This window comes from Ricinus communis, chromosome 1 (genome assembly GCF_019578655.1).
Source record: "Ricinus communis isolate WT05 ecotype wild-type chromosome 1, ASM1957865v1, whole genome shotgun sequence".
Classification (NCBI taxonomy): Eukaryota; Viridiplantae; Streptophyta; class Magnoliopsida; order Malpighiales; family Euphorbiaceae; genus Ricinus; species Ricinus communis.
In genome coordinates this window covers 10,851,270-10,983,829 of record NC_063256.1, presented here as the reverse complement: position 1 = coordinate 10,983,829, position 132,560 = coordinate 10,851,270, and the positions used below count along the sequence as shown (strand labels likewise).

The 132,560-nt window shown below is 31.2% G+C and overlaps 15 protein-coding genes and 1 long non-coding RNA gene across 35 annotated transcripts; 9 read left to right on the top strand and 7 right to left on the bottom strand.

The window, feature by feature from the left end:
- The first annotated feature begins 2,977 nt into the window (after window positions 1–2,977).
- Window positions 2,978–4,355, top strand: LOC8268641. The gene is made up of 2 exons (XM_002532609.4): window positions 2,978–3,454; window positions 3,822–4,355. The coding sequence occupies exons 1-2, from the start codon at window positions 3,233–3,235 to the stop codon at window positions 4,263–4,265; spliced, it is 666 nt and encodes a 221-aa protein (XP_002532655.1). The 5' UTR covers window positions 2,978–3,232; the 3' UTR covers window positions 4,266–4,355.
- Window positions 4,356–11,469: 7,114 nt separating this feature from the next.
- LOC8268642 (mitochondrial carrier protein MTM1) lies at window positions 11,470–16,161 on the top strand. 5 transcript variants are annotated; one of them, XM_015727531.3, is made up of 10 exons: window positions 11,470–11,989; window positions 12,140–12,214; window positions 12,339–12,446; window positions 12,757–12,816; window positions 12,965–13,135; window positions 13,695–13,794; window positions 13,912–14,003; window positions 14,113–14,262; window positions 14,646–14,701; window positions 14,869–15,098. In XM_015727531.3, exons 1-10 carry the CDS (start codon window positions 11,744–11,746, stop codon window positions 14,891–14,893), a joined length of 1,083 nt encoding a protein of 360 aa, XP_015583017.2. In that variant the 5' UTR covers window positions 11,470–11,743; the 3' UTR covers window positions 14,894–15,098. The 5 variants fall into 5 exon arrangements, with proteins under 5 accessions (XP_015583017.2, XP_015583015.2, XP_015583016.2 ...); XM_015727529.3 differs by lacking the exon at window positions 14,869–15,098 and adding an exon at window positions 15,703–16,161 and having other exon boundaries at window positions 11,473–11,989; XM_015727530.3 differs by having other exon boundaries at window positions 11,473–11,989; window positions 14,643–14,701.
- A 488-nt stretch (window positions 16,162–16,649) lies between these two features.
- Window positions 16,650–17,475, bottom strand: LOC8268643 (arabinogalactan protein 16). The gene is made up of 2 exons (XM_002532611.4): window positions 17,159–17,475; window positions 16,650–16,970 (listed from the first exon to the last, which is right to left on the bottom strand). Exons 1-2 carry the CDS (start codon window positions 17,277–17,279, stop codon window positions 16,864–16,866), a joined length of 228 nt encoding a protein of 75 aa, XP_002532657.1. The 5' UTR covers window positions 17,280–17,475; the 3' UTR covers window positions 16,650–16,863.
- Window positions 17,476–18,978: 1,503 nt separating this feature from the next.
- LOC8268644 (tubulin gamma-1 chain) lies at window positions 18,979–23,420 on the bottom strand. 2 transcript variants are annotated; one of them, XM_048379455.1, is made up of 12 exons: window positions 23,112–23,420; window positions 22,603–22,803; window positions 22,396–22,507; window positions 21,841–22,241; window positions 21,500–21,553; window positions 21,317–21,421; window positions 20,496–20,570; window positions 20,334–20,378; window positions 20,024–20,152; window positions 19,612–19,716; window positions 19,452–19,535; window positions 18,979–19,282 (listed from the first exon to the last, which is right to left on the bottom strand). In XM_048379455.1, the coding sequence occupies exons 1-11, from the start codon at window positions 23,238–23,240 to the stop codon at window positions 19,467–19,469; spliced, it is 1,425 nt and encodes a 474-aa protein (XP_048235412.1). In that variant the 5' UTR covers window positions 23,241–23,420; the 3' UTR covers window positions 18,979–19,282; window positions 19,452–19,466. The 2 variants fall into 2 exon arrangements, with proteins under 2 accessions (XP_048235412.1, XP_048235409.1); XM_048379452.1 differs by having other exon boundaries at window positions 19,437–19,535; window positions 23,112–23,418.
- A 1,002-nt stretch (window positions 23,421–24,422) lies between these two features.
- Window positions 24,423–30,648, bottom strand: LOC8268646 (CMP-sialic acid transporter 1). Of its 3 annotated transcripts, none has more exons than XM_048379475.1 (9): window positions 30,344–30,648; window positions 30,145–30,228; window positions 29,830–30,044; window positions 29,654–29,732; window positions 28,926–29,095; window positions 27,835–28,021; window positions 27,570–27,647; window positions 26,559–26,735; window positions 24,423–26,478 (listed from the first exon to the last, which is right to left on the bottom strand). In XM_048379475.1, exons 1-8 carry the CDS (start codon window positions 30,392–30,394, stop codon window positions 26,592–26,594), a joined length of 1,008 nt encoding a protein of 335 aa, XP_048235432.1. In that variant the 5' UTR covers window positions 30,395–30,648; the 3' UTR covers window positions 24,423–26,478; window positions 26,559–26,591. The 3 variants fall into 3 exon arrangements, with proteins under 3 accessions (XP_048235432.1, XP_015583005.1, XP_002532660.1); XM_015727519.3 differs by having other exon boundaries at window positions 24,423–26,452; XM_002532614.4 differs by having other exon boundaries at window positions 24,423–26,470; window positions 30,344–30,647.
- A 905-nt stretch (window positions 30,649–31,553) lies between these two features.
- LOC8268647 (mitogen-activated protein kinase kinase kinase 10) lies at window positions 31,554–34,720 on the top strand. 2 transcript variants are annotated; one of them, XM_002532615.4, is made up of 3 exons: window positions 31,554–32,057; window positions 32,213–34,154; window positions 34,413–34,720. In XM_002532615.4, exons 2-3 carry the CDS (start codon window positions 32,246–32,248, stop codon window positions 34,559–34,561), a joined length of 2,058 nt encoding a protein of 685 aa, XP_002532661.1. In that variant the 5' UTR covers window positions 31,554–32,057; window positions 32,213–32,245; the 3' UTR covers window positions 34,562–34,720. The 2 variants fall into 2 exon arrangements, with proteins under 2 accessions (XP_002532661.1, XP_048236211.1); XM_048380254.1 differs by having other exon boundaries at window positions 31,554–34,154.
- A 376-nt stretch (window positions 34,721–35,096) lies between these two features.
- On the bottom strand, window positions 35,097–41,543 carry LOC8268648 (protein SUPPRESSOR OF PHYA-105 1). 4 transcript variants are annotated; one of them, XM_048380243.1, is made up of 8 exons: window positions 41,414–41,543; window positions 39,038–40,358; window positions 38,486–38,643; window positions 37,547–38,387; window positions 36,939–37,085; window positions 36,358–36,675; window positions 36,212–36,271; window positions 35,097–35,954 (listed from the first exon to the last, which is right to left on the bottom strand). In XM_048380243.1, the coding sequence occupies exons 2-8, from the start codon at window positions 40,355–40,357 to the stop codon at window positions 35,763–35,765; spliced, it is 3,036 nt and encodes a 1,011-aa protein (XP_048236200.1). In that variant the 5' UTR covers window position 40,358; window positions 41,414–41,543; the 3' UTR covers window positions 35,097–35,762. The 4 variants fall into 4 exon arrangements, with proteins under 4 accessions (XP_048236200.1, XP_048236190.1, XP_015583012.1 ...); XM_048380233.1 differs by lacking the exon at window positions 41,414–41,543 and adding an exon at window positions 41,305–41,390; XM_015727526.3 differs by lacking the exon at window positions 41,414–41,543 and adding an exon at window positions 40,928–41,309.
- LOC107262320 lies at window positions 41,504–43,815 on the top strand. 3 transcript variants are annotated; one of them, XM_048380268.1, is made up of 3 exons: window positions 41,504–41,621; window positions 43,301–43,641; window positions 43,725–43,815. In XM_048380268.1, exons 1-3 carry the CDS (start codon window positions 41,562–41,564, stop codon window positions 43,741–43,743), a joined length of 420 nt encoding a protein of 139 aa, XP_048236225.1. In that variant the 5' UTR covers window positions 41,504–41,561; the 3' UTR covers window positions 43,744–43,815. The 3 variants fall into 3 exon arrangements, with proteins under 3 accessions (XP_048236225.1, XP_025015491.1, XP_015583009.1); XM_025159723.2 differs by lacking the exon at window positions 41,504–41,621 and adding an exon at window positions 41,760–43,080; XM_015727523.3 differs by lacking the exon at window positions 41,504–41,621 and adding an exon at window positions 41,760–43,083.
- A 766-nt stretch (window positions 43,816–44,581) lies between these two features.
- LOC8268649 (mitochondrial adenine nucleotide transporter ADNT1) lies at window positions 44,582–49,344 on the bottom strand. Its single transcript, XM_002532617.4, has 8 exons — window positions 48,847–49,344; window positions 47,983–48,031; window positions 47,700–47,863; window positions 47,238–47,275; window positions 46,948–47,060; window positions 46,094–46,207; window positions 45,532–45,876; window positions 44,582–44,978 (listed from the first exon to the last, which is right to left on the bottom strand). The coding sequence occupies exons 1-8, from the start codon at window positions 49,002–49,004 to the stop codon at window positions 44,895–44,897; spliced, it is 1,065 nt and encodes a 354-aa protein (XP_002532663.1). The 5' UTR covers window positions 49,005–49,344; the 3' UTR covers window positions 44,582–44,894.
- Window positions 49,345–69,544: 20,200 nt separating this feature from the next.
- On the top strand, window positions 69,545–74,661 carry LOC8263567 (jasmonoyl--L-amino acid synthetase JAR6). Of its 6 annotated transcripts, none has more exons than XM_048374382.1 (5): window positions 69,545–69,742; window positions 70,819–71,120; window positions 71,198–71,299; window positions 71,471–72,264; window positions 73,883–74,661. In XM_048374382.1, the coding sequence occupies exons 2-5, from the start codon at window positions 70,825–70,827 to the stop codon at window positions 74,419–74,421; spliced, it is 1,731 nt and encodes a 576-aa protein (XP_048230339.1). In that variant the 5' UTR covers window positions 69,545–69,742; window positions 70,819–70,824; the 3' UTR covers window positions 74,422–74,661. The 6 variants fall into 6 exon arrangements, with proteins under 6 accessions (XP_048230339.1, XP_048230338.1, XP_002533907.3 ...); XM_048374381.1 differs by having other exon boundaries at window positions 70,811–71,120; XM_002533861.3 differs by having other exon boundaries at window positions 69,545–69,848.
- An 8,123-nt stretch (window positions 74,662–82,784) lies between these two features.
- Window positions 82,785–83,569, top strand: LOC112536958. Its single transcript, XM_025159905.2, has one exon. It carries the CDS (start codon window positions 82,928–82,930, stop codon window positions 83,336–83,338), a length of 411 nt encoding a protein of 136 aa, XP_025015673.2. The 5' UTR covers window positions 82,785–82,927; the 3' UTR covers window positions 83,339–83,569.
- Window positions 83,570–89,431: 5,862 nt separating this feature from the next.
- On the top strand, window positions 89,432–94,859 carry LOC8263563 (protein ENHANCED DISEASE RESISTANCE 4). 2 transcript variants are annotated; one of them, XM_002533863.4, is made up of 5 exons: window positions 89,460–90,279; window positions 90,706–93,001; window positions 93,309–93,369; window positions 93,464–93,687; window positions 94,510–94,859. In XM_002533863.4, the coding sequence occupies exons 1-5, from the start codon at window positions 90,165–90,167 to the stop codon at window positions 94,562–94,564; spliced, it is 2,751 nt and encodes a 916-aa protein (XP_002533909.2). In that variant the 5' UTR covers window positions 89,460–90,164; the 3' UTR covers window positions 94,565–94,859. The 2 variants fall into 2 exon arrangements, with proteins under 2 accessions (XP_048232107.1, XP_002533909.2); XM_048376150.1 differs by lacking the exon at window positions 94,510–94,859 and having other exon boundaries at window positions 89,432–90,279; window positions 93,445–93,549.
- A 3,698-nt stretch (window positions 94,860–98,557) lies between these two features.
- LOC8263565 (protein trichome birefringence-like 25) lies at window positions 98,558–101,727 on the top strand. The gene is made up of 3 exons (XM_002533864.4): window positions 98,558–99,061; window positions 99,406–99,692; window positions 100,741–101,727. Exons 1-3 carry the CDS (start codon window positions 98,752–98,754, stop codon window positions 101,515–101,517), a joined length of 1,374 nt encoding a protein of 457 aa, XP_002533910.2. The 5' UTR covers window positions 98,558–98,751; the 3' UTR covers window positions 101,518–101,727.
- A 794-nt stretch (window positions 101,728–102,521) lies between these two features.
- On the bottom strand, window positions 102,522–104,456 carry LOC107262428. Its single transcript, XR_001536300.3, has 2 exons — window positions 103,475–104,456; window positions 102,522–102,733 (listed from the first exon to the last, which is right to left on the bottom strand). It is a non-coding gene; the product is annotated as an uncharacterized LOC107262428 (long non-coding RNA).
- A 3,485-nt stretch (window positions 104,457–107,941) lies between these two features.
- On the top strand, window positions 107,942–109,657 carry LOC8263564 (hydroquinone glucosyltransferase). Its single transcript, XM_025159904.2, has one exon. The coding sequence runs from the start codon at window positions 108,081–108,083 to the stop codon at window positions 109,494–109,496; it is 1,416 nt and encodes a 471-aa protein (XP_025015672.2). The 5' UTR covers window positions 107,942–108,080; the 3' UTR covers window positions 109,497–109,657.
- A 20,015-nt stretch (window positions 109,658–129,672) lies between these two features.
- On the bottom strand, window positions 129,673–132,010 carry LOC8259376 (probable WRKY transcription factor 46). Its single transcript, XM_048380153.1, has 3 exons — window positions 131,192–132,010; window positions 130,957–131,085; window positions 129,673–130,532 (listed from the first exon to the last, which is right to left on the bottom strand). Exons 1-3 carry the CDS (start codon window positions 131,488–131,490, stop codon window positions 129,926–129,928), a joined length of 1,035 nt encoding a protein of 344 aa, XP_048236110.1. The 5' UTR covers window positions 131,491–132,010; the 3' UTR covers window positions 129,673–129,925.
- Between the last annotated feature and the right edge of the window lie 550 nt (window positions 132,011–132,560).

The window sequence follows — 132,560 nt, the reverse complement described above, 5'->3', positions numbered from 1 at the left end:
TTTTGGGCATAAAGTATTCAAATATTTAGACAAAAGGGCACAATTGCCACAAAAACTGAAAGAAAAAGAAGGAAGTAAATAACATAAAAGGGTAAGTAGGAAAAACAAATATGAGTAGTAAATAATCAATTCAATTCAAAATTATCTTCAAGCATTAGTATCTTTTTTTTTAAGGGATCATATGAATAACATGTGCTAACTTCCGCCTTGATGCCAAATAAAAAGCACTGGAATTTCTAGATTTATTTTATTTAGCGGTAAACACTTTAGAATGGTGTATTTAATTAAGGTTTTTATACACTTTTTTAAATGAATTATTTTTAGAGAGTTTTTGAATTTTTAAAGACTTTTACAGAGTTTATAATTAAATGATTAACTTTAACAGACTTTACTTCAAAATACTTTTATTGATTTTCACATACTATTATTTAAAGATTATTTAATTATTTAAAATTAAATTTAATCATTTTACTTTTATTATTTTCTTGATTTTTTTCCGTTTACTTTAAACATTATTCCATGTAATGTTATATGCAAAATAACAAACTTCATTTTATTGTTGTATTATATTCATACCGGTTTGAAATTTTTTATCTCACAATATAAATACTATTTTTTATTAAGAAAATAATTTTTTTAATGTAATTATCATATATTACAATTTGTCTCCAATTAAACCATCAAATTCATGTTATACTCGTTATATCTTGTTTATTATTTATTTAATAAATACTTAAACCAATAATAATCACGTTTATTAAATTATTTGATAAACACTTAAATCGACAATTATACTTACCAACATAAAAAATTATCCAAATAATTTTTCTAATAAAATCTAAAAGTCTATATATGGTGGGGTTGTTTCCTCAAAACAATTCATTCAATGTTTCATTTTAAATTCATATTTTTATGAGGTCTTTTAAAATTAAATTAAAAATTTTTAATTAATTTTTTGTATGTTTGAGTATAATAGTAAATAATATTTAACTTCTAAAGTTTCATTATTTCTTATATATTTTAAGATGGAGAATATAGTAAACAAATTGAGCGTTTTTATTTCTCTTTAGATTTATTAAAAGAGAATTCAAGCCAGGAAACTGATCCATCTCCTATTCTAATTAAATTGTGTTTAATTCATTTGTATAGTAAAGAGAAATGAAAACGATAATGCAGAAAAAATTGAAAAGAAAATGATGAGTTTTCCAATAAAAAAAAAAGTCTATTGAAATTTTGATGAAAAGTAAAAGAGAAATCTTGAAATTTTTTATCTATAACAATGCATAAAAAGTATATGAATTTGTCTATAAAAATCAATAACTTTTTAAATATTAGCTTATTTTTAAAGATTTTTATAGACAAATACTCAATGACTTATATAAAAATTTTTAAAATTATTATTGAATATATTCTGATTTTTAAACTTCATCAAAGTCTTTAAAGGTCTTAATTGAATTACCTAACAAATATTGTTAAAATTGATAATACTTTAATTAGTAATGGTTTTAAATATAATTAAAATCCGAGACCTTTTTTGAGAACAATCTTAAGTTGTCAGTCCTAAAGATGATAGATATGGTTAAAATTCTGATAAACAAGAAAAATCCAAGTTGCAGAAAAAGAAAAGGGTTAGAAATCATGAGCAAATCCAAGGTGAGCAAATCCAATGATTTATCATAAAAGTGGCAGGTCATATGGAATATTTTATTCCATTTTAAAGTAAAATAATAATAAATAAATAAATAAAAGTTTGCTAACACAGAACAAGGAAGACCCCAAAAAGAAGCTCCTTTTTCACCAACCGAAGGCATGAATAGGTGAGGGAAAATCTGATAAGATGGTGCGGCGATCAGTCAAGCAGTGGGGGCCAAATTCATATGCCGCTTTCGGAATTGTCTTTTGCTGCTGCTGCAGAGATGATCTTTGCGAACCAGATGCCAACCTGTATTTTGCTTTTCCAAATTTACGACCACCGAAGGTTGTGATTTTGTGGGGGAGGTGATAGGGAGCCCAATTCAATTATGGTTGTGTTTGATTAGTATTGGCGTCCATTCCATCACTTGTTACTTCAATCAAACACCTAACCAATTGGGCTCATAATGGACTGCCTTCTCTCTTCTCAACATGGGATTCTTTCTTTCTATCTAGTGTTTCATATACTCTACTTGGTTTATCATGTCACATAATTATAGATTATGGTATGTGCCATAATTTTTAGTTTATTGTGTTTCCATCATCATCATCATCCCACATGCACTACTAATTCTCTATATATTTTATTAAAATTTTGAGACGAAATGTATAATTATGTTCATGAATGTTAATCATTCAATCAATTTAACACTCTAATTTTTTATATAACTTAACAAACACTTGAATTTATTCTTTCCTTTTGTGGTATTTTAATATTTTTTGACATGTATTGCATGAAAGTGTTTAATACATCTACATGAATTGCATGAAAATATATTATTATTATCAGAAAATAAAGTTCAAGTGTATGTTATGTTAAATTAAAATTAAAAGTGTTTAGATGTTTAAAAACATTTCGATATTTATTAAACTGAGTAATTGATACAAATTCAGAAATATAAACATATACTTAGCTAAATTTTTGACAATTCAAAAAAATTATCAAAGAAATTAAATTTATATCGTTTACATTATGGAAAACACTCACTAATTATATTGAATTTAATCACTCAACATGATTTTATAGATCCTTTCATTCTATCAAATCTAGATCCCCAATTAGATCTTCTTGAAAGAAATCTCAAGTAACAAGTAATAATTAGTTAGTGTATATGCATTAGGCTTGCAAATTAGGAAACCATGTTATGAATTATGATGGAGACATGAGTAACATGTACGAGTACACGTGAACATGTGTTGGAAGGAAGTGTGTGGGGCATAAAGTTGCACAAAACAGCCAAGCCCTTCTCATTTTACAAGCAGAACTTCGCATTAAAGCAAACCCACAAATAAAAAGGAAAGGAAAAGAAGGACGCTATGATCTATTCTGTTTTGATGAACTACCAAATGCAAACCATAAAATAAAAGAAGACGCCCATCCACACATCAACTTGATCTCAAGCTTTCCACAGCCAAGAATGTAGGAAGATAGCTGACAAATTCTGAAAAGGTGCTACTGCTACTGCTGTACATCCAATATACACATACGCAAAACTCAATTGCTAGCCAGTTTTTGATTGGTGGGCTGTCTTCTATTTTGATGGAGTTGAAGGGGGACCTTCAGGTTTTCATTGAGAGAGCATGGGCTTTGCATGATGGGCTTAATGATGACATCAGAAACAGTAACAGCTCCTTCTGCACTTTCTGTTCTGAAAATGGTCGTTTCTCTAATATTTCACAGACATCATTTCAAGAAAAGCAGAGACTGATTGCCATTAGAGATTCATTAAAGGATGTTGGGGACGTGCTCATGCTCTTACAGGTACTTCATTCGTTTCCTCTTTCCTTTTTCTTATCTTTTCTGACATGCAGAGGTTGATTTTCAAGAAGTCACGGCTTACTTTATTAGCTTGCATTTGCTCGCTGCATTAGTTTGTTGATAATTTCTGGAATCTGAAATCTCAATGTTTTTGGTTTTCTTTATTGATAATTAAATTATACATGTTGTGCAAGCTAATTGCAGTTGTAATATGAGTAATTTATGGCTGCCAGCGCATTCCCATTACAATAATTTTGATAAAAGAATACCTCTAGTTTCAAAATCCTTGAAAAAGACAATCTATTGACAGCTACTTTCCTCTGCACAGTTGATCAAATTCATTTGCTTTGTTTTTTTAATCTTTATGCAGAAATTACAATCTTGGCAACTAATAGACAGGCATGCAGCACTCACTCGCTTAGAAGAAAGCAGAGTGATTCTAATAGAAAGAGTGAAAGAATATACAGGAAGACCTGTTGACGTTGTAAGAGAGCTGAATTCTTGTTTTAACAATGGAAACACTGCATTTGACTGGAGTGTGAATGGCACAACCAAGAAAAGAGTTGCAGATTCCAATAAGGAAAAGAAGAGGAGAAGTGGGTTTATGATTTGTGGCATTAGAATGTTAGTTGATCCACGGAAATGGCAAAAGGCATTTGTTGTGGCGGCCAAATTGGCAGTGGTTTCAGTAAGCATTTCATCTACAGTTATGCTTCGTCATGCCAACAGACAACAAAATTGCAGTCCAAGAGTTGAACCAAGGAAAGATACCATCTCTAGTAGCTCTTTGGATGTATTTCAAGGAAGAGGATGATTCTTAGTTACAAGCTTACATTTTCTTTATAATATTTTTAACATTGAGTAATCGTTCTTCAATCCATTCTCATTCTCATTTTCTGATTTAGACTGTCAATCGCTGCCAATCTAAGTGAATTATGCTTTTGCTTAAATTCATGAACAGCCATTCAAGATTTTGTTAAGTAATAAGAAGATTTTAATGGTTATATCTTAATTATGCACCCACTTGAAATATATAATTTAAGAGGAGAGAATTTCGATCCCAAACCTGTTACAAAATTACTTGTTCGTCCTACAAAATGGGATACAAAATGGGAAAACGAATACCATTGCCATACTCATTAAAGAAGCTCCAATATCCATATAATTTAGCACATTATTCATAATCAGTAATAGATACTGTTGAGGATACTATTGTGCATACATCAGAACCAAAGCAAGTTAGCAATATTTAACAGTCAAAGACTGTTAGTAAGGACCAACAGTCTTTGACTGTTAGACAAGGCCTCAGCCACTCTAATCATCATAGGCCAGAAATGAGAGAAAATGAGCAACCCTCCTCCCCTAGGGAAGAAGGGTCACTTCTACCTTCCCCTAGCTAAAATAGAACGTTGTAATAGCAATAGGACCGTTACAAGCTCAACATGTATATAACAAGACTCCTAATCTTCATGTAATCTTAGAATACTTATGTATAGCATCACAGATCAATAAATCCAACAACTTACAAACTTTCACATGGTATCAGAGCATGTTTAATCCTGTCTTCTCTTACTAAAAATCAAACCAACATAGAAACAATTTCTTCTGCCATGTCTCACACAGATATCACAAAACTGACCAATATTGTGTTAAAAGGCAACCAAAATTACTTTGAATGGTCGAGATCAGTCTACATTAGCCTCAGTGGCAGAAAAAAATTGGGGTTCATCACAGGGACTCGTAGCAGACCTCAACCAACCAATCCAAGACAACCATCAAAGGAAGAATTGGAGGCAATTGAGGAGTGGCAGACGACAGACCATTTGGTCATGTCGTTGCTCACTAACACAATGGAGCCTCAGATAGCACGTCTGTGTATGCTATTAGAATCCTCACAGGCAATATGGAGCAAAGTCAAAAGCCTCTACGACCATGAGCAAAACTACGCTCACATTTTCAATCTAAAATAGGAATTAGCCAAAATAAAGCAAGGAACACAGTCAAGCATAAGCTACGCAACAAAAATCCTTACCAAATGGGAGGAATTGCAAAGCTACCTTCCACCGACGACTGATCCAGAAGAACTAAGGAAAAGAGCTCAACAAGACCTTGTTTACACATACCTTGGCGGGTTGGACACAAGTTATGAAGCCATTCGTTCACAAATCCTTCTGTCAAGCCAACTCTCTCCAATAGATGTTGTCATAGCCACCATCCAGCAGGAGGAGACCAGACGAGCAACCATGGCTGGATCGAGTGGCGTTGACAGCTCGGAAAACAGAGCTTACCTCGCCAATCCTTCACAGCTTCGAGAGACCAGTCGAGCGAGAGGAGCACCCGCAAGCATCGAGAGGTGCGACCACTGCGAAAGGCAGGGGCACGCTCAAGACCGTTGCTGGCACCTCCATCCCAGTCTTCGGCCAAGTCTCGGCAGAAGTGAGAAAGGAAGGAACGGGAGAAGAGAAGAGAAGAAGAGGTTCGGAGGCCTTGGGGTCATGAACCCTAGAAATAATGAAATAAGGGAGTCGGGTTGTGAGAGTAACGGGTTGGTGTCTTTTAACCTACATCGACCCGACTTGACCGACCCGAACCGACCCGGAAACAGTGAACCGACCCGATCCGGATCCTTTGAACCGACCCGAACCGGCTATTACCCGACCCGACCCGAAAATAATGACCCTAATCAGGCTCATTCCGCTCAACATACTCGGTCCGAATCCGACCTTCGCTCGAGTACTATTGAACAATCTCAACTTAGAGACCTAATTGATCAACTTTAGTAGATTGTTCAGCTTCAGCAAACCTGTGGGTTAGGATCGCACTACAGGGAAGATGATTGCACTCTCCACGATACTGTGTCTTATCGTGAGCCCATCTACGAGGATACCACCGGGGCATCTCCTTCCGGGGGAGACTCTACACCCCAAGCAGATCTCACTGCTGAGGAAACTCCTTCAGGGGGAGAGAATGTGCCACAAGGAGAAGCAATTGCCTTACGACAATCCTCTCGGTTAATTAGACCTCCTACCAGGTTAAGGGACTATGTGTCCCATAAGGTGTCGTATCCAATCCAACACTTCATTAATTATACTTCTGTATCAAATCAGTATAAGGCCTTCCTAGCAAATCTCACCACACACACTGAGCCCTCTTCCTTCTACGAAGCTAACATTAATCCCAATTGGTGTAAAGCCATGAAGGAAGAGCTACAGGCATTAGAAAAAAATGACACCTGGAACATTATCACCTTGCCTCAAAATAAGAAACCTGTAGGGTGTAAATGGGTGTATAAGATTAAGTATAAATGCGATGGCACCATCGAAAGATATAAGGCCAGGTTAGTTGCCAAGGGATTTACTCAGACCTATGGCGTAGACTACTAAGAAACCTTTGCTCCTGTAGCAAAAATGAGTATGGTTCGCATATTATTATCTGTTGCTATTAATTCAGGTTGGCACTTGTTCCAAATGGACGTAAAGAACGCCTTTCTCCAAGGGTCTTTGGATGAAGAAGTCTACATGACTCTTCCTTCAGGACACAAGGATTCCTCAAACCATTCTCTGTATGTAAGCTAAAAAAGGCTATTTATGGATTAAAGCAATCCCCAAGAGCATGGTATGCCAAGCTAAGTCATTTTTTGTTAAAAATTAATTTTCATAAATGTGCTTCAGATTCGTCTATGTTTGCCAAACACACATATACACATCCACCATTATTATTCTTGTGTATGTTGACGACGTAATCATAACTGGTAATAATAATAAAGAAATTGAAGAAGTAAAGCTAAAACTTAAAAGAGAATTTGATATCAAAGATCTAGGACAATTATCATACTTTCTAGGGATAGAAATTGCAAAATCTCATAAAGGCTTATTTCTGTCCCAAAGGAAATATACTCTTGACCTATTAAAAGAAATAGGAAAATTAGGAGTAAAACCAGCAAATACTCCAATGGAGACTAAAACCAAACTAAATTTGGAAGATGGGGAACCTATAGATAACATAGGAAGCTATCAGCATCTAGTAGGAAAACTGATATATTTAACCGTCACTAGACCTGATATCTCCTATGCTGTAAGTATGGTGAGCCAGTTTATGCATGCCCCTCGCTCCTGTCACCTGGACGCCATCGATAGAATCCTCAGATATCTTAAGGGTTCTCCAGGTCAAGGTATTTGGATGAAAAATAATAATGCTAACACTATTACAGGTTTCTCTGATGCAGATCAAGTGAAGTTGTGATAGAAAGTCAACTTCGTGGATACCGTACATCTGTAGGGAAACCTAAGTGACTTGGAAGAGCAAAAGCAATCAGAATCGCGAAGGTCCAAAGGTCAAGCCGAGTATCGTGCCATGGCATCGACAGCTAGTGAGCTTATTTGGATTAAGCAAGTACTGTTTGACATGGAGATTAAAGGCAAAGGTCCGATGGAAATGTACTGTGATAACCAGGCAGCCAGACACATCGCATTGAACCCTGTCTTTCACGAAAGGACCAAACATATTAAAGTTGACTGTCACTTCATAAGGGAGAAAGTCCAAACAGGAGAAATTGCAACTCCATTCGTCAGAAGCCATGAACAGCTGGCAGATATCTTCACAAAGGCTCTAGACAAAGCAAGTCACCAAAGGCTCATCAGCAAGATGGGTTATATCAACTTATTTGAACCCACCCTGAGGGGGAGTGTTGAGGATACTGCTGTGCATACATCAGAACCAAAGCAAGTTAGCAATATTCAACAGTCAAAGACTGTTAGTAAGGACCAACAGTCTTTGACTGTTAGACAAGGCTTCAGCCACTCTAATCATCATAGGCCAGAAATGAGGGAAAATGAGCAACCCTCCTCCCCTAGGGAAGAAGGGTCACTTCTACCTTCCCCTAGCTAAAACAGAACGTTGTAATAGCAATAGGACCGTTGCAAACTCAACATGTATATAACAGGACTCCTAATCTTCATGTAATCTCAGAATACTTATGTATGGCATCACAGATCAATAAATTCAACAACTTACAAACTTTCACAGATACTAATACTATTGAGGAAAAGACAGCGGAATATTATAATGCGTGATTTTAGTTTGTTCTAAGAAGCAAAATCTTTGGAATGTTTCTTGTAGTCAAAAAAATTTCTTGGAATCTTTCAATGACATTTCTTTCTGGTTTGGTTTTGTATTTTGATTTGAAGAGACCAATTTTCATGGATCACGTTTTGTATTTGCTTTTATTTTTTATTTTTAAATAAAAAATCAAAAATAATTCGAAAACAACAATAAAACCACTGAAAAATAATTAAAGACAATCTTACCGTAAATTTCAGAAAAAATATAAAAATAATAATTCTATTTTTTATTAATTTAAAATATTTTTAAAAAGTTTCCTTTTTATTTTAGATCCACTCGAGCTCGAGCTCGAATATGAACAATCCGATCTTTTTTACCAATTTGGAACTGTTTTTTCTTTTAGGCCTCACTGCTCTGCACAAATTTATAGATCAAACTTATATGTTTTTTTTTACATATATAATGTTTGCTTTTATACCACACTTTTCTGAAAGTTTTCTTTTTTGCTAATTCTTCTTTTTTTTTTTTTTACGCTATCTGAACCTTTATTTTTCATTTCTACTCTTAAACGTGATTTTGGGCTTTGTGCTTAATTTTAAACTTTTCATCACATTTTTTTACTGTTTGTTTTCTTTTTTTGATTTATTTTCGTAACGAATCTTAACTATCATTTTCTCTCTCTTGTTTGCAATATTAGTTGCAAATATGATCATTCAACCTACTTTAGTTGATTGTTAACAATGAAAAACCATAGATTTCAATTCAAGACAAATCCTTATCCAAACTCTAAAAGGATTGCAACAAATTTAACAACTTTCTCATTAACAATTCACATTATCAAATAGAAAAATTAAAAATCAAGAATTTTTTAAAAATAAATTCATTAGTTTTTTAATTTTATAAGAATTAAATCCAATTTCAGAATTTTATTTGGTTAAATTTGTGTTACTTTAAATTTTAATATATTAAAATGCTTTAAAAAAACCATATTATGTGATTTTTTAAATACCTAAAAATTATAGAAGATAAATATTGAATTTCAAAACTCAATTCTACAAAATACTAAATACTTATATCTATTTTGTAAAAAATCTAAAAAATAGTATATATCAAATATATAGATATATTATAAGTATATATTTTAAGATTTAGAAATTTTTTTATTTATATTGTATGCTTGATATATAACTTGTAAATTTATATATATATATATTATGGATAAAACATATTTTATAAGAAAATATAAAATAATTTTTAAAGTATACATTAAGTATATAATATATTTATTTTAGGTATATGATAATATTATTGTTATTGAGATGCATAAACTTTGATGCAAAGCTTTATATACTCAATAGCTTTTATATTCAATAGCATGACTTAGTTTTATAAATTAAAACTTATGTAGCTAAATAGTTTTTATAACTATTTATGAGCGATTAGAATTATTTATTAAAACCTATAATACTCTACAACAAATATATAAATTTAATGAATTTAGAAATGATAGTAGATACTTATTATATACTGTTAAATTTATAAATTTATTTGAATTTAAGTTAAATATACTCATAATATATTTCGATGATGATTTTTGTATATTTGAAATAAATGTGATATCAAATCTCTATTCTTGTTCATTCCATTTTAATTTTGATTTGACATTATTTTCATAAAGTTTGAAAAGTTGTTGTCTTTCAATATGAGAGTCCTTATTACATTAAAATTTACATACCTTATTATTTTTTCCAATAAAAATAATAAGTATCGTGTCCATATCGATATATAAAATAATGTAAAAATGATTTTAAAATCCGAACAGAAAAAATTTAGTAAGCACCAAAGTATCATATATATATATATACTGTCTACTATTTACCTTAAAAACTGTTTATACTTTTATTCATTTTAGAAAATAATTTTTTTTATATAATATGTAATTGAGAAATAATTTTTATACAATTATATTCATATAATAATCAATATACAAATTTTACAAGATATATATCAAACAAAGACAATATAAATATAATTTTACTAAATTAAGAAAATATATACTTATGATATACTTATATATACCCGATATATATTTAGTATATATTTTTACCTGTATACTTTTAAAATTATTTTATATTTTTTATATATAATATATAATTAATATATTTCTTTTATATATCTATATTCATATAATAGTCAACATATAAAAAATTTATACGATATATATCAAACACACACAATATAAAAATAAGTTTACTAAATTTTAAAATTATATACCTATAGATACTTGATATATACTATTTCCTAAATTTTAGGCAAAATAGATCTAATTAATTAGTCTTTTGAAGATCCCAGTTTTTAAATCCGTTATTCATCTTTTGTAACTTTAAAAATCATATAATATAGTCGTTTTTTTAAATATGTTAATATAATAAAATTTAAAGTAACACAAACCAAATACATAGATGTTTAAAATTGGATTATCTCTTATAAACTTTAAAAACTGATGAATGTATCTTAAAAAAATTTCTCAACATTCATTTTTTATTTGTTGTTATGTATTTCTAATTATTGATAAAATTACTACTTGATTTTTTATAATTTTTTTTATTTAGTGCTGTGATTTTTTTACTTTTAATTTGAATATTTTTGAGGTAAAACAAGTGTGTGCTCGCTTTGTATAAAAGTAAATATGTTACACATGGAGCGTTCTTTTTTAAGTCTTTGAAGCTTAAGGTATAAATATTAATTAGGTTAATATTTTAGACATTTGTATAAATATTTCAAAATTTTAAGCATGAGAGAAGTATATTGGGCTGGGCTAAGGCCTAGAATGATATGGCCCTACCCAATCAAAAACAGAGGCCCATTACATGCCACCTCAAAGTGAGACCGCCTCTAATCGTTTGGCGCCCTCATTTCCACGCCAGGAATCATTTTCCACCTTTCTGTTTAATATTTTCCCATGCAAATTGGAAAGCTCTAGAAGTTAGAAAGACATCAAAACTTTTCTTTCTTTTCTTTTTTTTAATAAAAGAAAAACACTAACCGAATAGCCAATTCAATTCAGACTGAAACAAACACGCAATTCCTGTCTCCCCAACTTAAATTGGATTTCATTTCCATAATTCACAACGGCAGAGCAGTGTCAAACTTGTTCTCTTTCTTCGCTATTAAAAATCTTGGAAAAACAAATGGGTCAGAATTTTAACATGAAGAGAGGGAATTGAAAGAATGGTGGGAGGGCTAAAACAGAGCCTGCCTACAAGGATAAGCGCAGCGGCTGCTGCTTCAAGAGTGGATATTGATGGAAACGTTTCTTCTGTTTCAGAAACGATGTTTGTTTCTAATAAAGATGGGGATGATCCTCCTAAAACGCTGTCGTCAGATGTCAATATAGGTCTGGGTGAGAGAGCCCTTTCTGCTGCTGGTGCCGCTGTTGTCTCGGCCATCATTGTTAATCCTCTAGATGTCGCTAAGGTCTTCTACTCTTTTTCTCTTTTCTTTTTTTTTTTTTCTTTTTTTTTCAAAAAAGAAAAATAAGTGTAAATTCTTAATTCTTTTTAAAATTATATTTTATAGAATTCTGTCTATTCTTATTGTTGACATATTTGCATTTATCTCTAATAGACAAGATTGCAAGCACAGGCAGCTGGATTTCCTAATCAAGGATTATGTGGAACAGCATGTTTGGGAACAGATATGGTATTCTTACTAGTACTAGTCCTCTCTACAGTTTGATTCAATTATTTTTTTGCACAATGTAATAATTTCCGTTGTCGACTTTTGAGTGCTGTTGTTTATTTCTTCATATAAAAATGGTGAACAGATTCTTTCGGATTTGAAACATGGAGTCCGTGGTTCGGAACCATTATGTGCTTCGGGATGTACTAAGTACAAGGGAACCATGGATGTCTTTTATAAAGTTACTCGCCAGGTTGGTTCTTTTGCTCTACTACTTTTATGTACTAATATACTGCTAATGTTTCTAATTGATGAGCAAAATCATTTATAATGTTTGGAATATTCTATTGTTATTTCATCACTTTAACATTTTCAATGATGCAATATCTACTGTTTCTATACCTATGAGCAACCTTACATTAGCTTGAAATTGAATATTTTAATGGAATATCCTTTTGGCAGTTAACTACACATCCGTACTACTATAACATTTGTTGTTGTTTCTGTTGATTATTGGTGAACAAATACTTATTCAAAAGTTTCACAGTGGTGAAATTGTGCAGGAAGGATTTGGCAGACTGTGGAGGGGTACAAATGCAAGCTTAGCTTTGGCAGTGCCAACTGTAAGTCTATTAAATTTAAAGAGGATTTTCTCCATCATCATTATAAATTATTGAGTGATGAAGCTGATGCTTTATAGTATCAGGTACTTGTTGACCTCTTCACTAGATTGTTTTTGCTGATTCTCATTGGATCCTTATTGTCAATCAGGTGGGCATCTACCTTCCTTGTTATGACATTTTCAGGAATTTAATGGAAGATTTAACTACTCATCATGCTCCAGGCTTGACGCCATATGTACCATTAGTTGCAGGGTCACTATCACGTTCACTAGCCTGTGTTACTTGTTATCCTGTGGAGTTGGCAAGAACCCGCATGCAGGTTCATCCCATGTCTCTCCACCTTGGTCTGCTTGAATTTCCTTGGCTGTCCACTTATATTGAATATTACTCATGTAGTAACTTTCTCCTATATAGAGATCATCTAATTATTTATCAAGATCTTTTGCTTGCTTATTTTGTTACAGTAAGAATTACAGTAATCAGAGTCTGATTCCTGTTTTACCTTTTCTAATCTCACTTTTTGTATTGTAAATCTTCTCTTCTTTACCATTATCCCCGTCGATATGATCAATCTAAATGGAAGAATTCATTCTGCCTAAAATGGTATTTATGTTTTCAACTAAATTGGAAATGGTGCTTTCAAAAATAATAAAAAAAATTAATAATATCAAAGTATATTATCTCCTGCGAGAGTTAGCAGTATTCTATGAGATTTAAACTGTCCATCCTTAGAAGTTATGCACCATATTTAATTTTCAGTCTGTTGAAACTGCAGTATATTTTGTTTTATACTTCATGCAGTGAGGGAACCCTATGTTTTGGAGAGTCAGTTTCTTATGGAATGTCCTTTCATTATGTTCTCCTCTTTATGATGTTAGGCATTTAAAGAAACCCAAAATGGTGCAAAGCCTGCAGGGGTTTGGAAAACATTAGTTGAGATGACCAACCTAGTCAGGGGCACAAACAATCTTCAGAAGTGTAAGGAATCCTGATTGGATTGATCTTTCCATTGAGTATTGGTTACTGTTGCAACTGATAGAGTATATTACCTTCTCACCCATGCATGAATTGGTTCTGACACATTATCAACAACAGTGCAAAGTTATCGCGTCTTATGGACTGGCCTTGGTGCACAACTGGCTCGAGATGTTCCTTTTTCTGCAATCTGTTGGTCAACCCTTGAGTTTGTGAGTATACATTCACTTAAAATTTAGATGGTGATTTCAATTGTTTTTCTTTTAATCTAATTTTCATATTGAACTGAGTGCTTTGCTTTCTTTTTATACATGTCTTCAGATCAGAAGAAGAATTCTTACTCTTGTAGATGATGAGGCCCGTGCAACCAGTGTCCTTGGAGCAAATTTCTCTGCTGGTTTTGTTGCAGGGAGTCTAGCAGCTGCTCTAACATGTCCATTAGATGTAGCAAGGACTAGAAGGCAGATAGAGGTAATACTCCAAAACTGGCCTTTGTTATTTGACTCTTTTGAAGGTACATAAAGAATTGAAATGTTCTTTTAAAAGACTTGCATATAATGGAATTGCATCAGATATTTGATTAGGGGGGGAGCAGGGGCAGGGGCAGGGGTGGGCGCAGGAGTGGAAATGTAAAGGTTGGAGATAACAATTATCATTTGGTGTCACAGCTATTATTGTATTGTGACATAAAACCTTGGAAGAAATTATAAAGGTTTTAGTTGAACTGGAAAGTAACTATATTTAGTTGGTTATGGCATGGAACAAATGGATGGACTTCCAAATGATGTTTACTGACTTTGACATGAAATTTAGGTTTGTTACTGATGTGTTCTGTTGTTTGCAATTGATAGAAGGATCCAACAAGGGCGTTAACTATGACGGCAATAAAGACATTGCAGGAAGTCTGGAGGTATATTACTCTCTGCTGTGTAATCTTTGTTCCACGAAACGTATAATCTTGTTGAAATAATATACTTTCAGATTTCTTTATTGACGATGTAAGGATGCCTGTTTACACCATTAAATTATTTCCAGAACCACTCATATATTAACACCTGGTCTAATTACTGTTATTAGGGGCATTTCTACTTGGGAGGGTTAACTATATAGGGCAGCACTTAATAAGGGATCATGTAGCATTTGGTAGGTGATTCTGTTATATGAAGTTGAAAGGGCCAATATTTAGGTAAGAAAGCCCATCACCATTTTTATAGGAACCCTGATTGCTTAAGCTGCCAAGTATTGGTCATTGATTCATGGATTGTGGATTACAACTTCTTAATACAACAAATGTTCATTTTGTTTTAGCTCTCTTAGGAAGCAGACGAGTTTTCTCATTCTCTAGGTCCGGAGGCTAACATTATCTGCTTTTCCCATTCCATGTTGATGTTCATATCTTTAGTGAAGCTGTTGATGCTTCAAAGCATATTTCTTGCCATGCTGTTCTACTATTTTCTAGGGTTCAAACAATCAGGTGTGATTGGCACCCCATGCTCTTAAGCTAAGAACATAAATTGGTAGTCCTTAATGTTCTATTTTTCTACTTAACTCGTCTATCTCCTGCTAACTGAACTGCCACCATCCATGATTGCTTCTTTTGGATAAGCTATTTTCTTATGTATTTGTATTAGCCAGTGTTTGTATTTCTTTGCCAATTATCTTTTCTTTTTGTGTGTTTCATTTGCAAGAATAGATTGCAGATGGCATATTTGTATATACTTTTTGGTGATTGGAGGAAAATAATGTTTATGATATTGGTAATTATCAACATTTCTATGTAAAACTCATAGTTGACTTGTCATATGTTGTGTTTGCATGTACTTCGAACTTCTATAGTCAAAATCTATTAATAAAGCTCTTGGACAATTTTTCTGTGCGCCAAATGTTAGTCCTAATTTTGATGTGGAACAGGGATGGAGGGTTTAGAGGACTATTCACAGGAATTGGTCCCCGTGTTGCTCGTGCTGGCCCTTCTGTGGGAATAGTCGTTTCCTTTTATGAAGTCGTCAAGTATACACTAAATCAATAGACACCATGTTACTTACTGAAAGAGCTGCAACTTTTATGGAACATAAAAGATTCGGTTCAGGGTTCTCTTGAAAGAATCATGTTCCTGTCGTTGGTATTGAAGAAGTTGGGCAAGCATTTCCGCATTGGCACGGACATGATTTGGTTCAGAAGCAGATCACAGTATATGTTTGAACAATAACAGATCCCCTTCTCGAGGCCTGGGAGCCCATGGTAGACTCTTTACACGTTTCCAGCAATGGCTTCATTGTTTTTTTTTTTTTTTTTTTTATACTTTTCCATTAATAATTGATATAATATCCTCTTTTTCTGTTCCCGTTTATGCCAAGATTTATTTATTTATTTTTTTTCTGTGAAGCCTGAAGTTGTGACTTCAGAGTGTTGGGGAATTTTCTTGTTTCCCAAATCATGAGGAAAAAGTAAATTACTAAAGAAGACCGCGGACTGCAATTTTGGTGTAATTTGAAAATTAATTAAAATATTCGTTTGGCAGCATGACTGCTGCTGCATACAGGAAAAACAAGTACATTATACGTTTAAGCTATAGAAAGGTCACATTCCAAGTGAAAATGACGTCGAATCCAAAGATAACACCAAAATCTAAATACAACTGGCCATATTCACTCGAAGATGTGCCTTGATTAAATTACTGGATTCTTTTCCCCCCTCTTTAGTTTAACAGATAGCAAATTCCTGTTCACAACAAGCTGGCACATGGCAATCCTTAATTTATGCATTATTGCCAGCGGAACTCAATAGTTGAGCAATTTTCCTAGGGCCATTATAATTTGAATTTGCAGAAAAGGAAGAAGTTGAGCTTTGTAGCGAAATGCAGAGGCAATCAATGACACAAATATTCAAATCAAATCGTTGAGAACACATATGGCACTATTATCCAATCACCACCTACCTTTCAATTTATCAACATAAGGTAATAAATCTCCTCCTGAACCCCGATTATACAATAATAATGCCAGTAAAAAAAATAAAAGATAAGAGAAAAGAATACTTGGAATGTTTCTAGAAGTCCTAAAAAGAAACAAATCAAAAGAAGCTGTAAGAGGAGGAAGCATCCAGCGGGTGGATAAGGTATGTGAGCACTAAGGCCACCACCATCAACATGTATGCAATTCCTTGATCAATTGCAGTACCTGTAATGTAACAATAAACCCATTTTTTTTTAATCACTAAATGCTTCAAGAAAAGATTATTTCAGATCTTAAACATAAATCAGCAACAACAGAAAAAGAAATAATAAAGAATACAAACAGATCTGAAAAGCAAAATAATTCTTCGTTTTTTTTTTTAAGAAAAAAAAAAGGAAAAAAGGAGGGCATACCATCGCTAGTAGGAGCAGGGGCAGGAGCCTGGGCTCGGACGGAGGGAGAGAAAATGACGAAAAGAAGAGTGAAGATAGTCGCAAATCCAAACAAAGTCCTGGATGATGATGAGACTGCCATTTTCTTTTAAAGTTAAGAGAGAAATAGAATAAGAATGCAGGTAGGGAATTAGTAGGAGGAGCTTGAGAGAAGTATGAGGAGAGAAGAAGGAGAAGAGGGAGAATTCATTTAAATAAACGAGAGGATACCGGCTGCCCACTATCACAGGGTGTTCAGTCGGTAATTACAATTCTATTGTTCGTGCTGTGGGTCTACTTAGATTTCTTTTAGAAAAGAATTATAATAATCATAAACAATAAAGAAAGAAGGCTTATTATTGAGACTGAACGGCCATGTGGGTAGTAGCAGTCTTTCTTTCTATTTGTTTTTTGGTACCAGCCTGTCAGCATAGTTGTCGCTGACTCGTTTATTTCCTTTTCTTACCTAATCTTTTTTTTCATTATTGTAACGGATTTAACGGCTAATTTCTTCAATGTTTTTCTCTTTCTTTCAATTTTGAAAATGCTGTAGGGGCAGACTAATGCAAGTTTGAAAATATGAATCTAAATCCCCAGCCAATTCCAATTTGAAATGCCAGAGATTTGCTTGAAGCAATTTTATCTAATGGGATTTTCTTTTTTCAGATGACAGGAGAATCTTTTTTTTTTTTTTTTTTGAAAATAGTGAGGTCGAGATTTACAGTTTATAGATGCCCAGCTATAGAATTGAAACTACAAAATTTGAATGGATATTAGTTAGATGGACAGTACCAATAAAAAATCAAAGCATTCTAGACGAAATATAAGCTTCACGGGGTGACAACAATGAAGAAATACAAACCTATTACAGCCCAACATTCTAAAATAATGGACTAGCATAGGCGTAAAACAATTTGGTTTTCTAATAATAATGCAAGCTTAATTCATAGGCAAACAATTTGGATGGCTTCCAACTAGGAGAACCATGAAGGCCAGTGAGTGGACTGGACTTTTGGATTTTTACATCGATTATGGAAAATGTGTGAATAGATTATGAAGATTAGCATATTCTTTACCTGTGTATTTATGTTATTATCTAAAGCAAATGATTTCACAATATCAGAATTGGCACATTATTTGAGTTACTATACAAACAGTTCATAAATAATTTGCCTCATCAAGTGTTACTAATATCATTTCCGTGGCGGTCCCTTGAGAGAGAGAAGCAAGGGGGGAGAGGGCAGTCCAGAAGAAGCAAGCTGAGCTACAAAATAATTCGGTGATAGAAGGAATTTCATGATTTCATCAACAATCAATGCCCCTTGTATTTCTTGTCTTTCTTGGCTCTTTAATTGTTGCAGTTCTTATTTGCTGTGTCATCCTGGATGTCCAATGCCCCACTCCACAAGTGGGGTTTGGCCTTTGAGGATCATGGGAGACCAGATTTTCAAAAAAAAAAAAATATTCAAGATGAAAGACAAGTAAGCATATCATGTGAAGTATATAAATGCTAAGTTGAATCTCTAAACTAATTTTCTCCATCCAATCTAAAAGAAAAAGGAGTTGAAAATTATCCATGCACTTAAGTTTTATAACTCGACTAATTCATAACGCCCCAAATCGATTCATCTTAAACCCATTTTGGTAGCAATAGGATGGTTAACTATCAACTCATATTTTAAGTGAAAAAATGTAAATTATAATCACTACCCTCGTCACCAGACAATGTTGGACCATCGGCAACCTAGCATGGATGGGACCACAATAACATGCTGCACATGCAATGTCGAAAAGATACACAATTGGGTAAAATGATTTCATAAATTGCAATAACTTACTCATTTACCCCCCCAAAGTTACAAAACACCTGTAAAGCATTGGATATATTCCCTAGATAACAGAACACCAACTCTACAGTAACAATATTGAGAAACCCTAATACAGGTGCAAATCTGAATCTTCAAAATGAAATCATGATTTAGAGGAAGAAGCTTAAGAGAATCAAATAGCCAAACAATTAGCAAACCGTAAAACATCAAGCTGCCCACAACACTGGTCTCTTATTTACACTCACTTCTCCACTGTGCATTTTGGCACAACACCTTCCTGCAAATAAAAAATATCAAACCTAGTCACCTTTCAGCAGGAATGAATGAAAGAAATACAATGAACTAAATAAATAACAATTCTTGGAGTGAACCAATCCCATCCGATAAGGTACAACTCATCATAATCACAGCTAAAGCAAGTATGCAGGTACCTAGACATGCATGACCTTAACTTAGCATGCTTAAACTGTTAAGTTTGGATCCACAGTTCCAGCTGCATTGCCTTCTGCTGTAAGAAGTTGGTCAGGATCCTGCAATGAAACATACAATTTCTTAGCATCCAGTGAGATATTAAATAAGAGAAACAAGCATCAGCAGGGCATATACCTCCATTCCCCATTTGATGTAATCTGGGGATTCACAGGCTTTGTATTCATCAACCAAACTCTCAATTATATCCCTAGATTCATCAAATTCTGAGAGATCGTTGTCCTGATCACATGTTATGTGGCATCAGATAACAAAGGCACTGCGACTCAAGTATTCTAAAAGCAGGACAACTAATGAAAAAATGTTCAATGATATACATATAGGTGCCACAAGAATAACACGAGAATGTAATTGATCGCGTGGGAGCTTTCTCAAAAACAGAAATATGATGCTTATGATGGAACCAATGAGATTGAGTACTTTGTTCATGAAACTACTTATTGGCTATCAGGCATATCAATGTGAGGCAAAATCCAGAAACTAACACCAGAAGCTGAAATGCCTGACAATCATGATGAAAGCAACTCACAGCAAACATTGGAAATTTCCGGTAATTGTCAAGAAAAGCTTGCTTCTTTCTCAGCTTCTCATATTGGCTCAAACATTTGCTGAAGAGGTGCCGTATGCTAGTATGGCTTGCTAGCATGAGACCGCTTACCTAAAAATAAAGCATGTATAAATTTTTTCCAATTAAAAGAGAACAGAAAGTGAAGATGGCAAAGAATGCATCTATTTTCAAAAATGTGTCACAATAGACACAAAATCCTTATACTCTTCCAAAATTTTAAGCAATGATATATCCAGAAAAACCGAAACAAAGACAAGAACTAGAATCATACCCTATGGGCAGTTTGGACATATGGAGACTTTCTTGATAGAGCGACCTGCAGAAAATACATAATTAAAAATAAAACCAACAAAATAAAAAGGTGAATATATTCCAATATGGAGAGGAAAAGAATAGAGAGATTGAGTATATCATTTTTGCTGTAAATGATGACCTGTATGCTAGCAGGGCCCCACTCAATAAAGTTAACAAGCTTTCTTTCACGAATCCTCTGTAAACTTTCATGAACCTGATAAAAAGATCGGCAATGGAACTTTGTTGAATTTATATATAGAGAGAATAATTATATATCTGGGATTTGTAAATTTACAAACTTATACGTAAAACAAAAGTAAAAGCTTAAGATTCACTACATGCATTCCAACAATGCTGTCCACCTCTCAATGCTCTTTAAAGTGGCATGTAATCAGCAATGCATTTTAGGTAAGACAAAAAGATAAACTAAAAGCATGACAGATACCTGGGAATGACAATGATAAACAAGTAATTAAATTTATCATGATTCATGCCCGATGTATAGTATGCTAACAAGTCAAACGTTTTGGGGGTGCTAGAGAAGGTAAGAGCCAACTTTCTCATATTTCCTGAGTAGTAAATCCAGAAAGAAATAAAATTAAATCAGGCCAAGAAAACAATTAAGTCATCTTAACGGACTATGGTTATTTACTAAGGGGAAAAAGTACCATGACCAAACCCAACAATTTGACAGAAGTATTAGGGAGCACAAAAACTTTATTTGTTGTATGAAAGATGTCTTTAAGAGTACTGCATCTTTCAAATGGATAGAAAAGCCTGTAGCAATGAGTGCTGAACCATAGATACAAATAAAACCTCCACAGAAAATGCATTTCTGATTACTAGAAAACAAGAACAATGAAACACATTACATAATAAATAACTTGCCTGTCCAGTGTCCATGCAAATATTTGCAGAAAACCTAGCAATAAGAAGTTATGAACATACTAAAATCATTACCTGAGTAGGGTCCACTTCTCCTTGAATTATGTTCAAAATCGAGATGTACTTTGCTTGACTGGCTTCTTTTGTTCTCGCATAAGAGGACACCATAATATTCTTTGTCTGCACAAAACATCAGAAGCCAAAAAGAAAATGAGTCACTGCCCCTTTGTTGAAACAATTACAAGTAAAATTTCTCACCTGCAGAAGTCTTCTCATCACATCGAGTACAGTAGTTTTACGTATCACATTAGCCTGCCAAGAGATATATGTGCATTAGACTTCCAAGTTAGAGTGCACCATACCAGGGGCAGATATTAAAAAATTTAAGAAACCAAAACAACTTAATATCATGAAATCGAACTATTTATTGCATGACAAATGATTGTCCTGCAATGTTACCAAAATCCATAATCTATGGTGTTCTCAATATTGTTTATCTTAGTCATTACTTATATAACCAACCATAGAATTATGAATGACCTAAAATATGAGTATCAACGAGAATATATTAAGAGAAGACTATCCAGTTAGAATGGTACCTGGCGCTCTACTGTGAGTGGTGTATATCCTGTCATAAGAAAGTGACATCTTGGTGTTGGAATTAAAGAGGCAAGAAGACCGACCAAGTCATTGTTCATATATCCAGGATACCGCAATGTGGTTGTGCTTGCAGACATGACAGTAGATACCAAAGAGTTAGTTTGAGCAAATGTAGGATTTGATAGATGTAGGCGTTCCACAGCAATTCTATTCAACGCAGTGTTGTCAAGAACAACAACACAATCAGCATTTAGTGTCAGTCTCTTGAGTGTTAAAAGTGAGTTGTAGGGCTGGACCACAACATCACTTGTCTCCATCTGGTTAGGAAATACACTGTATGTCTGAACCAGCTTTTTGCTATAACGATCATTCAGAGTCTCCAACAGATATGAACCCATACCTTTATTATAACATGACAAGATAGTCAACAACACATGAGCAAGAGAGAAAGAACACATGTTTGAAATCCATTAATTAGAAGATTGTATATCCATTCGAGCAAATGAGATGGAATTCAAAATTAGAATAAAGAATGTAAAGCTTGTCAAGGGAACCTGAGCCTGTCCCTCCAGCAATTGAGTGGCAGAGAACAAAGCCCTCAAGACTATCACTCCCATCAGCTTCTCTATCAATCATGTCCATTATATCCTCTTCAACCCCTTTTCCCTGATCACCAATTAACAAGAAAATCCTAGATGATATACAAAATTCAGTTCATTACTGTTGATACTATTAACATTGAAAAACCCAAAGCAATGAACCTGATGATATCCACTAGCCCAGTTATTTCCAGCGCCACCACCATGATCAGAAACAAAGATGTTCTCATGATTGTAGAGATTCCGGTATTCACTATTTTGAATACCATTGATTACCCTAGGCTCCAAATCTATGAGTAAAGCTCGTGGTATGTAATGCTGATCATCAGCTTGGTAAAAGAACACATCCTTCCTGTCACCTCCCTACATTACACAAATTGATTAAACCTAATCATACAGAGTCATATCGATTCACAAAGACGTCCCTGTAAATTCATCATATCTGTTTTCACAATACCAATTCAGCCCTTAAAATGAGACAATTTTAAAAAAAAAATTACAATTCCACTCAATTGGACACATAATTTCCAGCTCTTATGCATACATGGAACTGATTGAAAATAGTTCTTAAAAGCATATCACAAAAACCATAAGTAACCTCACTCCTAAAGCTGATTAAACAAAATTATTAGGAACTAGAACAAAACATTAAATTTAATAAAAAGACGGACCTGAGTGGCGAAATCCTCAAGAATGCCATCTTTACTGATTCCGTGCTCAAGGCAGAGCTGCTTCCAGAATTCCATGCCGATCTGGTTCCCACATTGTCCAACCTGCAATGTTATTATTTCTCTTGGCATTTTTCTCTCTTTTTTCTCTATACGCAAACTAGGGTATGGGATCGAGAGAAAGAACCAAAAGAAAAAAAAATGAAATGAGAGTATCTGGCGCGTAGGGTTTTTAAAAAAAGCAGAGAGGAGAGGGAAAAAGATTTTGAGGGAAGTGAATCCCGGAAATTTTGACTTGCGCTTACAGTAAATGCCTTTATACAGTAACTGGTGTGAGTGGCTTGCTGGCTAGAAAATGATCTGCGACTTCCGCTAACGTGCGCACTCGGTGTCTGTCTGTTTTATGGGCCTCGCAGTTTTGTTAGGTTCGTCATTTGGGTTTCACATGGGCCTCTTTAGTGCGTCGTGGGCGAAGACTAATAAATTTAGCTTGGGCCTTTAAGATGGCCCTTATTTGCAGGGTTGAATGATGAACCTGCCGAGATGCCTATATTCCCCTTTCTTTTATTTCAAGTAGTTCTTATTATTTTTTATTAGATAAATAATAATAAACCTGTTCTCGTATCGTGTCATATTATAATTTAATATAAAAGTAATATATAAATTTAGATTTTTAACATAATTAGCTTATCATGTTGCATTCCAATTTAAATTATATTATATATACGTTCCGATACAATATAAACACAATCTGTTAAATAAAGAACTTTATTTTACAAACTGCCAACATTTTTTTTTTTTCGTATTTTTAATTTGTACACATGAATATGTATTGGTGCATAAATAGTTTATCATTTGAATAACACCTCCACTATATAATTTTTCTTCAAAGAGTTGTAATAATCACTGAATCTGCTGTTATCAATTGATTGAACCGCGCTAATTGTTCATGATTTAAACTTGTGATATTTTTAATTACGCATAAAGTGTTCATAATTTAAACATATATGATTTGTTAGTTAAAATTTAAGAATTCACGAGTTTTATGTTTCTAATTTTTGCGCGCGCTCTGGCTTAGATCATAGTATATGAAGTTGTCTCATCTACCAATAAGATTTTATTTGGGACAGGAGAGCTTTCGTTTTTCAAGTTTCTTGCTTCTAAACTAAAACAAAGGGAAGCTACTTCCTGAACCATGTATGTTACTTCCCTGAATCATGTTCAAGTCTTTTACCTGGAATCCGCACTGGCAACAAAAGTTCCAATCTATGCAACAGAGGACGGGCAAAGAAAAAAAGAAATAGAAAACCCTACTGAACAAAAGAGAAAGTGCATGGGATATTACCACTACCATCTTTTACAGATCACTGGAGAAAAAAAATCTCATCGAGTGACATTTGATCATACAAATAAAAGACAAGAAAAAGCAACACAACCCAGACGACAGCAGAATACACATTACATATAAATTCATACAACCAATCGATAGAATCGTGGGATCACTGACTCAATTGGATATGATCGGAGTGAGATGAGAATATCAATGGGACCAAAGAAAAGTTCCCATGGCAAACTTCCTCTTGTAATCAACATCTCCAGTGATGGGCAGACCATAGGCTTTGAGCAAGCAGTCAAGTTGCCACTCAGGCATGCTCTCGTACTCCGCTCGCGTGTATCGTGGATAGTGCACCGGCATCTGAAAGTACCCGCAAAGATCCTTTGCGTGATCCCCATTCGGCCTGCCGCCTACATTCGCAGCTGGCCTTGCCACTGACTCCATATTTGTTTTTGCCCAATTAACTTCGGCTAATTTCTTAGTTGTAGCAAAGTCATGTTATGGCCTTTTTATAGAGGCCTCAATAAAAGCGTGTGCGCTTTGGTAGGTATGATGAAATGTAGTGCACCAAAAGCTGTCGAGTCAAGCAATATCTCAATTAATTAATTGCTGAGAAAACAATGGTTTATGAGATAGTATAAGAATTGAAGCAAAGAATTCCCAAAATGGAGCCTTGAGATTTTTCGTGTTAGTGGGTTCTACGATTGAATTCTCACTATTTATAATGAAAATCGAGTCGAATCATTTATTTATTTTCCCTCTCATATATTGCCCCTTTAATTACTCGACCGGCCAGCTTGAGTGTTATCTTGTCCACAAAGCTAATACGCCATCGACTTCATCAATATACTCGTTTTAGATTGTGTCAATGTAAAGAAAAACTGCTTAATGCTGATACTTAGATGCTGAAAGAATCCCATAATTATTACTTTGTTTTTGTCCCTTCCAGAAGATTAGAGCTACTCGAATTCTCCGTCCCTGTGTTAGTGTCACTAATTACGCATGATGGCAGATCATTACTTCAGGTCCCTGATTCTAATTGGTCAATTTATTAAAAAAAAGAATTTGACGGGGACTAAAACCTGCAAACAATATTATTTCTAGATAAGATTTAAGAGTGTATAATCTCTTTTAACTCAACTAAAATTTTAAATTCAAATATTAGATATTCAAATTCTAGCTTATCTAAAGTCTTGAATTTAAAATATCCAATTATATTAAAACTTTTGAAATAGTATTTTAACAAAGATCGTGTCCAAAAAAAATTTAGATATATATCTAAAAAAAAGAAAAATAATCAAGATAAAAATAGAAATCTTTTTTAAAACAAAAGGAAAAAGAAAAATCTTTTTCAAAAAGAAAAAAAAAAATAGCTTTCTTCCATCGATTAAGGTTAGTCTCATTTTGTAAAATCCTTTTATGCTCTTTCTTCATCCCAGAAGCTTATGAGTCGATGCGCTATCGAGGAAAAGCATCTTTAACCTTTTCTTCACATTGATTGATTAAGTCGACAGGCTTAAAGTACATCACAATAATTCAGTATCACTATTCCTGTCAAATAAATGCAATTATACAACTAAAGCTATAATTGTTCATCCAATTCTTATAGTCCACACATTTCCTTCACAATATCAGAGAAGGCCGGCATCAGTTGCCCCAATAATCGAAGAGCATTTACTATGCATAGTACACTGTTAACTGCGGTCGCCATTGCATCATTAACAAAGACCAAAAAAACAACTCGTCATAGAGTGAAACAACTAGAAAGGAATATAGACCACGTATAGTGGCTTAACTTCTACTATTGATGTCGGTAGGTGGTTGGAACTCCAGGGGCTAATAGATGCCCAAGACCCACCCAAGATCAACCAGCCAGATATTGTCATTAACATTACCATATCCTTTCTAAAATGTATTTTCACGTACAGCCAGAGTAATTGCTTATATCTCTTCCTTCTCTGTCCTTTTCTCCATGGCCAGGAGCAGTCCACAATAATTTCAGCATCATCTAATGGCATAATATGCACTGCAGTACTAATTAGAATATCAAAACAGGTCCGAGGTTAGCAGTTCAAAAGGAACTGCATGCTATCTTCAATAAATTAAAAACTAACCAAATATTTGGAAGCTCTCAACGCAAAAATACATCATGAGTCTGTTCTTCTTTCAACAGAAACATCTATGAGACTCTCTGGATCTGCTTTTCCCATTGAAGGTAGATCCACAAGCATACCTGGTGGTGCAAAATACATGTGCAGCGACATCATGCAAATGATAATCCCCAAGAAGAGCTGCACAGCACAAGAGAATAGAGATGGATATATATGAATAACATTTCAAATTGCCAAGCACCTTTTCTAGAGCAAGAAACATCATTTTTACCAAAAACAATATATCTATAGTAAAAAGCTTGTTATATTTAGTGTTTCTTCTGAACCCTCATATCAGTCTAAGGGAAAGAGGGTATCCTCGTGATATGTCCAGTGGAAAATCTGAGACCTAGGTGATACAGCTATTCTTCACTTTGTTTGGAAATTGGAATTAAAAGTCTGTCTGAGTGGTTGGTGTTTGGGGGTTGAGGAGGTAAAATAGGGATTAGGGTTTTAAATAATGGTATCTCGGTTAGGGAATTGGTATAATAGTATTGGATTGTATCGGCCTGTATTGAACCATGTTGGCTGCCGCTATCATGAAAAGACCCCAAACAATAAGGAATGAAGAATAAACTTATTTTAATATGTTTCCATTAATCATTATTTTTCTTCTGCATATTATACTTATTTTAGTTACATCTTAGCAAGTTAACTGAAAAAATAAACCCGATATACCATATTCATGCCTCAAAAATCCAGTATGTATTGCCTATTATTTAATACCCTAGAGTTTGTCGATAATATATGTAAGCATGAAGCTTAATAAGGAATAAAGAATAAACTTATTTTAAATATGTTTTCCATTAATCATTATCTTTCTTCTACATATTATACTTATTTTAATTACATCTTAGCAAGTTAACCAAAAAATAAACCCGAAAAACCATATTCATGCCTCAAAAATTCAGTATGTATTGGCCAGTATTTAATACCCTAGAGTTTGCCGATGTTATTTATAAGCATGAAGCTTACCTGTAATGTTGGACTGAAATTGAAGAGGAACACAGATAGAACCATAGTCAATAGCATTGCCATTGATGTTGAGTACACCTAAAATAAATTAAAGAAAGCAATAACACTTAAAAGGGAAATCTGAAAGACATAGGCCCCAAAATGTATATCAGGGTATCCAAATACGAAGGAAACAATTCCTATTTGAAATGTTCACGAAAAAATTTGTGAGGAAATATTACCCACATGGACAAACATAAATTCAGAATAGAGTAAAAGGGGATACCTTGACAATGTTGTCCGCATACTTCATTAACCATGAAACGAGAAGTCCAGAACACCCTAGATTTAGCACAACCATCCAGGTTGTGATGGTGTATCCACTGAAAAGGCGTTGCCACCATGGTCCCTTCTCAAATCCACCTCTAAAATCATCCAGGAGAAGCCGAGCCATGTTGAAAATTGCACCAAACCTAGAAAAAGAATTTTCGCTATAAAGGTTATACCTCCAAAACAACTGAATGTCTTTTGGTCAGTTTAATCACTTTCTACTAATTAATCTTTTGGCTATACAAAAGGAATCTCAAGCCATCGGGCCCTTTCACTTTCAAGCTGTTCAATATAAGACAACTAGTCAACGGCTTTAATGGGTGTAGTATGTGCGTTCCCCTTCATAAAAACATAGCTTCACCCGGTGACATCTTCTACTAATGGCGAAAATAATTATTTGAATCCAAGGAAACCAGTGCAGCACATTTCTTTCTAATGGAAATAAATCATTTAAGACCAGATAATTAGCCCATCTCTCTCTCTCTCTCTCACATACACACACATGCACCTCCTCCAATACTATTTATACCAGAAGTGCAGATAGCTATTGACAAGAAAACTTGCAACTGATCTGAGGAAAGCAGAAGTTTTTACTCCCCTTATTCTTTTCAACAATCTTGGTGCCAAGATCGCCTGATCCTACAATTAATCAAAGGAAATCTAGAGGAAACGCTAAAACATTGAGTTCAACAATTTAGAAGAAAATTCTAGGATCCTATAATAAAAATCATTCCAGAGTTATGGAGGCAAGATCTATGATCAATCACGGAGGAGCTAACACAACTAGGTCACTACATATCCATTTTCCACAGTTATGATTGAAGAATAAACAAGTTATAGATCTTTTAATGCCAGCTATGCTGAAATGCCTTAATTGAATTTGTGTTTTCCCCCTTAATACAACTGGAAGACTGGGAAAATATATCAATAGGGAAAGGGGAAAAAGTGAAAATTTAAGGGTTTCGCATTCAACAAATAGTCATTGGCAATCAATATTTTAATTAAAATAGAGCCAGGATAAGAAGTGTGGAAAGAAAGGATACCTACGTATATAATTGTATATTCTGCCAGTATAAGCTATCATTGTTCTTCTTCATCAGGAATTCTGTATAAACACCAGCTAATGCTGAAAGACAAGCAGACAGAATTCCTAGCATGTATCCCTGAATTGGTGATGAGAAAAGGGAGTCACATGAAGCCTCTCCACAGCCCTTTACCTATCAAGATACCACAGAAGAGTCATTTCAATAGTGATGGTGCACATTAATAGATAAGGGGTTAACTACACTTTGTATTAGATGGTAAGAAGCTTCAACCTTGCAGTCAATAGCAAACAAAAAGCAAGTTATATCATCACCTTTCACAATTGAATTTGGTTAGCTCACCAATTATATCAAAACTGCACGTAAAGCATTTTATGCATGTCTTAAATTCATATGGCATGCACTCCATTGTTGGGAGGAGGGAGAAAAAAAAACTCATGCTTGCATTTTGGTAGTCAAATTGGAAAAGATAAGTCTCAATGATAAGTACCATTACCCTCTTCACACTCACCCTACTGCAGTTAGTCTAGCATTCTCGTTCTTGTCCTAACTTGTGAACACACTCTATAATCCATGTGACAAAAATTAAGCTACATATTTGAGTTCATGCATTTTCAGATTAATGCTAATGGGAAAAATTTCCTTAACTTTAGTGTTTTCCTGCACATATTGACTAGCATATGGAAAATAAAATACAAGACCGCAGAGAAAACAATTGATAAATGATGGCACCTGGCTTGTGGTCGTTCCAACAGCTAACAGAGCAATTGCCATCCACTGAAGATTGGAAAGCTTCTTTTTAAGAAACAATCTAGAATAGGAAACACGAATGTCTACTCATTAGCAACACATCAAGACAAAAAAAGAACGAACAAACTAATAAAGAAAGCAGCAATATACTTACTAACCTAAATAAAATGCCAGTAGTAACAATCTTGAGATTGCCCATAATTTGGTAAGTAGAAGTGTCAACATAAATCAATGTAGCAAATTGAACATTGTTGTGAATTAAGTAAATAATAGAAGGAATAGGAAACAATCGAACGGTTTTCCAATCTGTCGTCATCTTTGGAAGAGGTGATTTCTTGCACTCTCTCCATAACAGAAAACTAGAAACTATAAGCTGCAGAGTTTACACATACACCAAATCATCATCTCACTTATCATACATAACAGACAATTAATTAAAATTGAATTTGAATTAAAGAACTAGTAAACTATACCTTAAACACTTCAGCTAGAAAAGGCACGGTTGCGTAGTCATACTTATATTTTCCATTACTTTGAGATAATGTAGTTAGGATTCCCTGAGAATAAATAAATATATAAGTGAAGCAATTTATGCAGAATCTTAGGGTTAGGGTTTGATGAATTGCGATCAAATTTCGAATTGATTACAAAAAAGCACGTAGCATTATTTACCTGAGAACTGGTGAAAATGGTGAGGAAAGAAGCTACAATGTACCATTGCATTTTTTTTTCTTCTTCTTCTTTGATCTTTCCAAACCCGACGAGACTTGGAAAATGTTACTACAGTACTTCTGCAACTCGGAGTCGGACAGATTTATCGGTTCGAACCGAACTTCGCGTTGGACGTTCTCGTAATCGACGTCGTTTTTATTTGCTACCAGAAGATCTATAACTAAAAGCAAATTATCATGTGCGCAGGCAGGCGCCCAAGACATACAGTTAGATCTTGTTTGCCCAAATCTAAAAAAATAAGGTTCAATTTGACCCATTTTAATTTTTGAACTTTATATCTCAAACAAATATTAATTTGTTGGAAATTTATTATTCATTTATTTCTTACAAAACTAATATTTAATATGCAAATAACTATTTTTCAATATATATAAGTAGAAATTCAAGGAAAGAGAAAATAAAATTTTCTGTAACTGAAGTTGAACCGAATTTCTAAATTGGAGAAATTCACTAAAATGATAAAATTCAATTTATTTTAAACTGAAAAATATAATTTATTTACTCTACATATTCAATAAATAGGCCAATTAATTCTTTTACGCGGCACTAATTCACGCGCTAATTTAAATATTTATTAAAATAAATATTAAAAAATGATAAGAATAATATATATTTTTTTTTTGAAAAAGAATGTTAACAATTGTTTCTCCTCCCCACTTCCCCTTTCTCGTTTCATCTTCTCTTCTAATCTCCTTACTTTTCCTTTCTCCTTCTCTTTCTATGTTCTTATACTAGCGGCTAAAATTTTCTCGTGTTCAATTTAAACATGATAAATTATATTAATATAATATTAATTATCAAACTTAAAATTTATGGCTGAAATTTTATTATCTGATAAATAATTATTCTTTTTATATTTTAAATAAAATTTCAACTATTTAATTTAAAAGTAAAAATTACAAAACATTATCTATTATATTTTACTCAAAATTTAATGTATACATGCAAAAAATATGTTTGCACCAAATGGCACTATAATTGTCAATATATTCCAATATTTTTATAAAACCGTCTTTAAAGTTTTGGGTTATTCTTTTAATTAATAAAAAAAATTATATATTTAGTATTTTTTCTAAAAATTTCACTTGCAGAATGTTTAGTTGAATGGGTAATACATTAGGCCTTAACAGTGAGCAGATTGTAATGGAGGAAAGTATTATTGTACTGTATCAAAATTCGGTTGCAGGGGAAAATACCAAAAAAGGGAGTTAATTAACACCTCAGCTAGCTCGCAACTGGCGGGAACACCTTAACATAGGACCATAAAACAACGACGGTCAGAAACCAACTGACAAGTGTTTGGGCTACATTAATTATTATTCTCCCTTGCCTAAAACTTCAATTATCATTTTCCCTGGAAAACTTCCTGATACTTCCAATATCTTCTGAATGGAGTTATAGTTCTCATTCCTCTTCAGAAATTCCAGAGATCAAACACAACACTACTTTTTATGGGCTTCATCCTTTTTCTGTCCCATTGAGTTTTGTCGTTGATGGGATCCCACTAATTAATTCGGATCCCACTTAGTCGGAAATTGTTGATATCTGCTGCTTTTTTGTTTTTGTTCTTGTTTTTGTTTTTTTCTTTTGTTTGAAATAAGGATCTGCTAGAAATCAGCAATTCCCCTCTGTATCAATATAATCAGGGACATTGGTAAGTCGTATTTAATTTCCCTTTTTTTTTTTTAGCAAAGAGAATTTTAAGGCCCCTGCTCCTAAATAAGCATCGATTTCTTGATTTCTTGTTCATGTTCGATGTTATGAAACGTTTTCGAAACATGCTTGATGAATTGCAGTACCCATTTGCAGATTCTCTTGAGAGGTTATATTTTTCTTCATGAAATGGAAAGGTTTAGACAGATCGGAGAGGTACTGGGAAGTTTGAAGGCATTGATGGTGTTTCATGACAATATCCAAATCAATAAGAGACAATGCTGTTTGTTGGTTGATATATTCATTTTTGCTTACGACACAATTGCTGAAGAGATGAAGCAGAACCTGAGGTTCGAAGAAAAGCACACGAAATGGAGAATACTGGAACAGCCATTAAGAGAGATTCTTAGAACATTCAAAGATGGGGAGGGTTACATCAAGCAATGTTTGGAAACAAAGGACTGGTGGGCAAAAGCTGTTACACTTTATCAGAATACAGATTGTGTCCAGTTGTACATACATAACTTACTTACCTGCATTCCGATTGTAATTGAAGCAATCGAAACTACTGGAGAATTTTCAGGTTGGGATCAGGATGAGATACAGAAGAAGAGGCTTGTGTACTCGAACAAGTATCAAAAGCAATGGAAAGACCCTCAGCTATTTCACTGGAAGTTTGCAAAGCAGCATCTTATTACTCAGGATTTCTGCGAAAGATTCGATGTGGTTTGGAAAGAGGACAGGTGGATTCTCCTTAATAAAATCAAAGAAAAGACGGTTTTATGCTCCAGAAAATATGAGAGACAACTAAGAGACCTTCTGGTAAAGAATTTGGAAGAACAAGATACTGAGAATGCGAAACTCTTACCAAGCTCAATTCTAGTGGGGTCGAAAGATTATCATGTTAGAAGACGACTTGGGAATGGGAGTCAATACAAGGAGATACTCTGGTTAGGTGAAAGTCTTGCCATTAGACATTTCTTTGGTGATATTCAACCACTTGTTCCTGAAATTTCTTCCTTGTTATCTCTTTCACATCCAAATATATCATACTTCTTTTGTGGGTTCACTGATGAGGAAAAGAAAGAATGTTTTTTAGTTATGGAACTAATGAGTAGAGACATGTGCAGCTATATCAAAGAAATATGTGGACCAAGAAAGAGAAGTCTTCCATTTTCTCTTCCTGTTGCAGTTGATATTATGCTACAAATTGCCAGGGGAATGGAATATCTCCACTCAAAGAAAATATATCATGGTGATTTAAACCCTTCTAACATTCTTGTTAAACCAAGAAGCACCACAGAAGGGTACGTGCATGTTAAGGTTTCTGGGTTCGGGCTCTCGTCCTTTAAGAAAAACCCTTCAAAACAGAATGGAACTCTCTCATTCATTTGGTATGCACCAGAAGTTTTAGAAGAGCAAGAACAGACAGGAAGTGCCCCAAATTCAAAATACACAGAAAAATCTGACGTGTATAGCTTTGGAATGGTTTGCTTTGGAATTTTGACAGGGAAAGTTCCATTCGATGATAGCCATCTTCAAGGAGAGAAAATGAGCCGAAACATTCGAGCGGGAGAGAGGCCGCTGTTCCCATTAAATTCACCAAAATATGTCACTAACTTGACAAAGAGATGTTGGCAAGCTGACCCAAATCAACGCCCAAGTTTCTCATCAATCTGTAGAATTCTTCGCTATACAAAAAGGTTTCTCGCCATGAACCCTGATTACAATAGAGAGCTAGACCCACTGATGCCAGCAGTAGACTATGTTGACATGGACTCAAAGCTTCTAAGGAAATACCCGTCTTGGGATGCAGCTGATTCCTCACAAATAGCACAGATTCCATTTCAGATGTTTGTTTGCAGAGTTATTGAGAAAGAAAAAACCAGAGTAAACCAGAAAGAGACTTCAGAATCAGGAAGCGATAAAGCTTCTGTTAGTGGAGATGAAAACATGAACATAACCGATGATCCATTCCCGTCGCCCACATTACCATCACCCACAGGAAGGAAGTTCTTAACATCACCTGATACTCTGAACAGGAAACCTTCCATGTCAAAGAGATCGCCAGATGTGATAAGATCAAGTAGACAAGCAGGTAAATCCACATGCTTAGATTATTTCTATCAAATAGCTATTTCGCTTATTGGTTTTTTATAGGTTTACATTATCGCCTAACAATTGGAGGCTGCAACTAACACACGTAATAGTAACAAGAGAACAAAAAGAACAGATTAAACTGAACATGATCCAGCTTAATCAGCTCCTGGGTAGTTAGACAAGAACTTGCAGAAGGATTTATTTAGGCTTTATTGTTACATTAACATCTTGCCTGTTTGGGTATTATTATATACAGGGACACCAAAAGGACGGTCAAGACCCCCACAACTGGCACCTTTCGGGCGTGGTTTAAGAATGAATTCAGAAAGCCAGCTAATGATGATGATTAGTCCAAGAATGAGGAGAACATCTTCGGGTCATGCATCAGATTCCGAGATTTCGTAAGCCTAATCATTCGCTCAATCATAAAATAAGTCTCGGATATTATCTTAGAGACTTACTGTGTCAATTATTGTAGAGAACATACCTTATAGATGATAAACAATGGAAGGCATCAAGATTCATGAAGGAAATCCCAAGTAGTTGGATTTAATATTTCACTAATTAATTTACTTGAGATAGTTTGTTAGAGCAGGGAAGACGTAACCTGAACTGGCTCACTCCCTATAATGGTATATTTAGTTGTCTGTGTTGAGCAGTGTCTTTTTCTTTCCTTTTTTTTTTTCATTTATTCTCCAATAAAACAAAAATTAACAATGATCCAAGAATCTCAACAGCAAAAGTAAATCTTGATCAAGATCAACGAGTATACGTACTTATTCACAAAAACTTTAATACTAAAAAAGAAAAACAAAGTAGATATTCAAAAGCTTTCCAAATAGCTGAAAAATGGGAATGAACTTCTTCATAATTGCAAATTTCCTGCTGATTATAATTCTGCATAAATATCAAATAACAGTAGTGGATAACATAATGCAAGTAAAGGGAAAGGCTCATACATTCATTTCAGAAACAATTCCTCTGGTATTACTCAAAATTAATTGACTGCACAACTCCGCGGGGAAAATGTACAGTTACGAGGAGCAAGCAATTCATAATGATAAGCTTGTTTTAGGCGTTCGGTTCCAAGCATTTATTGTCCTCTTCACTTATTAGTTTAATAACTGATTTTGTTGGGTGAATAGGTACTCTATACAAAGTCTTTGCTTTAACAGAACATAGCTTATCTTGTAAACTCACACTCCTAATCCTGCTTCTGTGATCAACTTGTGTAAGCTCTTGCTGGAAGATGGATAAACGTTGCCTGCACGCACGTCTTCTAACAGTTGAATAGATAGCTGGCTTTGATTTTTGATCTTCATAGACTCAATAGTAGAACTAAATACAAAACCAGTAGTTCATGCCATGAAGTGCAGCTGTTGGAAGAACCATGTTAATTGATACCTGGCCGCAAGCACATCAGCACCGATATTTCCTCAACAAGTCAATGAGCTTAAGAATAGCTTGCATTTTCTGAGTGTTTAAACTATGCAAGGTCAGACTCAATTTTTCTCCTTCGATACACAAGAAACAGATTCCAACTGGAACCCAAATAGCTGTTGCTTAAGGAATATTTGTGCTTCCATGATAAATGTCTCATCACAACTCAAACCATATTTAATACTTGCATATTTCCCATCGAATTGGCAGCTACAACCATGTTAGACTTCTGTCTCCAACATACACTAGAAACAAACTGGCCGCTATCATCAACCATCTTGTTTCCGGAAAAAGGATCAACATATCCAAATTTGTAAGAAGTGATTGGCATAGGCAGAGATCGGTAGTAGCAGTAAACCTGAGAAATGAGACGATGGAAAAAGTGAGATTACTTAAATTTGAGAAATTATATATTCAATATCAGCAGCAACTGCAAGAGAGGCATTTGGGCCAGAGTTTTAGAAGAAACAAATCTTCAATAAGCTTCTTGAATCACCAACATACTATTTGGCAGAAGAGATGTGAACAAACCACTCCAGTTGATATATTCAGTCTCTCAAAACAGAAATTATGTGAAAAGTTGTGAAATTTATATTGAGATTTAAGTGAATTTACCTCGTTAGTTTCTGATCCACACGCTATATATCCATCAAGAGTTGATAAACCTACAAAATTCTGAAACATAAAAATTTTCGGAGTCAGAACCAACAAAACTTCTGAAGCTAAAAAAGATTTAATACATGTATTTTAATGTAGCCAACCTTCTCGTTGGTATGACCACCAAATGTCAACGGACAGGCACTAGAGGACAATCCAGTTGAGCTAGTCTTCTTCAGATCCCAAAGCCTTAGAGTATTGTCTGTGGATGCAGAAACTATGGTCTCTGAATCTAAAAATTTCACATAGCTTACAGCTTTTTCATGGCCAGATAAAGTGCACCAAGGAAGCCTAGTATGGCGAAGATCATAGCAGTAGATTTTATAGTCAGCAGATCCAAATGCCAGCAAATGAGTAGAGGAGGCAGAGAACTGAACACAGCATATATTCGCTGGATTCCAAATCGTACCTAAAGAACCTCTCTGCAAAAATATTTAAATTCAAAATTCTGCTTGCAACTCAAAAAGTGAAATCTATCATTAGACAAATTTAATTGTCAAGAAGTCTACCAAGTTCTACAAGAGAATAAGAGGAAAATCGTGAGTGTCAGGGTGCTTCTGTGAGGAAATTATTGTCAGTATGCTTCTGTGCATGAAAAATAAGAGGAATTGAGTGACATTTGGAAACTGCAAGTACATTGCCATTCAACTTAGGGGTAAAAACTAGAGTGTAAGAGTAAAGATACCTCATTAATGCTCCACAATTTCACAGAACAATCATCACTTCCACTAGCAAACATCGTAGGATCGGCAAGTGAAAAGTCTACAGACCAGGCTCTCTTTTGGTGCTCTGTATATTGAGATAATCCTTGACCAGTGCCAGCATCCCACATCTGGAGGTCATCCATACACACCATGTTACAAGACAATACAAAAGATTTCCGGCATAGAAGATAATAAAAATTGCACGAAGAAAACTTAATTTGCCATTACAGTTTAAAAATGAGCTCTAATGTGACTCTAATCTGGAGAATAAGAACTCATGATCCAGGATATATTGGCTCATTCTATTCTAGAATTTAGAAGAAAAATGATAACTTCTTCTCTTAATAAGATGGTGGCTGATAAACATATGCCTCATTATGTCCAAATGCCTTTAACAATAAAATAGACTCAAGTTACTGGCCTTAGGTGGTCAATGATGCACATAAATGATAATCCTCGTTGGGCAAGGGGTCGAAGGCCAGATCTAATCATCAGTGATTTATTGAGCATATAACAAAACTGAATGTAATGGATTGGTAAAACCACCTCTTTTCGGGTAACTACTTTTACAGATGCAGGAGCTACAGACCTGAATTACACCATCATAGTCGGTCGAAGCTAAGTAGTTCTTGATGTAGTTATTCCATGAGAGACAGCTAAGCTTAGATTTGTTTGACATCTCGACTACAGGATAGTGGATATCAATGGAATCATTTAAAAGTGTGGCAAACTCAAAAACCTTGATCTTCTTTGAGATCCCAGCAGCAGCAATGTATTCCTCATCACGGTCAAAACTTAAAGAGCAGAGTACATTTGTAGAGCTCAGTAGATCCCTATTTTTCAGTGATCCACACACTTCAAATTTACTATATCTAGCGAACTTGCAAAAGCCTTCAAAAAAGGCTCCAAGAGGATCTTCAGACTTCTGAGTCATGTTTAATTCTTCATTATCATTATGGACTGCAGACCATCTTTCTCGATTCTTGAGAAAATCTTTATCTGAGCGGGATTGAGCAGGTGTCAAACAGACTTGGGATCTCATGGAGAAGTAGGCATTGCCAATCTGGTTAATATTTCTCATCAACCTTACCTCGTCCGTATTGGACACAGAAGATGACCTGGAAATAGCAACTGGACTTGTACCAAGCCCCAATTTCTGTTCTCTTGCATCAGGAAATGCCTCTTCTGTCTCAGGAAAAACTGAGCAAATCCTCGAAAAATGCCTTTTCTCAACCTCCTTAATATCTTCTTCCAAACATTCAATATCTTCAATTAACTTGGAGACGCGTGTCTGCTTTTGATCTTTCATGAGATTGAGAAAATGATGCAAGACCTCTGATTCAGCATCAGTATTGTCAGCACATGCTGATGCATCACTCCCAGAACATGATTTTTGGGATGAACATAATAATTCAGATTCCAGGATTTTCCTGTTGCATGCAGAAATATAATATGAAGATATATCATGTTTAACCATTTTCAAATAACTACTAGGCAGTTGACAACCTTAATGTGGATATTATGATACCTTGCAGTTGGACGAGATGAAGGTTCAGGATGAAGAAACCAAACGCAAAAGCCAGCTTCCTTCGGATTTTCTGAAAGAAAATTTGATGGTAGAATCCTACGGCACAAATCCGACATGACAATAGAACGCATCTCATGTGATTCAAACCAGCTGAGCAACTGATACAAACACACTAAATTAGATGCAAAATTTTATATTCTATATGACTCCTACCTAAGGTAAATTTTGCTTGCATAGAAGCATTCTCCTTTTGTTACATGCATGTATCAAAAGATATGAAATAACCACATTCTTTTAGATATCACAAAATAGTCTACAAAACTCTGCAGCCTTATCAAAGAAGAAATGAGACAGCACTATACAAATTGAAAATTTAGCCAAACAAGGTCATGAAGACTACAATCTTTGATCAATAATAATTAAGTTTCACATTTCACAGACAGCACAACAATCATAACCTTAACCCAGTCGGAGATAAATCAAGTTAAGAAATCTAGAAGCAAGACCATATGGGATATTACTAAGTATTACATAAAACAGACAGACATTCACCTCAAAAAGAAGAACCCCAAGGCTATAGATATTTGATGAAAATGTTTCACTTCCTTCATTAAGCTGCTCCGGACCTTTATACCATTTCTCCTCCAATTGAACAGTTAAAGAGAGCGAGCGCTGCCTTGTTTTCATACTTTGAAACTGAAGTTCAACATGCCCAGAATCTTGTGCACCATTTGCACGAAAGTTATTCTCATTCATTGCCATAGTCCTGAAGCCATAACTAGAAGCAAACTGAGATTCTGACCCAATAGACTTCACACCTTTGTTGAGTTTCCGTTGTTTTGCATTTACAGTATCACAGATGTTTGCATCTTGTTCCATTGGCCTTTTCTTAACTAAATCATGGCGTACATTTGTATCTGATTCTCTCTTGACAGTTGAACCAGTGTACACAATTCTATTAGACGGCAATATATTAAAACATGATGGCCGTAAGTCTTGCAATGCAACTCCTTGAGAGTGTGCTAAATCCACCAGCTCCACAATATGCCTAAATATAAGCAGGGATTGAGCTTTATCCCTTCTACGACACACAGGTTTCAACCAGTCACTCAAGATGATCCCCTGATTTAATGATTCAGGACCACACCCAGCTATTCTATGGGACGAAATCTGATTTCTTTTGGCACTTGCTCTCATCAATGCATCAGAAGCAACCTTCCTTGCATAACCCAGTTTTCCATCACGATGCCCCAGAACTGCACTGTTAAAAACAGGAAGAGCATCTCCATATTTTCCCACTGCCCCCTTCCCCTTCCCCTTCAAGAGTTTATTTATTGCCTCTCGCTGAGAAGAGCTAGAAGTTGCTAAATCCCCATCAGGCAATGTGCAGCTTGATACAATTATTTTGTCACTAGTCCTTAAACATGCAGAAATTTCTTTGGTATCATGAGTACCCTCCAAAGCCTTGTATTTAAATCCAGTAGGCATCTCAGATACATGATGCTGCCATTTACCTCCCTGAAAGTTGACAGTTCTGCTGACTAAGGCAAGATTAGGTGTCCTATAATTTCCCACTGTCAGCTCAACCACATTTCCCACATCATTTATAGAACATGGGCTGATCTGGGGAGGTTCAGATCCCACCAAAGGAAGTACACATCTACTGAAAACATTATTTACCAGTCTTCTGGAATCAATATAATCATTGATTGAGCTCTCTGGCGGCCAAACGCTCCTCAATGATGCACACATGATATGTGAATCCAATACATCACGGTCTTCTAATTTCAGAGAAACCTCACAGCCTTTTCCTTGGAGCTCTGCATTCCCAGCTCTATCATTTGCAATCACTTCCTCCCCTATTCCTTCCATACTGCAAAAACTAACCTCATTCAACAGATATGTGTAATTCCCTAAACATCACTGAAATTTTTCAACAGAAAAAAGAAAAACAAAACTAGATTCCTGGAAAGGCACCAAAAGAAATATTTACATTTTATGATCAAAATTCCAAGCACATAGTATTAATTCACCTTCTGCTCGGACACGGATTTTAAATATATAAAAAGAAGGAAACTCGTACTAAAAGAAGGCAATTGAAGGTGAAAAGAAACAGAAAAGATCAAATGCATAATGTTTTACAGCTAAATCAGGAAGCATATCTGAGCAAAACATGAAAATCACATCAGCTGACATATATGAGTACAGTAACTACAGAAAGAAAAGGAAAAGGAGGAAGATGGGAATTGAACTTAAAGAAGACAAATCTAACACATAAAATACATACAAACATAACAATTTCAACAGAGAAAAGAATCTCAAACCAAAATTCTGATATGATATGCATAAACAAACGCCGAACATACCAATTACCATCAAAAGAAGAATAAAAATCACATTATTATGTAACAAAATAAGTAGATAACTGAAAAATATAAATACCACAGAATGAAGCAGTGCAATAAAGTAGATTTCTTTTTGCCTTTTGGCCTTTTCGGTGTTGTGAAAGTGAAAATGATAAAATGAAAGGAAAGAAAAGAGAGCTCGTTTAATTCCTCAAATGCAAAATAAATATCTCATACTTTTCAATTCCTACACAAAAGTGACAACTGACAGACATTGTCACTCTAATTTTCTCCTTTCAAGAAAACAATAAAAAGTTATATCGACATTCAGATATTTTTAGAAACAAATCAATCAAAACTCTCTGGCCATCAAATTCTCTTCAAATTATCTAAGTAATTCTTTTATCTGCTTACTTTTTTTTCTCTTCTTCTTTTCTTTTTCTTTTTTTTTTTTTTTGCTTTTTTTTAGCTCACCTTTTCCAGATAATCATATTTGATTTTGCTTTAACTGACAACGATTAATTAAAAAAACACTTAAAAGGGGAAAAAAATCTAAAAGTACTATTGTAACTTAGGGAACTACACCACGTATCGCGGAAGAAAAACGAGTGGCTAAGGAAGAGGGAAGAGAGGGTAGAGTTGGCGGCTTGCACGTGCGAGAGAGGTGGTGCGTGGAGGTAGCACAGACGTGGATCGTGGCGGTTTGTAGAGCCAGACGCTCGTCGCAGACAATGATTGGCTATTATCATAAAAGGACACTCACACCGCAACCCCACTCCTCTCGGAGCAAGGTCCACGCTGTTGGCTCTGATCTAATGTCTAACCATATACGTATAGTTTACATTTTGGTACCACATGAATCGGATTTACTATAAAATATCATCACATTTTTCATTAATTGGTGCAAGCGGATAGCAGACAAAAGATACACATGAATTAAAAACATTACGTTTATAGCTAATCTTTTTGCTATAAGGGGAGGCTAAGCAAAAGCTGGATCGTAATTTGCCTCCTGCTGTTCGTAGTATTCGTGCTGCTGCGTTTGCTCAGTGGATTTCTATTATTTGTTAGAAAAAGAATAAGAAGAAATAAAAGGGGTACGAATGAAAGAGGGAACCAAAAGCAAAGGTCTCTACCATTGTTAAAAGGCTGAATTATCTATTGAAATCTCAACTTTAACTTTCTGGGTTTCTTTATTTTGGGTGGTTAAAGAAAGAGGAAGCGATTCTGAATTCTGATGGCTTCGTTTGTGTTTGATACTTGGTGTTTAATATTTTATTTTAAAGTGCTTTCAACTCTTTGTACCGTATGCTCTAACCTTCAATCGTATAGGTAGTGGCTGTAGTGGTGGTAGCGGGGACAAGGATGTTTTGGGAGATGAGCTAGATAGCTTCTTTTTGTTGTTGTTATGAGAATTAAAAGAAATAGATCATTAAGTGTTAATTTTCCAGTTTAAGTAGAGAATTAAGGTTATTAAACTGATAAAAAAGGAATTTAGATTAGGATATTGATTTCATTGCAAAGAGATATGAATCTCTTTAGAAGCGAAATTTATTAAATTACTCCGATTTTATCGCTTATTTTGAGACCATAACTGAATGAATTAGTACGAGGAGACCCCATAAGTCCATGACAATATCTAATGGGCCAGAAAATCTCGTTCCCCCAAAACGAAGGCAGAGACTGACTCCTAAACAACAAACAAAACCTGTTCAACAGAATAACGGTAAACCATAACAGCAACCTACTAAAAAAACAATGGAGTAATAATTACATGTTTGTATTGTGTAGCAATATATTTGACCTTAAGAAAAAAGAAAAAGAAAAGGACTAACATGGAAAAAATATTAGTTATTTATCAACTAAAAACAGGCTCTCCACCCATTTTCACCCCCTTGGAAGGAAAGAGTAAACATTATTTTCGTTTTACTTATTTTCTTTTTCCTTCGTTTTTACAGTGGCCAAAATCAGAAACAGTTACCTGCGAGCTTCGATCCTGACCAACAAATATTATATACGTAAATAGGGTTTCTAATATCACAAACCAATTCTGCCCACGCTAGCTTTCATATATTTCAGTATTATACTTTCTTTTCTGATTTTGGTTGATTGTAAATAGAGAGGAGAAACGAACCATCGTATCTAAATGTTATAAAGTCTTAGATTCTCATTTTTTGTGGGTTATCTGTCGTCAGTCCAGATTGCCGATCTGTTATGAGACGATGTATTTGGGGCATCAGAAATTTGATGGTGGTATTATTAACTCGCTATATATGTCTCTTACTGTTTTGAAGAATTAAAAGGGGAAGAAAACAAACTATTTCTGTTAATATTTCTTGTTCTTTGTAGGTATAGTTTTGGATGCAGTAAATTCGTATTATTTTTGTAGTCTCCTTTTTTTTTCTTAATGTACCAAGAAATCTAAACCAAATGATTTTGGTTTCTTTTTGGTGTTTGATTAATGATGCAGGAAAAGAATACCAAGAAAATTGAGGTAGACATGGCACAAGAAAGCCGAGAAGAGAGAGAGAGTGATGACGACTATGAACTTCCAATGCAGCCAAACTCAAAATTTCTTAGTGAGCTAAACCTCATCGTTATGGTTCTTTCTTTATATTCATTGTCATCAGAAGAAGACTGCATGAGTTGTACAGAGGAGGAGGAGACGAAGAGCACGAAGGATAAGGAAGCAAAGGCAGAGGCCCTATCAAGATCACATGCCAGAAATCGGTATAGGGACAGAGACATACACGAATTCAGGCCTCTGGCAAGACGAGCACAAAGATTTCAGCCCATGATAAAAGATAGCAGGTAGGGTTTTTTTTGTTTCTAATATTTAATGTTCTTCGCTCTGTTGGAATTTGGAGTTTCATAAACTGGGTTTTGGGATATAGGCATGGCAGGAAAATGTAAGAAGAAAAAAGAAAAGGCATCGACTTGCTCAAAGCGAAGGCTTAAACTTATAATAAACTCCATTTTTGAATATCACTGCGTATAGTGTTCTCGCCTAGCATTTCTCTCTAATATTATTAAAGTGTGATCGGTTTACTTTGATTGGAGTTGGCGTTGGTTATTGAAAATGCAGGTTTGAAAAATTTTGTAATTAAATATATTTAATTTTGTAATTTTTTATGAAGTACTTTTTAGAAAAATTAAAATAAAAATTAAGGTTGAAAAACGCCAGTTTGCGAACCAGACTTGTGAACAGAGATAAAAACAAGGCTATTGATGCTTCTTAAATTTCGCATTACTAGCTTGTTTTGGAAGTTGATTGCAATTTATCCGTACGTGTTTATATTCATAAAACGTCTAAGAATAGAAAAGAAAAATTATTCAAGAGGATCATATAAAAAGGATTTAGGCTTTATGAAAAGATTAAATGGCCATTTCATGGGCGACTAGTGACGAAAGAAAATAAGCAGATAGATTATTCTTCTATCGTCACCACGAGTCTAACAGCAGGAAATTTACGGGAATTCTTCTTCTTTCTTCTTTCTACAGAAAAAACTAATGTTTTGTCAGAATAATTATTTCTATCAAATTTGGCAAGTTTCAACTAAAACAGACAGCTGAATGATGTTCAAACTGGAGATGGTTTAATGCAACATCCACAATACAGGTATTAGTCAACACAGCATAGCATCCCTGAATTCCATCCAACAGAATGGAACCCTTCTTATACTTTCTCAAACTAAAAACACAGTCGCAGAATAAAATAAAACATTTAAAAAAGAAAAGTAGGAAATGGAAGTGAAACCAATCAACTAGTTTTATCGCATAGCAAGCCAAGAAAATTCTTTTGCAACTCTTATGAAGTGGCATTCTATCGCACTACGTGAGCTGTTTCCTGCGGAATTATTATTGACAAGGCATATGAATGGGAAGCTGAAAGCAACAGCATATTCTCAAGGATAACAATTTATGAGACTGGCTTAAAGTAACACATCTTTAAACTCACTCCTGAGAGAAATGTGGAATAAAATTACCCTATTTTACCTTCTCCCTATTCTCCTGCCTACAAAAATAGCACACTGGTTTGACAAACGTCATGGCGAAGCCCATGTTTAGTCTGATATTCTGATCTCAACTCCTAAAATGTCTTTCACCACCTCGTATGTCACAAATGCAATTGCTATTGAAGGGACTACCTGAAAAAGAGAGCAAAAACTCAGTTCAGCATTCAACACAAGATGTAATTGACCTGCTCCTACAAAATCTCAATGGTACAATTAAATGAACATATTCACACCATAGAGTAAATTGTCAACCTAAGTGGAAATTTTACTTAGATTTGATTATCAAACACATATACTGATGCTTGCTATGCCAAAAAATAATTGTTTCTGGGTCATGGCACTTAAGACTTTGGATCTTTTCACGGTAAGATCCAACCAAATATGCATGTTTCATGTCCTATTATCAGGGATCCAGAGCTTGAGGGCAATGGTATAGCTTACTGGTTGCAAATACTTGCATCATGAACAAGAAGATTTTACAGATGTACAACTAAAGAATCTTGAGATGTCTTCATGCACAAGAGTACATAGATCACAAAAGAAGAATATGTAAGGTTCCCGTAACCAGCAGCCTGGCCACTCAACTATCCCACTAAATCTCTTGTTAGGAAATCATGATCATGTGAATTTGAGAGAAATCTTACATTTATTAACTAGTGAAACACAAGGAAACTTAATGACTCACCTTTACAGAATTCGGTACCAGACCCTTGTACAGTGCTCCAAAGCCCTCGTACCGAACAGTTTTCCTGAATGCATCAATCATGCCAGTGTACTCGAGGGAGGACTTGCTCCTCCCATCACCAATGACAATTGACGAAGCATCTTTCCATCCCACCATCTGCATACGCCGACGAATAACATCAAGAGGATAAGCAACAGTTTGGCCAACGGTTCCAGCAGCGGCCCCACAAGCAAGCCTTGTAGTCACACTTAAGTCAGAATCTTGAACGAGTCCAAAGGGTTTAGCTTTAATCAACCATTCCTTCAGAGATTCATACACAGCAAAGTTGAGACCCACATATGGAATCTGCAAAGAAAAAAGTTGGTTATATAGAGCAAGAGAAACCCTTCTGTTCCAAGAGACACATAAGAAGTCCGAACAGTAAATAACAGCAAGAGTATTTTAATGTATTATATATCAACTAGCAAAACATGGATGAAAAGTGATCTATCTTCCTCAATTTCATTGTACTCATAGATTGGTAGGTCCGTGTGAAATTCAACTTGAGCAAAGAATTACTTACAACTCCAATTACAGAAGGAAGCCAACCCTTGTACAGAGCCCGTGGGCCTTCTTCTCTAAGCACAGTTGATAGAGCATGGAACATTCCTCTATATTGATAAGGTGATTTATCCGTCTGCAAACAATTAGATGAAAAAAATAAATACAAAATAAAAAAATTTCCATCATAGAACTCTCAGATATCATAAATGATGAGGCCACTTAAATTAGCAAAAGAAACTATTAATTCAAAGAAAAACAAAATCTTCGCTTGACTTGGAATCAATTGAAATATTGCATAACAAGCAACCAAATTGGTAGGGGTCAGCAAAACCAAAAAAGAAACTGAACCGCGCCAACCGGTTTGCTTTGGTTCAGTTTTTTCCTTATTCAACTTTGATTTTTAAAAGCTGAAATAGTTTGGTTCAATTTGGTTTTGCCCCAAAAATATTGCAGTTAAACCAAAGCCGACCGAACTTTTATAGTTTATTATTAAGATATTTACATAATTAATAATTAATAACTTAAAAGATATTTTATATTACTTAATTAGCTTTTTGTGAAAATAAATTATTTTTATTGTATTTTACTTAAAAGATGAGTTTCTTTTAATAAATATAATAAAAACATAATGAGTTTACAAGTGTCAATTAATCTAAATTAAAAGAAACACAATAAACCAAAACACACCGAAATTGAGGAACTTCAATTTTCGGTTTTAGGTTCGGTTCAAAACTAAACCAGACCAACCTTTTGCTCCAGAAATTCGTAGAAATTTCAATAAGCTTTTCTTTTATTATTAGTTTTTATTAATTTTTTTCTTCTTTTTTTTTTTTTGTCAACATCTCTGCAGGCAAATGGAATCTGAGACAATACCTGTACAGTTAGCCTCCCTCGTACCATATCCATGGGATAAGTTGCAGACATGGCAATTATTCCTGCACATGCTCCAGCTCCAAGGCGTAGAAGAGGAGTGAGCTGAGCATCTTCTGCAGGAAATGACCAGAGGAGGGAAAGAGAATAAATGGATTCAGAGGTAGTAAATATCAAGTGCAATAATCTGTAGGAAACTAGCCAGTAGAAACCCACTTAACTTGAAAAAGAAAATCAAATAGGCAAGCAACAACAATAAAAAAAAAAAATAACACCACAAATTTAAGGCATACCATTGCCAGTTTGCTGTCGATATAAATACAATATTCCCCTGTCATAAGGATATAGAAGCAAAATTAGCAGAAAGATGCTTGGATGGATATGAATATAACCCTATGAAACATGAAGTAGTGCAATTTCAAATGACTAGATAAAGAAAGCAACATTAAAGCCTAGATAACCTTTAATAGTAATATAACCAGAGAAGTAACCAAAATGCCTTGCATCAGGGAATCATTTTGTAGAAATGGAAACATACCCATATTTTCCCCAGATAAAAAATGAAAAAGAGATGGAGTTCAGACAGATATTTGTGCTAAATAATTTTTTAACATTTTTTGCCTAACAAAACAATCTAATAAAACAATTCAGGTACATCTTGCTTTTGCATTTAACAAAATCTTTCAATGATGAAACAATTTAGACATTCAGTTCCCTTCCAACCAATGAAATTAAAAATTCTCAAAAGAACGTACTTAGAAGCTTCCTCATAGCTGAAGAACTTCACTGCTGAGTTTGGGACAATGCGAGCACAGTTAGTGCCATTGCCTTTAAACAGTCCACGAAAACCCTCAGTTTTCCATATATATCTCAACCCTTGAATTGTGCCATTATACTTTATGTTGTGGGGATTTTGAACCTGCATAGAAGAGGAGATAATCAAATGAAAATTAGTGCCGTGTATGTCCAAGATAACGGACACAAAAATATATACATATGCAATATGTTCATTGAAACAGAGAAATTCGAAAAATCTACCTGTAGCAATATCTTCAACCTTTCCAATGGAGCAACCGCTGTACGTGACCTGAATACAAATCCCACAATATTCAGTCAATCAAAATCACCTAGCAATACCAGCCACAAAAGTATTTAAAGGCAGTTCTGAAGCAATATAACACAATTAACAGACCGAACATACAATTTAATCACAGAAAGAATTTTTAATCCAAAGAATTCAATTTTTCTGCTCACCACATTAGAAGAAAAACAAAGGAAACTATGAAAAAAAAAAAAAAGCAGCAGCAACAACCTAACTAATTGAATGCATGGCTGTGTTTGGAATTCCTCAATAAAAATGCCAGACTTTTCAGGAGGACAAAAAATTTTATGCTATTGATCCATATTTATTTTTTTTTTCTGAAAAACAAAACATGATGTATAAATATTAAGTGTTACAAATGCTAGTGTCTGACCTTTCTTGAGAACAAAATCAAATAGTGTCATAAGACTTCCAGAGAACCAACAAACTAACAACATTAACTAGTACTTACCAAGGCACATACTATAATACATTTTCTAAAACAAATTGATTTTTTTGTTTTTTCTCTAAAGCATCATTTATGATAGTTTTGAATCCTAACTTCCCAGCCAGGCTAACAGTATTCCTTGCTGCATATTTGATCGCTACTTAAACTTCCATATAAGGAATCCACTGACCAAAGAAACGCATCCATCCAAATAAGAGTCTCAAATTTTGTTTAGAAAAAAAGAAATGAGCTAAAAATGAACCTCCAAGCAGACCAATTCTACCTAATTCTGACATTTATTTCCATTGAAAACTGTAATTTATTATATCCCTGTAAACAAACAAAATATAAAGAGAGAAAGAGAAAGACTTACACTCCACCGGCGACACCTCCGGCAACAAGAGACTTGCAGATACTGAGAACAGCATAGCTTGGAGCCTTAACTCCTTCTCTAGCGAGCTTAGCCTCCTCTGCTAGATTAACGATCGTCGTAACAGCCGATTCAGTCGTCTTCACATCCTCCGATGCCATGGATCACCAAAACAAGTCCCTAAATTAAGTCAAGAAACGAGATCTCGCTTTCTCCGGCGATCGATCGTATCTAGCTCGTTTATTGAAAAGCGAGTCTCTGCATCTCTCCGTCTGTCTGTCTCTCTCTCTCTCTCTCTCTCTCTCTGTGCCAAAAAGGTGTCGATTTGGTGGTGAGCGATGGCTCTTGGGAGAGGCGAAAGTGAGGTATCAAACTGGCTTTTCCTCAAGTGTGTGCATAGGTGAGTGAGTAATGTGACGGCGTCTGGTTTGTTTGTGTATATGTTTTTTTTTTTCTTTTTCAGGAGAGAGGCGTCTGTTATTTTTTGATTGGGAGTGTTAGTGTGTCTCTACAGTTGTGTGAGTCGCCGTCTCTTGATCCCCACGTGACAACAGGTTGCCAACAAGTGGGATAAATTAAATTGCTTGTATATTTTTCACTGAGACTAATTTATTTAATTTTTTCACATAAATTCATTTATCTTCAATGCACGGTCTAAATATAGAAGATTTGCAAAATCCTAGAACATATATTAATTGAAATATAATTAGAATTCTTTTACATATTGTTTAATATTTAGATTAAAGTTGATAACAATAAAGGTTAAACTTAAGTTCTAATTTTCCATTCCATCGTTGATGGTGAAGTTTTAACAATCTAACAACTAAATATGAATATTATTGACATTATAATTATATTTTCAGCTTGATTAGATTTTGATAAAAAATATTTAATTATTACAATCTTTGCAGTCTTAAAAGTATTTTTAAAATATAATCAAAAGTGTTCTTCCTATCACTTTAATTGAGATAATTTTAGAAATTATCATAAAACATGTTTAATATTTTAATTAAAATAATTAAAATCATCGTCAATAATATAGTGATATTATTTAAGTATTTTATATAATTAAATTATTATATTTATAAATCTAATAGAATATATATATTGAGATGTTAAACTATTTACAATAAATTTTTTAATCTGTTATTTTATATAAAACAATTAGAATTTAGTTTAAATTAGTTATAAATATAAATAAATTTTTATTATAATAGATTATAATTTTTAAGTTCCATCTTGAAAATATATTTATATATAATATTTATATATTTTTTACAATATATTTTATTTTACTATAATACTATTTTATCTAATTAAACTTATTTGAAAATAATGAGATATTTATATTTTTTTATTTTTTATTTCTATCATTTTAATAATAAAAATTAATATTAAATATTTATTATATTATAAAGTTTACATATTATAAAATTTATTTGATCCTAAATTTATAAGAACTAAAAAAGATTTTACTCTATACCAAAAGCCAATCAATTGATTAATTACAAAAAAAAAAAAAAAAAAAGACCAAAGCTGTAACCATAGTTGGTAAAGATAATTACGCTTAGGCGGTCTTGGCAGGAGGATTACGTTAGTTGGACCCATAAAATATAAATAAAAAATAAAAAATAGTCAGTTAAGAATGAGTGTCGTATTATGACGTCATCAAGAATGGGAAGTGCCCTTTGCTTCAGACATTTGTACGGTTTCATTTCGCTCCTGCTTTGCTTTGTGGACCCCGTCCGGATAACGGAAACCTAACTCTTAATGGTTTAGCACTTGGGACGCCGTTTAAATGTGGGACACGTCATGGCAAGATTAACATTTATTGATAGGGCCCGGCCTGCTTCCTTAATTCATCGCAAAATTGATCGCCACCACCGTTTTATTCAACTGACTCGATTACGAACGACTATCCAATAGTAAATGGGCCGGTGATTAGGCCTTACAATTATAACCCAAGGCCCGCTCTAGTAGGGCCTTAATGGCTTTACTGGTCCTTCTTAAAATCATTTATGAAAAGTATTCTGCCATTGTTCCAACTTGATTAAATAAATAATATAGCTCAGTAAGTACTCTAGCGAATTGGTAATTTGTAAGAAAGAGTACTCCACGCCTCAGCCCATTGACCCATCTAATGAATAAATGAATTGTAGGCATATAACAATAGAAAAATTTATCATTGAATTAAAATTCTACATATAACAATAAAGATTTAAATGAAATAAGATTATAAATAAATTATGGAATGGATGAGCAATTTAAATAGTTATTCATTATAAAAATAATAATTTTTTTATCGAGATATCAATCAACAGAAAAAAAATCATACATAAAATTTCTTTTCAGTTGAAAAAGCCGATGAAACTATATTTTTATCGGCTCAAGAAATTGACAGTTTCTGTAAATACAAATAACTAAAATAAAATAAAAAAAGTTGAATATTCAACTTTGATTTGTTGTCCACTTAATGTGGTATAAAATACTCTTATAAAATCATTTTATTATTTTAAAAAGCAATCTCAAAAATATTTAGTACAATTTTATGAAAAGAATATTACATAGCATAGCTTTTATTATTGTTACAAGTAATTTGTCAAATAAGTTAAGAAGTGTGTACTTTACAGGCGTTTGAGAAGTGGTAATTTGTCAATTGTCAAATTATATCTGGTTCGAGACAACCCGACCACATAATTTAGGGTAAGTCATTGTTTTCTTCTTTTAAAACAAAAAAAAAAATATTAATTGTTTGTAATTATCACTCTACTTGACGTTAATAAGTAATTAAATAATAAAATGCATGCACTCAATGATTTCGAGATTATTATCTGCATGTAATTCCAAGAAAACTCCCAGTCTCCATCAAATTTCAGCCGCCATTCGTTGTGACATTTTTTTAATTCAGTAAAGGATCAGATTTGAAGTTGCAGCATGACAAAATGGATAAGGTGATTTCCTTATAAGAATTGATTAGATTTCCATATTTTCAATTCAAAATCTACTGTTACGTTAAAAAAAACTTTCCCTTTAAAGAAGGTTTAAATTCTGAATTCGCCTACCTAGTTTTGTTTTTTTACTGGATAATCCCAAAACCTGGGCTGCGTTCTCTGCTTCTTGAATCTTTGATCACATCATTAGCCTACGAATAAAGAAACAAAGATTAGTACAGTTGATTTGCCAACACTTTGGATTTGTCCAAAGGAATCTCTTAATTTCTGCTTTAATAAATTTCCTTTGACAACTGATTTCGATTACATCATCAAACAATACAATTTGTGTGATTTTTCCTTTTCTTTGGTTCTTTCTTTCTTCTTCATTATTTTGTCCATTACCTTTTATAATCTTGATTTCTTGTATCATCATCACTTGAAAATGAGTTTGTTGTTCTGGATTTTAATTTCGCATTAGATTTCGGGTTTTTAATCGTTTTGAAGAGGGAAAAGGTTTGAGAATCTCAAGTGCTTTTCACAGGAATTTTTTTTTAACACAATACATATATATATATATATATCCATTAATTTTCACAAATTAATTGAAAAATATCATTTAATTTTAGTAAACTTTCATAGTCTTTCATCAAAAGTTAATATTTATGCGATGCATGCGTCCTTTTTAAATTTTACCATAAAATACAATCACCGTCATTATTTCTAAATTAGCAATTCTAATTTTGTTATTGTATATTGCAGGTAAAAAATATATGACTTTCGAGAAATTATATCGTTTGGCAATATAAAAAACAAATCTGATTTTAAAATCTATTTGTATATAATGTTTTAGGGACTAAAAGTATATAGTCAAATTTTAAATATAAGAAACTAAAATGTAACGAAACTTTGTTAGTTTTATGATTAGTGACTAAAGGATAGAGTCATCTCTAAATTTGAGAATAAGACTGGCCAATATTTTAGTAATTAATTATATAATTAAATTACTTATAAAAAGAAAAAATGGAAAAAGAGAATTCACATATAAACAGGGAGTATTTTGATGCATGGAAGCTTTGGTGTGGAGGTTCAATGCAGAATCAAATCCGGTGAATTGATGGGACATCTGCGCTGGAATAAATGCATGCAAGAGAGACTGATGCGTGAACTTAGCCGTAGAATCTAACATCATGATGGAATTGGAATACTTGACGATTCAATTGGGTGGTCAGATTTTGTGATGGAAACTTGCGATTCTATTGCCTATTTAAAAAGTGTCTGGGCCGGGTTTTTATTTTCTCTTTTGTCTGTTTTCTTATCGACATTCTTAACTTTTAATTACTAAAATCATTTTATAGGTAATATTTTTCAATACGATTATCAGAAATATTCTTTATTTTTAAATTTTTTTTGTATAAAATTAATAATATCTTTTGTTTAGTATAAGTATCATGTAATTAATTGGACGTTAAATTATTTAATAAATAATTTTATTATTAAAAATGATTATTATATTAATATTAAATTTTAAAAATTTAAAATATAAATTTCTATAAAATTGTAAAAGTATAAAAAAATTATAGAATATTATTTTATTACAAAAAGATTAATACTGAAAATAAAAATACAAAATCACATATCTATAAAAGGGGAACTCAACAACCACGTCATCGCTCGTTGGATAATTCTATTCTAAAATATCATAAAGATGCTTTAAAAGTTAAAAAGATATTAGAAATAAAATTGAATCAGTCGCATATTCATTTATTTTCCATTGCAAAAAAGAAAAAACAGAACAGATTTGTCTTTGAAATAAAAAAGTTGGGGGAAATTTATGGTGAATGATGCAAAAGGGAGCATAATTAGAATAGACTTTAATTTGCTGTGTATAGTCCGTTGAGGATGCGATGTTAGGCATGCGCAACTTTCATTATAGATAATGACACAATTGTTTTAATTTTCAAAGCCCCTCTCAATTCAGCCCACTTCTTTCTTTTCTTTTCTTTTCTTTTCTTCTTCTTTATTTGAACGTATAACTTCCACTAATTAATTTTCTTGCTTCTTGCTTTTCTTTCCCTTTCCATCTTTTACTTACATTTTCTTCATAGTCAAGTGAACTATGATTTGTACAATTGACGAACATAATGGAACTACCGGCACTATATTTATATACTCAAACTTCAATTGAGGAGTGAATGTCCTTCAAATACATGTCTGTACTTATAATTTCCAATTTTGGAATGACTTTCTTTAAGCCAGTGAAGAAAAAAGTAAAACAGTTTTTTAATACTAATTTTTCTTTTAATTTTAGTTTTGTCTTTTTCAAATTGGAAAGAGTCTATTTCCAAAACTATATTTATAAGAAAGAATAATTATAAAATTGATATGTAAACTTGTTAAATTTTAAAATTTAAATATTTAAGTTTTAATAATTATTATTTGATTTGGTGAATTTAATACATGCTTGCAATTGAATATATATGGCAAATCAGTAGCATGTTACATGTTTTCTATATAAATTTTTTAAAGATAAATACAAAAATAGTGTGGAACTTATTCAAATTAAATAACTAAGTGTTTAAATTTTTAAAAGTTATAATTTAATATGTAAAATTGAAATCTATTAGAACTGAATGTGGAACCAGTCACTTTATTAAATAATAAATTTTTAATTGAAAAAATAATATTATTAATTATATTGATAGTATTAATTCATATAATATTATAATTAATTAATAAGTATTTTTAGAATATTTTTATATTATTATACTAATAAAATTTTAAAACTTTAACAAAATTAAAAAGAATATCTAAAAATAGTTAGTTTGTTATTATTTTTAAAATATTATTAATTAATATTAAATATTTTATTATATCTATCAATTTGATTTTATAATCAAAATAATAATAATAATGGTCATACAACACATGGATAAACGACTATAAACAATAATAGTCAATAATTGCACTACTTAAAAGTTACAAACAAAGATAAATATATATATATATATATATATATATATCAAGCTCATCATTGATAAGGTACGCTCGTTACTTTCTATACTTTTTAGTCTGTTAAATTATATTATTTTTATTTACAACGTATAGATAAACGACTAGTACCAATAATAATCAATAATTACACTAATTAAAAGTTACAAACACAAACACATCAATCAAATGCATATCCAGCTCATATCTATACTTTTTAGTTTGTTAAATTACATTTTCTAAAATTGCTATTAACTTTAGCATCCAATAATTCATCAGATTCACGGCATATATATTATTTATTCTTACATGAAAATCCACCCATCATAATAATAATAATGGTCATACAACACATGGATAAACGGCTAGAAACAATAGTAGTCAATAATTGCACTACTTAAAAGTTACAAACACAGATAAATATATATATATCTCAAGCTCATCGTTGATAAGGTACGCTCAGTACTTTCTATACTTTTTAGTTTGTTAAATTATATTATTTTTATTTGCAACGTATAGATAAACGACTAGTACCAATAATAATCAATAATTACAAAAATTAAAAGTTACAAACACAGACACATCAATCAAATGCTCAATATATACATATCCAGCTCATAGTTTCTATACTTTTTAGTTTGTTAAATTACATTTTCTCCATTTGCTATTAACTTTAGCATCCAATAATTCATCAGATTCACGGCATATGTATTATTTATTGTTACATGAAAATCCACCCATCATAATAATAATAATAATAATAATAATAATAATATAATCCATTCCACGCCCCTATTTCGGCAATCATCAAATCGGAAGACCGGTTAACTTTGAGAACCATAATTCAATTTGGTCAAATAAGCTTAAAAGCCCACTATTATAAAGAAACACTTTATTTTAATTTTTTTCATTTTTTATTAGATAAAAAAAAAATATGAGAGGAGGATCACAAAATTATAGCAAAGTCTAAAACAATTAGCTTATAAACAGCTAAGATCTGGTAAGTATCCACAAATTTGTAAGACACACACAGTAAAACATTATGATTGGCTTAATTTAACATCTGTCTTCCTTTTTCAAAGGCAATAATTGGCAAGTACCCATTTCGGCTCGGCTTGAGAGGGAAAATAACAAACATATGAGAAGGAAAAAAGATAATGTTAAAAAACATGTGTTAGATTGAAAAAGGACCAAAATCCAATGGGAAGGGAAAAGAAAAATACATACAACCCAGCTAGAAAGACGATTGCATAAGCTATTTAATTTTATATTTATCAACACAAAACAAAAAGACACAACTTAGCATTTCAGTGCTGTTTAGGTAAGCATCAGAGTTCCATGGAGATCATCAATAAACTTCTTTTTTATTAAATCATTTAGGTCCACCCACTAGACAGTTACTTATATGTAGGATCTAAAGTATTAGGGACATTAAACATAAAATAAATAAAGGTTTTCCAGATAAGTTAAACTATTGCAAATAAAAATAATTCACAAATGGAACTTAATTTACATACTAATTAAATGAAATTTGAATATATTTGACAGGTCTTTTTCTCAAAGTCAAATACTAGTTGGTCTTTAGCCTGTTTCTTAGTTAAAAGGTTGAAGTTTAGATATAATTAGAGCCTTTCTTTGTGTTGGTCCGTAGAATTTAGAAAAATTCGGATAATATCTTAGATAACGTTAACCATATCTATAATAAATACAGATAATAGAAACAAAACCTTAAAAAATCATATAATAAAATCAAAAAATTGTATTTTCAATGAATTCAGATACCAATAAGTATGGTGAAAGAAGCAATGCATAATAACCAATGAAAATAAAGAAATAAAGAAAATAAAACAAAAAGGAGCAGAGCACATGTCTCACGTGAAATCGATTAGCATCCGTGGTCTTATTGCTCAAAGCCAAACCGGATAAGTCTACGACTCACGTGCTTTTGCTTTCGTTTTTGTTAAAGCAAGCTTTTGTGTTGTTTACGGTTGGCTTTTGCGTTCGTTTTTCCTTTTCTCGGATCTCTTTACATTCGTAAGTCTGCACTTCGCCACAATTTTGAGACCTATCCGTTTCCTTTTTTTTTTTTTTATCCATGTCTTTTTTGAGATAAATTTTTATTTTTTATTTAACAATTTAAAATATCTAAAACATATCGGATAAAGTATTTACAGATATTAAAATAAAATTTTAAATTTTAACATAATTATATATTTAAAATTTTAATTAAACTAGAAGAATATCATTATCATCTTATTTCTATACTTTTGAATTCATATTTTATAATTTATTTTAAATAAAATTTTATTAAAGTACAATCCATCGAATCACTTATTCTTAAATTAATTTTTAATTATTTTAGCATTTGATAATTTACTTCTCCAGAAACAGCTTTTAGAAAAATTAATATTGTTCAAAAGTCATTACAAAATTGCTAATTTTTAATATTATAAATTAAAAAAAAAACTGAAAATTACTGCTATAAAGACAGTGTGAAAACAAATTAGAGCCTACCTTTTTTTTTTTTTCTTAAAAAGAAAAGTTTTTATTTTTTTTAAAAAAAAAGAAAAAGATCTATAGTGGTGAATGTGTATGTCTCTCACTATTGTACAAGTCTTGTAGTGCGTGATTGTGTTCACTTCCGTAGAAATGTCATCAAATTCATCACACTCCACTAACTAAGAGATGACTGAAAGCTTTTTGTGCCCAAAAACAGAAAGGACATATAATATAATAATTTTGTTATTATTATAGTATTAAAATCTCAAGACACTGTAGATTTTATTGAATAATACATTTGATAATTTCTACACTATTTTCCATGTCATAAATAAATTATAAAATATTAACATTTTAGTTAAATTTTATTTATAAATTCATTTTATGTTACTATTTATATTAAAATGATAATAATTGTCCGACAATGTACTAATAAATAACTAGTTATTTTTAATTATAATAGCAATATCAAATCTCTTAATCTTACTAATATTTATCAATTTACAATTATAAACAAAAGGATATATATGTGTATCGATTTGAGACATATGATGGAATTGAAGAGATTACAATATTTTAAATCTCAATTAATTGTTCAGCAAGTATTTTTGTGGCATCTATTATAAAATTGTTCAAGATTACAAGTAAATAATGGAAATTATTTTAATGAATTAGTTGGAAGGTGGATCCCTAGTTAAACTACTTATGGTTGAGAGAAAGTAAGTAGTAAGTTTTCTAGGTTGGGCAGGGCTTGAAGAAGGTAGCCCCTCCCCTTTTAGAGAGAGCCACTTCTAGCATAGGTTGCTAACCTTTTTCAATTGGCTATTTATCTTATTTTGATGGTATTTTCTTGTGATGACATTAAGCTAAAAGATTGTGAGATTGGTTGATTCAAAAATTTGATGCAGCCGGTAGTTATTTTTTATTAAATAGTTATATTAGCTAAGCTGTTGATTGTATCAATTATATTTTAAATTTTTTTTATTACCTGATAGCTGATTTGATTTTTATATTTACTAGTCCTTATAATTATTTTAATTATAAAATTAAATTTTATTATTTAATATTAATTTATAATATTTTAAGAAATAATAATAAATTAAACATTTTTAAATATCCTTAATTATTTTTAAGATTTTATCGGTCGCGAATATAAAAGTTAATTTTAGTTATTAATTATAATATTATACAAATTAATATTATCAATATTTTTAAAATTCGAAATTATTATATAATTAAAAATTAATTTATTAGTAAATATAATATTTAAAAATAATATGTCCTATAATTAGAATCATTATTTAGTTAGAAAACTAATTAATTTATTAATATAACATTAAATATAATTAATATGCTATATTTTTTAGAATAATTATTATCTAATTAGAAAAATAATTTATTATTAATATGTTATTTCTTAGGATTAGAATGAGTGTTTAATTAAGAATGTAACTTATTCATCAACAAATATATAAAAAAAAATCACAAAATTACATATAAGCTTAAATTTCATATGTCAAAATAAATACACATGTTAAAATAAAAATTTTAGGTATCAGAAACTAATATATATATATTATTTTTATTTAAACTTATTAATAAAATTATTTTAAAATCATTATTAATAGTTAAATAATTATAATATTAATATTATAGTATTTGAATTTAAAAAAATTATTGGCAAAATTTAACTTTAAATTTCTACTTTTAAAATAATATTTATAAATATTTTTAATAATAAATATAATTAAATTAAAGAATTAATTATTATAAATTTTTTTATTAATTTATATTACTGACTATAATATAATAAAATAAAATATATACCTTCAATAGTTATTTAATATACTAATAACAACTGTCTAATAAAATTTTACTAAACTATTTAATTCATCAATCACTAGCTACCAACTGGATTGACAGCCAAATTAAATAAATCCTGAATTAGATATGTGAGATTGGTTGTAATAAGCAAGTCCCTGTATTCTCGCAATAAGAAGAGGAAAAATTAGACAACATATGATGGAATAATATGATATTCCATAAATATGAAAAAGTTGAGGTCCTAAACAATAACCTTTGTTTTTGAAATTAACTCGATATTGACGTTGGTGGTCCTCAACCATATTGTAATAACGAAATGACAAAACCTCTTAATCACAGAGGCGGCCATGTCAAGTTCAATCTAACAGACCATATGCAAAATAATGTTCTGACCATTCTTCAGCTATTTTTTATTTTAAAAATAAATTATATATATAATGAGGATTAGACTTGGAAAGTCCAGCAAGGACAATAAAATAATCAACACGTGAATTAGTGTCGTGCTATTTGCTAATTTCTATTTATTATTAGGGAAATATAATATATTATATATTAATAATCTAAATTGAAAAATCCATTTGGTTTTTTTCGATTGAGGATGCAGAAGTCGTGAATTCTTTTATATGTTTCTTTTCAATATTTAAGGGAGGAAGGCTGTTCTTCTTCTTCTTCTTCTTCTTCTTCTTCTTCTTCTAAGGGATTCAATAAATAAAGTAAAACGAATATTAAGTTTTTAAATTTTTTATTTTATTTTGTTAAATTTTAAACTTTTAATTTACTTTATTGAGTTATTGTATTTTTATTTCTGATTAATTAAAAAATATTAACTCTTTGATACAAATAAAAATAAAATAATTTAAATAAAACTAAAAATTTAAAAGATTTAAAAAGGCATTTCACTAATAGAAAGTTAGTAACCACGCAGCAACATACATGTGCGAAGACAGAAGATCCACATGAAACGCCGTCATTTCGAAGGCGAGGAAGCACAGCGCGAGCTAACGGGGCATAATGGGCATCGCAAGGAAAATAAGAAGACAGAATTACCCTTGAAAAATCAATCGGGAAATTTCAGTATTTCATATCTGCATCGTGTCTTTTCCTTTTAAGGGAGACAGTAACCACTCACATTAATAGTGCAGTTCAGCTCCTATTTATAGTGTTATGGGGACTAAAAATAATATTTTATTTTTGGTAAAAGTCTTTTGGACTATTATAATGATGGAGAGAATAAAAGAAGAAGAAGCATAAATAAGTGTTGGAGCAGGAAGAAACTATATGGGTTCTAGTAAGTGTTATCCATGAACTTTGATGATGGATGAGTTGAGACTGATCGCATTGTACACTGTCTGCTATAATCCCCATCCGCCCTACTCTTTGTTGGGACGTCTTTATCCAAGGATAAGGGCCAAAACCCACAAAAAAGAAAGAAAGAAAGAAAGAAAAAATTGCAGCGCATTAGAGCCTGTTCGCAGCCATTTGCAGTGGATGTACTTCTGAACAAAGTCGGCCAAAACTTGTGAAGTCAATCCTTGGATATAATGATAATGTAAGAAAAAAAAAGGAGATAAGGATTTTCCTTTTGGTATTTCCTGCTTTGCTTTGCGAATATAATATTACTTAGGATAATCTTTGAATGCAATATGTTATAGCAAATAAATCATTTTGAATTCATAAATATGATCTTGGGTTGCTGATCAAACTATTGATAATAATCTGTTGAAATGAATATATTTACTAAGAGGAGCAAAAAAGAAAGGTATCCGTTCGTAAAGAACTTTCAAAGACACGGAATATACAGTTTCCGATCAGGAAAGAGTCTTTAGATTTTGTGGGTACATATACAAGACAGCAAAAAGAATAAAAAAGAAAGAAAAGAAAAAAGAGAAAGAAACATTAAGCAATGGATTCGCACTTTTGAAGAGGGAATTCTTTTCACTGATCTTCTGGGAATACACGAATTATTTACAATGGAAAGTTGGAATATCTTACTATTCTTGAACAGATATATGCGTGGCTGCTTTTCTGATTAGAGAGAAATAGAAAAATCCATGAATATTTATAAAATAATAATATCTCAGAATCAATGTTACTGGTTTTAGAAAGTGCCAAATGATCTCAGGTATATGTTCCTTTTTCACCCATTTTCTAGAAAAAAGAATATAATATGTATATAATATTCATGAAAAGGAAACGGAGACATATAGCCAGAAAGTTTGCTTTTGGATAACTGAGACTCCACTCCAAATTATTTACCACTAAATGCCTCAGTCCTTCACTAATATTTGGAATTTGCTTCTCTTATATGTGTCTATTTAAAATAAAATGAAAGAAAATAAAAATTAATTTAAGGTTTTAGATATAACTCAGAATTACATCAAAAGAATATGCAGAGAATGACTCATAAAAGTTTGAAAAAAGCTAAGCAGATAATATAGAGACAACTTAACATGGCAAACATGTGTATGAAAAATAATAAAATAATGTTTGTTGTGTTAAATTAACGAGGAAAATAGGTCATTTTAGCCCTTCCCCCACTCTATGAATCAAAAGAGGTTCGAATACTCTCAGGGACATCAAATATTTTCAAAAAAATATTCAACTTTTAGAAGCATTGAAATTTATTTTATTTATAAATAAAGGTTTAGTGAAATTCTTTTATGAATAAGTTTCTTTATTTGATATTAATATATATTATCAATATAGAATTTATTTGAAAGTTATTAGAGTTAAAGAGATAAATTAAAAATATATATATATTTTTTGATATAAAAAATAAAAATAAAATATCAAAAAATATTATATATAAAAATTTACTTAACGGAATAGTAAATTATATTTTTACGAAAAAAAACACTCTACTTAATAAAGATAAGTCATATATTAAGTTCGTAAATATATTCTTACGAATCTGATTATTTTTTCTCTACGAAAGAAATTTTTTTTTTTTTGAAGAATTCTTAAAGAAGAATTTAACAATCAAATTATAATTTCTACAGATAATACTTTTACAATAAAAATCATAAAACTCATATAAAAGAAGAATTAAACGTTTTTATAATATAGAATTATTAATTTTTTTTAATAAATATATTAATATTTATTATTAATTTTAATTAATAAAAGAAAGAGAATACCATCTATTTGAAAGCAACCGTCAATCTTGAGTTAAAAAATAAATTTTAAAATTGTTTTCGATTCTTTTTACTCCTCCGGAAGGTCATTTTGACCTTTTTTTATTTTATTTTATTTTATTTTGGGGACTGAGCGTAGGAGGCAAAATGATCGTTTATCCAATTTGACGATGACATGCAAATAAGAGTACCTTACTACAGTCATCGAGTTCCTTCAAAGAATTGTAATCATTAGATTTTTTATTTTTATTTTTTTTGGGATTGTTCTCTACTACTTGAGTGAATTCTAATTCACCATTAGAACAGTAATTCATTTAAAATAGTCACGAAAATTTAAAAATGCAGAATAAGGAGGAGAAGGCAATAGAGGATAACTGGATGGATTACTTTTATTTTTTTTTTTAAATTTAAGTATGTCCCAATTGCCGAACCGTCTTCTGCTTTTAGTGTTTCGCCACCACCGACCTTCCAAAATAAAGAAACAGATTGTTATATCATACATATATAGAAGCAGTGGTCACTGGTAGGGCTAACTGCATACATATTTTTGCATCCACCATTAACTGGCCCTAGAAAGTGGTCCAGAATTGCATTAGCTAGCTACCCACCAGCCACACTACAAAAAATATTCCCCAATTCTATTTAAGTTCATACTTCTTTCTCCATTAAAAACGACACACCAATGATGATTCTGTATTATGGTCATAATTCTAATACACAAGTGCAGTAGGTTGAGTTTATCACATGAAATAAATACATACGTATTATTAAATTGGTTTTTGAAATAGTTACGGACTAAAACTATATTTGGACGTTGATGGCTTATTTTATGTTCTGCCATTTCATAAGTTATATCACTCACTCAATCTTGATCAAAATAATTGTTGTCATATGATTTTTAATGTGCAGTCGTAATTTAAAGAACGTTGATTTGGAGCAATTTACTTTACGGGACAAAAGAGCCGCAAAGTGAAAGGAATCATGCTTCTTTTGAGTCAGCGAATGTAGAAAAACTTTGGGTCATCTCTTAAATCTTTAAAAGGAAGAATTCATAAAATTTGTCCCCAAAGTGTTTCTAATAATAATCAAATTCACTTTTTTGAAAAACAGATCCTGACGTTACATTTGAGTTGTGAACCATTTAATTTCCCAACCTAATCCCTAATTAGCTAGCCAACTGTTCATTTACCTTAAGGATGGATGGCCTTTTTGAATTCTCATTCTTCTACAATCACTTTGGATTTCACTGTTAATATGAGCGATAAATCTTATCCGGATTAAAAAAATGAATCAAATTCTTTGATTTTCATAAGTCGCTATTATTCAATTTCAAGTCTGTACATATTTTGATTTTGCCATGTCGGTAGATATGTGCATAGCTGATGATAAAATAGCATTCTAGGAGTTGCCTAATTGGGGTAGCAGGAAAAGATTTCACGTTTCCAGGACCACATCTTCAAAATGGTGGTGCATAAGTGGCTGGTTGCTTTAGGAAATAATTAGTTGAGCTGAGCTTCAGGCAAACGTCATTCAAACCACATAATATATCTCAATCAATTGACATAGGATACGTATCGTGTCCGGAATATACCATTATAATTTATTATAATTATTTTTGTCAAATAATATGAATTGTGCACAAGTAATTCGGAATTTTTCATACCACCTCGATTGTTCTAATTGAAAACGAAATACATATGCAAATTTTTTTTAAAAAAATATTATCAAGTAGATGATCGGAACTTCTTTTATCTTTTTTAAAAGATTTATATTTTATATCCATTTTAAAATAATTGAAATTTGTAAGATTTAAGATTCGGTTCAATCTTAAAAATAGACTCACTTTATTGTTGATTTAACATGCCAAAGTAATATAAAAGTAATTTTTTTAAAAAGTTAAAAGATGTTTTATATTTCATTACATTATTATTAAATGGCAGGCTACATATCAAGTGAAAGGAAAGTAGGCAACCTTGGCACTAACAATGCAATGCTTATTGCCCTTTTTTTCCGATGGATCCTAGTCAGCAAATCCATAAGTTATCCGTCCAAATTGAATTAAAAAATAATTAAATTAATTTACATATATAGTGGATGATGCATGGTGACCAATTTGCAAATATAGGTCCGCCCTATATTTTGTTGCTATGTTGTACAAACTTGGAAACACTTCAATTTGTAGATTAGAAATGGAGTTCCTATTAATTAGTTAGGTTAATCTCACATGATCTATATATAAATAAAAGAAGAAAAAGTATAGGGAAAAGAAAAAATTGGCTCATCGATGACTCCTTCATCCCAAATTGACATAAATGTCTTTTTATTATTATATTTTTAGTTTAAATGTTTATCGTTTTGCTTGACTTTGGAAGACTAAGTAAGGGTGTATTTGATGTTATTGTATTATTACTAACCAAAAATAGCATTTTCATTTGATATAGCTTAAAAATATGCAATCCTCCTTTTATTACTTCATTTCGTTATTTTTATATAATTAAATGGTTGGTGTGTGCCCAAGACAATTACGTCTCCTATTTTATTTAGTCAAATAGTAATACTAATTCAATTTAATTGATTCACATTTTTCATTTGATTAATTTTTATTTTTACCCTAGTAAGAGGATCGTTTACGTTACATACATGGATCCGATTCATTCAAAATAATCAAACTCATAGTTATACAGAAAACAGAGCACATTACCATACCAGCAATATTAACCCTCTGCTATTTAATATTATCTCATAATAATACACCTGAGATACTGATGCTATAATTATCTATTTATTTATTAAAGATGAGAAAAGTTCATGAAGTTTTAAATTAGATAAATATAAACCTTCTATCAAAATTTTCTTTTTCTTACATTGAAAAGTTGTGTTCTTATAATGTTTTTATTTTATTTTATTTCATATACACAAAAAATATATCACTGGCTTTACACGTGTGTGTCTAGCTTCTATTGGTTCAATATCCTATTACCTTCTGCAATTGGGATTTTAAGAAATTTCACCAAAGAAATTTAAAATATTAAGATTTATAATACTCTTTTATTCTAAATTGTTTCTAATAATATCTTATTTCAAAATTATTCTTAATTTTAAATAAAATTTTATTATTTTTATATTTATTCCAAATAATGAAATTCTAAAAATTCATAAATTTAAAACATATTGTAACTACATATTCCAGATGTATTCTTGGAGGAATGAAAATAATATGACAATTCATGTGTATAGCTTTGTTGTTTCACCAGTTTTTATAATCCTAAAGTGGTGCAGCCTATTTACATTATGCATAGCAAAAATCCTGCACTTTACATTAGGGTGAATTTCTTAGATTGATTTATTGTACCACTTCATTTGTCTATATATCTAATTATATAATAATAAATAATATTATTTATTAAATACTATATCGATGTTGCTTGAATTTTAATTATAACTGGTTAATAATAATAATAATAAATAAATTCAATTGTAAATGCAACACTTAATAAATTAATAATATCAAAAGATTAATATATATATATATATATAATTCTATTCATAAATAATGTAATAGATTAAAAATTGGTTTATATTGAGAAATTTTAGATAAATTTTTTTATAAAATCCATATATTTAGCTTAAATTTATAATTTGAAAAGCAAATAAAATAATCTAAATCCATGAATTTTAAAAACTCTCTCATCCTCCAAAATTTCTCTTGAGGGTTTTATCTTCTCACCTAATATGCGGAAAAGTCCAAAATCTTTAAAAAAAATATTAAATTGTTATATCACTTTTTTATTTCAATATTATTTATAATAAATTTATCTTATCTCAAAATTAATAAAAATTTATTATTTCATATTTAATTCAAACATAAAAATGTATGTAATCTAAGTTTATAAATTTTAATTAAATTCTATAAATTAGAAAATTTCTAAACCCAAATTTTCAGAACAATATTACCGGGCATCTTAAAATAACAAATCTGACTCTGCAAGTAATCAAATAAAGCCTTAAACTCTAATTCAGATAAACCTAATCTGGATACGGAATTTGATTCTCATTGCTTCAAACAGTAAATTATTGATTCCCACGAGTAAACGAAAAAGAAAAGGAAAAACCCTCTAATATCACTCAAAATCGAATCCCCCCATCAATTTACTTCTACAATTATCTTTTGTATCCCAAATTACCAAATCTGGTTATAAACAAACAAATAAAAAATATATATATAAAACATGAACCCAAAATCTTACTTATCACCGAAAGATAGAGACATCAGGAACTTAATTCCCAGTACAAGAATGCATCTGAAATGTAGGAATTATAAGAATTTCATTTTTTTTTTATAGATTAAACATAAAAAAAAATTGGTGGTTTAATTTTTTTCTTCTTTTTTATATATAGAGTCAAATAGTTTTAAAATATTATGAATTTATACGAAAAATATTAATTTATAAATCCTAATTTTTTTAACATGTGTGCTTAACTTTTGATAAACATAATTTTTATTTTGACATATGTACTATTTTTGACATATGTGATTCAAGATTATGTGAAATTTTATAAGTTTTATTAATTTATAATTAATAATTTACATTGCTAATTAAACACGGACTCTAATTATAAGAGATATATGATATTAATTATATTTTAATATTATATTAACTAATAAATAATTATCTAATCAAATTAATAATACTAATTCTATTCTAAAAAAATAGTAGTACATTAATTATATTATAATATTATGTTAATTAATACATATTTTTATATATTAAATCTATCATAAAAAAATGACATATTAATTATATTTTAATACTATATTAACTAATAAATTAGCTTTGTAATTAGATAATAATTCTAATATAGAAAATGACATCTTTAAATTATATTTTTAATATTATAAAAATAAAAAATAAACTTTTTAATTTTAAAAAATAGTAATATTAATTATATTGATATGTTAATTTATAATATTAAAATTAATTAATATATAATATTTATATTATTGTATTAACAAAAATTTTAATTTTTTTAAAATTAAAGATATTTACATATAGTTAGTTTGTTATTATTTTTTAAGATTTTACAAGATAATATTAAATGTTAAAATTTAATTAGATTGTATCTATCAATTTAGTTCTATAATCAAAATAATTATAACGGTCTTATAACATCATGATAGATAATTAAAAGAGTCATGTTATATAGTCTAACTTTCTTATTTTATCTTTTATACACCTGAATTTGGAGAGTAAATTTTTTATTTAAATTTACAATTTTTTAACCATTTTCTTATTTAGTAAACGATAAATTAGACAAAATTTGAGATATCCCAATCCGAATAAGGTAGAGTAATAATATTTTTTCTTTCTATAATCTCGCATTTAGGTTATTAGAAGAAGCGAGAATAGTAATCACAATTTATTAATTTAATTAGCAAAACTTGTCCACACTTTTCATCTAAAATGGGGAATTCTATGCTTACTTTTTGTTTTAACAACCTAACCATAACCACACTTTATTAATTCACCAATAAAATAATGGTAATTTATATAATTTTTTTTTTAAGAAAAAAATTGGTATTCTGTATTTACAGATTATCAAGTAAAATGAAATTTACTAAAGTAACATAAGATAATTTTAAAATTTCATACTCTTAAAATATACAAAAAATTAGTCTAATTTGTGAAAAAATATAAAAATGATTGTCATTTTTCATAATTTAGCAATATATTTCGTGATTACGAAAAATTTAATATTTTTTAAAATTTGTTAATTCTTTCGTAAATTACTAGATTTCATAAAAGTAATTATTTCTTTATAATATCATTCATTTTTTCGCAACTAGTAACACTTACAAAAAATAGTATAATTTGTGAAAAATATAAAAAAATTGTCATTTTTTATAATTTAGTGATATATTTCATAATTACAAAAAATTCAGTTTTGTAAATCATTAAATTTTATAATAGTAAGCACTTTTTCATAATATCATTTATTTTTTACAAATTAATTACACTTACCAACATTAGCATAATTTATTAAAAATATGAAAAGTATTGCTATTTTTCATAAAATATTAATTATTATAAAATTGTAGAGGATAGAACAAGTTGCAAGTTATCAAATTTTAAAAGTAGGATTTAGTCTAATTAAGAATTAATAATTTTATTTTAAACAAAGTGACCCTACTAAAATTTGGCAGTAAGATTTTTAATTTTTAATTTCTTTTGGTTTGTTTCTATAAAATAAGATGAAAAAAAACAATAATATAGTGGCTTGCCAAACATATATTACCAAGCGATCCGTTGATGCTGTTGTTGTCCAACCAGTCCACCACTCCCACTTCCACTTCCACTGCCACTAATCCAAGACTAAGGGACTTAGACTAGCCACCCACTCCCGAATTGGACTCTGTAATTTTTATTTTCGTTTAATCAACACATCACGTGAAAATATCTACCATTTGCAAACCCTTTCGTTATTCAATTATTTAAGAATCCACACTGTTCATTATTTTATTTTACTAATAATTGTGTTGTCTCATCTCTATCTTAACAGACTCTAATGATTCAAATTTTTATGAGAAGGAAAAATATAGTTCAGAAAATAGCAAAGAGACGACAAATATAAAGTCTAAAGTCTGAATTTACTCTGGTTAATTTTTTGCTTCTATTTTCTTGGACTGCCTTTTACATAATATTTAAATATTTACATCCACTTTAAAAATATATATATTCGTTTCTTGTACCGAGCCAAAATAATACAAGGAGAGCCAACTAGGTTCAGCAAACGATTACAGCGGATCAATAATGCAATACTCTTCTGTTATTATGATTAAAGAAAGAACAAAACAGTTTTTTTACTGTTATTAGTTAATAATCTTTTTATTATTGTTGAAATCTATTTAATTTGTATCATCGAATTCATATATTTACTGTATAAATAATAACTCTAGAATTCATTTCAAATAAAATAAATAAATTATTTAAACTAAGATATAAAGGGAAAGAAATAAAATAAAAGAAAAGGGTAAAATGGATTGGGGTGCAATTAATTGGTCGCTTGTTCTTGTTCTTGCTAGAACAGTTGTCCCACAAAAAAGATCCATAAAAAAAATAAATCTTCGGAAATGAACATGTAAAAAAAATCAACAAAAATGGCAACGTAGTTCGATGAAACAACCGAGGTCATAACTGTCAATCATGTCCTCTTTTGTCTCTTTCCGACACAGAAAGAAATGGATGGGGCATGATGGGTATTTTTTATTTATTTCCTATACAAATTTTTATTTTTTCACAGAGAGAGAGAGGGTAGCGAAAAGTGGACGGCAACAGGGAGCAATTGGTAACGCCTATATATAAATGGACAAGGAAGAAGAATCTTCCGCTCATCTCCCAATAACACCTCTTCCGCCATCGTCACTCCCTCATCCTTCCTTTGCAAATCAAACCAAAGAGAAACACTCGGACGACAAGTGACAAGTTGCATATATAAATACCACAGCTGTTGGTGCCTTATATGGTAACAGCCTTCCTCTTCTCATTTTCTTTTTCTATAAAATCTGTCATTTGTTGACTCTCTTCCTCCATTCTACAACCGCTCTGCTCTTTTCTCCTCTGTTTCACAGGTATTGTCTCCGCGGTGCCTTTTTGCTGAATTTTTTTTTTTTTTTGGTTTCCTTCCATTTTCTTTTTAATTTTTTCTTTACATGTCCTTCTCTCTCAACTGTTTGCTGCTATTTCGGTCACAAAAAGGGCGTCTGACTTTCTTTTCTTTTTTAAAATTCTGTTCTGCTGTTTTAGTTTTACCCATTCAAGCTTCAAGTCTGTTTGGATTTAAATTTGTTTCTGATTTATTTTCTGTTCTTGATTGCCTTTGTTTCCTCAGCTTTCCCGGAAACTTCTCGTAAGTTGACCGTGTTGACTATAGTCAAACCACGATCAAACCTGATGGAGTTTCTTGGTGATTGTTCACTTAGGCTTGAGGATTTTGCTTTGTAAATTTTCACTTCATTTTATCACTTGAAACAATTCAGAGCATTTTCTGCTTCTCTTAGCTCAATCTTTTTGTTTCTTTTTTTTCTCTTCTTTTACTCTCTGTGAAAGAATTAAACCCAAACACGTCTTTAACAATTCATTTCGGTTTTCTTTGTTGCAGAGCAACTTTAAGGTAAGTGAAAAAAGACGAATTGACTTTTGAATTCTGGATTTTGCTTTTTTTTTTTTTCTTTTCTTTTTCGTATCTTCAGGTTTTGAAAAAAAATTATAGAATACGTTGAATGTCTTTTTTTTTTTTTTGGGTTCACTGAATTTGATCAAGTTTGTCTTCAAATACAAGATTAATTGTATTTAATTTCCCTTGAATCTTCTAACTGCTGCAGAATGATGTCCAACTTTCTGAAGTTATTTCTTATCTGATAGGCGTTAGTGTTTGGCTTTGGCTCTTTCTAGCAAGTATATATTCTCATGGGGTCCTTAATCAGATTCTTTTGTCGTCATTTCATCTCAATGATCTCCTGACATTGGGTTCACCCTTATATATTTATAACACAGTCGCTCAATTTTTTTTTTTTTTTTGTTTTTTTATAAGAAGTTCAGTGAAAGATGTTGGAAAAGAAAATGGGAGGAATTAATGTTGATAAGGTGATAGAAGAATTTGAAGCAATGACAAAGAATGCAGAAAGGGTACAGAAGGAGACACTGAAGAAGATTCTAGAAGAAAATGGATCTGCAGAATACTTGCAGAATCTGGGTCTCGATGGAAGAACTGATCCCGAGAGTTTCAAGATTTGTGTTCCTATCTGTACCCACGGTGACTTGGAACCTTATATTCAGAGAATTGCAGATGGGGATTCTTCTCCTGTGCTTACCGGAAAGCCTATAACAACCATATCTTTAAGGTACTATATACTTGTTCATTTTTTTTTTTTAATTTCTCCATTTTTCTGGACGGAGGTAATCGTGAGTGTTATTGCAGTTCGGGTACTACTCAAGGAAAGCCCAAATATGTACCATTCACTGATCAATTGTTGGATAACACCTTGCAGATATTTAGAACCTCTTTTGCCTATAGAAACAGGTATTCAAAGAGGATCCTTTATTTTTAATAATTTGCTTAATAGAAAAGCTTTTCACTTTTTTGCTATTTCCTATGATTGTAGTACATATGATACCGCTCATTAAAATAAACAAAGTGATTAATGTTCTTGAATTAGTTTTGCGTTGATACGAGAGGTTTTATGCAATGCAGAGAATTCCCTCTTGAGAATGGTAAAGCCTTGGAGTTTGTCTTCAGCAGCAAGCAGGGAAAAACAAAGGGCGGTTTGGCTGCTGGAACAGCTACAACAAATCTCTTTCGCAACCCTAACTACAAAACTGCATTGGAGGAACTGCAGTTCAAATCCTGCAGCCCTCGTGAAGTTATATTTGGTTCTGACTTTCATCAGTCACTGTATTGCCATCTCTTGTGTGGGTTAATCTTCCGTGAAGATATCCAATTTGTGTTCTCTACATTTGCCCATAGCATTGTCCTTGCATTTCGAACTTTTGAACAAGTTTGGGAAGAGCTGTGTGATGACATACGGAATGGGGAACTCAGCAGCCGGATCACTGCCCCTTCCATCCGAACAGCAATGTCGCATTTGCTTAAGCCAAATGCTGAATTGGCTGATTTGATCCATACAAAATGCTCAGGATTGAGTAATTGGTATGGGTTAATACCTGAACTTTTCCCTAATGCCAAGTATATCTATGGGATAATGACTGGGTCAATGGAGCCTTATTTGAAAAAGTTGAGGCACTATGCAGGGGAGCTGCCTTTGTTGAGTGCTGATTATGGTGCTTCAGAAGGGTGGATTGCAGCAAATGTCAATCCGCTATTGCCTCCTGAGTTGGCTACTTTTGCTGTGTTACCTGACATCGGATATTTTGAATTCATTCCTCTTAGGAGAAATGGAGATCACATCTATTCAGAGCCCAAGCCCATTGGCCTGTCTGATGTCAAGATTGGCGAAGAGTATGAGATCCTTGTCACCAATTTTGCAGGTACTTATATGTTTCAACTTTGGCTCCAATACCTTCTTTAAAATGAGATATTATAGTCTAGAACTTCTTATTGCATTATTATTATTATTATTTTTCTTTTAACTTAAATCGTTGAGATATAACCTTTGCAAAGATACACGCCGACCCACTGCAGCCCTATATATTAGATGAATCTTTATTCTTGGATTTGCAGTAAATCAATTATTTTTCGAGGTCAATGATCCAAGAAACATTTATCATCTCTTTGATGCATTCGTCTGCCAGTGTATTTGATCTGTTGATTTCTATCTAATAAAAGCCATTTAATGGGAATCTGCAGCCCATGTGAGAGTAGGACAGCGAGGGAAGCAGTTGATCCTAAAGAAATGTTTCTGCTCACCATTATATTTACGTTTCTTGAATTACTATTGTTATTATTATTATTATTATTATTATTTATTATTCTTTAATCTTTATGGTTTCACTGTCACCAATGGGAACTATTTGACTTGAATGGTCCATATGGTTGAGAGAATGAGATGCATGCATCCTTGTCTCTGTATTGTTGCCTGCTAAACTGTGCGTCTCATGTTGACAGATTTAATTATTTGACACCTTAAAGGAATATTAGCTGTAGCTGTTTTCATTTTAATATTACCCATGTGTTGCACAGTATTAGGGAAAACTATTTCTTTTTGCATTAAAACCTCCGTCTCTCCGCTGCTTACGGAATTGTTTCAAAAGCTAAGACCTCTGAATGTGTCGGCAGTAATCCCGTAGGAGCCGGGGAGCCGGGAAAGCGCGGGAAAACTTGCATTGCGCTTTGGGTTAGACATAGAAGGTTACTGCATTCTATCCTAATAAACAGTATGCCTCAAAGTCCCATTTGAAATATCTTATGTCCCCTCAAGTCCAGAATATCTTGGTTTATGTTTTAGCTAGAATGTGCCGTTGCTGCCCTGCAGGTCATTTTCCAATTATTCTTTTTTTCACTTGTCACTTATAAAGTATTTCTTTTATTGGTTTCTTGTCCTGTTAATCTCTTGATATATATATATATATATATATATATATATATATATATATATATATATATATAAAGCTTATCCTTATGGATTTGTCCAGGAAAAGTTATACTTAAACTGTCCTTTTTAGAAGTGGTTTTACTAGTTTGAAATCTTTTGATAATGTGATACTAAATTAAACTAATTTAGACTGACAAAGCATTTTAAAAAAGGAAACGTGCTTGCAAAATTATAAACTGGCTAAAAGGCGGGGTCCAATTGTCTCCAAAACGAGGAGTAGGTACCTGCTTTAGTTTAGGTGGTTTTCTTTTATTTGTTTTTGTCTGGAGTTGTTGATGTTATAGGACCACATAGAACAATGCTGCCTATGGTCATGGGCGGTCTTTTTCTTTTTTCCTTTTCTTCAAAAGAGAAAAATTATTTAATAAATGCAATATGATTTTGAACGGCTTGTAAGTATTATATAGCAAATGGATCTGCAAATGTTAATATGTAAATTTCGTCTTGGATGATTTCTATGTGCGACAAGTTCTCTTGTGCCTTCACCTTACTCTTATTGGAAAATATTTGTGCTGTGCTATTCTGCTTCACTGACCCTAATCATAAACCTGCAGGTTTTTACAGGTACAGACTAGGAGATGTTGTGAAGGTTATGGGCTTCCATAACTCGACCCCAGAACTTAAATTTGTATGCAGAAGGAGCCTACTGCTCAGCATAAACATTGACAAGAACACTGAAAAAGATTTACAGTTGGTTGTAGAAGAAGCAGCTAAGTTGTTAGCGGACGAGAAACTTGAAGTCGTTGATTTCAGCAGTCTAGCGGATCGTTCCACTGACCCTGGCCACTATGTTATCTTTTGGGAAATTAGTGGGGAACCAACAGCGGAGGTCTTGCAAGAGTGCTGCAATTGCCTGGACCGATCTTTTCTTGATGCAGGATATGTTACCTCGCGCAAGGTTAAAGCGATTGGACCTCTCGAGCTTCGAGTTGTTCATAGAGGAACTTTCCAGAAGATTCTGGATCATTATTTGGGGTTAGGAGCTGCTGTTAGTCAATTTAAAACTCCCAGATGCGTCGGTCCCGCAAACAATGTGGTATCGCAAATCTTGAGCAATAATGTCGCCAAGTCCTACGTTAGCACTGCTTTTTGAGTTAAAAATGGATGGTCTGATCCTGTAATAGCTCAATCTGGTTAGGGTTTATTAGCAGAGCAGTATATATAAGTATGATGCATATTTTACTTTTGTGTCAGTTTCGTCCAATGGAGGGCTCACTGAGTGCAGAAAATGTTTCAGATCAGTGCAATCCTTACAAGTCTTGTAATCATGAGGATGAAGCAGGTTAGGAAGTTAATTATCTTAAAAGTAATTATCCTTAAAAGAAAAGTCAAATATCGGAGCAATCAGTACCCATCGTCCCAAAGAGACGAAGGGATTCGTGTGGTATTCTCTATCTCTATCCTTTTGGAAAAAGTGAAACTATGAAATAACTGAATGCGATTAACTTTATAAGAAATTCAAGGGGGTTGGGTTGCAAAGCAGATATTTAGTCGCTAAGGTCAAATGAAATAGCAATCACTATCATTCAAACTTTTCCCTTTTTCCCGTTAGATACAGTTTCATGGAAAAAAAAAGAAAAAGAAAAGAAATTTCTTCTGCAAAATATAAACAGGAAAATGAGTTGGATTAGTTTATGTTGAAATCCAAGAGCATAATACTTTGACAAAATTGTTCTGCCACTTTTCATGTGATACTGCTGCTAAATAAACAAACTTAAATTTAGGATCAGATTTTAATTTTTTTACTAATTTATCCAATAATTTAATAAAAATAGTTAATTCAACTAGTCGAATTCTTATATATTCTTTTTAGGTAAATCTACTTTTTTTTAAAATAGAACACATAAAAAAATATGAAAGAAAATTAACTTCATTTACTTATTCTAATACGTAAATGTGAGATCAACGCTAAAGAATAAAAAAATTAATTTTCATTTTCTTACTTTATTTTTTATGCTTTCTATCATTTTATTTTATTTTCCCTTCTCTCTCCTTTATCTATTTCTACTTTCCTTTCTCGTTCTTTTTGAAAAAAAAAAAAAAAACTCAAGTTCAATTTACCAAATTTAGGATACCAGTGAATCGATTAGTAGGATACCTACTTTCCTGAATATAGTAAAAAATTTAGGTAGCTACCCACAAGTACATTATAATTTTTTTTTTCTTTTAAAAAGACAGTGAATAAAATAATAAAAAAAGAGAAATATAATTCTCAATCAAAATATATAATTACACTACAAAATGACAAATTCTAAGAAGCATAAACTCACATGCGTTTTATTGAAATATATCAAAAGTCAGTAACAACAAGCATCTATCATTGAAGAATCGTCAAAAAGGTCTGGTTTTATACTAGGAGTGGCATTGTCCAATAATTGGTAAGATTCTAAAATGAGAACTCCTATTCGGAGAAGCCTGGTGTGCCCTCCATGTTAATCTGTTTCTATTCCTTACAATAGTGAGTCTAATTCCTACTAAATAAAACAGAAATTCTTTAGGCTAGGTGGCCAAAAACTCTCTTATGACTAAGTGAGAGGGAATTTTTTTTGTGACTACTGTAGTTAGGCCTGACTAATAGCGGATTTCGACTCATAATCCAACCGTAGTCGGACTGATTAAAATCGGAATGAAACTGAGCTCAAATTGGAATTTGAAGGGGCTGGTTCAAGATCAGTTAATTTTCATTTAGAATTGAAACTGGCATCCGATTCCTAACTCGTGAGAAAAAAAATTTATTAGTTTAGACTATATAAATATATAATTTATTTATTATTTAGAACATCTCTCTATGATTATATATTAATATAGAATTATCTTTTTCTAATTTTTTTTTTAGAATTGCTATATACATACACGATCTCATTTTTTAAATATTATTTTCTATGGTTTTCTACATCATCAGGTACACTTTATTAATATTTATTCTCTTTTTTTAATTGTTGAAATTGGTCGGTTCCGAACTTGTCTAAAATTGCCAAGGAGGGATTTAGGGGATCCATGTGCCATAGACCGTGAACCCGCGGCTATGAATCGAAGCCGGAGGTTCATAAACCATGACTAGGCCTAACTGCTGAATACAAGTATGAATATGGACAATCTGATTTTTGCTAATTCAGAATAAGAAATTTAAAAGAGAAAAGGATTCTATGACAGAGAGGTGTTACTTTGTTTATATGAATTACTAGTATACATATTAGTTTTAAATATGAAGTAATAGTAATTATGTACCTGAGTGAATATGAAAAATTTCAATCCCTTTATTTTAGTGGGTACCTGTTAGTATTAGGCGTTTAATCCGCCTTTTGATTACTTGATTTAGGAGTTTGATAGTTAAGCAAGAGTTATTTGTCGAAAGTTATACTTAAGAGGTCTGGCTAAAAAGTTGGCACAACTTGATGAGGTCAGTCCTCTAGTTCACAGTAACAGGTGTCACGCATCCCTTAGCTGGACAAACATATATATCTCCATTATCAATCTTTGATAACAAAACTAGTGAATTCTAAGAAATAAAAATAATAATAATAAAAGAATTCGCTTTAGATTCGTTCAAACAAATCTAAATCTCCTAGCAGAACATGAATCATTTTTAATGAGATAGAAGCTTTTTGCATTTTCTTCTAATGCCTTTGAGAAGAGATTAATCATAGAATTTCTAGCATAGCTTGAGTGACATTCTTAAAGGAGATACTATGCCTTTAGTTTGGAGATTTACATCCCGCTTTTTTTTTTCCATTTATGGAAAATATATTTGCATGAGCTTGCAGGAGGCGCGTGAAGTCTAACTTTTTATTGAGCGTGTAGTTGTTTTATTTTCTAAGTTTCTCTAAAATTTTTTAAATTGTCATTTTATTCCATGCTCTTACTTTTTAGTTTTGTTGAAGTTGGACCTATCTAATTTGGTCGAGTTTAAAAGTGTGCAGTATTCGATTATAATCGAAAGATCAAACTGAATAACAAATTTAGTTTAGTTTTTATAAAATTGGTTTAGTTTTTTATTTCAAGTTTGAAAAATTTTGAAAATATTGATTTGATTTTACGAGAAAAATATCGACAAAACTGCGCTGAACGATTTTATGCTTAGATATGTTAAATAGTTACTTTTTAGACCAACACGCTTTTATTCTCCTTCTTTGTGTCCCAGGTTAGGAAAAGGTGTATTCTAGCCCTTAATGTTTGATGTGAAATGCAAATTAACTCTTAAACTATTCTTAAGTACAATTAAACCCTTAGTCATTAAAAAATGTGGAGTATATGCCCCTCATCAAACGGAAAGTTAAACTACCGTGTTGCGTCAAATTTCTTTTAAATTTGGGACTCATTACAGTACACGTCACCACATTTCTTCTTCCTCCTCTTCTTTCTCTATAATACCCTAATTTTTCTCTCAATATCCACATTTTTTTCAAAAGAAATACTCTTTTCTTTTTGGTTGAACAAAACAAATACTCTTTTTTACTAAAGAAAATTCTCTTTCTTGAACACACTTTAACCATAAATAGTCTTTCTTAAACTCACCTGTGCACATATATAACTAATTATTCGACCAACAATTTTATCTTGTTTCTCCACTAAAAAATGCATGTCAGATAAAGGCTACATCTCAAGTTATTTTCTAAGAACATGTTGATCCAATGTTACCTGCGACCAAGATAATTCCAATCTCATTTTTCCGACTCATATTTTCACTACCCATATTCTGCAACCCATCAAATATGAACAAGAAGAACCACCTTCTTTTCTTATCATTCCCTTGTTCACTAACTACATAAAATCTGCACATCATACTATTGAAAAGACAAAAGTTATTCATGCTCATTTAATTAAAACAACTTTATTTAACTCTGATATTGTTGTTGCTAATTCTTTACTTGATTGGTAGCGTGAATCTTGTGCTTTGTTTTATGCCTTGGAAGTGTTTGATACAATTCCTGATTAAATTTTTATTTAGTGAAATATTATAATTTCTGGTTATACTCGTAATTTATTTAAAGGTGGCTAAGAAATTTCTTTTGGGTTACATAATGGTAAGAAAAAAAATAATACATAAGAAAATCAGTCATTCTAATGACATCTTGTAAAATTAGAGCGAGCTCAAATCATTGCTACAGTTTACGAACTTCATTAATAATGCCAATGGAGACCAGATGCAACGGCAAAGATGAGAAAGAGGAGAAGACGTCATAACTCACTGGAGAAGGAGGAGCCAACTCGTGACTCAGCTGCAATTGCTACTGCTGCAGTATTGTTGAAGAACTAGTAATATGAGGATAGCGATATTGTTGCAGTTGTTGCTACTTCAAGGACGACATGGACTAGTTGAACAACGATGAGCCTATTGGTTCTTTTTTCTTTTAAGTGGATTTGATTTAGTGCGGAAGATCCTTTGCACTGCTTGTTTATGAGAAAAAAATAGAAGAAGAAAAGTACAAGAAAAGAAAGGGAAGAAAATAAAGAAAAGCAGCAAGAATAAAAGGAAGGAAGGAAATGAAGAAAAAGAGAAGGGAAGCTGATATGGATTGGGTCTCATGTGATTTTTGCCAACTCACTTTGACACTCAACTAATTGTATTGCCACCTCAATTAGGTAAAACAGACGTTAACTTCATTTCACAGTGAAGGGCTTAAATTTTATATTTTTGCTACACTAAGGGCTTATTTGTGCTTAAAAATAATTTAAGAGCTAATCCGCCAATTTTACTAAACATTAGAGGTAAAAATGCACCATCTCCCGTCCCAGGTTTGATCCTCCAAGGCTGAAGTTTTAAAAATTCTTTCTCTTTTTTCTCCTTTTTTCTTGTTTTTATCCTTCTCTTTTTTCTTTTTCTTTTTTGTAGTTTTTGATTTTTTAGTTTTAAAATTTATTTTTCTTTTTTCTCCTTCTCTTTTCTTTTGTAATTTTTGAATTTTTTCTTTTTCAATTTAGTTAAATGTTATTTACAAATATCATATTATTTTCTTATTGATTTTATTTCATGTAATTTTTTAATTAATTCTTTATTTTCAATTACATAAAATAATGATTTTTAAACTTTCACATAAAATTATGTTATTTACACATCATATTATTTTCTTATTAATTTTATTTCATTTAGTTTTTTAATTAATCTCTAATGTTCAATTACATAAAATTATGGTTTTTAAACTTTAAGATATTTTTATTTTTTTTGTAATTTTGATTTTTTCAGTTTAATTAAATATAGTTTGCCCGTATCAAGTAATATCGTAATCCTATTAATTTTATTATATATAATCTATTATTTAATTTCTTTAGTTTCAATTACTTTAAAATTATGGTTTTTAAGTTAAAAAGGTAATTTTTAGTTTTTATAATTCATAAGAATATATATATATATCTACCATTGAAATATTATATAAATGGTATAACATAGTAAATTTATAGTTAGTTCATGAAACAGATTCAATTATATTTATAAATTAATTTGGTCTATAAAAAATAAAAATAAAAATAGTTATTCAATTTAAAATAACAAAATCAGTTGAAATGTATAATGGTGGTATTGAACCTGGTCTGTAGCTGAAAGTGAAAGATATCATACATCAAGCTAAATTGAATAATGTATTATATAAAGAATCAACATTAAATAGATAAACTAAATATCGAACCAAACCAAATCATTTTGGTTCGATTCGATTTTTAGTTTCTGATATTTTCGGTTTGGTTTAGATTTATAATTTTTATATAAGTTTAGTTTGATATTTCAGTTTGATTTTTATACTGAATCAACCGATGCACACCCCTAGTTGGGCTTGTGATTTTTTTGTATAATATCATCATGCAATGAAATGATATTTAATGTATCAGAAATTTTCCTTCCTTTCACACTATAGATTAATTTGGTGGCATGAATTAATGAGATAAAGGAGACAAAGCAAAGTGAAAAAATTAAAGAATATATACAGATATTGTAGAAAGATTAATTAATTTTTAAATTTTTTATTATAAATTATATGTCTATAAGTTAATACCATGAGCGAGTTAAATTAGTATCGATTATTTATTAGTTTAAAAGTTTATTAAAATAAAATTGAATGAATTTAGTGTTTAACAATGAATTATAAGATTAAAATATAATTTTAAATTACTAATTTAGTACTTATATTATATTAATTTATAAAAAAGGATAATATTTAGTTATATAAAACTCAATGAGACTTTAAGTATGATGAATAAAATACTTTATTGCCTAATTTGTGTACTCCACTAAACTTCAGGGGTGAATAGAATTTAGCCCAAAGTAGTCCGACGTGACTTTTTGAGTAAACGCAAAGGGTATGTCTGTAGCTTTAAAAACACTTTTAAGGCTGCAAACACGAATACTATATGTTAGGTAGATAAATAGTCAAGAAAAGTCCACTTGGTCAAACTTCAATTTATTATTCTTATTATTATGGTAACAAATATAAATAAGTCTTTCAACTTTTGACCAATCCTAGATCTTAAAATAATTTAGTTACATTTATAAAATTTAGAAAATAGAATAGTTATATTGTTACAGTTAATTTTGTTTATTTTACTGTGTAATGGTAAGAAACTATATTAGTTTTAGGTGCTGTTTTTTGTAATTTATTTATTTTTTTTACATATAAATAAATATTACTTTTGTATTTTAATAAACAAAAATAAAGATAATAATTTTTTTTTGCTTTAATAAAAAATAAAAATTAACGTCATTGTGATTATCTAAAAAATTAGCTCTATTATATAGTTTAAAGATATAAATATTTAAAATTTGAATACTTCATTAGTTGTATATTTGTGTGTTGCGCCAGTGTTATTATTGTTTTAATTATAAAATTAAAATAATAAATATAATATAATAATTTTTTATATTTGATATTAATCTATAATTTTTTAAATATAATAACAAACTAATTATATTTAAATATATTTTTAATTTTTAAAAATTTTATTATTACAATAATATTGTTTTCAAAATACTTATTTATAATTTTAGTATTGTATAAATTAATATTATTGATAATACTATTTGTTATTAAATATAATATTAAAAATTTATTTTTTAGAGTTAGAATTATTATCTAATTGGAAAACTAATGTATTAATTAATATAATATTAAAATATATTATTTTTTTAGAATAGAATTAGTATCATTATCTGATTAGGAGATTATTTATTAGTTAATATAATATTAAAATATAATTAATATGCTATTTTTAGAATAGGATTAGAAAACTATTTATTAGTTAACATAATATTAAAATATAATAAACATGTTATTTTTAGGATTAGAGTGAGTGTTTAATTAGGAATGTAATTTATTAATTAATACATTAATAGAATAAATTGTAAAATTAATTATAAGCTTGAATTTTGTGTGTCAAAATAAATATTTTACGTGTCATAAATTAAGCACACGTGTTAAAAATATTTTAGATAAAAAATTTATTTTTTTGAGAAGAAAGTTCTTTGTAATCTAAAGACTTGAGTTATGATATATTAACCCAAAAAAAAGAAGGAAGAATAAAATAAAGTGATAGTGAATCATCAAATCAAATAGAAGTAATATTAGTCCTCAAATTAAATTAGTTCTTGAAATTATTCATATGCAAATGATAAAATTCCACCCAGTTATTAGTTTTATTCCACAAATACAAGACTGCAACTAAATGGGTCATGGCGTAGGCTTATTCCAAAATGATCTCTTCAATGGTGAAAACTATTAACAACCACCGTTATGAAATTTAGTTGTTATTTAAGATGTATTACGTGTCTTATTAATTTTTTTATTTTTTTATTTTTAAGTATTCATTATTTAATTAATATTTTCTTATTTATTAAATATTGAATTGACTGAGTCGCTTTTGTTGTAATCGAAACAATATTTTTTAATGGTATTTAAATATTAGAATTTTTATACTATTTTGTTGGACTGGCTCTAGAGTTCATATTAACAAGGCGCCTTTCTTGTATTCTATATAAATAAGTTGCTACCTTTGACCAAAAAAAGAAAAACTTAATGGATTATGATTTGAAATTCCAGCACTTCTGGTAAGGTTTGTCTTGAGAAATACTGATCTTATATGTTATGCACATTCTTAAAACAAATTATGCTATTAGATGGCAGATTAACTAATGAACAGTTTATTAATTCAATTTCATTATAAGAGAATTTTTTTTATCTAATATTTAAAATTAGTCTAATTAGTTTAGCGTATGTCGGATATAACTGTTGTAAAATAATAAAATTTAAATTAATTAAGTTAGAAAAAATTCCTATCACATATAGTGAAGCTGTGAATTTTTAAATGAGTAGATCTGTAATGAATTATTTGGGTTTTTAAACACCATAATTAGAAGTTCAATAAAGGACAGTATTGCCCTCATAATACTAATATTTTGCTTTAATAATAAGGGGTATTTTGTGAAACCAAAAATTGAAGATGTGCCCACTGCCAATCAAAAATGTGGGCAGCTTAAAAAACTCAATAAGAAGAGAATCTCTATATTACAATGCTAAGTTTGTCAGTAGTCTATTCCTGATAACTCTTTCCTCAAAATCAATCAACCAATCAATCATTTTCTCACAAACCAAACAAGAAAAACCTGCATACTCCCCATGAAAAAACCATTAGAAGAATCCCAAGAAAACGAAGACAACAATGACGACAAAAATTTAGCTGTATGGGATTTAGGCAGCCCATTATACGACTCATATGAGGTGGTATCACTTAGCCATCTTATTGAACGCCACCTAATGACCCTTCCATCTCTTGGATCAAGAAAGCTGTCCAAGAAAATCTTTCCACCACCGTTCTCCGACAACGTAGTCCCTGCCACCCTTCCAGCGAGCTCCGCCGAAAAGGATACCCTTGATCGGCCATCCTTAGCTAAAACTTTGAGAGAATTTATAAGGGTAAAATTGTGGAGGAAGAGGAAGAATGGAGTTGGAGACACGAAAGATGATGAAAAGTCCAAGAAGTTGAAACCTGGAGTTCTTCGTGGTTTCTCTAATAGGTTTGGTTTGTGAATTGAGAAAGATATGTAGAAATTTATAATATAAAGAAAAGAGATATAAAAAGAAACAGGTAAGGAATCTTGCTTTTCTTGTATGAAGATTAAGACTATTTACGTAGTTTTGATTCTTGTTTTGTTTGTCTGCCATTAAGAATGTTCCAACTGTACGTATATGTAGAGATATGTCTCAACATCTGTTCTGGATCTCTTTCTTCTCTAGAGAATTTATTATTGTGTTCATGAAGTACATTGTCATTGCCATCGTCATTGAATATAAGTAGCATGCATTTAGATAACAAGGTAACATGGATCCAACTTATTGGCTTTGCATTTTGGCATGAAATCATTTGTTAATTAAAGAATTAACTCAGCAACAAAAACATATATAATTATCGATGCCACAAAAAAAAAAAAAAAAAAAAAAACATGTCGGTTGATGATGATGATGATGAACGGAGCCAAACCACATTTAAAAATCTTGAAATTGCAGAATTCTTTTAGGTTTCTATAAAATTAAAGTACGCAAACATCTAGAGAAGAATTTCTTGCCTAAAGCTATTAATTGAAGGTAGGCCCATGACGAACCAATTTAAGAACGAAATGTATTAAATCTGTGTACTAAACACTTTTCTAGTTTTGCAGTCTGCTTCAAAAGATAATATATTAAGTCTGTATATTAAAAATAACAAAGGGAAAGGATTTACCAAATTTGTTAATTGTTCTTCTGCATCAATAATTATATATGACAACCAAAACCATTGAATCTGACAAGCTTATTAGTGACCTGTCTTTTCTGCTTCTGTTGTTATTTTACATAGACGATGTCAAGTCAATGAAAGACTAGTTCCGCAATAAAGAAGAAAAATTTATTGAAAACTAGTGAAGCAAGAAAGACATGAAATCATTTTGGTGCTGGTTGACAATATTATAAGTCTACTGGCATAAACTTGTTGACAGTGAAAACTTCAGTTCGCAATTCGTGTTGTATGTGCGCCTACGTCCAATTAATGGTGGGATTAAAAAGATATTTTTTAAAATATTATTATTAAAATATATAATCTTATTTAATATACATCAAAAACAATACATAAATGAATATATTATTAGCATTAAATAATTAAAATATATATTAATTATCAGCAGTTCAACATAAAACATTCTTAGTATTTTAGCCACCAACCAGCTGACTGTTTTAGCAAGTCAACTCGCTCCTTGAACCTTTTTATTTGTAATGCTTTCTAAGTGATTTTGTTTAAAATAAAATATTTTTATTATTGATTTTTAATTAGTTTATTTTTTTTTTTAATTTTATAAGTAAAGATGACCGGTAACCTGTTAAATTCTCAAAATAATTAATATTTTATGAAATATGATAATTTTTTTTTATATTTTTTTATAAAATATACTAATTTTTTTATAAGTGTTACTAGTAGTTGTGAAAAAATAAATGATATTACGAAAAGTAAGAGATTTAGTTATTTATAAAAAAATTAATAAATTTATAAAAAATACTAAATATTTTATAATTGCGAAATATATTGTTTAATTTTAAAAAATGATAATCCTTTTCATATTTTTAACAAATTATGCTATTTTTTTTGTAAGTGTTACTAGTTCGAAAAAAAATGATTAGTTTTGTAAAATTTAATGATTTATAAAAAAAAATGATAAATTTATAAAAAATACTGAATCTTTTGTAATCGCGAAATATATTGCTAAATTATGAAAAATGATAATTATCTTCATATATTTTATAAATTAAACTAAATTTTTTGTAAGAGTTGCTAGTCGCAAAAAAATAAAATGATATTACAAAAAATTGATTATTTTTATAAAATTTAAGAATTTATAAAAATAATGACAAATTTATGAAAAATACTAAATTTTATATAATCGCGAAATATATTGTTAATTTACAAAAAGTAAAAAAATGATTACTTTTGAGAAATTTAATAATTTACGATAAAATTAATAAATTTATGAAAAATATTAATTTTTTTGTATTTATAAAAAATGACAATATTTTTCATATTTTCTTACAAATTACATTATTTTTTCATTAGTGAAACTAGTTGTGAAAAAAATAAATGATATAATAAAAAATTAATATTTTTTTATGAAATTTAATAATTTATAAAAAGTTAGTAAATTTAAGAAAAATACTAAATTTTTTCATAATTACGAAATTTATTGCCGAATTACAAAAAAATGATAATAATTTTGATTTTTTTGTAAATTAAATTAATTTTTCTTATATTCTAAGGATACATTGATTTTTAAAACCACTTTCTATTACTTTAACAGATCTCATTTTAATTAGTAACCTGGAATTATATGTTATTAATTTTTTTTATAAAAAGTATGTAAATAAAAACTAGCAGTCATTATCTTATTATGGATTAAAACAAAGTAATCCTAGAATTTATTTATTTATTTACTTTTCTAAAGTTTAATAACAGTGTCATTATGCATTTCGTCGTGCAGTTTATTTTACAATATCATTTTAGATTTGCTTTTAAATTGTTAAGCATTTAGGCCCATCAGAATTTTCTAAATTAAGCTCAGTGCCACGCCACGTTGGGCTTTGCTATTATTGTTCGAGTTTTTCTTTCATTTAATGGTCTAATGTCTATTGTCTATAGGTGTTGATGGGTCATGAACCTTCTGGCTCGCCAAGCTAACAGGCTCCTATGATACTTGTTTCTTTCATGTCTCGGGCTGGCCGAATGACAGCACTTGTCAAACTCCGATTGGCAAAAGAGAAAGAAAAAGAAGATTTTTTACATAATTGAAAAATCATTTTTTATGACGTAAAATTTGAAAAAAAATTATTTATATATTTTTTTAAACTATAATTATAATATCATTTTTAATATTTTAAAATGTATTAAATAAAAAAATTAAAAGAATCGGAAAAATATTTGTTTTCAAAAAAGAGAATTAATGCCTCGTGAAATTTCTTCAAAAAGAAAAAAAGATGATAAAGTCAACTGTATGTGTCATGTTATTTTCTTTTGTGGTTTTCACTAACGTGTTTCTGTTCAGATCGGAATACTGCACAACTTAAAAGGATCTGAACTTCTGATCTTTGCTAGAAAACTCTTTAAAATTTAACCAGTGCAGCACAGTGGCTGTGATGGAGATAGAGAGATTGAGTTCATGCAGAGGAAAACCCAAGTGGGGAGTTTTATGAAATAAAATAAAAAAAGGGTTAGGAGGAATGGAAGAAACAAAAGAGCCCATACATATGGATCCAAGTCACAAGCTGCCAAACTGAAAAACAATCTTTCATCAGATTCAGTTGTGTGTTCCTGCTTTTAACACACAAAGCTGCCAGGTGTAGTTAAAGACTAAAAGGCTAATCTATAATTTCCCATTTTTGGTCTCATATCACATGTTCTATTACATTGTACTATGATTCTACCCTCTGCTTTGATTCTTCAGCAGCAATATGATTAATCCATCAACTCCTTATTTTATTGTAAATAAAAACATCTCAACTCAACTGGGGAATCACCAGCATTTGACTTCCATTTCATTTCACCACTAGTTTATTACCGGCAGTTGATTATAACACCCTCCTACCTCTATTAATAATGCCATTGTGGCCCTCTCTCTTTTTCTTTTTCTTTTTGAATAATAATAATAATAATAATCCTAAACCCGGAATCTCAAAGTTTGTACCTTATTGTCTGAATCTTATATCTCTAACTTTACAACAGGAGACTCACATAGGTGCCACTGTACGGAGAATATATTCCTTCCCCACATTTCCATTTTTGTTAAACCAAAGAATTACATCAAATAATAGTAAGCTTTTTCCCATTTATATTCTTTCTTTGTTTTTTTTTTTAATGAACATTTATATTATTTCAAAATTTAAATCTGCACGCCAAGGCATTCTAGTCAAAACAAACTGTTCAAATTCACCATTTTCAATTGAATTCATGCACATTGGTTATTCCAAATGATAGAATTGAAAAAAGGCTAAATGGTTGTAGTTTCTTTGTTTAAATGATTTTGGTCTATTTTTAAATTTTCTTTTAAAAAGAGAAAATATCACTTTTATTTCGTTAAGACAGGCACAGCTCACAGTGTAGATCGTTTATAATGTTCCAAAAATCTTGCAATGGGACAAAAGGATGTTAGGAGTTTCTTCAGCAATTACCAGACAGCCTCTTGTATGGTGCGATGATCTGAATGTTGGGTTGGTACTTCCTTTTTCTTTAGACACCTTTTTCTTCTTTTACAGATGGGTCGACTGTGAGGTTTAGAAAATATATGTGATGAAGAGTTGGTCGGTGTGGGGTAATTTCGTTTTGTAGTGGGCGAGAGAGAGAATGAGGAGGCCCTGGCTGGCGTGGCTCAAGTAAGACGGGGCCGAAACTAAAGGTTATGAATTAGAACGCATTTAAAATATAATTATTTCACCTAATTTTTAAAATTGTCAAGAAAATTAATTTTATTATTCGTATGAATGTTATAAATGATTAAAAATTTCTCTAATTTGCATCATTAGCAAAAAAGAAAAGGAACAAGGGAAAATGTGAGTAGAAACTGGATCAATCTAAACTAGATTGTAATAATAAGAGAAGCCGACAAGAAGAGCTTAGATGGCGAAAGAAAAGCAATTGAGCATGGAAAGAGTCATATTAATTTTCTATGATTTCAGAACTTACTTTTCTCTACACAAATTCAAGCAATATAAAGGAAGGTGTGTTTGGTGATTGCCAAATGCACACAATCCATGCCATAAAAGCCAAAAAGTACCTGAAGGAAAAGAAAAGAAAAGAAAACCCAATAATTGGATAGAAGAAACCCCCACCTCCTCCATAAATTGAAGCATCAAATCTCGTCCATTTTAATTGCTTGGCCTGCACCCAACTCGACAATTGGGTGTCTGCCATTAAATTTTAGCAACTCCCAGTTTGCAAAATTGGGGAGTGGGGGGGTTAAGAAAAATTGAATGGGAGATTTAATTAATTACACAGTGCTCCCCAAAAAGTCAAAACATGGATTGCTGGTGGCAGTGATTCAGAGATGGGAAAAGACAGTAATTAGGAGGTTTTTTATGGGTCCCACATGTGGAGGAGCAGGTGTATTGTTGTGGGGGTCCTTCCTTTGTTGTAAATTAGATTCATTTCTAACAGGCTACCCTTTCTCTCGCTCTCTCACCCAAACAAGACTTTGTCAGTCTTCCTGTTTTTTCTTTTTTATTTTGTTTTTTAAAATATTGTTATTAATTTATTATTTAGTCATCTCTTGTTTCTTTCTTTGCACTTCTTTTGACAACGGCCAAAACTATGCTTTTCTTTTTTCTCACTGGTCACTGCCGGGAAGAAACTGCAAAGGAAAATCTTGTATTTAATTAATAAAAAGAAAATAAAAGGGAGAGCGAATAAAGGCAAAGCTAAAGAAAAGGAGCAAACGCCATTTTCCCACACTGGCCAATACTGTTTTCTCTTTTCTTTTCACATGCTTTTCCCCTCATCTGCCATCTAATAATAAACACAAAATATGGTATCTAGTGACTAAAAAGAAAATATTATAATATTATAACATTCTCCTAACTATAACTATTGTATTTAATGATTGAGTGCAAATATTTTATTCAATTAAATATATATTCTTCTCTATTCAGCAAATTAATAAATAAATAGTATCTACATTTCTAGTTTAATTTAAGTAGTAAAGATATTTATTATTATGAAAAATTTATATTTAAATTCTTTATAAATTAGAAAAATAAATGAATAATATATTCTAAAAAATAATCGACTAGTATATATTTATTTATTAATTTATAATAGGTCCAAGCTATATAACAAAATCTTTTTATAGTCGCTATCAAAATGAAATATCACTTATTAGTGAATTTAAATTCAAAACCTATACATTCTAAAAGAAAACAATTATTGCAACTTGAATTAAATCTAAAATATTGATTTGCCTATTTAAACATAGTAAAGTTTCTTTTTCCATTAAAACAGAAAAAAGAAAAAAACAGAAGCAGCTTGTTCATGGTTGAATGTATAATAGCAGAGAGGAATCTTGTCATCTAAAAAGAAATGAAAAATAAAATATTGGCCGATTCCTGTAGAAGTCGCCGATCGTAACTTTTATAAAGCCCAGACAAGCGCCGATCCCTGTACCTTTGCTTTAAATTTAAACGACGCCGTTGAACAGTTATGTCACCTTTAAACGACATCATTTTCTTTTTTGCTTTGTTTCCTTTAGTTTTAACTATTGACTGCCCAACATTGAAAATCGATCCGTGGACTCGTCTAGGACTACTGGAAGCTCTCTCTCTCTTTCTCTCTGTTTGTGAACGAACAAACTAAAATAAAACAGAGTATAAACTCAGATTTCTCAGAAACACATAAACAAACTGAATTTCTTTTTCACAATTTCTAGGTTTCTCCACCCTATATTCCCGGGTCTTCTTAAAATTTTTCCATTCCCTGTTTGGTTACCAAGAAAAAGAAAGTAAACAAAGGCAACATTATACATAAGAAAGAAAAGATCCCTTCTTTGCTCCACACCTCGCTATTCCATCTTCTCTGCTATTCAAAGCTGTCATCTTTGTTTTAAATAAAAAACAGCTATTCAGCACTCAGTTGATCCCATTCTTCTTCTCTCTTTTTTTCTTTTTATTTTAATGGAAGCGTGAAAAAGGTCTGGTTTTTGTTTCATTTATGGGTTTTAGTCAGCTTTCGGAATATTTGAAGGGGTCGCTGTTCGGTTAGCTGGCTGGTTGGTTGGTTTAGCTTCTGATGTGTTGGTTTTTGTTTTTAAAAAGGAAAAATTGTTTATAATATTGGTATTTAAATGGTTCTAAAATGACGGATTCTACCAAAGTAAGACTGGTTAGGTGTCCAAAGTGCGAAAACCTTCTTCCTGAACTTGCCGATTACTCTGTTTATCAGTGTGGAGGTTGTGGTGCCGTTCTTCGAGGTACTTTTCTATTTCTTTTTTCTTTTTTTCCTGCTCAATCGTTTCTTTATTTCTTATTCTCTTTGTGATGGTCTTGTTTGCTTAGTAAGAAAGTTAGGGAAAAGTTTGGTTTTTGATAGTTGATTATGTAAGCACAAGTTGAACATTTCCTTTTTCTTTATTCATTTCTCAATTTATTATAATTTAATGATGGGTCGTGATTTTCTCTCTCAAATAGGTTTTCTTTCCTCCCATTATTTAAACATTTAAGTTTGATTTTTTTTTTTTAAATTAAAAATTCTTTTTTAAGTTCATTGCATTTGCTATCGACTTGATGCAATAATTATTGGTGGAGCATCAATCTTATATTTGGTAAAAAATTAGTTTTGATCTTCTTTATTAATTTTGTAATTTAGAGACTGGAATTCTTATATATATGAATTGCAGCAAAAGATAAAAATCCGGACACAGATACTGTATCACACAAGTCTGATGAAGCTCAACTTGTTGGAGTTGCTACTGAGTTGCAGAATTCCTTGGAAAAGGGAGTTGTGGAGTTGAGTGATACTTCGGAGGCGGATAATAAGTCAAATGCTGGTTCTTTGAGTTGTGATGAAAAGAATTCTGAGAAGAATGATACTGATAGATGTAGAAATCCATCTAAGGTTCCAAGCGGTAAATGGATTGTCGAAAATGATGCTGATATGAACATCGACAGAGATCATGTGGGCAATTCTGTGGGAAGAGATTATGACAATTTGAATTCTGAAATCAATCGTACATGCAGGCCTTGGAGATCTGGACAGATGTCAGGCCGGGAACGTGGGGAGAGAAGTGAAATGGAGGGGTTTCGGCGAGTCATGAGAGCGGAGGTTGAAGGTGTAAGATTTTCGACTTCAAATTACCTGGATGAGGGACCATCTAATTACAATTTGGATTCTTCTTATATTTATGGACAACCTTTAAGGAAACATGATGACCTTGATGGGACAAGCAGAGCTCAATATCTTGAAAAAGATCGAGCAGAGCTTCTCAGGAAACTGGATGAGCTAAAGGAGCAACTTAGTAGGTCTTGCGATGTAGCTGATAAACCCAAGGAGAAGGTCCCTCTTAACGGAAGGATGGGTCAATCAGATCCCTATACTGGTTCTGCTTCTGACACATGGTTTCCTGGTGGTTCATCAATGCCTGATAGGGCTTCAATGCAGTTTTTTGGGGCTGATAAACATGCTGGCAGGCCTCCTTATTTCCATCATCTCCCTGATTCATTTCCTTATACTAATGGCCATGAAATGTCTATGCACAATTTTCATCCTTCAATGCACAAGTCAAATCATATTCCTGGCTTTGGGGATCCATTTGGGCTAAAAACAGCTCCACATCAGTTATCTGGTCAATACCCATCTCATCAATACTTCTCTAGACATTACTTTGATATCAATTCTGATCCATTTGGGCCATACACATCCAATTCAAACTTTCACCAGCCTTCTTGTTCTTGTTTCCATTGCTACGAGAGACATCATGGAGTTTCAGCACCAGTTCCACCCACTGCTTTCAGCAATAAAAGATTCCCTGATGTTTTAAACAATCCCATGCTGTATCAACATGAAAACCGTGGGGCATTTGCCCCACATGTTCACAATTCCAGGACTACAGTTCCTCCACCACTGGATTTTCGTGGTGCTCAATCCCATGCAAGATGGCCAAGTGATCTTAACTCTGAAATGGGCGGTTTCGTTCGCTGTCGGCCTCGAAGAGTAGTCTTAGCCGGTGGTGGCTGTTGCTGCCAACCCATGGCTGGTGGTGCTCCATTTTTTTCTTGTTTTAATTGCTTTGAAGTGCTGCAAGTTCCAAAGAAAGTATTGCTTATGGGAAAGAATCAACAAAAGATCCAGTGTGGTGCCTGTTCTACAGTCATCGATTTTGCTGTTGTAAATAAGAAACTCGTGCTTTCTATTAACACTGAAGTAACACAAGTTCCCATTGAGGTTGACAATAGCTCTACTGAGATGATTAAAGAGAGCACTTCATATTCCCATGACCATATGAGCCGGATGAATACTAATTTCTCTTCTGATGATTATGATAATTCTGGTTATGACTTCCAAATAGTAGATACAGATCCAATTGCACTATTATCAGGCCAGGGTTTGAACTCAATGAAGCATCAGGAGATGAATGGTTTCCATACTTCATCTCTAAGTACGTCTGAAGATGAAAATAGTCCAGATGCTTTAATTGCTCCAAGAGAGATCATCAACTCTGCTCAGCAGCCAATTAAAGCTAGTCTATCTCCACCACCTCCTGGTTCACCTCTTCAACAACATTTTGATTTTTCTTCTAATAATAATAATGCAGTTAACCGGTTTGGGAAGGGAAACCGAAGCAGTCGCTCGGATCAGGAAAAAGTGATGACTAATAATAAAGCCACTACACGACAAAATTCTATGAAAGATTCATCTTTGGCTACTGAGATAGAGGTGCCATTCCATGAGTACTCTCATACTGGGGTGTCTCAAGATTCTGGTGATGCAAACAGAGAAGATAATCAGCTGAAAGTCAGCAAAGGGGGTGACTCATTTTTTGCAAACATTAAAAAGAGTTTTAAGGATTTATCCAGATCAAATCAAATAGATGACCGCAGTAGAAGTAATGTCTCTGTGAATGGCCATTTCATACCAGATCGTTTGGTTAAGAAGGCTGAGAAGTTGGCTGGACCAATCCATCCTGGACAATATTGGTGAGTCACATAGACATGCGTCTATTGTCAATGCAAAACAGGCATGCTAATGTCTCAACACCTTCATCCCCTAAAGAAAAGGAAAATATTACTGGTGATTAGGATTTTGAGCACCAAATCTGCTCTGCCTATAACCTTTGTTGTGCTTGACAGACCTTGAATAATATTTGTATATGGAAATTTGAATATTCTTCTAGTTTAATTAGTAGAAACTGGATGCTTTCTTTTTGCTCCTAAACCATGAAGACAGAAAAAGAAAAAAAAAATTGTATTTGACAATTTCCCTTTTGTTATGTTCATAAATCAGGTATGATTCCCGAGGTGGATTTTGGGGTGTCATTGGTGGGCCATGCCTTGGCATAATTCCTGTAAGATCATCTTAATTTAATTAGTATAAGCTTTAAGTTTTTCTAAATAACGATTTATGTAATTTTCATAAAAAGAATGCCATTTCTGCTGCAGCCATTTATTGAAGAATTCAATTATCCAATGCCAGAAGATTGTGCTGGTGGGAATACCAGTGTATATGTAAATGGGAGAGAACTTCACCAAAAAGATTTGGAATTGCTGTCTGGCAGAGGACTTCCTGCTGATAAGGACAGATCTTACATCATTGAGATCTCTGGAAGAGTCCTGGATGAAGACACTGGCAAAGAGCTAGATAGCCTTGGCAAACTTGCTCCAACGTAAGTGTCCTTTCTTTAATTGTCATGCACTCCGTTCATTTCACTTGTTAGTTGCTTGAGAATAGAATTTTCATTTTCATCCTGCACTGGCTGTCCAAGGGATCATGCCTGGCCTTATCAGGGGGAAATTGGGAAATTAAATGGTCAGAGTTGCATGCTGGGTTTATGCCAGAAAGTTGGTTTCTCCAGAATTGGATATGAGTCTCTTTCTGTTCAAATTCCTAACATATGTACTGGAATTGATTTATTTATTTAGTGATAAAATATGAAGTGCTGTTCAATTTTGTTAGCCAGAGATATGCCCTGAAGAATGGTAAAATGAGACTGCATTATAGTGGAGTAGACTATGATTATCATATTAGCATCTGTATTCATGCTGTACCCAGTGGAAAGACAGTACAGTTCTCATTGTTCTGGATGTAGACTGAGTAGATACATATCTTATAATTCTGGATATGAACTAAGTGATTTAGTCATAATTTGGTTTTTAATGCCGGTATTTGCTTGTCAGCAACAGCAAGCCTACCTCTCTGTTTGGATATATTGAAATGTCCTTAGTCAGAATATGGAGAGGTCCCTGTTCCAAAGTTTGCTTAGGCCTCTCTTCCTTGATTTTGGACAATAAACTCTAGTGCCATTTAGTTGCATAATATTAGTATAATATTTTTGAGTTGTTTAAACTTCCGTCTTCCTTCTAGTCATGGTTATCTTCTTTGAGTCTATTATGGAATTTGTAATCATAATCATCTAAAAATATGTGAAGAATAAGTTGACAAAAAGGAAGAACCATGCTCTAACGCTCTATCTTTCCTTTTTGAACAGAGTTGAGAAGGTAAAGCATGGATTTGGCATGAAGGTTCAGAAACCAGTTGCATAATGAAATCACAGCAGACGCAGAGTCCAACATTGCCTTACCAGCACGTGATAAATCACCATCTTAGCAAAATTGTTAGAAGGATATGAATTTCTTTTTTGCTTTTTCTTTTCCTTTCTTTTCCAGTGTAGTTGGATGGCACCCTCCATAAACATATAAAGCTTGATTTTCATCTTTTGATGATGCACTTCGAGTGTTATTCATATAGCTAAATGGACAGTCATTGTGCTCTCGATAAATTGCACTTGATGATGTAACTCTCCAATTCTTTTAAGATGCCGGTATTAGTATTTGTACATATCAAGATTGAAGTTGGTAACTATTTATCTGATGTAAACCCAGCAGCAAGGCAGGGAAGATTATGGTAATTGAATTACAGGCACTAAAATCCCAACAGATTTTGAGGAGGTTTACTCCAGATTGTTTCTGGGTCAGAGAGTTGACAGTTTGTTGATAATTGACCACTGATCTCTTTTTAACTCCCTCTGCTTAATCTTGAGGGAAGCAAATCACAAGCTAGTTTCCTAGTTTTAATATCTTTTTGTGGGAGTGTAATTTCTTGATGAAGAGTGCTTTGCTTTTGGTGGTAGGCCAAGTCCAGTGGCTTGAAGGATCGAATTTCTAAAGAGATCAGTAGCCTGCCCAATCATTACAGAAAGCAGAAAGACATGCACTTTGCTTGGTTTTTTGTTTGTGAAACACAGGGTGATTATCCTGAGGAACATGTTAAGTGGGCCTCCCTGTTGGGCTACAGTCTCTGTCAACCTGGTCCCATGTGATGCCAACGGAGCCCCGCATTTCAGATTGTCTTCTTTCTTTTCTTTCCATTTTTGTTTTTCCATCTCTCCGCAGCCAGGGGTTACAGGCTCTGTCTGGGTAATAACTAAACTTTGGGTTCATATATTTCAATTTATTTGTCCTTTTGGTCACCAGATTTGTACTTTCATATCACAAAGGATCATTCTTCCAAATTTCTCTCAAGTGACCGCAGGAAAATTGTATTATTTATATTTCTCTACGTTGCTGCTTCAGCAAGGTGGAACCAAAAAATTAGGTTTGTTTCAAAAAGAGTACCAAATTTTTAATTTCTTTTTTTTGGTAAACAAAGACCAACTGAAGATTAATCTACAGAGGTTTTGATTGTTTGAGAAAACATATTTCATTCAATCATATTCGGCCTTAAGAGTTATTTTCCATTCTTAATACCATTATAACATTAAAAATGGTATGATGGTCTAATAATTTCAGAATTTAATTGAAAACTGGCATTTCCTTTATATGCTTGTCTTGAGACAGTTTTAAAAGTAGAACATGATATTAACAAACTTTCTTATATTTTTCAATCATAAATTAAATATATTCCATTAAAATAACCACTTTGTGAATTGAATTTCACTTGGATTTTCTTAACAAATTTTTTAAAGAAATTCACGTTTGATACCCTTTTTGAGACAAATCTAAAATCCTTCAATTGCCAAAATAATGTGACTGTTGAGGTGACGTGTGATTGGAAATATAATTAGAATGTTCTTCCTTTGACCTCCACCAAACCAAAATTAGGAAAGCTGACCTCTCTACAGTTTAAATATAGAAGCATGGCGACCGAAAAGAAAAGTGAAAAGAAATTAAAATATGGTATCTATTTGAATCATAGCCCAAATTTTGGGTACTACCAAACATTTTAACCCCTTCACTCTAAGAAATAGGATAGAAAAGACGAGCGGGTTTGGCTGGAAAGGCCCTCTGATCGTCGTTTCATATTAAAGCTTTTGCCAATAGCAAAAGATAAGCCTCCCCCTCTCTTTTCTGGCTGGCTGGTCCCCGCAGTTTCAGGGATACCTTCCTTATCAAAAACCCACTCCACGCCCGGGCTGGTTTTTCCCTCTCTTAATACTAATGCTGTTTCGGTTGAGAACAAATTTGTCTTTTCAACCCGTACTAATTGCTTGCTACTCAATTAATTACACCCATACTAATATCACTTCCATTAAATTAAGCTAATTCAACGCATAATTTCATTAAAATTTGTCATAGTAACAACAATAATAATAGTAAAGCAACGTGATATATACTATTTTTATAAAATTATTTTTTAATTTTAAAATATTAAAAATATATTTTTATATATGTGAGATTAAAAATAGAGTATGAAGTATTATTTAATAATAATAATATTAATATTACTTACTTGTAAATAGAACCAACATGCTCCTTCTTGTAGCTATGGAGTTCATTTGCACGCTCTTTGCAACTGAAATATTTTGGATAATATCGATAACACTTAACAATACTATACTCTAATTATTTAATACTGCCTTTGGGGCCATGCACGTCACACGCAGCATACATCAAAAAGTTTGTTTAAACGTCTTCATTTAATTATTTAAATTTTCTATTCACGATTTCATTACAATTTTGACAGAAATTAAATTTTATAATATTAATAATTGCATCTTTCCATGTATACATCAAACATTAAATAGATAAGTTATTAATATATATTTATTAATACTAAATAATAAAATATATATCAATTGCTAATATTAAAATGTAATATATATTCAGCGCGAAGTAAAGAGATAAAAAATTATACTAAACTGATATTAATAAAAACATGCACTTTCATTTATTTATAGTATGAAGTCTAGTATATCTATACAATAAAAGAACCCAGTAATTAGAAGTTTTCACAGTTGAGAATAAGTTTAGAGTTCGAAAGCACCTCCCTCTTTCTAGAAAAAGCAATTGAAAAAAGAAAATCTATACAATAATCGATGTTGGACTTCCACATTGGACTCTGTGGTCGTCACTTAAACAGATTAATTTGTTATGGCTTAAATCTATATGGAAATAAAAAAAACGATGCATAATTACAAAATTAATTTTGGAGTGGGTGTTGTGTCGGTCCATTTTGGAGTGCCAATCCTGACAGAGGAGACATGCAATGCAAGAGCTTGAGAAGCAAACCTGAAATGAGTTAGCTTTCCTTTTAATTCCTCTCTATTACTGTTTGCATGTCCATATGATGATGAGTGAGAGAAATCAGAAAGTGAAGTGAATAGGGTCCACACGATGACATTTGAAAAATAAAAACCTTATAAAATTGGTTACCATAGATGAGATCTATGGTGGGAGAGGAGGACGTGGCACGTGCATCAGATCCCATTTGCAACTCTCCCCCCCACAAGCAATAAATAAAAATACAAACATAAACATATGATTCTACATCACAGAATATTGAAAATGGCCTCTCACATGCTTATAATCAGTTTATTATTTTTCATAGTATTTTTTCAGTCTTATTTAATTTCAGAAGATGAGAATGACTTACTTGGGCATATCATTTTAAATTATCAAATGAATGATTGAGTATTTTATATTAAATAAATAAAATATTGATGAATATTATTAACAGTTGAATACAATAGGTATTAAAGTTATAAATATTAAGTTTGTAGGCATATTGGTTTTTTTGTTAGAATACTGTATTCCAGTATTTGTCCTGTGCTTTGTTTCGCATCTTATATTTTACATAATTAAGCTTAATTATAATTTTAGTAAATTTTTTTCATTATTTAAAGAAAAAAGTATTATGAAATAGTAACATTGCATGTTTCTATATATCAAATTGATTTATTGGTTAAAACACATTTATTAATTAAAAAGTGTATCAATTATTGAATATTAAAATAAGAAAATTATTTATAAAAATATTTTATTTTTTTATTTATTATGAAATATACATTCAGTTTATATAAAATTTTATTTTTCTAGAAATACTCCTCTTTTCTATTTTTATATAAATTTAATATAAATGACAACTAATAAAAAAATAAAATGTGCCTCTCTTTTAATATTAAATGATAAATAAAGTTGCATCATTTAAATTAATAAATATATAAATTTCGTATGGAAATTTCTATTACATATCCGGAGCGAGCAGACAGAGAGCATTTACCCGAGATGAGATAATTATTACAAGACCTGTTGTGGTCATTAGAGTTTTAGACATATGCACAAAGATTGTGCATTGCGGACAAAAACACGTCTCGATTTAGTCTTAAACATTTCACTCTTTTGCCTTCGAGAAATATTCCATTTTATTATTGTTTGTTGTTATAACGCCGTTTTTGGCTTGTTGCTTGTTTTCCCATACATCAAAGAGGAGAATTTCTTGCTCTGTCTGACAAATGGTGAAGGAAATGAAGTCCGATTCAAGCCTTTTTCCCTTCACCAAACACCATCACCATTGTCATCCTGTCTTTATAAAGTTTGCCATTTCATTTCTTTTACTGGGCCTTGCTTTTCGTCTTTTAATCTCTGATTCAATCAGATTTTCTTCTTCACCAATTCAAGAAGACACCATTGAGATTGAGTCTCCGCCCGTTTATTATAAGTCTTTGCCAGTCCAAGACTCCCCTATTAGTCACTCCAATGAAAGCCAAACTCCAGTTTCCATTGATTTTGCAGCTAATGAAACCCAAACCCAGCAGACTACTGGTATGTCAATATTTTTGTTTCTCTTTTTCTTTTTTCCCTTTTTTTTCTGTTTCAATGAAACTCACAAATGAATAAGAACGAAACCTCTTTATTTTGTTTTTTCTCCCTTCTTTGCTGGTGCTCCTATTTGTTATTCTTTCTAAATGCGGTCTCAGATTATATTGCATCTGCAGCTACATCAGAAAAATTATCTTCTGGGTTCTGGAAAACTGGTCTAGTTCTTATATATAGATACTGCTACTTCTTTTGGGTTCTGCGAACTAACTAAATGGTACTATCTTTATATTTGGAGGGTTTTGTTTTGTGCTTAAGTTGATGAGGATTTGGTATATATGGCAATGTAGTTGTTGGAGATCAATGTGACTTGTTTACTGGAAATTGGGTACCTGATCCTGCTGGTCCATTCTATACTAATCAGAGTTGCCTAGCAATTGAAGGTCATCAGAACTGCATGAAAAATGGAAGGTCTGATTCTGGATACCTCTACTGGAGGTGGAACCCACAGGGTTGTGATCTACCCAGGTTCAATCCAAAGAAATTTCTTGATCTAATGAAGAACAAATCTTGGGCTTTCATTGGTGATTCCATTTCTCGTAATCATGTGCAATCCTTACTCTGCATTCTCTCTCAGGTAAACCTTGGATCTTAAAGACATTTATTAGCCTTTTCTTCAGTTTTTAAATTAATGTAAGGAAATCAAACATTTCCATCCTAATTTCTGTATTTTGCTCAAATTGATGGCAATTAATGGCTGTAGTAATTAGTCTAACAGTCTAGCGTACAAAAGTAGTTTTGAGTAGAAGTCAAGTTTCATTTAAGAAAAATAAAGGTAAATAATAGCCGGTGTCTCTACCTTTGAGAACAATATTTTAGTCTTTGAGGACTGAACAGATATGGTGGGAACTTGGATGTTTGTGTGGCATCTTATGATTAAGAAGCTTACTTGCTCTCTTAATAGCTTCTGAAGCTCTTACACTCTCCTCATTAGTTTAGCATAACACTTCTGCAAGGATCCTGAGGATGGTCCTGGTTACCCCTTAAAAGACTTGCTAGATAAGAATAAATTTTGAAGATCTTGTGTCATAGCTTTCTAGGGTCATGTATTATTGTTGATATTCTAGATGATGTAGAGATTGTCAATCATCAATATCAATTTACTTGTGGGATACAGCTGTTTCTTTTATGGTGAGGGTACTGCTTTTAGGAGGTTCTCCCATCTCTTTCAAAGGCTGGTTTACCTACCATATACAGTATAAGCAATTAATGGCCATAATAATCCTTATATCATCTCAAGAACTTACAAAAACTGATGAAAATATTCATAATTCTTGCTGGTTACCTGTAATTGTTGGTATCAGTGTGCACTAAGTGGCTGTTGTTGTTAGCCATAGCACTGTGCACAACAAAATAATTTCCTGTTTGGAGTATAGTATAATGGTCCAATTCAAATTATAAATTATTCCCAAAAAGAAAAGAAAGAATAGGACAAATCCTGGGTCCCGAACCAGTAACCTGATATGTTTTGCAAGGAATGATAAAGCATGTTAGATCCCACTGCAGTTTTTCATGTTGTATCTGCAACATGATGTTATGTGACTGGCAGTCATCAAAAAATTGTGTCCCAGGAACAGTAATTGCTCAGTTTCCTTTTTTAGTTATTTAGTTACCATTTGCTGCAGGTAGAACAAGCCATTGAGGTGTATCACGATGAGGAATATAGATCGAAAATATGGCACTTTCCAGCTCACAACTTCACCCTCTCAGTCATATGGACCCCATTCCTCATCCAAGCAGATATTTTTGAAGACATGAATGGAGTTTCATCCTCAGAAATCCAGCTACATCTAGATGAACTTGATAGTAAATGGAGTAAGCAGTACAAAAACTTCGATTATGCAGTTATTGCTGGTGGCAAATGGTTTCTCAAAACTGCAATATACCACGAGAACAGCACCATTACTGGCTGCCATTACTGTCCTGGAAAGAACTTAACAGAGCTAGGATTTGACTATGCATATCGAAAAGCATTGCGGTTGATCTTTGATTTCATGGCAAACTCCGATCACGGAGCTACAGTTTTCTTTAGGACCACCACCCCAGACCACTTCGAGAATGGAGAATGGTTTAGTGGAGGCACTTGCAATAGAACAGTACCCTTCAAAGAGGGTGAAGTTGATATGAGAGATGTAGACACTGCAATGCGGAATATTGAATTGGAAGAGTTTGAGAGGGCTGCCATATTAGGAGCTAAAACAGGGGCAATTTTCAAACTGCTTGATACCACTCGGCTATCATTGCTGCGGCCGGATGGGCATCCTGGACCATACAGGCAGTTTCACCCGTTCTCAAAGGATAAGAATGCTAAAGTTCAGAATGACTGTTTACATTGGTGCTTGCCAGGACCAATAGACGCTTGGAATGATTTGGTGATGGAGATGTTACCCAAGAGCAGATAACATTAGTGACATAATTTCATTACTCTTTGGTTTCATGATTAATAAGATGCAGATGATGTGAACCAAGAGGCAATTAATATTTTTGGAAGAACCAACATAATTATGTTCATTGATTTGCCATTGTAAAGAGAGAGATAAGATTCTTTGGAACCATGTTATTAAGCTATACCTAATTGTGTTATACATACACCCTCTTGCTCATCCCCCGGATAGGAACTCTGTACTTCCTTCTTCACAGTTTATCAGGGCATGAATGTTGAAAACAGAGATCTTTCTCATTTTTTTCTCTGCTGCCATTAAAACGTATAAATACTTAAATTAAATACTCGCAGCCTTTATAGCCCGCGCAGCAAGTATCATTTTCAGCTTGGTTCCCGTCTTGAAGGCAGAATTGAAGTCCTCGAAAAATTTAGTTCTGATACCAGTAAATCAAACAACAATTGGCTCTTCTGGCTGACAGTTACTATGGCAATAACCATCCTTGATGAGTTAAACTAGCCCCAGAAGGCGCCAAAATACATAAACTTCTTCAGTTTATCTTTAGACACAACTGTAAGACTTGAGATGAAATGTGACATTTGACAGTTTGCTTTTACTTTTATTATTATTATTATTCACACAATTTGCCTTTACTGACTAAAATTTTGGGGGACTAATTCAAGAGAAAATAAAATGCAGACTGCCCGTTGATCTGAACCATTTTAAGAGGGGAGGAGTTATAATTTTTCTATTCACCACTTTTATCCCAGCTAATCAAGTGAAAGCCTAAATTCACAAACACACTACGCTTGCAAAATGTATAATAGCCTAGATGCACCCTTTTGCTGCTTGTAATCAAACTAAGAGCTCTTAGTGCAGCCATATATAAATAAAGCCAGAAGCTAAATTTTGCTCCATTGTCGTCAATTACAATTGGTCTATTATAATTTCTGGTGATCAACCTACAGTTTAGGATTTGATGACAAAAAGCTTAGTGATCCAATTATTAAAAACAGACAAGACAGTACTTAAAACTTGATCAAGGATCTCCATATTATTCAATTAAGAACTTGTCCTAAGTTGCAGCTTTAACATATGTTTCACCAAAACATACTCAACAAACACAAACCACCAGAGAAGCTTACATCAAATTCGTAACACGATTTGCTCAACTTCCGTTCTATTTGGCAGATGGTGGTGCATCTGGCTTCCCTTGCCGTGGTTTAAGAAATGGATCCTGCAGATTCCATATACATTCCAATATATTAGAATGAACTATTCCAGCTAATGAAATTTACTCCAAAAGGATGACCAAAGTTCCGCTTAAGTAGCCATGAAAACCATCCAACTTCTAACCATATGAAAGAATAAGAAAAAGAACAACAAACCCCTTGAATGCAATGCTCTATGAAATTCATAATAAATTAATAACTACATTCAAGATCGCTTCACAACCAAATAATTGGTAAATGCGATGCAATAATTCTCTCTTTTCTCCTAATTCTTGGTCCTAATCGATGAATATCCAAATCTACAATGATTTTTATATTCAATTAGTATTCCAAATGAACTTGAAAATCCCCATTAAACTTTGTTAGTTCTCAATCACCAGACGTTTCAATCATCAAATTTCTAACACTAAAAGTTATAGATTATAAATTGCTTGAACAAGGCTCAATAGCAATCCCTTATTTCACCGAAAAAAAAATTCCTAAATTCACATTTATCGACAATAGCCAGAATCCAACAGAACAAGAGTTAAAAACTATAGATGTCTCCTAAATCAGATCTAAACATGACGAACAAGAACCCGATCCATATAATCGCAAAGCAAACAGTTCTTATATTTTATTAATATATCTTTTTTTCGATTCACCCAAGATTAAAAAAAAAAAAAATCGATTATCTAAACTCAATTAGAAAATCTAGGGATTGAAAATCAAAAAGTAAGAGATGAAAAAAGAAAAAGGAAACTCACGTTCTTAACGAAAATAAAGTTGGCGACAACCACCGTAGCCACGATCCCGCCCAAGATTGCTGCCGGGCCAGTTAACAGGCTCCATTTTCGGTGAATCATCTTCTTCCGCCTCAACGATTTCAAGTTAATTGAACAGTTTTTGCTTTCACTTCCCTCGTCTGCCTCTATCTATCTATCTTCTTCTTCTTCTTTCTATAGATTGGGCAATTTTATTAATAAATAGGCCCATGGAGTTCGGTCCAAATTCATTCTGCATCTGTACTTTAAAGTTCGTATGGGCTTCAATTATCTATTTCTCATGAACCAGTTGGTCTTCTTTGGTGTTTTCAAAGTCGGCAAGAGTTTTTCTTTCTCCAAATAATTGGAGAAAAGGGCGACCAATAGCAATTTTCACCAAGCATGATCAACCAGACTTTATTTACTACAGAATGTTTGTAAATTGATAGCTAAGCTTAATATGAATCAAAGCACCAATCATAAAGCTTAATGCAAAGGTTCAACCAAAATGTAATATCAACATTTTGAGATATAAGTTTCAAAAATCATCCCTCCGAATAGACAATTACATATAATATAAGACTAAAAAATTCATCAATATTTATATTTTATTCTACTGATTATAAAGTTTTTAAGATAAAAATTAATAATTTTACTTTTATTAAGGATATAATTTTTAGGACATTGGTATCATAATATTAATATGAAAATTTTTTCACTAATATTATTCTATCACCTATTTTGATTTGTTTATGTATCCTTTTGTTTGAGATTAAACAATAAAGTAGTACCGTAAAAAAAAGATAAAAAGAACTCTCGTTGTAGGCGACTTGCAGTTTAAAATCTGAATTGCAGCATTGAGTCTCAACCAACTACAAACTGATCTATAGGGTTTATTTTCATAAAATCTATGCTTGTGCCTATTAGACAGAACATGGACTTAGCAGTCTACATCCAAGCATAGATTTTATCGAGCAAGATTGAAGGCCGAGAAGATGCTCAAGCCGGTGAATAAATCTATGAAAATAATCATTTATACTAATATTAATTACAAAATTTAAAATTTAAAATTCTTTATTGTAATTTAATAAAAAATAAATAAACTCTAACCGCAATTAAAAGATTATGCTATTTAAATTGACTCCCAAATTACAGTTTACCACCTTTGAGCGTACCAGATGATATGAGCATTGTATTTTACTATTAATATATCTGCTTTACACTTTCAATTTCTTTTTCTCTTTTTCCAATCATGTGTCATTTAAAAGAAATCATCTAGCAAACTTGCAACCATATTATCTCAAAAATACTTATTTCATTACTTTCCAAAGTAATCAACACATATGAAGAACTAAAATAATTACTCAAATTCACATCAATTTTGCGACCAGTGAGGCAATAACAAAAACATTATTAGTTACAACTTTTAAGCAGATTGCAGTGGTAACTTGTACAAGTAGTTGTAATGGGAGACAATTTAAAAATTCAAATTCAGATAAATAATTAATAATAATATGATAATTATATTCTATAATAATAATAATGAATAATGATTGCGGTGGGCTTCAAAATAAAAGGGTTAGGCCCAACCGCGAGAATGACTGCTCATCTAACAAATTTGCATCATGTTCTCGTCATGGTCCCGTCATTATTTATCGTATCATATTTGATAATTAATAGAGGTGCCATTCTTGACCCAAAACAAATGTATTTGTCTCGAGCTGTCATTTATGATTCTTTATTTTACTAAATTTTTGCATGGTCTTCCTACGTTTTCAACCATACTTTAATGTAACAAAAAAAGAAAAAAAAAAAAGGAAAAGAATTATTTCACTGACTATGCAATCAATGCTCTATGTTCCTTTCAAGGTTGCATTGTTAATTCCACTCCCTCTTATTTAATCTTAAATTGATGGAATAATCAATAAGTGAGATGAATTTTAATAAGTGTTTCACTTATTTAGTTATCAAATTATATCTCTCTTCTTCACCCAGTAAACAAAAAAAAGACAAAAAAGAAATGGACTGCAAGCCTGCAAGATTGGATGAATATGCAAGAAACATCAAATGAACATCATCGAAAGGACGAACATATGATGAAGATTTACATAACTAAAGCCGAATAAAATTGTTTTCTTAGTTAAAGATGAGTTTACATAATTGTCTTTTTAATTACAAATTTATGGTTCAGAATCTTGGTTGTTCTTTCAGATCACGGGTGACTGAGTAATTGTTGAGATATAATATTTGTTCTCTTCTGTTGCCTATCGACATGTATTAAGGGGTTTTTCTCTAGTTAAGATTTTTTTTTATATAAATATTTTATCATTTTAGAGTAAGAATTTATAGAATTTTATTTGTAGGGTTGTTTGAAATTTTTTTCCAATGTTAGGTTAATTTTTAATGATATATAAAGAATAGGGATTTGTTTACTAGTTGGACTAGCAAACATAAGCTGTTTCCTGGTTGAATTGGCGGACAATAGTTTTTCACTAATTTAACCGGTGAACAATTTCTGCCAACTGGCCTTAAATTTAAAAAATAGAATCAATTTTTTTTAAAATTATTGTCCAAATTTATTTGAAAATTTATAATTATCATTACTATAAAACTTATAAGTAGTATATTAAATTTTAAAAAACAAATTTTTTAAGATATGTGACTATAGTTTGATATATAAAATTTTTATTTTGACATTATAGTAATAATATTATTCATACATAAACTGAGAAAGTTATCTTAAAAAAAATAGTACCGAGATATTTTTTAATAGATAATAATATTGTTATTAATAGGTGTATAGATTAGAGAATTGTTTTATAAGAAAGTAAGGGGAATACTTCTACTAAATAATAATAATAATAATAATAATAATAATATGTTTATAAATTAGAGGATCTTATCTTAAATATAAAAATTTTAAAAAATAAGTTTAGTTAGTGAGTAGCATGCAGGTCTGCATGGTAGTTTCCAAAACTCTCTGCGATTGAGAATAGTGAATAGGTATAATTTTTTTTTTTAAATAAAAAACCTTGACTATCCTAAAATGAAAATTTATCAAAATTCTATGAGAAATATTTCTTTTAAGAACCCTAAAAAAGAAAAAGCCCTGTCAAATAATGCATGAATGGACAGATGAACATTCTTAATCATGAATTAGCAAACTGACAGAATGCAAAATCAAGTTGGTGACCTCCAAGGTTTGCCTACTGTTACATTGTTTAATTTATTGTTCAAGTAAACTCATATATATATATATATATGCCTTTTGCTGATATGATCAACTAAATAGAAGGAAAAGAACAAATTAAGATATGCTGCCTTTGAACAACAAATGACAAAACTGAAAAGTACAACAAGAAGGCTGTGGATCGTAAATTTGATTTACTGAAATAATTCAAATCAATGACACTGATTAAAGATAAATAAGCTTAATTAATCTAAAAGGGTCCCAATATAATTCTCTCTGTTTTCTTCCTTTTGTAAAAGAAATAAAATTGCATCACTCACAAACAAGTTAAGAAAATAGGGATGGAAAAGGATAATTAAACCGTCCAAATTTCTTTTTTTTTTTTTTTTTCATGAAAGAAAAGTAATCATCTTCGTGACGATTCAAACAAGGATGCAACATAGCTGAATACATTAATTGGCAGTTTCGTGAATGTACACTTAAAAAAATCTTTCTATTATGCAGACAATTAAATATTAGGTACCAACAATACTGCCAATAAAAGAAAAGAGCATCTAAAAAGAAAACAAGTATTCTGCAAGCAGCAGCAACTGGCTTCAAGCTTCGAAGGGATTCAACTGATAATTTTTAACTAAAATTAACGAAATTGAAATCTTCCAATTTCTCTTTTCTTAATTGATAAATTTCAAACTAAAATTGTTCCAGTGTCTCTTTCAAAGAAAATAATAATAATAATAATAATAATCAAGATTTAATTAGGAATTAAATTGTTGCTAAATTTGATGAATCAATGATTGGTTTAAGCTAAAAGCCCAAATAGCAAATACTAAGAGAAGAAAAATGTGAAACAAACACGAAACCAAGTGGGTAGGCTAAGCCTTACGTTGGAATTGACATCACCCCCACGCAGACATGATACATGTATTCTATTGTATTGTAGCAAATCCCCCCTCCCACTCACTCACCCCAGCAGACCACCTAAAATGCTACTACTTGCTTACTATTTCTCTCTAGAAACTAACGTCATTTTTTCCAAACTTTCCTTCGCATATTCTTCAGCCATCGTAACGCCGAAAATTAAAAACAAAACAGAAAAGCAAAACTCCGAATTGATTTCTTTTTTTTTTTTTTTCTCTCGAGTTTACATCCACTAAATAATTTGTGCAGAGAGTCTAAACACGCACTCTCACGATTTACACGTGTACCTTTTTTTTTTAAATTCAATTTTTTTCGCAAATTTTTGTGAACTGTAGTAAAATATTTTTCTAAAACTAAATCTCTATATAAGGCACTATATCTTCTTCTTTGTGCTTTATCCCTACCACACAACTACAGCAAACCAAAAAAAAAAAAAAAAAAATTAACCAGAAAAGATAAAAGAAAGAAAGAAAGGAAGCTTTAAGCTTATTTCCACAATCCATGGCAGGAACACAAACACAATCAACAACCCATGTAGCAATTCTGCCGAGTCCAGGGATGGGTCATCTCATCCCGCTCGTTGAGTTGGCCAAGAGGCTTGTTCATCAACACAATCTTTCAATTACGTTCATAGTCCCAACCGACGGTCCTCCTTCTAAGGCTCAAAAATCTGTTCTCGGATCGCTTCCGAGCACCATAACCTCCGCATTTCTTCCTCCGGTGGACCTTTCGGACACCCCTAGCGATGCGAAGATAGAAACAATTATTTCCCTCACTGTTGCACGTTCGCTTCCTTCTCTTCGCGACGTGTTGAAGTCTCTAGTTTCTAAAACTCGTCTCGTTGCCTTGGTTGCTGATCTTTTTGGTACGGATGCATTTGACGTCGCCAGGGAATTCAACATTTCTCCTTACATATTCTTTCCTTCTACAGCTATGACTTTGTCTTTGATCTTTTATTTGCCTAAGCTCGATGAGAAGGTTTCATGTGAATACCGGGAGCTACAAGAACCTGTAAAAATACCCGGGTGTGTCCCCATACATGGGAACAAATTGCTCGACCCGGTTCAAGACCGCAAGAATGATGCATACAAATGGTTTCTTCATCATTCAAAGAGGTATAAACTTGCTGATGGTATTATGGTGAATAGCTTCACAGACCTTGAAGGAGGCGCCATAAAGGCTTTGCAAGAAGAAGAACCGGCCGGTAAGCCACCGGTTTACCCGGTCGGTCCACTTGTTAATATGGGTTCAAGTTCAAGTCGTGAAGGCGCAGAATGTTTGAGGTGGCTAGATGAGCAGCCACATGGCTCAGTCCTATACGTTTCATTTGGAAGCGGCGGGACCCTTTCTTATGATCAGATAAATGAATTGGCCTTGGGATTAGAAATGAGCGAGCAAAGATTTTTGTGGGTAGCGAGGAGTCCTAATGATGGAGTTGCTAATGCTACATTTTTTAGTGTACAGAGCCAAAAAGACCCTTTTGATTTCTTGCCAAAAGGGTTCTTGGATAGAACAAAAGATCGAGGTCTAGTGGTGCCATCATGGGCACCTCAAGCACAAGTACTGAGTCACGGGTCTACTGGTGGCTTTTTAACCCATTGTGGATGGAATTCTACACTTGAAAGCGTCATCAATGGTGTGCCATTAATTGCTTGGCCTCTCTACGCTGAGCAGAAAATGAATGCTGTAATGTTAACCGAGGATATTAAGGTTGCCTTGATGCCAAAAGCCAGTGAAAGTGGCCTAATAGGAAGACAAGAGATTGCAAACACAGTTAGAAGCTTAGTGGAAGGCGAAGAAGGTAAAAAGGTCCGTCACAGAATGAAAGACCTAAAAAACGCATCAATTAGGGTTCTGGGTGAAGATGGCTCTTCCACACAAGCACTCTCCAAGCTAATTCTTAAATGGAAAAACTAAAAAATGTAATTAAATAATTTTAAGTATATATTTCGTAATTCAGGTAATTAATGCCACGGAACTTTTAATTATTATTATTTTTTTCCTTCTGTACAATTTTCTCCTTGGTTTACATTAAAAAAAGGGGACTGCTATATGTAATCATTTTCCACTTTTCATAACTTTTTGGCTTCTCCTGTTTTTACCCTTTTGTATTTAATTTAAGGATTTTCATTATTTTTTAATTTTAATATATGGTCCACTCCACGTGATTGTACAATACATCTCCAATTCCATAGCTTAAATAGACACGGTTTATTGAGCAATCGCTTTCTTTCTAACATTTTATCTTTTCTCATATGTTAATAAAATAGATGAAGTAGGTGAGAAAGATAGTTTGTGGCCATAATTCATATTGCAATAAAGAACTTCCAATTTATAATGAGCCAAAAGGGGTGGACCCAATGACTAGAAATTATGGTTTCAATACCAAAGGAAAAATGAACAGAGTCATTGGCACTAAGGATTAATTGAAGTAGTTGGCTGCCATAGAGACCACATTAAGTTCAATTGATTTGCAATTGATGAATTATTATGTTAATGGGAAAGAAGAAACATATATATAAGGACAGAAATGGGTGACCCCAATTAGATATCCTATATCTAATTGCTTCCTAGTGATTTTTCTGGAATAGTATTATATATATTGTTCAGTGGGCTATGTATATAGGTTGTGAATTTCTTTTTGTGTCTAGAATCATGTAGAATTTTGGACATATTTAACTGTGACATTTTACTTCCGTGAGACATAACTGTCGACCGTCATGCATTTGGTCTTGTTAGAAAATTATTTCACTTTTTTTCTGTATTTATATTATACTTCTGGGATTTTTAACTGAAGACAGTAATTTCTCATATCCAACTGCTTTTCACATACCTTTGTTGATTTGTCCCGGAATATAATAGGCTGGCGTATAAATTGCTTCCAAAGTACATTACTATTTGAGGAAAATTATAAAATTTTAGGGGTTTTTCTTCTTTATTTTTCTTTTTTGTTTAAAGAAAATTTCTTTATCAATGGTTCATCTTTTGATCTATTAATTTCTTATTTCTATATTAATATTTTTAAAAAATTCTATGATTCTATATTATAAAAATGTTAATTTTTTTTAATTATATATTTTTTTGTTATAGAAGTATTAAGTTGCTGTTTTGCATAAGTTTTATAGTAATATATTATAAAATTATTAAGTTATCCTTTTATAAAAATTGTACTATGGTTGTTGAGTTCTTTCACTATGAGAATAATAAAAAGATAAATAAATATTTAATTCAACATTTAAAAAATTAGACTTATTAAAAATATCTATAAATTTAACGTATAATTTAATTAGTACTGACAATAAAATATTTTTTTATGAAATTATAATTTATTACTTCGTCAATACAATAATTACTTATATATATGTTTGATTTTTTTATTTTTATAAAAAAATATTATTAAGTTTTATTAATAAAATATCTATATTTTAAAAAGAATTACAAAAGAAAAAGAAATGCTGCGCTCGTGTGAAATTCTTTTATGGAAAAATTTGAAGATCATTTGTTACCCGAATTCTATGCGGTCATACACATACTTCATCCATTTGTCCTATTTGGTGAAGTTGACATAATTACATAAATAGCGACATCGCCTTTAGGCCACCAATGAAATAGAATAGTTATTTAAAGTGGAATCACTATTTAAAGATCTTTTTAAAATTCGACTAAAAGATCATTATTTTTATAATTTATTATCCTTTAATTCATAGAATATCTATTCTAAAGTAGTTATAGATTATCATTTCGTGTTTTAGAATATAATAAGTTTATAATTATTTACTTTAAATCTATTTAATATTATCTTTTATTATCTTCTACTGTTGTTATTACTGCTTCTGCTATTATTGCGGATGCTGTCACAATTAGCCACCCCAATAATCATTCATCCAATAGCCTCCACTTTTAGAAGAAAAGTGAAGGCTTCCTATTCTAGATAATACGTTATTTAATTTTTATTTTATATAAAAACTAATTTAAATTTATAAACTAAAGAGTGAAATAAGAATTATTTAAGTATTGCTTTATTTTATACCTACTTAATTTAAATTTAAATAAAAAATTATTTTATTATCAATGAATATAATTAACCACGAAAACTTGAAAAAGGAAAAGAAAAAAAAAAAAAAAAAAAGTAGAGGAAGTGGGTCGAAGGGGAATGTCCAGTTTCAAGACAAGTGTACCTCTTATTTTCAATAAGTAACTGCAAAAATTAAAATTAATAAAAGACACTAATACAAGCCTAATTCATTAACTACTCACTCATTAATAATGAGTTCAACAATAGACATTTTTTGACTATAAATACTGACCCAAAAGTACAATCAATGACCGCGTAAACATTAGGATATTCTTGCATTATGTTCACGAACCATCTTTAGTGCACATTTTATAAGTACCACCTAAGTTTAGTCAAATAATATAAATGTCAACCTTCAATGAAAAAAATAAAATATATAAATCAATAATTGAAATATATATTATATAAGAAATGATAATCTTATAAGCAGGGATAAGTAAAAAGAAACCAAGAAAATCTAATAGATCGATCAAAATCGAATTAAAAAAAATTAATTTTAATTTTCAAAATATAATTAATAGGTCAGTTTTTAAATTTTAATTCAAAAGACCGGCATTTAACTGTATTAATATATTTTTATTATTAAGTTCTTTATATATATATATTAGATGAATGTAGCTTCAGAAACATAGATGAACGTAACCTTGGTATTTCAAGAACCTCAGTCATATTTTAAAAAAATATTTTACTTTAGATATTTAGTCAGATTGTGTTTTATATTATTATTATTTTTCTTTTAAAAAATGGAAAAGAATTTAATATATTAAAAATTTATTATGCTAAAAAGTTTTTACATTAAATTTTAAAACAAACAAAACCTTTTTTTGTTTTTTGTAATCAATAAAGGCTGGAATTTATCAGCTACTGCCTTTGTGGAACAGCATAACCAACTAGTAATGGTCCTAATGGAAGACCTTTCAAAAAATTAAAGATAAGTGGGCCGATAGAAAAGGACGCAACGGGTGAAGGTCACTACTGGCGGGGAACAATTAGGGTTAATTGGAAAATAGATTATGTATATTTAATTATTTTCAAATATAATATGTAGTTTTTAATTTTTAAAATTTATATTAATTTTAGTTCTTGATAAAATTACCAGTCAAAATTTATTGATATGATTATAATTTCAGTAATAATGAATTAAAAAGATTGAATTAGTTTTATAATTGTTGATTTCATAAAAGATGTCTTTCTTTATTATCTAAGGTTTAAAAATCCTAATTTTGAATTCTCCATTGGTTAATACATGACGAATATTATTTATATTTATGCTAAAGAAATTTAAGAAAATTAGTTGCCTAATTATGGAGGCCACACTTGTTGAAAGTCCAATAAAAACAATTGAATACTTGCAATGTTATTTTTTTTTTTTTTATAGAAAAGGAATATTTAGGCAATATTGATTATTTTCAAAATAGAGCAGTGAATATAAAATATTGTATTGGACATGAATAAATGATTGTTCCAGAAAGATTTTGTCACGTTCGAATGTGAATCCCCCACCCCTTTCTAGATTCCATTTGAATGTGGAACTCAATGTCCTAATATGGGAACTGCTCGCCCAATTATGTCAACTGATTCTCGAACCACAGCCACTTATTATCTTCTTAAGCAATAAAATATGATAATTCTAGATTTTTAATTGATTATGAACCTCAAGATATAGATGTGATGAGAAGAAAGTATACTATTATAAACACATTTAAAAAATAATAATAATTATAAATAAAAAAAGTTAAATATTATACTTTTAACTCAATTCTCATCCGCTGTAATATTTTTTTATAAATTCAACAAAGGGGGTTTTATTATAAAATAATATGAAGCCTTTCATCCTAATAATGTGGGACAAAATATCATTTTTAAGATACTAAATATATATGAGTTAAATTCATAATCACAACTCCCCAATTCTTTTTATCTCTCAGTTAGTTTAAGTGGCTTATTAACACACTATTTGGACAATTATAGGGCTTATAATTTGGAATTTATTAGCATGAAATATGTTATATTATTCAAACAAAATTAGGGTAATTAATTAGTTGCAGTGTTGAATTTGAAGAGGTTCATAAGTCGTTATAATAATTATTAATTTGTTTTTCTTAGGGAGCTGGATGACATATTTCTACTTTTTATCTCATATTATGAAAGCCCCACAAAAATGAAAGGTAGCTAATGGAAATGAGTTACTTAAAAATGATTTCTTTGCAGTTTTGAGATAGCCGACAGAGGACTCAGAGTGATTAATAATGCAACAAAAGGTACTAAAAAAAATGAATTTTACTTAATTATGTAATCATTTGATCTCTAAAAATGTTTGTCCCACCACCTTTTTCTGCTCCAATGAATTTTTTTTCTACTAAGGTAAGGTTTTAAATTCTTAAATTTTAGATTTTTCAATTTTTGCAGTTTAAAATTTTACTTTTTTCATTACATGAGAGTTTAATTAATTATTTTAGAAATTTCAAAAGCTTTTAATTATTTTACATTAATTTTTATTTTAAATCCCTAAATAAAATCTTCTAGATATTTATTTCAGTATGATAAATTATGTTTAAATGATGTTTAATAAATTTTAATTTGAAATTAACCATCTAAATTAATTTGAAGATTAAATAGTTATATATTAGATAAAAAGATTTCACTTATTTATTTTAAATTAAATGGTTGAAATTTAAATTAGATTTAGAATTTATATTAAATTATAGAATATTTAATATTTATTTATAAACACGTAAATTGACTTTTTATTTTAAATTATTATAGAAATGATGAATTTATTAAATATTGATGACTATAATTTTATTTTTATTTTTGTATAAAATATTATAATTTTAAATTAAATATTTGTATGGTGGGTAATAATGAAAAGGAAAGAAAAAGGGTATAATTATGAACACATATATAGAGTCAAAAGCCGTGAATAATTATTGAGCTTCTTTTAAGTATTCAAACTGGGCAATCATTTTGCTGTACTTAAAACTTATCTTCTTTATATATTCTTATCTCTTTTTTTTCTTTTTTCAAATTCTCTATATATAATCACATCAAATCAATCTTATCATTTTAATAACTTTTTAAATTATAATTTAAAAATTAAATAATAAAATTATAAATATTAAACGCTAAATTCATATTATTAAATATAAATAATATAATAATAATAATTAAAATAAAAGCAACTAAATTTTTATAAATCAAAACTTTTTAACAACGAAATATCTTTATTTATCATAATATATAATTAAGTATATATTTTTATCTAAAAAAAATACATACTATAAATTATATCACTATAAAACTATAAAAATACCTTTTTTGGTATTATCCGATAAAATTCTATTTTCTTTAGAGCCTTTTAAACTTAAAATTTAACTATAATAAATTTCTATTAATTTTATTTTAGTTGAGTCCAGACATCTCATTTTATTCCTAATAAAATCTAATAGAAATTATATAATCTCAAACCTTTAATTTTAAATTTAATAGTATAGATAGTTATTTATTAAGTAACAAATCTGAATTTTTAATTTTTAACTTAATATTCGTGTTTATACTGAAAAATGTTAATCCTATAACACAATCATTTAAATAATTATTACATAAACTTATTTGTGGAAATAAGCTAAATTTAAAATTAATATTATATTATAATATATAATTATATATTAAATTAATTAACTTGTTAGAAAATGGGAACTCACAACTAATGAGTAAACACTTATTTCTTTTCGGTATGTATTAAATTAAAAAGTATGACAAATGATAACTTCCTGTATGATACTTTTCCACTTTTTTCCCAACACTTATTTTTTCTTCATGTACAACGCACGAAAATTTAATATTTAAACTCGTTATTCTATTTAATAATAAATAAAATAATAATGAAAATAAAATTAGTATAATAGATATTTATAATATTCTAACTAAATTTAATATAATATTATAAAAGTTAAAATTTATAAATATTGTAAAACTATATTAATTTATATTAAAAACTTATACACAAATAATTTATTTTCTTTTAATAAAATAAAATATAATAACACTTTAAAAAATATAAAACTAAACCTTTTAATTCTAATATTCTATTTAAGTTTAGATATCTAAAATATATTTAAGTCATTATCACTATTTAGGATAATAATAATTAAATTTTTTTAAAGATGAAAATATTTTTTATTTATGTCTATTGCCTATAATTTTAAATTATTTAACTTATTATTATTCAAGTTTAAATAATTTTACATACATATCAAACATACTCTTGCTGAGGCTTATTTAATAGTAATTAATATATTTATTCATGTGAATTTTATATAAATTATAATAATTTGACTCGCTATTATTTGTATAATAAAAATAAAATAACTTTAAAATAGTATTCAATATGATAACTTATTTAACAAACTAATATTAGATTAATGATATAATTAATATTAAAATTATAATTGATATACTATGGATTAATAAATACTGTATAATTAGAAAATTAATTTATTAATTAATATAATATTAAAATTATGATTAAAATATTATAATTTAAAATTAGAGTCATTGTTGATTTAAAATTATAAATAATAAATACTAATATTAAACTATTTTAAGATAATTAAACTATTAATTGATTGGATCTATTTATTAATCATATAAATACAATAATAAAAATATCTTATACTATTGCTCAAGAAAAGAACGTCATCTAATTCTATATGATAATATACTTTCATGATTAATATTAGTAAAATAAAATTATTACAAATGTTACTAATAAATTGAATAACTTTCGTCCTATTATTAGCTTTCCCAAAAAAGAAAAGATGTTATCTACTAAGTTTTGTCCGTATATTTAAATTGTAATATATTTATTCTATTTGAAATCTTTGTATGATTTATTATAATAATATTATTATAAGATTAGAGCCACGCAACGAGTGTGTTAAAAAATATGGTTGATAAAATATAATATAAAATAAAATAACATATCATAAAATATATAAAAGTACAAAGAGGGAAACGGCGTATAAATTTATTAAAATGGTCTTATTGATTATTTAGTTAATTAAGTCATTTATTAATTAATTTTATTAATAATAAAAATCTAATAGTTTATTAAGTATAAGTCTAATTCTAGAAATCAAATTCTATTAAGATTTTAGTATTAATTGTAAAATAGAAATTTAAAATAATATTACAAAAAATTAAATTATATTACTACTACTATTATTTATTACAATTCTCCATATCCTTCAAAGTAATTAATATAAATTTACTATAGATAAAGAATTTTAAATGACTAATATATTTAGTATAATTCTAAGTCTAGAAGTTGAATTCTATAAAATCTTAATTAATAAATAATTTTTATATTTTTTTATACTTAATTTATATTTATAACTAAAACTTCAAAGGAATCAATGGCCTATTCCAAAAGAAAACTCTCTCGATATTAGATTAATAAGAGTAAAAAAACTTAAATCGATATTTAATTGTCTTTTTCTTAAAAGAGTGCATAGAGCTATAATATACTCAATAAATCCCATACATAGGCAGATATTTTACAATGAAAAAAAGAAAAAAGAAAAATTCAAGTGAAGAAAAAGAATTGGCAAAGTCATGGAAATCTAATGCAAGGTTTGAAGGTGGTGGTTGGGTTGGCTAATGGTTTGCCTTTTTCTTTTTTGTCCTAAAAAGGAAAGCCTTTGTTTTTAGTTTAATTAACATTTTATTTTTGAATTGGTTTTAATTAATTAAGATTAGTATTTTTATTATTAATTTTCTTTAGAAGATAAAAAGAGAGAGCCGCATGTTATAATATTATTGTTCATATTTCAAGTGGATCCCACCACAGATAAAAAAAATTAAATATTATAAAAGGTAAAAGGTATGACATTTAAAAATTTATTTTTTTATTTAATAATTTTATACTAAAAACTTATTCTATCATAATTTCTGTTAAACAACCGTTAATTAGATTTTATTTTATATTATTTTTTTTGTATAATATATAAATTATCTTTTATAGTTTATTTATTATACTAAAACTTTTACGTCTATTTTTTATATAAAAATCAATTTTAGTATTTATATAAAGTAATTAATTAATTAGTATTTTTTAATTATTTTAGTTTTTAGCAATAATTAAATTATAAGAAAATTTAAATATTTTAAAAGCTAATTTTCCCGACCGGTGAGAAAGTTCGTCCTCCTCGTTATTAGAGTCTGACTCGGAATCCCTGACAACATTTTCTTCCTCTATCATTTTTTTTTGGCTTATCAACTTTTCTGACAAGGACGGGTCCAACCCCCCATCTTGCTCTCCCCTTCGTCTTTCTCAGCAACAACCACGTGGCAGATTGCCATAGCACCTAAGGACCATATTAATCAAAATATTAAAAATTTATATAATTTAACTTTAAATTGTTAAAATGAAAATAGATAATAATAATATTATTATTATTATTAATAATTTTATTATAATAGAATTGTAACTTTGATAAAAAGTCTAAAGATCAAATTATATTTTTTTATCAATTTAGATCCTTAATTACGTTGACTTTCAAAAAGTAATGAAATTTTAGTACAATAAATAAAAATCAGATGACAAATAGTATAACTAATGATTTCCTAATAAAAATTCTAATGGAAAGAAATTTTAATATAAAATTACAAAATAGAATGATGGGAAAATATATTATTTAAATATCAAGAGATAACTAATATAAAATATAAATAAATAGTAATTATTCTATATTTATATAGTTATTATCTCTCTACAAAACACACAACAATCTTTTAAAAATAAGAATGTTGTAGAATTTTGGTGGTGCGGGAGAAGACAAATCTAGAGTTTTATTTGGACTTTGATATAAAGGGTTTGACAAAAAAGAAATCATCTTTGTACTACAATTCATGTTTGACAAACTAGAAGCTCTACAGTTAGAGATATTATGCAAAATGTTTGGAGTTATGTCTTATAAGTTGGATTGTCAATTGAGTCTCGCATCCATCCGGTGGTATATGTAAGAGTTGTGCTATGTTAATGTTTTGCAGAGACGATCGGCACTCTTCCTCTAAAAGAGTTCTAGAAGCTACAGTGTCAAAATTGAGTATCAGCCTCATGTATATTTACTAAAATAAATACCCATGAAATAAGAAAAACATTTATATCTCAAATTAAGAACACATATGAACAAAAATTTATCTCTCCAAAAATATATATATATAAACTAGCTTTTTAATCATATGCTTTGTATGCGAAGAATATTAATTATTTTCCTTGTATCATTCAAAAAATAAAGATATATACATTTTTAAGGTTAACATTATAAATATTTTAGTGTTAATGATAATTAATTCTTTTTAATATTATAATAAATTCATCTAAAATTAATCTATTTATGATTTATAAAGTTTAATTTGTTTATTTTTATAACTATCGATAAATATAGATTTAATTATTATTAAAAAAAATCAAGATTCTTATATATCATAAAAATATATTAATGTTATTTAAATAATTTTATATTAATAATTTTATTTTATTTAAATAAAATAAAATGCAGCGAATATTTTTAGTATATACTATTCTTTTATTTTATTTTTTTTACTTTAAAGATTATAAAAACAAAATATTTGAATAGAAGTATATTGAAGTTTTAATTTCAAATATAGACTAATCATAAAAATATAAATAAGATTTGTACAAGTTTTTCTTATAGAAACTCTACTTATTGCAAGTGTTTATAAAGTTGGATTTTCTAGAATTATGCTTGATTATATTTAATCATTAAAAATCTTAATAAAATTGATTTAAAGTTACACTTTTACTAAATAAATTATTAATTATTAAATTAAAGATAAAAAGTAAATAAAAGCTCCCGAATAATTTGGAGAATTACAATTAAACTTTCATGCTTTATTTTGGCACAATTAAACTCTTTATGTTTTAAATTAAGAAAAAGATTAAATCTAAACCATTATAACCATTCAAGACACGTGCATTGTCATATTCTTCAGAGACCTTCAAAATTTCTACTCGAGCTGCTAATAAGCTATAGTCAAAACCATATTAACCAAACTCACACACAATTTTTCCAAGTGCTACAAAGTATTGCGAATAAACAAATAAGAGTTCCTTTAGAACATAAAACAAGCTTGAGAGGGTTTTTGAATCGAGGCTCCATAAAGTAATAAACCAAGAAATTACCAGTAGCAAAGCATAAATTCGATTTATTAAGGAGAAAGAGAGGAACCTGTGAACATAGAGGTAAGAGTCAGTCGCCATCAGATGCATTTCTTTCACGTATGTATCCTCTCCATCTAATACCCTTGGAGCCTTCGCAGCATCTCACTTAGAGATAGCATATGGCATTTGAACGAATCCACCACCAAGATCAACAACTCCATTTGTATCAGCGTATGACTTTCCCAATTTTCCTTACAGGTAATGGAAATCAAGCATCCATGAAAGAGACCAAACAACATTGTAGCCATTGAAAAAGCTTGGAAGTTGCACTCCACGCGACAAGGTTAACAAATATCAAACACCCCAATTTCCCTAACATGTAATGGAAATCAAGCTTCCATGAAAGAGACCAAATAACATTGTAGCCGTACGCAAGACCATGACAAGGTTAACAAATATTAAACACCCCAAAAAGAAAGGATAATCATTTTATAGAGTTCCATGACTACAAAGATCAAAAACTAAGAATTTTAACTTATTTATTTTAATAAAGTTAGCCTTTCAGAGAATATGTACTGTTTTAACGTATTTATTTTAATAGAGTTAGACTTATACTTAATAAATTACTAGTATATTTTATTAATAAAATTAATTAATAAGTTATCTGATTAATTAAGTAATTAATAAGACTATTTTAGTAAATCTGATTTTTCTTTTTCCTTTCGGCTTGGAGCTATGAACAATGTATCTTTGCTGAACTGCAATATTATGGGCCAAGTTATTCCATTACGAATAAATAGACCTGTCTAAACGCGGACCATGATTAATTGAACATCAGGCCTCTTTCTGTACGTACTTGTAAGGTTAGCTCATATCAAAATTTCAGTCCTTTACTTCTTTAGTCAACCCAGCCCAAACATCAGACAATCTCCTCTCCTTTTTTTTCAGCCCCAAGATAAAGAATGGAAAAGTTGCAGTTTTTGCAAATAATAGAAAAAAATAAATAGATTTTGTCACCCTATTAAACAAACAACCTACTTTTTAGCTACTAGAAATATATCATATATGATTTAAATATATTTAATTATTTAAAATAAATAAACAAATATTAATCATACATAAATTTAGTATATAAAATATATATTTAAATTAAAATAAAATATTCTCGAGTAAAAACATAACCTGACATTCATTATGTCATATATTCCTATTCTCTCTCAATCATTTCTTATAATCTCCTTCTTCTTGTCTCTTTTAGATATTTACAGAAAAAATTATTTTCAATTAAATGAAAACAAATCAACAATTTACAAATCCAATAATACACTTCAACCAGGGTTTACAAACTCGTATTATTAAAATTATTTTTGCTTCTATTTAAAATCAAAAACCCAATTTCTAGCATTTCTTTTTGTATATTCTGTTTCAAGAATCTTGAACAAGCGTAATAATCTATTTCTCTTACTAATACATTCTGATGTCTATCACTATATATTTACAAGTGTACGAATTATTCCTATAACAAGAATAAATTTATTACGAGAAACTGTAAAGCAGTAATTATAAAGATTAATTATTACATAAAAAATATTAAAAATAAATCTAAATACTCAAATCAATAGTTCGAAGAAGTGAAATATAAAAAAAATATAAAATAGTTATGATGTATTAAAACTATATAATAAAATTAATATTTAGCTTAGCCATAAACTAATAATATCTTTATTTTACTTTAAACATAGATCTAATAAATGAAATGGTGATGTGCCTTTTCTTTTAGATATTTGAACTAATGATGCAACTAAAGTCTTTTATACCAACATAGATTGAAGTAAAGATAATGTCTCTAATACATTCAACCTAAAGATTTTCATAAGAAATATTATTATTAAATTAATATGATGGTCAACCAACAATAATAAATAAAACTAATAGAGATATGAAGGTAAAAAAAAAAAATATTCATCAAATGAATAAATAACAAGATTCACATATAGTAAAAAATCTAAACTAAATACTTATGAAACTAGCCTAACATATTTAATCCAATGGTGATTGTAATTAAATAGAAAAACATGAAAAACTAGATAAAAAATAAAACTCTTTTTAAATAAAAAATCTTTCAAGTAGGAAAATGATTGGTCCCCGCTCTCCACTTTTTGAAAAGCTTTTAGATCTTCAAAGAACAATGAAAAATAGAAATGATTGGTGCCCACTTTCTACTTCTTGAAAAGCTTTTATATTTTCAAAAAACAATGAAAAGTAAAACTAAATGTTTATGGAAGATGAACTGTACTGAGTTGCAGAGAGTAGTAATGGATAAATGCAGGCTGAATATGTGTCTCTCTAGTTGTGCAACTGATCTTCACTACTTGAAGAAATTTCTTTTTATAGAGTCTTGTTCCAAATACAAAACTTCTAAGAGTTATTTTTATAACTCTTAACTATCCTAACTTAAGTAAACTAGTTGTTTACTCGTGGATTGCACCGTTGTTATTATTATTTTGATTATAAGATTAAATTGATAAAATACAATTTAATAAATTTTTTAATATTTAATATTAATTTATAATTTTTTTAAAAATAGCAAATTAACTTTTTTTTTTAATTTTTTAAAATATTAAAATTTTATTAGTATAATAATATAAAAATTATTTTTAAAATATTCATTAATTAATTTTAGTATTATATAACTTAATACTATAATTGATATTACTATTTTTAGGATTAAAAATTTATTATATAATTAAAAATCAATTTATTATTAAAGATAATATTAAAAATATAATTTGAGATGTTATTTTCTAGAATTAGAATTATTATTTAATTAAAAAATTAATTTATTAGTTAATATAATATTAAAATATAATTAATGTGCTATTTTTTAGGATAGGATTAGTATCATTATCTGATTAGAAAACTATTTATTAGTTAATGTAATATTAAAATATAATAAATATGGTATTTTTTAGAATTAGAGTCAATATTTAATTAGTAGTTTAACTTATTAATCAATAAATTAATAGAAAAAAATTATAAAATTACACATAAGCTTGAATTCTATGTGTCAAAAATAATACACATGTCAAAATAAAAATCTTACGTGTAAAAAATTAAGCACATGTGTGAAAAAAGTTTTAAATTTTAGAAATTAATATATATATACATCTAACCAATAATGGTCCATAATTACATAAAAATACTTAATTAATTCTCCTCTTGGACCTTAATACATTCAACTAAGCTTATGAAATCAGTAGCTCATGCGTTTTAAATTTTAGGTCTTGACAGCAACAATTTTATTTAAACTAATTTGTAAATATTTAGTTTATATTTTTTTTTTCAGTTATTAAAACCTAAAATTGAAAAATAAAACTAAAATAATATAATAAATACATATTTTTACATATTATGTATATCAAATATATAATTAAAATACTATATATATATATATATATATGTTGTCGAAGCAAAGAATCAAGAAAACTAAAATTAGTAAATCATCGACTAAAGTGATGAATCCATATTTCACAGCGAAGGAGGGGTACCCAGGATCAAGCTCATCACAATCCAGCGACGAGCCACCAGTAGTACAAATGTCGATACCACCACAGCCAATGGAAGGGCTACATGATAGACAGGGCCACCGCCATTTTTGACCTAGACTTTTGAGATGGTGGATGACCCAATTACTGGTGTATATAGGTGGTACTAGCTTTGTGAGGCAGCTTAATAATATCTCCAGTTTTGTGAGGCAGCTTAATACTTACTTAAATGTTAGTGGCCAAAATGCACCTTTTACCTAAAAGGGTAATTGTTCTTGATTAAAGACCACTACACCAATATGCAAAAATTGTAAAGTTTGTTACCAATTATTTTTTTCAAGCTACACACGTTAATATTAAATGATTGACATATGTTATTGGATAATTTTTTTTTAAAATTAATTTTTTTAAAACTAGAAAACAGCCTTATTATATTTTCAATAATTAAAATATTAAATAAAAATAACAAGACAAGAGCTTCAGTGCAAAAATTGAAATGAGTCATTCAACAAAAAGCTTTAAATAATAAGGCTCAGAATCCAAACATCACCACCTCCATCATTCTCCTTAACCGGAATTTGTAGAAACCCTAGCCGCCATGAAAATAACCATAAAGAAAGCAGTGGATCAACCATGAAGGGGGACTAAAGAGATCAAAACAAACTTTATTTGGCATCACAATCTCCCATGGAAAACTATCATCACCTTCTTATTTTCTGTTCTGTTTCTTGCATTTCTCTTCCCTCACGGTATTTTTTTTATTGCCTCATTTTAATTGTTCACAAACCAACCATTTTAAAGAGAGAGACCTCTCAAGGATCATTCAAAGATTAAAATAAGCACATAGCTGAAAACAAATAAGAACAACACAAAGCTTAAAGATGGATTATCATCTGTTAAATTCTGAAATAACACAAGGAATAGCTGGTAAGGATAATTATTCATTAAGAAGCAACAACTATAAATAGCCTTACAAGCATAAAAGCAAATAACAGAAAGCCACGTCTATCAGCTAGAATCGTGGAAAAGGATTTGAAAATAAAACAAACTCTATTCTTCCTAAAGAATAGCTCTTTCCTAGAGACTAGGACTTTCTAAACCAACCAAAGAAAAATACATATATTATTAATAAAGCAAAGCAAATATCTAACAATCCCTCCCTTAAGCTAATTCACCTGAATTTAGCTTACTTCGGTAATGTCTGCAACTCTAAGCATCCCATGTAGTTTCTCAAATTGCTCCAACTTCAATGGTTTTGTCATGATATCTACAATTTGATTCTTAGAGGCATAACAGCTCAGCTTGACAACTTCATCGTTCACTAAGTCTCTCAGAAAGTGAAATTTCACATCAATATGTTTACTTTTTCCATGAAACATATGATTTTTGGATAGCTGTATAGTAGAGCTATTATCGCACATAATCACGGGCCTTCTTTTTTCTTCAACCTCAAGCTTTTCCAGCATTCTTCTAAGCCAAACACATTGACACGCACACAAGGTTGTTGCTATATATTCTGCTTCGGTGGTAGAGAGGGCGACTACTGGCTGTTTTTTTTTATGCCCAAGAAATTTCTCCAGGCCCTAATTTAAACACAAATCCGAAAGTGCTTCTTCAATCGTCGAAGTCACCGACAAAATCACTATCGGTGAAGGCCATGAGTTTTAGACTGCTTCCTCCTTTTCTATAGAGCATTCCTAAATTAACAGTACCTCTTAAGTACTTTAAAATTCTCTTCGATGCAAGCCAATGAGACATAATAGGATTAGCCATGAACAGAGTTTCATCAACTCTAACACCGCCCTCATCTTTGCATAGCTTCATACCCGACACTATTGGATTTTGCACAACATTACTGTTTTCCATGTCAAATCTTGCTAAAATTTTCCTTGCATATCTTCTTTAACAGATAAAGATTCCACCTGCACATTGTTTCACTTCTACTCCAAGAAAGTGCTTCATCCTCCCCAAATCAGACATATCAAACTCTAACATCATTGAGTTTTTAAACTCATCACACATGCTTCTATCATTTCCAGAAAAAATTAAATCATCAATATAAAGGCTCACAATTAGGATTTTACCTCCTTTTGATTTTGTAAACAGAGTGTACTCACTGGGACATCTTTCAAATTTTTCGTATATAAAGTAGGCTTCAATTATGTTGTACCAAGCTCGCGGCGCCTGTTTGAGCCAATATAATGCCTTTTTTCGTCTGTAAAACTTTTCTTCTTATCCTTTCTTTACAAACCCCTCAGGTTGCTCAACATATACTTCCTCTTTCAGTTCTCTGTGAAGGAAAGCGCTTTTTACATCAAGTTGGAAGACCTCCCAACTGAATTGTGCAGCTATTGCAAGAATTACATAGATAGTGTCGAGTCTTGCTACCAGAGCAAATACTTGAGTATAATATACTCCATGGCGTTGTGCGTACCCTTTTGCTACCAGCCTCGCTTTGATCTTCTCCACATCACCGTCTTTATTAAGCTTTGTTTTAAACACCCACTTGACTCCAATGGGTTTGTTTTTGTAGGAGCCACAATGAGTTCCTAGGTCTGGTTCCTCTCAATTGAATCAATTTCTGATGACATTGCTTCCCTCTATTTTTTGCTTCTCACTGCTTCTTCAAAGGACATCAGATCATTCTCTGTTACCATCATTAATGCATTTAAATTTTCTTCACCAGAGAGGCCTGCTCCTGTTTCATAATCTGCCATCCATCCTGGTGCTCTTCTTTCTCGCACGCCCTTCCCCTCAACTAATTCGCTATTATCGGAACTTGGCTCATTTGGAGGAGAATTTGTTGGATTGCTCGATTTGCTGGAGCTACTGGAATTTTTAGAACTGCTGCTTGAATTATTTGAATGCATTTCACCATATTCTACTTCATTCTGATCAACTACAATATTGTCTTCTTCTTCATCTCCCCATTCTAGTGTATTTCACTTTAATTCTTCATCGGATCTGCCCCAAACCCAGCCTTTTTCTTCTTCAAAGAGAACATCCTTGCTAATTATAATTTTCTTTGAGATTGGATCATAAAGCCTCCACGCCTTTGATTCATCGCTAATCCCTAGAAAAACACATCTTCTACTTTTATCGTCTAGTATGCTCCTTTTCTGATCTGGTATATGAACGTATGCCACACGTCTAAAAATTATGAAGTATTCTACTACTGGTTTCTCATTGCTCCATGCCTTTTCTGGGGTTTTATTTTCAACTGTTGCTGTTGGATATCGATTTTAAATGTGCACACACCATTTTGTTGCCTCATACCAGAAAGCTTTGGAAACTTTTCTTTCATTTAGCATGGGTCAAACATCATTCATAATCATTCTATTCTTTCTTTCGACTACTCCCTTTTGTTGTGGTGTATAGGTTGCTATCAATTGCCTACTAATGCCCTGTGACTTATAAAATTCTTCAAATTCATTTAAGGTGAACTCGCCACCTCTATCAGTCCTCAAACAAGTTATAAATGCACCTGTCTCCTTCTCAACACTAGCTTTAGAATGTTTGAATGTAATAAAAGCTTCTGATTTTTCAAGTAAGAAGTAAATCCAAGTTTTACGGGTAAAGTCATCAATAAAACTTAGGATGTACCTCTTGTCACCGTGTGAGATTGGTTTGAGAGGACCGCAAATATCAAAATGTACCAGGTGAAGTTGCTTTGATGCCCTCTATAGACTCCTTCTTGGCATATGTGTTGTTTCCCAGTTAAGCAAGTCGTACATATCTCCTTAGGAGACTTTAAAATAGGTAAGCCAATCACCATCCTTGTGAAAGCCAACGTTCTCAATCCCTTCTGGTTCAAATGAGCAAATCGACAGTGCCACATGTGAGCCTCTTTCTCCGATACATCTTTAGTTTGCAAACACATGGAATTTATATGTGGTATAGAAGCTAACAGAAAAAATAATCTATTTCCACTCATATTAGTTTGCATAATCAATCCCCTCTTAGGATGATATACTTTGCAAGTTCCATTCTGAATTAAAATGTCTAACCCTTTTTCTTGAAGTTGTCCTATGTTCAACAGATTATTTTTAAGTTCAAAAATATAGTAGACATCAGATATTACCTAAATTATGCCATTTACTTGCAGCCGTATACTTCCTTTTGCTACTACCGACATTCTCGAATTATTTCCGAGCTTCATTGTTCGATTGAAATTTTCTTCCAAATTTGAGAACCATTCTTTGTTCCCTATCATGTGATTGATGCATCCTGAATCAAGGAACCATATCTCTTCTCTCTTTGCTTGATGAAAATCTACATAGGACATCAACAACAGCTCTTCTTCTTCTTCTAATTCAGCATAGTTAGCTTTCTTTTCCAATTCAGGGCACTCGTATTGAAAATGTCCCAAGTTGTGACATTTGAAACATTCAATGAGTGCTTTGTTTATATGTTGCCTCCCTCTACCTCTGCCACGTCCTCCTCTGAACATGCCTTGACCTCTTCCTCTGCTTGATCGATCATCATGAGCCATTTTCAACACATGTTCCTCCTCTTAGTAGCCTTGCATCCTTTGTTCATGAACTAGCAAACTTCCATGTAATTCATCAATGCTTAGAGTGTTTAGATCATTTAATTCCTCTATTGAACACATAATATAATTGAGTTTGACAGGCAATGAACTAAGTATTTTACTGACCACTGTATTGTCTCACCATTTGACTTCATTTTGTTCACCATGGTCAAGGTTCGCCCCAAAAAGTTGTCTACTTTCTCTCCTTCTTTCATGGTCAACAATTCAAACTCCCTTCTTAATGCCTAAAGTTGGGCCCTTTTCACCTTCGTGGACCCTGAATACTTTTGCTTCATTGAGTCCTAAATTGCCTTTGATGTTCTCTTGTCAAGAATTGTTTCAAGAATTTCTCTGTCAATTACCTGAAACAGAAAATTCTTGACCTTCAAATCCTTGAGTTTGTCTCTTCCATTGTCTTTCTCTGCACCTCACTTGCTGATGCTATCCCAATTGGTGCAGTAGAAATTCTTTCATCAACCAGATTACATATCTCCTTGCTTCTCAGAAAATTCTCCATTGTCATTGACCAATAATTATAATGACATCGAACTTTGGGATGGATGGTTGTACAAACTTCTATTAATTTGCCATTCTCACACTCTGTCAATTTCACACACCCAATTTGACAATTTGCACAGCTCTGATACCAAATGTTAAGTTTTGAAATAACACAAGGAATAGCTAGTAAGGATAAATATTCATTAAGAAGCAACAACTATAAATAGCCTTACAAGCATAAAAGGAAATAATAGAAAGCCACGTCTATCAGCTAGAATCGTGGAGAAAGATTTGAAAATAAAATAAACTCTATTCTTCCTAAAGAATAGCTCTTTCCTATAGACTAAGACTTTCTAAACCAACCAAAGAAAAATACAGATATTATTAATAAAACAAAGCAAATATCTAACATTATCAGCATTATCACCGAGGAATCATTTAAAGGGCATGAAAATCAACCAGATAGAACTCAAATCCAAGCTAAGTGTGCCGCATAGAACCACCAAGTTCAATGAATACAACATAGGGAGGGAGGAGGAAGAACCTCCGCCAAGCACCCAAAGGAGGCAAGATAATCAAAAATTCAAACTGTATTAATCTTAGAAAAGGACAAAAAAGACAGCCTTAGAGAAGAGCAGCAATCAAAATGCTCTAACAAGAAGGTACTCAGGACTTAAAAAAACTAACCACCCGTCAGTTTTTAATGTCGGGAGTTAAAAGATCTCGAATCGAACCAAAATGCGGTTGTTATTTTTAACAGTATCTACTGTAAAAAAAAAAAAAGAAAAAAGAAAACTTAAAAACTGAAAAGTAATATTAAAAATTAAAAGTAAAAAAAAAAAAAGAGAAATAAGAAAAGAGGGGTTAAATTCCGGCTAAAAGTAGTGGTTCCCAACAAACGACTCATCCAATAACAGGATCACATTTCATTTTATTTCTTTTCATATTATCTTTATTTCTAAAAATGATTATTCTGTTGATTTTTTAATTGTCTTATCAATCTTAATGATAAAGGTAATATGTAAGAATAAAATGGAATTTCATCGTATCATTGGACCGTTAGTTGAGAGAAATTTTTAAAGAGAATAATAAAATGGAGAAAGTAAAAACTATCAGTGGATGGTCGAGTGTTACAGACATACTGGACCTTGAAGAGAAGATATTTCCCTTTCATAACTCAAGCAGTAGTTTAAACGGATAGGCCAGAAAATAAGAGCATAACCACTTGCAATACAAAAAGAAAATAAATCAACTAGTTGAGAATGAATCGCATGAGATTATGAATACATTCAAGATTAAGAAACAGGTAAAACAATAATTACAACACTGCAGCATCTTGAAATAACCAATAAGTTGAGTGAGGAAAGAAAAGAAAGAAACAGGAAAAATGGACTAACAGGCTACACATTATTTCCAAAATTCAGCTACCTAATCAGCTGGAAAATTTCTACTCTATCCCCCTTTCTAAGGCTATATTGATACGTTTAATGCAGTATGTGGCTAACACTCCTAAGCAAGGAATTCCAACTCCAAGTTGCCAAATTGGAAACTGGTTTCGAGATCCATGTTAGAGAAGTCAAAATCCCCTATTGGAGAATTAGTGACCGAAGTCGGAACCGAGCCTATCTCCGTGAGTTCCGACTCTGGAGTCTGCACATTGTAGCCTATTCCTAGGGTGTCAAACTGGCAAGACGACGTCGAGAAATAGTTGGACTCGGAAGTCGCTGGAGATATAAATGTCGGAGAAAGGCTGCCCACGAAACTGTTTTCTTCATTATGTTTGTCGATCAATGCATCCAGGAAGGAAAAGGATGGAAAGATTTCCTCCCCAGTATCCAAATTCTCAGTTTTAACTATAAGTCCTTCCGAGTTAAGGAACTCCTCCATTGTTGTTGGTATTGGCTTCTCTTTATTATGTGGCTTTTCTTGTTGTAGCTGAGGATGTCCTTGGTTCTGTTTAGGGTTGTCATTAGACATTGCTGAGTGCGAAGCTTGGACGCACGTATGCCTTCGTCGATAGGTCACTTCAAAAATTGAAGGGTTCTCGTCTGATCTTTGTACTTGCTTTATCGCCAAACAACCTTGCGAGTGACGGTGAGTGCATCTATAATATCCCCTGTAATTGCATAACTCTCCAAGTTAGAGCAATCCTTTCTTTACTTCTTTTTCTCAAGAAGAAATAATAATATGCAAACGGAAGTACTTAAATAAGCCAATCCTTTCCAGCTTCTTAGAGAACATACATACAGACTTTGGTACTGTTAAGTAAGTTAATAAAAAACTACCAGACGTGTGTTTTTATCTTAAAAAACTTTACCTATAATTACTTTTTACCTTTCATAACGTACATCCAATAGATTATATTTATTAATATCAGTGACATATGCTCCTATTACTGGTTCATGTTCCAAGCTGCATCTACACACTAACCATTTAATCAAAGCTGCTGCATATAATTCAAGTCCACCTGTACTTTTTCTATTCTTTTTTCTTAAGAAATTAAAATGTGAAGATAAAGATGAACAGAGTATCTCACACACCTTGGAAATTTAGCTCCAAGAATATCTTTTTGACCATATTTCCTCCAGCTATAACCATCATCAAGCGGACCATCTAGTCCTGTTCCTGAACACACCTTCACTTGTTCTGTACATCTTTGCTGTGTCTTTCTGCAAAGAAACAATATACGATGAATATCCAACCGCGAAATCAGATAAAGAAAACTGAAAATATAGCTTAGCTCAATGACTCAATATTACAAACTAATTAATTTACCTTTTCTTGAATACATTTTTCTGAGCTTGGTCTTTGCAGTCTTCATCAGGGATTTCACTTCTCGGGCTACGCTTATGAATTGGGTGCATCGATTCTGATATGCAAATATTGGGGTTATGGTGAACATCAAAACTAGCACCACAATTCAGCAAAGAAAGTGCTTTCTCATAAGAAGAAATTATCTTTCCAACAAGGAATTCACGAGTTTGAAGTGACGATGCAGGGTTAAGATGGTGTTTGAGCTGTTCCGTGAGCTCCTTCCCTTGTGTTAGTTCACCGATGAGAGTATGCTTTTCCATTTAGAAAAATGCAGCCAAGGACAAGTTCAAACTACTGATATACTTCGAAACAGCTACAGCTGTGGCTTGTACCCAGGCTTTGGATAGAAGATATTAAACAGAGCTATTGCTATGTGGGAGAAGGAAGTGAAAAAGAAGGCTAAGATAAAGCTCTGATAAGCCGAATTAAAAGCAACAAACATGAAAGTTGGGCTTAAAAGAGAAAGAGAAGAATGTTGAGTTATAAAGATGAAAAGAGCTGAAAAAGCTAATGGGATCACAAGATCAGTTGCAAGAAGAACAGAAAGCGTAGAGAATTAAAACGAGGCCCAAGTGCCCTTTTCTTGTAGTTGAGAAGCTGAGAGGAAGATGGGTGAGGATATATAAAAGGGGCGAGCAAAGAAAAGGTTAAAAAGAAACAAAGAAAGCAAGAAAGGAGTAAATTTTGACTAGAGATGATAGGCGAGAAAGAAAGTGATTTGTTTGATACGGTCATGTGGATAGAAAGAGCGAGAGAAAGGACTAGTTTTTTGATTGCTGACCATTTCAAACTCCTTCCCCAAATTCACCAATCACTACTATGTAGTGAGCACTGACAGGCATTGAGCAGCAGTAGGGACGCGGAAGAAGCATTGAAGATTCATGGTCGCCTCTTAGCTGCTTCCTTTTTCCTTGACCTTTTTTCTTTAATATATAAAAAATAATACCTCTTAATATCATGCCTTCTTTTATTAATAAAAATTATTGAATGACATCAGTTGTGCAATATAATAGTGGAAAAAAAGTGGGATTGAGATAACGTGACGTTAGCTTGATATCGTCATGTGCTCCCCCTTGCATACGTTAAGGAACGTATATGTATCTTTATTAATCTTTGCCTCAGTATGCACTGCACATGTCCACCTCGACTCGATTTAAAAATTTAAAATCTTCAATCATAAAATTTAAATGTATACATGATTCCTTTGCTCGACTTGGACGCAAAAATTTGTAATTTATAAATAATATTAAATTTTGAATTTATATTTTAGTTGATTTATATAAAATGCTAACATATTATAGATTATATAATAAAGATAATCATCTTGTTA

Coding starts and splice junctions, on each gene's coding strand:
- LOC8268641 (XM_002532609.4), top strand. CDS start 3,233: ATGGAGTTGAAGGGGGACCTTCAGGTTTTCATTGAGAGAGCATGGGCT. Junction 3,455..3,821: donor ACGTGCTCATGCTCTTACAG/GTACTTCATTCG, acceptor ATCTTTATGCAG/AAATTACAATCTTGGCAACT.
- LOC8268642 (XM_048379458.1), top strand. CDS start 11,744: ATGGTGGGAGGGCTAAAACAGAGCCTGCCTACAAGGATAAGCGCAGCG. Junction 12,215..12,338: donor CATGTTTGGGAACAGATATG/GTATTCTTACTA, acceptor AATGGTGAACAG/ATTCTTTCGGATTTGAAACA. Junction 12,447..12,756: donor TTTATAAAGTTACTCGCCAG/GTTGGTTCTTTT, acceptor GAAATTGTGCAG/GAAGGATTTGGCAGACTGTG.
- LOC8268643 (XM_002532611.4), bottom strand. CDS start 17,279: ATGGCAGTCTCATCATCATCCAGGACTTTGTTTGGATTTGCGACTATC. Junction 16,971..17,158: donor CCCTGCTCCTACTAGCGATG/GTATGCCCTCCT, acceptor GTTACATTACAG/GTACTGCAATTGATCAAGGA.
- LOC8268644 (XM_048379455.1), bottom strand. CDS start 23,240: ATGCCAAGAGAAATAATAACATTGCAGGTTGGACAATGTGGGAACCAG. Junction 21,554..21,840: donor CACTCACAGTAGAGCGCCAG/GTACCATTCTAA, acceptor ATCTCTTGGCAG/GCTAATGTGATACGTAAAAC. Junction 19,717..20,023: donor GGAAATTTCCAATGTTTGCT/GTGAGTTGCTTT, acceptor ACATGTGATCAG/GACAACGATCTCTCAGAATT.
- LOC8268646 (XM_048379475.1), bottom strand. CDS start 30,394: ATGCAATGGTACATTGTAGCTTCTTTCCTCACCATTTTCACCAGTTCT. Junction 30,229..30,343: donor CCATTTTCACCAGTTCTCAG/GTAAATAATGCT, acceptor ATTTATTCTCAG/GGAATCCTAACTACATTATC. Junction 30,045..30,144: donor TTCTAGCTGAAGTGTTTAAG/GTATAGTTTACT, acceptor TAAACTCTGCAG/CTTATAGTTTCTAGTTTTCT.
- LOC8268647 (XM_048380254.1), top strand. CDS start 32,189: ATGAATTGCAGTACCCATTTGCAGATTCTCTTGAGAGGTTATATTTTT. Junction 34,155..34,412: donor AAGATCAAGTAGACAAGCAG/GTAAATCCACAT, acceptor TATTATATACAG/GGACACCAAAAGGACGGTCA.
- LOC8268648 (XM_048380233.1), bottom strand. Junction 37,086..37,546: donor ACTATGATGGTGTAATTCAG/GTCTGTAGCTCC, acceptor GATGACCTCCAG/ATGTGGGATGCTGGCACTGG. Junction 36,272..36,357: donor GTGGTCATACCAACGAGAAG/GTTGGCTACATT, acceptor TTTATGTTTCAG/AATTTTGTAGGTTTATCAAC.
- LOC107262320 (XM_048380268.1), top strand. CDS start 41,562: ATGATTGGCTATTATCATAAAAGGACACTCACACCGCAACCCCACTCC. Junction 41,622..43,300: donor CCCACTCCTCTCGGAGCAAG/GTCCACGCTGTT, acceptor TTAATGATGCAG/GAAAAGAATACCAAGAAAAT.
- LOC8268649 (XM_002532617.4), bottom strand. CDS start 49,004: ATGGCATCGGAGGATGTGAAGACGACTGAATCGGCTGTTACGACGATC. Junction 45,877..46,093: donor TTCCTTCTGTAATTGGAGTT/GTAAGTAATTCT, acceptor TTTTCTTTGCAG/ATTCCATATGTGGGTCTCAA. Junction 44,979..45,531: donor TGGTACCGAATTCTGTAAAG/GTGAGTCATTAA, acceptor TCTCTTTTTCAG/GTAGTCCCTTCAATAGCAAT.
- LOC8263567 (XM_048374382.1), top strand. CDS start 70,825: ATGTTGGAAAAGAAAATGGGAGGAATTAATGTTGATAAGGTGATAGAA. Junction 71,121..71,197: donor ATAACAACCATATCTTTAAG/GTACTATATACT, acceptor GTGTTATTGCAG/TTCGGGTACTACTCAAGGAA. Junction 71,300..71,470: donor TCTTTTGCCTATAGAAACAG/GTATTCAAAGAG, acceptor TATGCAATGCAG/AGAATTCCCTCTTGAGAATG.
- LOC112536958 (XM_025159905.2), top strand. CDS start 82,928: ATGAAAAAACCATTAGAAGAATCCCAAGAAAACGAAGACAACAATGAC.
- LOC8263563 (XM_002533863.4), top strand. CDS start 90,165: ATGACGGATTCTACCAAAGTAAGACTGGTTAGGTGTCCAAAGTGCGAA. Junction 93,002..93,308: donor ATCCATCCTGGACAATATTG/GTGAGTCACATA, acceptor TTCATAAATCAG/GTATGATTCCCGAGGTGGAT. Junction 93,370..93,463: donor CATGCCTTGGCATAATTCCT/GTAAGATCATCT, acceptor TTTCTGCTGCAG/CCATTTATTGAAGAATTCAA.
- LOC8263565 (XM_002533864.4), top strand. CDS start 98,752: ATGGTGAAGGAAATGAAGTCCGATTCAAGCCTTTTTCCCTTCACCAAA. Junction 99,062..99,405: donor CCAAACCCAGCAGACTACTG/GTATGTCAATAT, acceptor ATGGCAATGTAG/TTGTTGGAGATCAATGTGAC. Junction 99,693..100,740: donor TACTCTGCATTCTCTCTCAG/GTAAACCTTGGA, acceptor CATTTGCTGCAG/GTAGAACAAGCCATTGAGGT.
- LOC8263564 (XM_025159904.2), top strand. CDS start 108,081: ATGGCAGGAACACAAACACAATCAACAACCCATGTAGCAATTCTGCCG.
- LOC8259376 (XM_048380153.1), bottom strand. CDS start 131,490: ATGGAAAAGCATACTCTCATCGGTGAACTAACACAAGGGAAGGAGCTC. Junction 131,086..131,191: donor AAAAATGTATTCAAGAAAAG/GTAAATTAATTA, acceptor GTTTCTTTGCAG/AAAGACACAGCAAAGATGTA. Junction 130,533..130,956: donor CTTGGAGCTAAATTTCCAAG/GTGTGTGAGATA, acceptor ATGCAATTACAG/GGGATATTATAGATGCACTC.